At 43.5% G+C, this 144,179-nt stretch overlaps 1 protein-coding gene across 7 annotated transcripts; it reads left to right on the plus strand.

The window, feature by feature from the left end:
- The first annotated feature begins 19,403 nt into the window (after positions 1-19,403).
- Positions 19,404-111,852, plus strand: ptbp2a (polypyrimidine tract binding protein 2a). Of its 7 annotated transcripts, none has more exons than XM_061712930.1 (14): positions 19,404-19,514; positions 25,956-25,983; positions 53,838-53,898; positions 55,001-55,173; positions 64,684-64,824; positions 72,339-72,479; positions 72,565-72,675; positions 73,310-73,520; positions 75,202-75,344; positions 78,923-78,956; positions 80,736-80,828; positions 91,728-91,944; positions 111,526-111,603; positions 111,698-111,852. In XM_061712930.1, exons 1-14 carry the CDS (start codon positions 19,408-19,410, stop codon positions 111,825-111,827), a joined length of 1,668 nt encoding a protein of 555 aa, XP_061568914.1. In that variant the 5' UTR covers positions 19,404-19,407; the 3' UTR covers positions 111,828-111,852. The 7 variants fall into 7 exon arrangements, with proteins under 7 accessions (XP_061568914.1, XP_061568915.1, XP_061568916.1 ...); XM_061712931.1 differs by having other exon boundaries at positions 73,310-73,508; XM_061712932.1 differs by having other exon boundaries at positions 53,838-53,856.
- Positions 111,853-144,179: the final 32,327 nt, after the last annotated feature.

A 144,179-nucleotide genomic window follows, 5' to 3' on the forward strand; every position in this document is an offset into this window, starting at 1 on the left:
GCCAATCAGCACAGAGCCTCATTATCATATCATTATCATCAGAATGGAGCACAGAAAATAGCATAGCATAGAAAAAAAAAAGCTTTAGATTGTTTTTAAGACATTCAAGGCCTTTTTAAAATATACATTAAATGCCATAATATGTCCCCTTTAAAGAAATCTGGCAACAAAATACTCGTTAAAAGATTTTGACTGATTGTTTCCAGCTTGGCCCTTAAAGAGGTCTCTGAATATACAAGTCAAACATCTATGATGTGTACCAACAAGAAAATCAAACTTTGTCGTAGGACAACAGTGAATACATCTTTGGAAAGGTCTTGACCTCAGGAGCAACATATGTCAATATGAGGTTTGTGGGCAATTCCTGCTCCCCAGGTGTGCCTTTGAACCTTGTACCTGTGACACTTTTTAAGGCCTATAGTTCAACAACAAAATATGCTAGAGACATGGGGTCAACAGTTTTGGAAAGCTGTGCACCTCTGAATAGGGTCAAAACCTATAAAAAACATGATTTCACCCTCTTACTAATACAAAAGTCAAAATCAGATCAGACAGACGTGCTTCCCACCCTTAAAAACATATAATAAGCTTGCAAAGTTCGTGATCACAGTTTTATATGAGCGCTAATTCATTGGAACTACAAAAGCTAAGACGTAGCACAATGCTGTGTATTGTAACTTGGCACAAATTGTAGTTCTGTAACCTCCTTCCGGTTTAGGGTTAAGATGTTGACATTAGGGTTCAGAAATCATATATACGCTGATTTTTCAACGGACAAAGTGTGACCATAAATTGTATATTTATATTGTGAGTAGATGTATGTGATGGAAAAGATATGCATTTATTAGTGCTATTTTAACGTTTTGTCCTGCTGCCTATCTCGGCAACAGGAAGGGTTGTGTTCAATGCCGTAACGTATTAAGCAACGTTTCAAAACAGATCTTTCATACCTCATCCCTCGATCTATTTTGTTTCTATGAAGTGTTAATGTGGTTTATAATTTGTTTTAATATGGCGTTGTAAGAGCACAAGCTGTTAAAAATAAGGGCAGTAGAATACATCAGGTATGTAGTGTTGAAGAATAATATAATAATAATGTCATAATCCGTGTATATATCACGACCACGGAACCCATTGACTTTGCATAGTACTATATCCGTGGTGCTCCCATTAAAACCTCAATAAAACAGCGTTAAAAATGTGCTTTTACAAACTGACAGTAAAAAACAGTACCTTGCGCGACAAAAACACATAATTTAGGCACTATAACAAAGAATAATATATAAATAATAATAATGTCATAATCCATATCACGACCACGGATCCCATTGACTTTGCATAGTACTATATCCGTGGTGCTCCCATTAAAACCTCAATAAAACACTGCTAAAACAGCGTTAAAAACGTGCTTTTACAAACTGACAGTAAAAAACAGTACCTTGCGCGACAAAAACACATAATTTAGGCACTATAACAAAGAATAATATATAAATAATAATAATGTCATAATCCATATCACAACCACGGATCCCATTGACTTTGCATGGTACAATATCCATGGTGCTCACACGGAATTATACCATTTTCCGTGTTGGTACCACGGAAAATAGTGGTGAGAGGTCGTGGGCATTTCACAGATTTTTGTGAGATCAGGTTGAGATTTTCACTTGAAATAAGTAAAAAAAATCTGCCAGTGGAACAAGATGTTATTGCTTGTAATGAGAAGACAAATCTTGTCCCACTGGCAGATTCTTCTACTTATTTCAGGTGAAAATTTACTTGAAACGGGTGAAAAGGGTCAAATGTTATTTTTCTGGTGTTACTTTTCTGGTGATGACTCTAAATGTTGAAATAGCAGTAAAACGTGTTGTGATCGAATTGATCACCCCGGATTTGTTGATTGAGCTGGAAAAGTTAAATAAAGACACAAGACTGGGATATAATTAAAGATGGCCTCATGAGGGAGATCGGCAGAACAGAGCTCCTGCAGCCTGCTTGTTCAATCGTCCCGCCAGATCTGCTCCTCTCTGTCCTGAGAACAAGTTTTATTACTCTTAGAGAAAGGGGAGGGGGATGGCCCAACTTTTATGGCTGGGGGCCCCCTCCTTATCTGTATCTGGTACAGCATGGTACTTTCAGTGAAGGTCAGAGGAATGCACATTACTTTCACATACAGAAACATTTAGTTAATCAGCACATGGAGTTTACATATTCAGTTTGATTTTAAATTATTATTTATCCAACAAACCACATTCATTGATGAAATTACATAAGGGATGGAAAGGGGGGATGATTTGGACCATTTTTATTTCAGGGGGGGATGCCACCCCCCCCCCATCCCCCCTCATCTCGAGTACTGATAAGTAACAATATTTACCCACCTGGAGGAGTATCCACTTTGCTCATTGGGAAGAATGAGATACTTCTCATCTTCTAAGCATTTCTTCACTTCTTCAGGTCGTCCTCCCATCCCTCAACAGCAGGAGGCAGAGGTGAGATGATATTGTCCCGTTTGAGCAGTGACAGGTGGTGTTTCCACATGTTTTATATCCCCAACGCTCGGAGAAAGAGGGTTAACGCGTTCACTCAGCATGTAAACAAACACCGGTTCCGGCAGCACCGGAAGTAGCTCCCATAATTCGTGCAAAGCCTCATGGGGCGTAGGAATAAGGTGGATAGAGAACAAGGTAGTGCAGAAAAACAATATATATCCCCCCTCACAAAAATAAGAAAAATAGAGAAACATATTTTCTCATCAACAGCATATTTTACATAAACATATTTAAATTTTTCAAGTAACAAAATAACATATTTGAACCTTCAAGATTTTAGTTACTTTATTGTCTGAAAAATGGTTCAAATATGTTAAATTAAAATTTGTTTTGTTGATGAGAAAATATGTATCTCTATGTTTCTTATTTTTGTGAGGGATATATTGTTTTTCGGCACTACCTTGTTCTCTATAGCCAGTGCTTAATTTGTCCATGAAGAGGTCCCGGATCCTAGTGCTTTTTTCCTTTTCTGAATTATCGTGTCTGTGGCAACTTTCAAACAAATACTCCAAAAAACTCTGACATTACAGTTAAAGAAAAAAAAAAATATATATATATATATATATATATATATATATATATATATATATATATATATATAAAATATATAAAATATTCACATCCCATATACTGTACAATTAGTCCATGGGCCAGATCAGATATCAGCACCACTCAAGGTGACCAAACTTACTTATGATTTTTGAAAAGATCCATGTCTATAGATGATATTTTGGTAAGATACATTTTCAATTGGTCTTCGTGCGGAGCGGATCCAGCAGACTTTCTAACCACCACCCACTACCTGTTTTTTTGCCACTTTGGGCCAATCCCAATTCTCCTTCACTCGCCCTTCTTTTCTCCACTCGCACTTCTTTTCTTCCCTAAGCCCGTAAAAAGAAGGGGGAGATTTTAGGGCACTTGAGATCTAGGGCACTTGGCCCAGGTGCCTGTCCCAATTCTCCCCCTACCCCTCGTTTCCATCCCTAGCCTGATCAGGAAGCTGAGAGCCAAAAGCTGTTTTAATTTCAGCTGTAGCGCTGTTAATATGGCACTTATATTCCATATAAAAAAATGTGCACAGAAATATTTACAAAAAAAAAAAGTTTGCAGTGTATGTGCTGCTACTGCTGATGATGAGGTGTCCTTTCCACCATTTTCTCTAAAAGGTTCAGGAACCTGTCCATGTGTTCTTCATATAGTTTTGTACTTGTGTGGTTTTACTCACTTGGAAATACTTTTAAATTGTCTAATAAAACTTGTTACACAACAGTTTTCTCTTCTGGGGTTTCTCAAAGTAAGGTAATGTCTCAAATTATAAACTGTACAACGAGATCAATAGTAAAATAAGGATAGTGAGAGAATCTGCGGTAAAAAAGGCTTTATTTGCTATATTCAAATACAATTTTTAAAAAGAAAAAAGTAAACATTGCACGCAAAACAAAGAAAGGTGCTGTTCCATATAAAAAAATTTGCACAGAAATATGTACAAAAAAAAAAAATTGCAGTGTATGTGCTGCTACTGCTGATGAGGTGTCTGGTCCACCATTTTCTCTAAAAGGTTCAGGAACCTGTCCATGTGTTCTTCATTCTTTTGACATCTTCTGTCTTCTTTGGCGGCCTCAGCTTGAAGGAAGTCCTGCATAGAGAGTTTCTTTTTTTTGGGGGGATCGGGGGGAAAGTGGACCTGATGCCTGAAGCTTCCAGCTTCCTCTTCCAGCTGTTGAGGCAGAGCTTGAGGCCGATGTGCTGGCGTCTTCCAAAGTGTTCTGAGATAAAAAAAAAGATGGATACACATGTTGATTACACACATGACTGGACTATCATACACACCCACAACATCATACCAGGTTCATTATCACTGTATAAATAAAAATTACCTCTGTGCTTTCCTCTGAATTTGTCAGAGAGGACACCGGTGACGATGGAGGGTCGATTATGTTCTGAAAAGAAAATAACAGTTAGAGAACCACCGGTCGTAGCACAAGCTAGCTATAGGAAGAAGGACTGGGGAATAAGATTGTGCTTTTTTACTGCTAAACTTACCATGAGTATTTGCGAGGGATCTTCATAAGACGCCAACAAACATGGAGGCTGGATTGAAGGTCTGGACCCCAAAACCTCATGCATCTCTTTGTAGAAAGGCCATGAGGCTGCTGTGGCCTCCCCACTGTCTGTCCAGGAGCCGGTTTTAGGGGTTTTGAGGTCCTGCATAAGACACACACACACACACACACACACACAATTTACAGAAGATTATTAATAAATACTTTACATGTATTTTTTTTGTTAAGCATCATCTCTTCAGCAGATAATACATTTACAGATACATTTCATTACATTACTTACCATAACCATAACCATAACCATTGCTTACCTTATATATTTTTTTAAGATTTTCCAATTTTTTGCCAACTTTTGCTGTGGTCTCCTTCCCCTCCAGTTCCAGCTCTTTGATGAGTTTCCTGTAACAGAAAACAGTGATGAATAGTAGTTATACCATGGTTAAGGACCCCATCACAGATATTCTGCAAGCAGATAGCTAGATCACTCACTCCCACAGTGGTTTAGCAGCATATTTCTTCTTAGTAAAATTCTCCTCGTTGTTAGTCCTAAAGCTTATTAGGTGTCGGACCTGATCCGGAGTCCCTGGAATGAAATGTGATTACTGCAATGCACAAACGTCCTCGTTAAAAAAAACAAACAAACAAAAAAAACAAAAAGTTTGAACTATGATAACAAGGCAGCAAGCGACGTTATTACTTCGTAACCCCCCCCAAATAACGTTGCTGCCTTATAGTAATGTGAAATATACAACAAATTTGTAGAAAATATGAGAGTTAACGAGTAGTTAACAGGACACGGCCATGTTATCTACCCGACTCGTCATGAACAGCCACATATTGCATTATCTTACGTTAACTCAGAATCAGAATCAGCTTTATTGGCCAGGTTCTAACATTGTCCAACAAGTAATTTGACTCCGGTAATTTCACTCTTTGGTATTAAAAATAAACAATAAACAATGTGGTATTTCTATGTACTGTTCAAACTGTTAAAACATACAAAAGCACTGTGATTTTTTTAATTCCATGGGACATTATACTTACATTTGTGGGTTTCCTTTTCAATATCCTGCTCTTTGCGGGTCGCCATTTGACTCAAAAAAACTGAAAAAAATGCTTGCTTGCTCAAAATCGAGACGAGTCTGCAAAGGATGTTTTCCTCGGTCGGCGAGCTTTAAATAGACGCAGCCTACGGCGTAGCTTACGTAACCTACGGCGTAGCTTACGTAACCTACGGCGGAGCTTACGTAGCTTACGTAACCATATTCCGGCGCGATCTTAGCGAACAACGGACAAAAAAGGGATTATGTACATTCACTGAGTGAATATTATGAAAGTAAAATATTGGTTTGCGCCGAGAAATGTAATCAAAACGCATTTTTATGCAGAAACTAACTCAAAATATTGATTTTATTCCCAAAAAAACAAGAAATGTCCTCCATGTTTTTTTTTTGATTCAGTCCGCAAATGACGACGAAAAGCATTCTGGGAAATTTTCATACCCCCTCGCTCGCCAAGTCAGCATCTGAAAACACTCGATTTGAAGGGGCTATTGTCAGCCCCTAGCCCTCGTTATGCCCCCTCCCCCTTGGTGAAAAGAGGAATTGGGACACCACTACCTTCACGGGAACGCGCAAAAGTTAGGGTTAGTGAAGAAAACGAGGGCGAGGGGGAGTATTGGGACGCACCCTTTGTCTTCAGCGTGTTTATCATCTGCCCTGATTCGGTAAGTAAAACTTTTCATGTTTTGTCTCTGCATGTCGTTATCTGATACAATCAGAAATCTGAACTCTTTGCTGCATTTAAACATAGGCCTACTGGTCAGTACAAACTCACAGCCGAGATCATTCTTTCCTCCATATTGATCGTCTACTAGCTGCAAGTAGTTAGTATATGTATTTCGGTGTTTTCGGAGTGTGTATGTGTGTGTTAACATGAAACAAACATTGCTTAGCGAGAATGCATGTGTGCTTGTTAGCATCATGCTAACCAGGCAGCATGATGCTAGCCCGGCGTTTAGCATCATGCTAACCGCTTGGTTAGCATGATGCTAACCAGGCGGTTAGCATCGTGTACGTGTTTCTTCGTAGGCTCAAGTGTTTTGGTTGAGAGATTCTCTTCGGGGCTTTTAACAGCTACATGTAGGATGTATTGTGAAATAGTATAATTAATAATTGGTTTTATTTTATTAGTCATGCACCCAAGGGTTTCCACAGTCATTCTATTTCAAGTGGCTATTTCTTTAAATGTTTTTCTCTCAACTAAGGTTTTACGACTTGAACCCTTTGGTAATACTTTGTTAAAACACCAAAAACATCAATAGAAAGAGCAGATCTGTATATTCACTTTTTATTTCATCTATCATTGTGTATTTTAAGAATGGTTTTTGAACATTAATAAATCATCTTTTTGCTCATGTTGTTTACAGATAGGCTATTGCACTACAGAGAGTGCTATTGGCAGCGTTTCCCCCATCAGACACAATCCAATTGGATCAGGTGAGTTAAGATTTTTGAACGTTTTTGATTTGTTTTTTTATCTGTATATTCACTTTTTATTTTATCTATCATTATGTATTATTTTAAGAATGTTTTTGAACCTTAATAAATCATCATTTTTTTCATGTTGTCTACAGATACTGCACTACAGACTGCTATTGGCAGCGTTTCCCCAGACAGAATCCAATTGGATCGGGTGAGATAAGATTACAAACACGGTTTAACTTGTACATGTGCTATTTTTGAATAGCCAAGAGTGCAAAACAGGGATAAAGTGGTTTAGACATTAATTTAAATTATTTAAATTGCAGGGTGAAGTGGGTCTAATGGAGTGGAAGTGTAAGTTGTGTTGTAACTTCATGTGTGATGTGAGGAGAGAAGACCTGTTGGCGGTGCAGATTAAGTTCATCTGGGAAAAGCCCCTCACACTCTGCACTTGAGATGGGGACAGTGTTGACCACAGCAAAAAGGTCCTTCAGTCCATCTGGGATAAATTCCCCATCATTGGGGCAGACTGCTGGCAGAGTGTCTCCACTTCATCTTCCCCAAAGTGCCGCTGCATCCTGTGGCCAATATTGCGTGTACAGCACCTTTAAATCGTCTATGAACTTGTTGTATCCTCTTTGGTCTTTCCCCTGTGAAGCATATGTTTCTCCAGATTCCGTGCCAGGCTCCCGAGAAACTCTCTCTGGTCCAGGTCTCTATCACTGGCTCATCCGGTGTGTAGAGGGACACCCTGGAAGGAGCTCTCTTCAATTCCCCTCTTGACCACTTGGCTGTAACGTCCCGGCTGCTGTGCCATGGCCTCCAAGACCCTGATCTGCCGACAAATGACTTTATGTGCCATTATTATTGTGCAGTCTCGTTTTTGGAGCTCTCGAGAAAGTTCTGACGGTTCTTGTAGTGCATCATACATTAATCCTAAATTGTTAACAAACGCATAAGATGACAAGCGCTTGACCAGGCCGTTGTAGCTTTCACGGGTCGTGCTGTCACGCGAGGCATCCTCCACTGCGTGCGTAAAATGTTTGTGGAGCGCAGGATAATTTCTCCATACAGCCTCGATCGTTCTGAAACTGGATGCTACCCATCTGTTGTCCAGGACCCGTCCAATTTTACACAACTGAATGTCTAAACTGTCGGCAGCTTCTTTCAGTTCCATCCTGTTTTTACTTGATGTGCTGTATAGTGAATACAGTTTATCCATGAGGATTTTGAAATGATTAATAGCCCCAATTTCTTTCATCACATCACCAACTGAGAGCTCAAGACGATGTGCAGAGCAGTGCCATACCAATATGTTTGGGAAGAGAGTTTGTAATCTGGCTGCCACTCTGCTCAAGCATGACAGACGCACCGTCGCACGTGAGGCCGATGAGCGTTTTTGAGAGAAAGGCTTCATTTAACTTTGCCCCCTCTAAACAAGCCAAAAGTTTGCGGACAATACCTTCAGCACTTAAGTCGTCTAGCTCGACAAGATCAATAAATATGTATCTCTGGCAACTGAAGCCTCAAATATACAATTAATGTGCTCTTTTTATTTAAGCTTGTTGCCTCATCCAGCATGAGTCCACTTTTTGGAGCACACTCAACTATCCTGTCAAGCATTTTTCTTCTCAATGAGAAATAAGACATTTGTTTTTGTATTTGCCTCATTTAGTATGCACTTATTTATCTTTAGTTGTACTTGGATTTATCTTTAATCTATCTGTTTTTGGTTATTTGGTTTTTTCGTTTTTTTCATTTAGGAAAATTCATTTTCTTTTTTTCATTGTTTTCTGCTTATTATTATATTTAGTTTTTATTTGTTTTGTTTTTTTGTCTTGTTTTTCTTTTTAGTTGTTGTTCTTTGTACTTGTTATCTACTTTGTTTTATTCTGTTTAACTAACATTTTATATTGTACTGTAAAAGTTTGACAGAAATGTATATTTGTACTGTTGGACCCCAGGAAGAATAGTTACTGCTGAGGCGGCAACTAATGGGGATCTGAAATAAAGAAATAAATAAACATCGAGAGAATATGGATAAAATGGGATACAGTTTATTTAGGGTGTTTTCCCATCTGTCCCGTTTGGAGCAGTTGTTCTGAAACAGGGTTTGGTACATGTGAACGCAGCAATCGTGCTTGGATGCTGGACAAAACAAGCGAGGTGAGATCTCCTAGGAGAGGTGGTCTCGGCTCGCTTCCATTCCAGACCTGGGGCCTCATGTACTAAGAGTGCGTGGATTTCAACGTGAAACCGTGCATGGAATCCACATGAACGCAAAAATTCAGATGAACAAAACTGTGCGTTCGCCCAAATCCACGCATGTTTCTCTGTACATCCCAATCAGCGTGGATTTGAGCGCACAACACCCCCGCCCCGTGTCCTCCCTCAAATATGTTTGAATATGATAATGAAGATAATTATCCATTAAAAAACGCTCATCCTAACAAGAAATGTGCAAAAACAGGTAAAACAAATTAAAAAAAAAATCGGCTCTGAGCTGGAATAAATAATTCATTTTGGGGCATTTCTTCCGATTTCAGCTGGTGTCGGACTCCAGTCCTCGAGGGCCGGTGTCCCTGCAGGTTTTAGATGTTTCCCTGCTTCATTGCACCATGATACAAATGACTGTGTCATCAACAGAACTATCCAGACTTTGATGACAAGCTGGTGACGATGATTAATGAGAATCAGGTGTGTTAAAGCAGTGAAACATCTAAAACATGCAGGACACCGGCCCTTCTGGGATTCACTTTGACACCTACATTGTTCTTTGCTTTGCGTTGCGTTCCGTGAAGAGTTGTGGTTTTATTATGATCGTACGGGTTTGTGAATGTTTATGGGCAGCGTTAGGGCATCATTACACCCTGCTTTTCTTGTTTGTATTTTAAGAACCGACACCAGAATTTTTGGTGGATGAAAAACGGCTCCTCGTTCTGCTTTATTCTCATGCATATTATATACTAACGGATTAAGACCAATGCACACGTTTATTTAGTCTTACACATTGTGGATGTGTGCGATCACCTCTCTCATAAGTATAACAATGTGAACAACATGAATTTATATTTAAAACATGAAGCATTACGATCTGATTCCTCCGCTGCAGAAATAAAGACAACTTGTTCCAACGGGATTATCGAGGTGCAAACATGAGAAATAAAGAACAAAGTTGCTGTAACTCGGATTGTTGCATCCGCAGGAGGAGAAACCGGTCTAGATCCCTGTTGTGCCAAAAAGTGATTGCCTGCCAGAATCTGATTTCTCCCCTGGAAATGGGTCTTTTTACCTGCCAAATATTGATTGAAGGCCAAATACAGTTAATGAAAAGTTGTTTCTGCCTAAATATTACTTGATCTCATTCTTGAGTTTCATAATCTGAAAATCTGACGTTTAGCGCTCTCGCTCAACGGGCTGCTGTGCGCGCTCCCGCGGCCACAAATCACATTCTGGCAGGCAGTCATTTTTTGGCACAACACCGGTCCATCAGCGGAGACACACTTTCTGGATCCTGCAGAACCTGCAGCCCACCCCATATCAGACTCTGAAAGTTGCCTAAACATTCAATAAAAACTTATTTCATCATTGCTGATTCACATCAGTTCGCAACCAACCTTTCCGTGACACCTTTTTTTTTGTTTAAGACAACTTTACAGAACCGGTTTTTGCTGCAAAATTAATTTTAATGTATTTCTGTCCAGACACAGTTATGGGATGTTTAGGATCTGGCTTTTATCTCCAGTAGTCCTCCCATACGGTCGTCATGACGACAGACAGATGAGTATGAGATGACCTGTAGCAGCTCCAGCTGAAAGATCATGTTGGTCTGAACCAGAGCAGCTGGTCCAGTTCAGGACAGAGATCCAGAAGATCCTCTTGGTACCTAAACCAGTTGATGGTCCAGTCTTAGTCCTGGACCAGCAGATCGGTGTGGTGCCTGAGGACTCGCTCCCGATCCTGCCATCAGCAGGTTCCTCCGGGTGCAGGTTCCATCGTTGAGCTCCTGTCGTTAGTTGATAGTGATTGTGAGATTTTTGCAGCTCCACTCCAGAGCCGCCTTAACCTAATGTTAGGCCCTGGGGCTAAGAGGTTTTGTAGGCTCCCCATCCCCTCGACTTACATAGTCTTATTATAAAAAATCTGATTTTGATTAACGTATCACTGAGCCCACTTGAGTATAAACACAAAATACACTTTTTATGACACTTTTTATAACAACCACACACAGCAAACCAAGATGTGTGAAAGTTTACATATAATATAGTTAACACACAGTAAAGCTGTATTTTTGGGATCACTTCCACTTTTTATCAGAACTGTAAAATACAGACTGCTGCTGAACTGACAGCTGGACTGGACACAGAATAATGTTGAACTAAACCTGCACAGTAAGGTCTGTGATGCAAATAAAGTTCCATGTTCAGGTTTAACCATAGACTATAAAAAAAACATATAACACACATATATATATATATATATATATATATATATATATATATATATATATATATATATATATATATATATATATTAACATATAACAGTCCGCCCCCCCCCATGCACCTGCACACAAATGCACGTCCATTCAGCACCATGGATAGCAACATGGCTTATAGAAGATTTGCAGTACGGTATAATCTAGACAAACATCTAAGCAAATACGGTATGCATTTCTCTTCAGACACTGCACAACCACAACAATTTAAAACCTGCACAAGCTAGCAATTAATACAGCACTTTCTTACCTTTCTAGAAGTGCATTCGCCTGGTCTTCTTTGAAGAAAAGGCCTTGATAATGTCCTTAAAATCCAGATCACGCAGGATGTCATGCTATTGAGCATGACATCAGTGTGAGATGACTCGTTCTTGCTGCATGGTGGATCGCAGTCTATTTTTCACCAAGCCCAGTTTGGAGAAGGACTCTTCTCCACTTGCGTTAGTCACTGGCATTGCCAGGAATAGACCTATGTCTGTGTTTGGAAACACTGTATGGAGTTTTCCTCTTCTTAAACATTTCAGTAACTCCACTGCACACGTGCTGCTCATCTTCTCATCCCGTACAAATTCTCTGAACTGTACCACACAGCCATTCTCTGGGCACACACTCCCCGTTACTGAGTTTGCGTTTGAAATGCATTTTAGAGAAAAATCTTCTCTGCTGCTTATATTGGCGTTCCGATGCCGATATGCCAGCATCTTTGTTTTGACACGACTCCGGTCCCATTTTCACCCAGTAGGCGCGCACATTCACGTTAATGCTGTTTCCCCAGCGGCCCGGGTCGCTGTTATAAGGGTCATCTGACTCGGGCCGTGCCTGGTCTGCGGACTGGTCCTCTCTCTGGGGTTCGTGTGACCCGGGACCCCCCTCCTCCTCCCCTCCTCCTCCCCTCCACGGGCGGTAGACCGCTCCTCTCCTACATCCATCGGTGCGGGCGGCGCCTTCACCGTTTCCTCCGGTGGGTGGGTTGAGCTTCCCCCGCTTGGTCCATCACCAGCAGCAGGTTTAAAAGATCCTGTTAGCTTCGGGAATGCTTTTAAGCAACTCTTTTTCCCGAATCTCTTTTTCTACCGTCTTTTTTCTTTTCTGGGCTCCGCTTTCACACTTCTTCCCCGACATTTTGCAACTGTCAATCAATCATAGCGGGACACACCCCAACACACTCGGATGGGTCACCCATGGCCTAAGGCCCGCCCACAGGCCGTGGGGCCCACGTGGGTCACTCGTAATTTGGACCAATCAGCAGCCCGTAACGTGCATATAGAGTGATTGACAGGAAACCTGACAAGTTACAAAACAATATGACTTTTTCAGCTCATCATGACCCCAAAATGATAGGCCCCTGAAGTTGGCGGGCCCCTGGGCTTCAGCCCAGGTAAGCCCGTGCATTAAGGCGGCCTTGCTCCACTCTTGTGTAATTTATCTGGTGATGTCGGGACTGTCATGTCCTTATTGTTGACGTTACGTTTCCTCATATTCTGCACTTCACTGCATCACCAGTGAGTGTCGCCAACGGACAGAACCTCAGAAAAGTGCGTGAACCAGCCTTAATGTGTGAGTGACGGACCGCAGTTTTCTACGTTCACATCATTCTTTGTACATCCGACCGTGAGCGTTGAAAGTGGCGAACGCACGTTTTTTGTGCGCCGCACTCTTAGTACATAAGGCCCCTGGAGCGGTGCGTTTTATTTTATTTGGAGTGAGAACATTATCCACACAACAACCGACACAACTCCATTCATGTGTATGTGCTCCGCGGCGCAAGGAGAAGAGTCGTGCAGAGGCTCCGCCCCCTTCTCTCCTATTGGACACAAATTTCTCTCTTCTACTTTCTCTCTCTTCTCCCTTCTCTCCTATTGGACGTGCCAAGAAGTCGTCACAGCGCAGCATGGTGAAATTAAAAAATGTTCAATTCGGGTTGATTGACAGAGGATGTTCCGGATCCAATCAAATAGGTACCGGATCTTGTTCCAGCAGGATCCGGCACAAATTAAGCCCTGTCTATAGCTGATATAACATGAATTACTCCTATGTGGGATCAATAAAGTTCTTATTTTTGCCATCTGAGAAAATTAAAGGAGCTGTGTGTAAGAAGAATAATAAAACGAATCATAAAATGACCCAGATATGTCAACAGACATTTAAAAATCATGTTCTTTTCAAATACTTATGTCACTGACAACAGCACTCAAGCCAGGATATTCTAGTTTAAAAAGAGGAGTTGCAGCCCTCAACTGATGTTTATGTTGTCATTTTTTGTTTTGGTCTGAAGCTCCACCCTCCACCTATCTCCCAATCACCAAGTCAGTATTGTTTCTGAAGCTCCACCCTCCACCTATCTCCCAATCACCAAGTCAGTATTGTTTCTGAAGCTCCACCCTCCACCTATCTCCCAATCACCAAGTCAGTATTGTTTCTGAAGCTCCACCCTCCACCTATCTCCCAATCACCAAGTCAGTATTGTTTCTGAAGCTCCACCCTCCACCTATCTCCCAATCACCAAGTCAGTATTGTTTCTGAAGCTCCACCCTCCACCTATCTCCCAATCACCAAGTCAGTATTGTTTCTGAAGCTCCACCCTCCACCTATCTCCCAATCACCAAGTCAGTATTGTTTCTGAAGCTCCACCCTCCACCTATCTCCCAATCACCAAGTCAGTATTGTTTCGGCATCCGGGTTGCCAGCTCGGCTCTGATTATTGCAGCAGCTGCTACAAACGTGTTGGATGAAAACATGTCTAGCGTTCCAAAAACTAAAAGACCTCGTTATGAATCCGAGTTACGTCGTGACAAGGTCCGAAATAAAACCAGGATTTGTATAGGAGATGCTTTTGAAAGATGGAGACGGCTGAAAGCGGAGAGGAATTTGAAGACAGACGCCAACGTTGCTGATTTTCTCCTGGACAGGTAAGGTTCATAGCTAAATGTTTGGCTTTCATATATAAATACCATATTTTCGCGACCATACGGGCGCCGTTTGGAAAGCAGCACCCTCAGTTTTGTGTAATTTCTGTATTTAAAACACACACACGGCGCACCGAACCCAAAGGCCCCGTCTACACACACACACACACACACACACGTGCGCCGCGGAACACAAACACAATCACACGAGTGTGCGTATTTAAAAATAGAGCAGGAAAAAAACTTTGTTTGATTGTAGGCTACTTTATTTCAGTTTTTACATTAATCAAACTCATCAAAGTCCTCATCCTCTGTTTCTGCATTAAAGAGCTGCGTACCCTACGGCGTGTGCTCTGCGTCCATTTAACGCGGAACCATAAATCAGGGTTCACTTTGAACGGCCGGTGTTGCACCGGTGTTCTGCCAATATCTGCTCCCTGCCGTTAGCCATTGATGACGAATGCAGACGTAATTTTCCCCGCATTATCTTTGGTTAGACACTAGTCTGTGGTAAATGTGTTGGTTGTTGCATATTATGGTAAATGTGTGGAGTGTTCCATAATTATGACAAAAACGCTTGTCTCTTCAGCTATTATGGTCCAAGCACTTCAACCCCAAGTAAAAGACAGTGGAAGAAGCACCACCTGACTGCACCATCACTTTCCAGTATTGGACATGCATCGTCTGAAACGTTTTCAAATCGGTCAGTGATCAGTGCCACGTTGTTTTCATTTTCATTTCATATTTGGAAGCATTTTTTGTCTAAAACAACTAAACTATTTATAGAGAAGACCTGCCACCTACAGAGGAAGCATTGGAAGATGAGGAGTGCACCATGGATGCCTCAGAAGTTCTAGAGGAGAGGTATACCTGAACTTCAGGTCATTTAATGAGTGTGTACACATACTGTACCTAGAAAGTGATTTTCCAAAAAATAAAAAAATGTCTCTATGTCCCACCCCCACAGGTCCACTGCTGATCTGGAGTCCTTCCAAAATCCTATTTTAATGTATGCCAGCAAGCGCTCAGCATTTAGCCCTCCTGTCTTTGAGGCCAGGATGCTCCTCGCAGCGATCGATTATAACTACCACAAGGACCGCCCAGAGTTGTGCAAGTCTGATGGAAGCAAGCAGTAAGTGACATGCTCATTTCTACATGTTGGATGTTGGTAACCATTTTACCTGATTACACCATTGAAACTCTATATAAAACACTGTACTGTAAACAGTGTTTCCCCTAGAATTTTTTTCAGGCCCGGTGGTACCCACAGAAAAAACCCTAAACAGACGAGGCGCGTGGGACGGCATATTGGACATGTGACATGCAGCAATATAACCAAGTTTTACATTAAAAATCATTGTAGGCCTATATTGCAGAATGATATCACTTCAATTAAATCATTAGGCTTAATCTAACCTTTAACCAAAGTGTCATGGGCCTGAAAGGCTGCAGTGTGCTGGTCTGATCTTTTCTAGATATTTCAGAGGGATCTCTATGAAAACCCTCTGGGATGGTCCTCTTTTAACGGGCTGCTTGTGCTGACGGGATATGTGACAAAACATCCCTATTCACAATTGAGATTATATCAGTTATAAATAATTTAAACATTGTAGAAGATTTTTTTCCCGTTTTGTTACAACAGAGTTACATGCATTTGACAATGCCTGGGGAAAAAATGAACCTTTAGTGGTTCGAGTGGAAAGACAATCTATTGTCTGTGTTATTTTCATCATTATTGCTTACCAAAAAAAGAAGCTTAATCAGAACAAAAATGTAAGCTAAACAACAAAGCGCTGCACAGGCGCTCCTAAATGTAAATGATCATTGATTTATGAATGAATGGATATGCCACTTATTTTTGGCATATTACATTTTTTTTTTAGGCCTGGCAGGGGGGCTCGTTGGCCTGGCGGCCCCGCCAGGCGGCCCCGCCAGGCCTATGCAATGGTAGGGGAAACACTGACTGTAAAACATGGCCCTTGGAATGTGAACAATCTATTTTCTCTGCTTTTATTTTAGGTACAGGAGGCTGTACAAGAAAAATGCCCAAAGGTATATGCTGTACACCAAGAAGACATCGAAGACCTATGGCTACATCCCAGAACTGCAAACAAAGATTCTGCAAAAGAGGCTAGCTGGCAAGGGAATGCCCAGGCGGAGGAGTCTTCGACCCGATGACCCCAGAAAGTACGGCCCTCTTCCCCCTGTGCCGGCACCAACCAAGGAGGAACTCCTGCGCACCCAAGTCAGGAGAGGTCTTGGTAGGTAGAATACCCGTTTATTTCTTTTGCATCTGCGGCTACATACCACACACCAAGTTAGATGTAATGCATATTACATTTATTTTTAAAATAATCTTATTTCTGTTTTTATTTTGCTCTCCTCAGTGTCAGCATTCCAGAGTGAAGACCAGTGAAACCCGTTTCCAGAGCCTCTCAGCCCTTGTCATTTCCATTTTCTGCCACAAGCTGCTTTTAAACCATTTCATAAAGTTTCCACAGTACAGAGCAGCTAATTGTTCAATAGTTATTTATACTATTTATACTGTTTATCCCTCGTTTTATTTATTTATTTTTTACTGTTCCTCTATATTGTAAAAAGCAAAGCATTGTTATTATAAATAAACTTTTTTTATTGAACAAGGAAGAAGTCTCTTTACAAACTTGGAACAAAACAAACAATTTGTAAAACAAAGTATATACAACAAGTAACTTCAATTAAATTGGAGTGGGTAAAGTTTGTTCACATTGTGGGTATAAAGCCAGTGTACTGGCCTTGAGGGTCAGGGTATTTGTCCCTTATTCTCCAAATGCAGCAGCTGGGGATAACACGACGGTTACCCTGGCCCAGTGATCCATGCTGCCAAAAGGTGTACTGGCGATAAGCAGCATATCTAAACTGCCTATTATCATCGCCTGGTTCTGTAACTTCTGCTACCACCAACACATCATTCCTGTAGTCACTGTGTATACGCAAATAGCCATCTTCCAAGCAGTAAAGCTCGAAATGAGGCAATTTGCTTATGCAGTGCTCAGGCCCCTGGCCACAGCATTTCCTTTCTGCATCTGTGGCCATCTCCCTGCAGTTCCCACAGGTACACCATGGAAGGGCAGCTGCAGGTGGAAGAGTGGTGCTATCCAATGGAGGCAGGGCATCAAAAACCAATCCAGGGTTCCGGGAGAAGATCCGGGTTGCGAGTGTTCGTAGCCCCATTTCACTCATGTTTTGAATGAGTTCCTAAGTAAACAAACCACAAAATAGCATTTGGCATTTACATTTGATTAAAACTACATAAGATGCTGACATAGATACAGATGGTGATATTACAAGTCATAATTTTACTGCTGCCTATCAAATGTTTAGTATAGCCTACTCTGGAAACAAACCTCTGTCTGTACTCGACGGTCATTTGGGAGCACCTGAACTCTGCCCTCTTCCTCTGCATCTCTGCCTCCTCTCCTCCTTCCTCTGCCACCACCTCCAGCACTGGGACCTGAATTACCTCCACCTCCAGGACCTGCACTCTGTTGTCTTCCCCCTCTTTGGCCTCTTCCTCCTCTTCGTCCTCTTCCACCTCTCTGACCTCTTCCACCACTTTGGCCTCGGTCATCTGGTGCAGGGCCTGCCCTCTCTCCTCTTCCACCTGAAACATGATCTGCACTCTCTCTCTCAGTTCTCTGCTCTCTGCCACCTGGTCCATCTCCTCCCTCTAGATTCTCTCCTCTCTGCTCTGTGTCTCCTGGACCAAGACCTGCACCCTCTCTTGTCCCTCTCCCTCTTCTTTTCCTGGGTCTGCTCCGCCTCCTCTCACCTGCCCAGCTCTCATCAGCCTCAAGAGAGGGTACCTCAAAAGTGAGGTCTAAATCAGGCTGAAACAAGAGAGAGCAGTACAGGCAAAGATCATCAGGTACAAGTGCTAGGCTACCTTGACATAAACGTGTATTATAAGCATATTCTATCGTTTAGCCTGTGCAATAATTTAGTGTTAGTTTGGAAGTATCAGGCATAATTCCACGGCAACATCCTCAATACCAAAAGCGCATAATTTGGTCCACATACATGGAACTTTTGGACGTGTTTTTAATTCAAATTCTACACGTCATGTAATTTTTCATTACATGACATGTAGACATTACATGACTGATGTATTTTAGGAAAATTACCCTCGACTTTACATGTGGTATTGTCGACGTTACAAAAAGTTATCATCGATATGAGCCTATAGTGTTTCCAACCAAACACTAAATTACTGCATAGCCCAAAATTAGAATTTGCATGGATTTTTCAAATGCGTTCATAAAAAGCTTTACATCGCAACACTAGCCTAATAAAGACATTTTTAACAGGGTAACTAACTGAAAACGTATGCTCCGACTGAAATGTGGTAACATTTACGATTCTGTTTGGCTAATCGCCATTAGTAAATTTTGCAGTACATTATTACTTCACAAAAGATCTTTCATAAAGCATTAAATGCAGAAAATAAACTTACTGTGTAGGACTCGTCGCTTGCCATGGCAGCCTACGTTCCTGCTGCATTCTGCAGCCTACGTTCCTGCTGCATTCTGCAGCCTACCTGGCAACCTCTGGTCGGGGAGGGGAGGGGGGGAGGACACGCCGCTCAACAATATTTTGAAAATGAATGCAGTACCAGTTTTGGCCATTTCTTACACACGGCTCCTTTAAATATATCATATTTGGTGCCTAACTGTTTCCCAAGTATATCCGTACGTGTGGGAATGAATACATGAGACGTAAAACGTATATTTCTTTGTAGAAAGGCGCTTTATGAAAATAAGTCAATTTACTTGTATTAGTTTACAGCGCAGTCTTGCCTCATCCAATATGGCGGCGTCGTCGTTGACGTATCGCAGCAGCTCCATGGAAGGAGGAGGAGACATGTCTATGGTGTCTCCATCTTGCTCTCGTGTGTTTGTGTCGCCAGCGTGGGGAACCGGAGAGGGAACGGCAGCGACGCAGGGATACACTTCAAACGCGACACAAATGGACGGGTAATCGTTTATAAACCATACCAAGTGTGCATCTAATTCGATGTGTATTGATCGAGTTTAGCCCACCGAGTCGGAGTAAATGCAAAAGCTGGGAGCGCGTCACGACCACGCGGCTCTGTTGTGTTTTATTGGAGTAAGTGTTAGCATGCTACTGTATTTCAGCTAATGAACGGCACCTTTAACGGCTCCTAGCTCCCAAAGGTCCCGTTTCTGAACATGAGCTGGTGCCCGTGGGGGGTCTGGGACGCCCGTTTGTTCACTTGTTCAGGAAACATTGCAGCTGAAGCCTGAATTATGGTCCTGCGTTAAATCGACGCAGAGCCTACGGCGTAGGCTGCGTCGGTGTGACGCGGACACATAAATCAGCCTTAACTCGCAGCAGCTGAGCCAACAGGTTCAACGTGTGTGTGCGTGTGTGTGAGTGTGTGTGTGTGAGAGAGTGAGTGTGTGCGTGCTTGCATGGGGGTGTACACAAGAGAGTGTGTGGTGTCTGGATGTGTGTATATGTGTACTGTCTGTGTGCATATGAGTATGTTTGTGGTAGTGCATGTGTGGGTAAACACATTCATACATTGCTATACGTTGCTGTACAGTTAATCTATATAGTACTTATACTACAAAAACATGGATGCAAATTTGTATTGACATCCCACTACATGTATATTTATACTTTGATAGTCCAAACTGTTTATTTGTCTTTTGTTTTTGTGCTCTAACAATCATTAACTTTTTTTTCTGCGCCTCTATTATAAACACTGACTGCGTTTACATGCAGTCAAAAGCCCTTTTAAAACCCGAATATTAGCAATAACCCGAATTTTGACTGCATGTCAACGTAGTCATTGACTACGTTGACATGCAGTCAAAATTCGGGTTATTGCTAATATTCCGCTTACTCAAACATTGGGAATATTCCGTTTACATGGTAATTAATCATTTGGGATATCTGGATCAAACCAGCGACGCGCGGAGGACGTGATGACGCAATTAGCGTCATTTCCGCTTCTTCTTCCTGGATCCAAATTCAAAACAAATGCTGCTTCATGCAACTTTTCTCTCACCTTCTTGTAAATCTTCTATCCCGGGACTTTCTACCGTCTACAAATGCAGAAATGTTCATATCCTTCATTCCATTTATGAAGTGATTAGTCTCCTCCTGGTCTTGGTTTCTCCGTGTTTAGAAGAACTTCCTGGACTCTACAGACCAAGATTCCTTGTGAACAGAGCATGTGCAGAAAACAGATTCCTGTTCCGTTTGATGGGGATATTCCGTTTGGTGTTTACATGACCCAATATTCAGGTTTTAAAGGAGTAACCCAGGGCTCATATTCGGGTTTTTAAAAACACGAATATGAGCAAATTCTGGTTATTCAAAGGGGTTATTGGTGTTTACATGGCCGTGCAAATTGGGGTTATTGCCAATATTGGGGTTTTAAAAGGGTTATTGATGCATGTAAACGTAGTCACTGTCTAGTATTGATTGGAATATGGATAGGAGTTTTTTCAGCAGTGGGGGCATGCTTCCCGGGGGGGGGGGGCGGCAGCGTAAATGTACGGCGTACACAAATAACCACTTGACAGCAAATGTAACTTTCAAAACCTATTTATTGGCTTTTATCCCTGAACAATAAATAAATGTTACTTCAACTTCAACTCTAACAGTTGAAAATGTAAAAAATAAATAAAAACAATAAATAAATAACATGTAAACATCAGCTAGATGAGGCTGTGTAGACTCAATGACAAAGTTTGCACCCAGGCTCAGAGCACTTAATTTTCCTTGGCTTTTTAAAGAAGAGCTCTAAGGCTCTGTTGTAGGGAAATTCTCCCAGAGGTGGCCCATTGATGCTTAGCAGCATACATGCTGCAAGATGATCCCCCTGCAGCCTGTTTCTCAAGTCAGTCTTCACCTACAAATAGAAACAATAATGAGATGGTTTCTAGGGATGTCCCGATCAGGTTTTTTTGCCCCCGAGTCCGAGTCCGAGTCCTTTTGATTCTGAGGACTTGCCGATACCGAGTCCCGATCCGATACTTTTATAAAACAATAAAAAATGAAGAAGAGAAAAGAAAATGATGCAGGACGACCCTTTTATTATATTTTAACATGTGTACTGTAAACTGAGCACATAGGAGGTAGGCAGCTTGAACATTCTTAAGTCAGTATAAAACATTTATACTGCATCTGCAGCTGATGTGTTGCCTGCCATTACAGGTAATTTTTATTCTATTTTATTTTGTTTGGTAACATTTTATTTATATTGTTATTTGAAAAGGAGAACTTCTCCTTTTCCTTCTTTTTCTTCTTCTTCTCATAATTTAATTAACTCATCATGCACTTTTTTTTGTTGACTTTGGTACCTGAGTTCTGGCTGTCGTGCGCAATATATCTCAGTGATTGGTTATTTACATCAACAACAACAGACATAGTGCTGCTTCAGCTTCAAAACAAACAGGCGTGCTCTCCGCGCATGCGGTGTATGCTGCCGCTCCGAGCCCACTACTCCACGTGTGCGTTGGTTTATGGTCCTGCGTCACACCAACGCAGAGCCTTCAACGTAGGGTCTGGCGTAGGGTGCGCGTCGCCGCGAACCCTACGCTGTAGACTCTGCGTCGGTGCGACGCGGAACCATAAATCAACGCACACGTGGATGTCGGCGCCAGTGAGTATTTTCACCGGACATTTTGACCGGAGAGATTATAAAATACCGGACTTCTGCATATTTTACCGGACAAAGTCCAGCAATTACCGGACAACGGAAACCCTGATATATATATATATCCGATTCCTGATCGGCTCATAACGTCCGAGTCCGGATCGAGTCTGCAATCACGTGATCGGCCCCCGATTTCCGATCACGTGATCGGATCGGGACAACTCTAATTGTTTCTCTCAATTTCCTACACCCTAATCATTTAAAATTAAATTAAAGTAATAATCAAAATCCCAAAATATATGTACCGTTTTTGATTGGGTGGGCACTGCGCATCATTTTTAGACACAACAAAGAACGCATACAGCAAAAGTTGTGTCTCTGCGGAGGGACCCGGCAAAATGAGAAGAGAAAAAAGAGAAGTGTTCCGAACAGCAGACAGCGCACACACTAAAGGCTGATTTATGGTTCCGCGTTACAACAACGCAGAGCCTACGGCGTAGGGTACGCCGTAAGGCTGATTTATGGTTCTGCGTTACAACAACGCAGAGCCTACGGTATAGGGTACGCCGTAAGGCTGATTTATGGTTCCGCGTTACAACAACGCAGAGCCTACGGTATAGGGTACGCCGTAAGGCTGATTTATGGTTCCGCGTTACAACAACGCAGAGCCTACGGTATAGGGTACGCCGTAAGGCTGATTTATGGTTCCGCGTTACACCAACGCAGAGCCTACGGCGTAGGGTACGCCGTAAGGCTGATTTATGGTTCCGCGTTACAACAACGCAGAGCCTACGGCGTAGGGTACGCGGCGACCCGCACCGTACGTGGAAATGCAGTCTTTTTTTTGCTATTAAAACATGATTTGTAATGTGAATTTGCAACACTTAAACTACAAATAATAGTGGTGGGCCGCCACTGCTAAATGAATGTAGAGGAAAAACTGGTATGATAACAGGGTTAAAGGCATCACTTAAGCTCAGGCTTCAGCTAGGGCTGCAACGATTCGTCGACGTTGTCGACAAAAATCGATAATCAAAATTGTCGACAATGAATTCCATTGTCGACAATTGTCGCCAGACGTGTTTTTCCAACGGAGTGAGGCTTCTCACTTCAATACAATCTCTGCCGAGAGTCGCGCATGCGCGCTAGCGTCTCTGCTAGCGGTAGCGGGTAAACAATAATGACGGCGTCCCGTCCTGTAGCAGCTGCATGTAACAAAACTTCTAAAGTTTTGGAGCCTTTTAGCCTCGATAGGGTAAATAAAAAGATGACTTGCAAGGTTTGCAAAGCAGACCTTGCTTATCACGGGAGCACGTTGGTAATGCACAAGCATTTCAAGAGAAAGCACGTCGGGTCTGGGTGATGAGTTTCAACAAATGATACACCAGTTCAACCCAGAGAACGTCCTGCCATCCAGAACCCATTTCACCCACTTGATAGAGAAAAAATATGAGACGTTTTATTTTATTTTTTATATAACACATTTGCCTGTTCTTAAAAAATGAAAAATAATGGACAGAGGTTTATTTATTCATGGATTTATGTCTGACCGATCCCTGTGCCTGTTCTTGGTTTTAAATAGGACATTTATTTATTTTTTGTATGAACAGCGGCAAAGTTGAATAAAATATCTACAGGACTGTCTCAGAAAATTTGAATATTGTGACAAAGTTCTTTATTTTCTGTAATGCAATTAAAAAAACAAAAATGTCATACATTATGGATTCATTACAAATTAACTGAAATATTGCAAGCCTTTTATTACTTCAATATTGCTGAGTATGGCTTACAGCTTAAGATTCCCAGAATAATTAATTTTTTTTAGATAGGATATTTGAGTTTTCTTAAACTGTAAGCCATGATCAGCAATATTAAAATAATAAAAGGCTTGCAATATTTCAGTTGATTTGTAATGAATCCAGAATGTATGACATTTTTGCATTACAGAAAATGTCTGTAATGCAAAGACATTTTGCATTACAGACATTAATGTCATGTAATCTCAAAATCCTGATCGGTGCATCTCTATTAGAGATGCACCGATCAGGATTTTGAGGGCCGATCACCGATCTCGAAAACCAGTATCGGCCGATCCCGATTTTGCCAATCACCGATCACAGCGTGAAATCTATAAATTAGTCAATATTGTTGTCTCATGTACACGACACTGACATTGTAGTATTAGGTATAAAAATTAGGAGATGAGAAAGTATCATGAAGTGACTGTTTTATTTCATGCTGAGGCGATGAGCAATCATTCACCCTCTAGAGACTCTTAGAGACGACTAAGACGCAGCTTACAAAGAGTAAGTGTAGCTACTAGCTTAAGCTTCCTGTGGTAATAATTATGTACAACATGTGACCAACACAGACAACAGCAAACATGTCACTCTCTAAACGTTGATACAAGTTGTAAACTATAAACCCTAGTTTTCCTGTGGAAAGAGGAATTCAATCTTAAAATAAAAATTAATTATGAATTATGAAGCTTTGTGAAAGCTTTATCGGTAGCATCTGCCACGTGTGAGGAAACTGTTGTGAGTGAAGCAAAACTCTTCACACTAGAAATCCAAATGTCCCTCGTGAAGCGACTGACACGACTGTCGTCCTGCATGAGGGTTTGGACTGTATATAGTTTGGTAAAACTCCGACAGGATTTCATCAGTGAAATATGTAGGACGCGGCAGCGCGCACCGCATATTCAAGCTGCTAACGTGTTTAAACCCGATGTCTTCTACAACAGAAAGCGGCTGATGAGCAAAGCTTATGAATTCATTACCTTACGATGTAGTTCTTTATTTTTCTTGCTGTCGTTTATAAGTCTCTGTTACAGGTGAGTTAGTGCCGTTGCTGCAACTCCTTTTCTTTCTCTGCTTTAGCTGCAGCCAACTTTGAAAACCCATGAACTCCTTCGTGTGAAAAACTTTCAAATGTCTTATCAGCTTCGTTGTGTTGAAATTCTTTTGTAACATTTCTCCTTGTGGTATCTCCTTTGGACACACTTTGCAAACTGCAAATTTGTTGTCCTTTTCAGACATTGTAAAACTCCCGCACCGGCGAGGCCGACGCCCCCTCAGGACAGCTCGGTCTGAGATGCGGGAACGCCCGCGCGTTTGTTGTTGTAAACGTCATCAGATCGACCAGCTCTGAACTATTATTTTTCCGATCTCCGATCAAAACCGATAGGGCCATTATCGTCCCGATCCCGATCAGTGGCCGATCAATCGGTGCATCTTTAATTTCTATGCAGTTCAGAAGTTTTGGGGATGTCCTTTTTTTTGGCGCCTGTGCTGCTGAAATCGGGGCGTCCCTAATTTCTATTTGTGAAAGGTGGCGACCCTACATAAACCCCCCCACGGCGTGACCCCGCGCTGATATAGCGGGATGTGGTCGTAGTGGGAATGTTGACGTGAAACTTTGAGCCGCCACGACTGGATAGCTCCTTTGAATTCTGGGGGGCTTCCCGTTTCCACAGCGGTAATGATACAGTTACAGTCACAGTTACAGTATTTCACTGCCAGATCATATTTGCGTGGATAAGAAAACCAAGTACAAGTTCTTCAAGGACACAACAGTCACCTTGCAGGCTTGAGCTGAAGTCCTGTTTTCATAGATCCATGGATGTTTTTCAAGGTGTGAGTGTACACTCAGTAAAAGTGTCGCAACAAGCCACATTTGCTAATAAACCCATATTTATTGACCGATAAAGACTGATTAACTCAGTTATTTCCATTTTCAGTAATTTTTTTGTTTGATTTGTAACTAGCTTCATTTTGTTTTTCAGTATGTGCGACGTTGCAGTCGGCGTGAAGGTGAGTGCTCTGCTTTGTTGTTCACCACAAACATCTCACAAGCCGTTTTTTACGAGTGGTCATCATTTCTAATTGAGAATTTTCTAGGAAGGGCTCTTCTTTAATCAAATCTCATACATAATCTCATGCATAAGATGCCAGGAAACGTAGAGAAAAACCCAGGCTAGCTCAGTGTGAGGTTAGCGTCAACCTTTTTTTGGTGCGTTCTTAACTGCATGTTAGCGTGGAGATGTTAAACTTCTTGGGTTACAAATTAGAGTAAACCGTCACAGTTGAACTTTGAAACTAGACGCACTTTTGACAGGTTGAATAAACAAAGCAAGACATAGAAATGGAAATGATCTGATCTGAGCTTGTTACGGTTGTGATGGTGGGTTGTTGTTGGCCCTTCAGTTTTTATTCCCCATGAAAACTGGTCTTCCTTTGGCCAGGAGAAACCCTGTGATGGGTTCAGGGCAGCTCCCGACTGTGATGGTCATCCATGTTTCTTCAGCGCTTGCTTCTCTTCATGAGAGGAGGTTGTTGTCTGCTCGTTCCCAAGTGGAGCGAACCTTCAGACGGTCGGCATCAGACGTGGGCACAGCGCTGCCTCCTGCAGCTCTGCCTCCTGCAGCTCTGTTCCACCTCTGGAACGTCATAAACCTTCGTCTGCTGTGGGCTTCAGGGGTTTGGGGCGGTGCAGGCTTTATTGTGTGAGGAACATCTGACTCTGTGTGGAGGCAGCTACGCTGTTATTGTTTCTAACTGGTTTTTATGCTCTGTCCTCTGTCATATTGATGGCGTTGAGAGCAGGAAAACCTTAATTTACTCCACACGTGACTAGAAGTTATGAGAAGTTTAAATGTCGAGGTGAAGTATGCAGTGAGTTTATGTGACATACGAGTGTCCCTACAACAGTACGACCTTTGTTCTCGGTGCCGGGGAAAGCTGTTCCTCCGTGAGGTTTTCTTCCTGTCACGCTGGACTCTGCCGCACTGACAGGATTGTCTGATTGTCTCAAGCACTTTTATATTCTGAGGAAAAAAGGATTAGGGGCCAAAAAGTCAAATATTTAATTTGGTTTTGTTCTTTTGTGACCTAAACATTTAAATATTTGAATAATCATGTTTTTATAAAGAGTTGAAAAAAACAACATTTTCTGGATATGTTCTTGTTTGAACCCAATTCAATTTTATGTATACAGCGTTTATTACAACAGAAGTTGTCTCTAGGCGCTTTCCAGAGACCCAGAACATGAACCCCCAAGCAATTATTACATAAACAATGGCAGGTAAAAACTCCCCTAGTGGGAGAAAACCTTCAGCCAAACAGTGGCAAGAAAAACTCCCCTTTAGGAGGGAAGAAACCTGGACCAGGACCTGGATCATAAGGGGGGGCCCTCCTGCCGGAGGCCAGACTGGGCAGAGCAGGAAAAGAGAAAACAGACAGAGAGAATGACTGCGTTTCCATGCAGTCAATAACCCGTTTCTAACCGGAATATTAGCAATAACCCAGTTTTGCACGGCCATGTAAACACCAATAACCCCTTTTGAATAACCGGAATTTGCTCATATTCCGGTTTTTAAAAACCCAAATATGACCCCTGGGTTACTCCTTTTCTAACCCGAATATTTGGTCATGTAAAAGCCTAACGGGATATCCCCATCAAAAGGAACAGGAATTTGTTTTCTGCGCATGTTCTTTTCGCAAAGAATCTTGGTCTTTTGAGTCCACAAAGTTCTTTTAAGCATGTCGGAACGAGTCGGCGTCGGTGAACTCCATCATTACCCACCAGTCGTGACTGCAGCTTCATCCAAAGTGTCCGGGCTGCTCTGGTGGAAACGGGTAGCATGGATATGGACGCCAGACAGGGAATTCGGTTATTTCGCTCAATGGACAGTAAATAGACAAATCATCTTATTAACCTATATACATTTTTCTTTTAAGTGAAAGGCGCAGCAGTATGAGGTAGACATGGTTATTGAAAGGTGCATTGTTACAGCATATGATTGAGGTTGTTATTATGGGCATGCCAAGTAATGGCATGACCATATTACAATCGTCCAGAATGGCCCAAAGGGCAATGTTGCTAGCATTTTGCTAACAAGCTAAAGTCGCAAACGTCCCACATCACACCAGCGGGTGTACAGCCTGACCCTGCTCTGATGTGGGGAAAAAAAAATCCCCAAAAAATAAAACACGCTCCAAATAATGAGGAAAAACATGAAAATTAAGGCGATATAATGGTATACAGAAAAGGTTTCCCTTTTCTTATTATGGGCATGCCAAGTAGTGGCATGACCATATTGCAATCGTCCAGAATGGCCGAAAGGGCAATGTTGCTAGCATTTCGCTAACAAGCTAAAGTCGCAAAAGTCCCCCGTCACACCAGCGGGTGTACAGCATGACCCCGCTCTGATGTGGAAAAAAAAAATCCCCAAAAAATAAAACACGCCGGAAAAAATGAGGAAAAACATGAAAATGAAGGCGATATAATGGTATACAGAAAAGGTTTCCCTTTTCTTCCTTATTATTATTATTCCGCATTTTTTTTCGTCCGTTAATACGGCCCGAACCGCAACGTGCACCCATGCATGCCATACATCGTTGGATGCGTCTCCATCGTGCCTCGATGGGCATTACTTTTCTCAGTAATAGGGGTTACCGTGGCAACGCTAGTTGCCAAAAAGCAAAAAAAAAGGCGAAAATTCGAACGCTTATTGCTCGGCCGAACTTTATTGTAGAGACATCGTTCAAACTTTCAAACACTCGGCCCGATTGTCACTAAAGGACCGTACAACTTCATCATGCTAGTTATTACGGTTTTTGCGATATTTAACTTTCAATTTAAAAAAAAAATCCATTGTATTTTGGACGCTTGTTGCTAGGCAACGGTTTATCGTACAGAGATCTTTACAACATTGACAAACCCGGGACGCTTTGTACTGTAACATATTTTAGTCTCGTCATGCTTGCTATTACGGTATTTGAGATATTCCACTTTGCTCATTTTGATGCTAACGGAATTTCGGACGCTTGTTGCGTGGCAACGCAATATCGTAGAGACTTTAATTCAACGTTAAAATACTCGGGTTGCTGTGGACTACAACATACTGAGGTCTCATTACGCTGTCGTTTACAGCTTTTGAGATATTGAAGCCAAATTGTCCCATTCTATCCTTTGGAGCTTGTTACCATGGCAACAAAAACCTATGCATTTGTATGGGGGAGCATGTGAATAAACCATCTGTTAATGCTGGCCGGACCGGAACGTGCACCCATGCACGGCATACATCGTTGGATGCGTCTCCATCATGCCTTGATGGGCATTACTTTTCTCAGTAATAGGGGTTACCGTGGCAACGCTAGTTGCCAAAAAGCAAAAAAAAAGGCGAAAATTCGAACGCTTATTGCTCGGCCGAACTTTATCGTAGAGACATCGTTCAAACTTTCAAACACTCGGCCCGATGGGCACTAACGGACCGTACAACCTCATTTTGCCAATTATTACAGTTTTTGCGATATTCACCTTTCATTTTTTATTTTTTTTCCGTTTGACTTTGGGCGCTTGTTGCTAGGCAACAGGTTATTGTAGAGACATCGTACAAATGTTTCCCGACTCGGCACGCTGTGGACTTAAACATATTCAAATTTCATGAAGCTGTGATTTAAGGAAATTTTTTGTCAAAACCCATGCCAAATGGCCCCATTCATTCGGATAGGGTTTTTACTATGGTGACAAAAAAACCTATCCGTTAACGTAGCCTGAACCCGAATGTGCACCAATGCATGGCATACACCGTTAGATGCGTCTCCATCGTGCCTCGATGGGCATTACTTTTCTCAGTCAAAAGTGTTACCGTTGCAACGCTAGATGCCAAAAAGCAAAAAAAAAAGGCGAAAATTCGTACGCTTATTGCTCGGTCAAACTTTATCGTAGAGTCATCGTTCAAACTTTCAAACACTCGGCCCGATCGGCACTAACGGACCGTACAACCTCATTATGCCAATTATTACAGTTTTTGCGAAATTTAACTTTAATTTTTTTTTTTTTTCCATTTTAATTTGGACGCTTGTTACTAAGCAACAGGTTATCGTAAAGACATCGTACAAATGTTTCCCAACTCGGCACGCTGTGGACTTCAATATATTCAAATTTCATGAAGCTGCGATTTAAATAAATTTTATGTCAAAATCCATGCCAAATGGCCCCATTCATTCGGATGGGGTTTTTCACCACGGTGAAAAAACCCCCCATCCGTTAACATAGGAACGTGCACCCATGCATGGCATACATCATTAGATGCATCTCCATCGTGCCTCGATGGGCATTACTTTTCTCAGTCAAAAGCGTTACAATGGGGACGCTAGACACCAAAAAGCGTGCCCCGTTAATAACTATTGGGATCACAGGAATGAATGAAATGCAACCGTAAACACCTCAAACTGACATAGAACCACCCCAAACACAACCACTACAGCCACAAACCAAAGCAGCAAGAGGGGTCGAATGGGCAGTAGGGCATACCCATATAAAAATTTCCTGAAATTTTCTAGTTATGGGCATGCCAAGTAGTGGCATGACCATATTGCAATCGTCCAGAATGGCCCAAAGGGCAATGTTGCTAGCATTTAGCTAACAAGCTAAAGTCGCAAAAGTCCCACGTCACACCAGCGGGTGTGCAGCATGACCCCGCTCTGATGTGGGAAAAAAAAATCCCCAAAAAATAACACACGCCCGAAAAAATGAGGAAAAACATGAAAATGAAGGCGATATATTAGTATCTAGAAAAGGTTTCCCTTTTCTTTTTATTAGTGCCACGGCTGCGCCACGTGGCACGCCTCCTCCATTGAGCTGCGCAAGCTCAATGGAGGAGGAGTGCCTCGTGCGCAGCACGAGGCACTCATACTATTGCTCAGGCTTATTTATTATTAGTGCCACGGCTGCGCCACGTGGCACGCCTCCTCCATTGAGCTGCGCAAGCTCAATGGAGGAGGAGTGCCTCGTGCGCAGCACGAGGCACTCATACTATTGCTCAGGCTTATTTATTATTTATTATATATTCTTCCGTAAAAACTTTGTCCGGCTACTCCTCCTACAGCTTTGAGAAAACGCGAAAAGTAAAAACGTAGAAACGTGCGCCTTAATCGGGAATCGATGGGTATGACTTTTATTAGCGATTGGCGTGCACGTTTTTGCGCAACGTGCACAAACGTGCGCTTTTTGCCCCATCCGGAACGCATTGCGTGAACTTTGGGGCCTCACCACTCGCACACCGTTACTCGAAAAATTATGAACCGATTTAGAAAGTTGTAGGCCCTGAATTTAACTACAGTCCTGTGGATTTTCAGAACGATGGCACGAATAGTTTTTGCACGAAGTGCAAAAACATTTCCAAATTTCCAAACTAATGGGGAGCTCATTTTCCCTATGTATTCCTATGGCGCCATTCAAAGCGGATGGGAAAATGTCGAGAAAAAAGACAAAATTCACCTTTTTTCTGAGTCACGTATCTTTCTCATACTTGCACGTAGAAACGTCATTCAAACTTCAAAACGGAGGAAAACTTCTCTTCTCTCTCCAAACCCGAAACAGTTTTTTCCTAAAATGTACACTTTTCAAGATATGAGCCCTCAAGCGAGGACTGGAAATCACTTTTTTTCAAATCTAGAGCACGGGAGTCAGTTTGCTAGAGTGTAGTTACACTGAAAAAAAAACATGATTTCTTATTTGTAACTCGAGGTCACGGCCAAACCGTAAAAGGTAGACAGATAATTTTTGGTCAGAATATAGACATAGGTGTTGTGATTTATAAAATGTGACTTTGACAGGCGTGGTGTGCACAAAATTTTAACGGGGGAGCCAACAGACACGCCAGTTCCTGTCTCTCTCTTCATTGACTCCCATGTTAAATGAAGTTTTCTTAAAAAAAATCTCATTTTTGTTTTCGAATTGCCGTTACTAACACATTTTAAGGAATATCTGTATGAAAATAACATTTAGATAATCTGGTAGGTTCTCTGTTTCTCAAAATGTTTTCGTTTTTCTGCTAAGAGCTACGGTTTGAGCGCAAAGTGGAGTGATTTCAGGTTTGTCACAACCAAAAATCCAGCTGAGTCATTCCCGCTCCCTCTGTATCAGGTTCTTGTTGCCCCTAGCAACCAGAGCTCAGCTGTTGACTGATTAGACTGACCCAGAACTGGTCACATGACTCACTCAGTACAGACTTCATAGTATAACCTGGAAAATGGAGAAATCTGAACCCTGACCTTTTAACCTTAGATGAACACACACACACACACACACACACACACACACACACACACACACACACACACACACGATAGGTGTTATTATGGGATGTCAGGTGTTTTTATAGGATGTTAGTGTTATTATGGGATGTCAGGTGTTTTTATAGGATGTTAGTGTTATTATGGGATGACAGGTGTTTTTATAGGATGTTAGTGTTATTATGGGATGTCAGGTGTTTTTATAGGATGTTAGTGTTATTATGGGATGGCAGGTGTTTTTATAGGATGTTAGTGTTATTATGGGATGGCAGGTGTTTTTATAGGATGTTAGTGTTATTATGGGATGGTAGGTGTTTATTATGGGATGGTAGTGTTATTGGTGTTAGCGGTCCCGTTAGCGGTTCTGTTAGCGGTCCTGTTAGCGATCCCGTTAGCGGTCCCGTTAGCGGTCCAGTTAGCGATCCCGTTAGCGGTCCAGTTAGCGACCCCGTTAGCGGTCCCGTTAGCAATCCCGTTAGCGGTCCCGTTAGCGGTTGTTAGCGATCCCGTTAGCGATCCCGTTAGCGGCTTGGTTAGCGATCCCGTTAGCGGCTCGGTTAGCGGTACCGTTAGCGGTTCAGTTAGCGATTCCGTTAGCGATCCTGTTAGCGGTCCCGTTAGCGGTCCCGTTAGCGGTCCAGTTAGCGATCCCGTTAGCGGTCCAGTTAGCGACCCCGTTAGCGGTCCCGTTAGCGGTTCCGCTAGCGGTTGTTAGCGATCCCGTTAGCGGTCCCGTTAGCGGTTCAGTTAGCGATTCCGTTAGCGATCCCGTTAGCGGTCCCGTTAGCGGTCCAGTTAGCGACCCCGTTAGCGGTCCAGTTAGCGACCCCGTTAGCGGTCCCGTTAGCGGTTCCGCTAGCGGTTGTTAGCGATCCCGTTAGCGGTCCCGTTAGCGGTTCTGTTAGCGGTTCTGTTAGCGGTCCTGTTAGCGCTTCCGTTAGCGGTTGTTAGCGGTCCCGTTAGCGATCCCATTAGCGGCTCGGTTAGCAATCCCGTTAGCGGCTCGGTTAGCGGTCCCGTTAGCGGTTCAGTTAGCGATTCCGTTAGCGGTTCCGCTAGCGGTTGTTAGCGATCCCGTTAGCGGTTCTGTTAGCGGTTCTGTTAGCGGTTGTTAGCGGTCCCGTTAGCGATCCCATTAGCGGCTCGGTTAGCGGTCCCGTTAGCGATCCCGTTAGCGATCCCGTTAGCGATCCCGTTAGCGATCCCGTTAGCGGTCCCGTTAGCGGTCCCGTTAGCGGTCCCGTTAGCGGTCCCGTTAGCGGTCCCGTTAGCGGTCCCGTTAGCGGTTCCGTTAGCGGTTGTTAGCGGCTCGGTTAGCGATCCCGTTAGCGGCTCGGTTAGCGGTCCCGTTAGCGGTCCCGTTAGCGATCCCGTTAGCGATCCCGTTAGCGGTTCAGTTAGCGGTTCTATATTTTCTGTAATAACTTTTGAATGGTTTGACATAGAGAGTCATGGGTGGTGTCATTGGAATCTGTATCGAGTCCTTGACCTTCATGGGTGCAAATAAGCCCCGCGATCATCCGGCAGTAGTCCGTGGCACTTCAAAATTTCCCGGGAATTTTGTCTAGTTTATTATATATTCTTCCGTAAAAACTTTGTCCGGCTACTCCTCCTACAGCTTTGAGAAAACGCGAAAAGTAAAAACGTAGAAACGTGCGCCTTAATCGGGAATCGATGGGTATGACTTTTATTAGCGATTGGCGTGCACGTTTTTGCGCAACGTGCACAAACGTGCGCTTTTTGCCCCATCCGGAACGCATTGCGTGAACTTTGGGGCCTCACCACTCGCACACCGTTACTCGAAAAATTATGAACCGATTTAGAAAGTTGTAGGCCCTGAATTTAACTACAGTCCTGTGGATTTTCAGAACGATGGCACGAATAGTTTTTGCACGAAGTGCAAAAACATTTCCAAATTTCCAAACTAATGGGGAGCTCATTTTCCCTATGTATTCCTATGGCGCCATTCAAAGCGGATGGGAAAATGTCGAGAAAAAAGACAAAATTCACCTTTTTTCTGAGTCACGTATCTTTCTCATACTTGCACGTAGAAACGTCATTCAAACTTCAAAACGGAGGAAAACTTCTCTTCTCTCTCCAAACCCGAAACAGTTTTTTCCTAAAATGTACACTTTTCAAGATATGAGCCCTCAAGCGAGGACTGGAAATCACTTTTTTTCAAATCTAGAGCACGGGAGTCAGTTTGCTAGAGTGTAGTTACACTGAAAAAAAAACATGATTTCTTATTTGTAACTCGAGGTCACGGCCAAACCGTAAAAGGTAGACAGATAATTTTTGGTCAGAATATAGACATAGGTGTTGTGATTTATAAAATGTGACTTTGACAGGCGTGGTGTGCACAAAATTTTAACGGGGGAGCCAACAGACACGCCAGTTCCTGTCTCTCTCTTCATTGAGTCCCATGTTAAATGAAGTTTTCTTAAAAAAAATCTCATTTTTGTTTTCGAATTGCCGTTACTAACACATTTTAAGGAATATCTGTATGAAAATAACATTTAGATAATCTGGTAGGTTCTCTGTTTCTCAAAATGTTTTCGTTTTTCTGCTAAGAGCTACGGTTTGAGCGCAAAGTGGAGTGATTTCAGGTTTGTCACAACCAAAAATCCAGCTGAGTCATTCCCGCTCCCTCTGTATCAGGTTCTTGTTGCCCCTAGCAACCAGAGCTCAGCTGTTGACTGATTAGACTGACCCAGAACTGGTCACATGACTCACTCAGTACAGAATTCATAGTATAACCTGGAAAATGGAGAAATCTGAACCCTGACCTTTTAACCTTAGATGAACACACACACACACACACACACACACACACACACACACACACACACACACACACACACACACACACACACACACACACACGATAGGTGTTATTATGGGATGTCAGGTGTTTTTATAGGATGTTAGTGTTATTATGGGATGTCAGGTGTTTTTATAGGATGTTAGTGTTATTATGGGATGACAGGTGTTTTTATAGGATGTTAGTGTTATTATGGGATGTCAGGTGTTTTGATAGGATGTTAGTGTTATTATGGGATGTCAGGTGTTTTTATAGGATGTTAGTGTTATTATGGGATGGCAGGTGTTTTTATAGGATGTTAGTGTTATTATGGGATGGCAGGTGTTTTTATAGGATGTTAGTGTTATTATGGGATGGCAGGTGTTTTTATAGGATGTTAGTGTTATTATGGGATGTTAGTGTTATTATGGGATGGTAGGTGTTTATTATGGGATGGTAGTGTTATTGGTGTTAGCGGTCCCGTTAGCGGTTCTGTTAGCGGTCCTGTTAGCGATCCCGTTAGCGGTCCCGTTAGCGGTCCAGTTAGCGATCCCGTTAGCGGTCCAGTTAGCGACCCCGTTAGCGGTCCCGTTAGCAATCCCGTTAGCGGTCCGGTTAGCGGTTGTTAGCGATCCCGTTAGCGATCCCGTTAGCGGCTTGGTTAGCGATCCCGTTAGCGGCTCGGTTAGCGGTCCCGTTAGCGGTTCAGTTAGCGATTCCGTTAGCGATCCCGTTAGCGGTCCCGTTAGCGGTCCAGTTAGCGATCCCGTTAGCGGTCCAGTTAGCGACCCCGTTAGCGGTCCCGTTAGCGGTTCCGCTAGCGGTTGTTAGCGATCCCGTTAGCGGTCCCGTTAGCGGTTCAGTTAGCGATTCCGTTAGCGATCCCGTTAGCGGTCCCGTTAGCGGTCCAGTTAGCGATCCCGTTAGCGGTCCAGTTAGCGATCCCGTTAGCGGTCCCGTTAGCGGTTCTGTTAGCGGTTCTGTTAGCGGTTCCGTTAGCGGTTGTTAGCGGTCCCGTTAGCGATCCCATTAGCGGCTCGGTTAGCAATCCCGTTAGCGGCTCGGTTAGCGGTCCCGTTAGCGGTTCAGTTAGTGATTCCGTTAGCGATCCCGTTAGCGGTACCGTTAGCAGTCCAGTTAGCGATCCCGTTAGCGGTCCAGTTAGCGACCCCGTTAGCGGTCCCGTTAGCAATCCCATTAGCGGTCCCGTTAGCGGTTCCGCTAGCGGTTGTTAGCGATCCCGTTAGCGGTTCTGTTAGCGGTTCTGTTAGCGGTTCTGTTAGCGGTCCCGTTAGCGGTTCTGTTAGCGGTTGTTAGCGGTCCCGTTAGCGATCCCATTAGCGGCTCGGTTAGCGGTCCCGTTAGCGATCCCGTTAGCGATCCCGTTAGCGGTCCCGTTAGCGATCCCGTTAGCGGTCCCGTTAGCGGTCCCGTTAGCGGTTCCGTTAGCGGTCCCGTTAGCGGTCCCGTTAGCGGTTCCGTTAGCGGTTGTTAGCGGCTCGGTTAGCGATCCCGTTAGCGGCAACGTTAGCGGTCCCGTTAGCGGTCCCGTTAGCGATCCCGTTAGCGATCCCGTTAGCGGTTCAGTTAGCGGTTCAGTTAGCGGTTCTATATTTTCTGTAATAACTTTTGAATGGTTTGACATAGAGAGTCATGGGTGGTGTCATTGGAATCTGTATCGAGTCCTTGACCTTCATGGGTGCAAATAAGCCCCGCGATCATCCGGCAGTAGTCCGTGGCACTTCAAAATTTCCCGGGAATTTTGTCTAGTTATTATTCTTATTCCGCACTTTTTTTCGTCCGTTAATGCGGCCCGAACCGGAACGTGCACCCATGCATGGCATACATCGTTGGATGCGTCTCCATCATGCCTCGATGGGCATTACTTTTCTCCGTAATAGGGGTTACCGTGGCAACGCTAGTTGCCAAAAAGCAAAAAAAAAGGCAAAAATTCCCACGCTTATTGCTCGGCCGAACTTTATCGTAGAGACATCGTTCAAACTTTCAAACACTCGGTCCGATTGTCCCTAACCGACCGTACAACCTTATTATGCCAAGTATTACAGTTTTTGTGATATTGACCTTTATTTTTTATTTTTTTTTCCGTTTGACTTTGGACGCTTGTTGCTAGGCAACAGGTTATCGTAGAGACATCGTACAAATGTTTCCCGACTCGGCACGCTGTGGACTTTAACATACTCAAATTTCATGAAGCTGGGATTTAAGGAAATTTTATGTCAAAATCCAGGCCAAATGGCCCCATTCATTCGGATGGAGTTTCTTACCATGGTGAAAAAAAAACCTATCCGTTAACATAGCCTGAACCGGAACATGCACCCATACATGGCATACATCGTTGGATGCGTCTCCATCGTTCCTCGATGGGCATTACTTTTCTCAGTAAAAAGTGTTACCGTGGCAACGCTAGACGCCAAAAAGCAAAAAAAAAAGGCGAAAATTCGGACGCTTATTGCTCGGCCGAACTTTGTCGTAGAGACATCGTTCAAACTTTCAAACACTCGGCCCGATTGTCCCTAACGGTACCTACAAGCTCATTATGCCAAGTATTAGAGTTTTTGCGATATTTACCTTTCAGGTTTTTTTTAAATCTCCGTTTTACTTTGGACGCTTGTTGCTAGGCAACAGGTTATCGTAGAGACATCGTACAAATGTTTCCCGACTCGGCACGCTGTGGACTTCAACATACTCAAATTTCATGAAGCTGGCATTTAAGGACATTTTATATCAAAATCCAGGCCAAATGGCCCCATTCATTTGGATGGAGTTTCTTACCATGGTGAAAAAAAAACCTATCCGTTAACATAGCCTGAACCGGAACATGCACTCATACATGGCATACATCGTTGGATGCGTCTCCATCGTTCCTCGATGGGCATTACTTTTCTCAGTAAAAAGTGTTACCGTGGCAACGCTAGACGCCAAAAAGCAAAAAAAAAAGGCGAAAATTCGGACGCTTATTGCTCGGCCGAACTTTGTCGTAGAGACATCGTTCAAACTTTCAAACACTCGGCCCGATTGTCCCTAACGGTACCTACAAGCTCATTATGCCAAGTATTAAAGTTTTTGCGATATTTACCTTTCAGGTTTTTTTTAAATCTCCGTTTTACTTTGGACGCTTGTTGCTAGGCAACAGGTTATCGTAGAGACATCGTACAAATGTTCCCTAACTCGGCACGCTGTGGACTTCAACATATTCAAATTTCATGAAGCTGGCATTTAAGGACATTTTTTGTCAAAATCCATGCCAAGTGGCCCCATTCATTCGGATGGGGTTTTTTACCATGGTGAAAAAAAAACCCTATCCGTTAACATAGTCTGAACCAGAACGTGCACCCATGCACGGCATACATCGTTAGATGCTTCTCCATCGTGCCTCGATGGGCATTACTTTTCTCAGTCAAAAGCGTTGCCGTGGGGGCGCTGGACGCCAGAAAGCGCACCCCATTAATAACTATAGGGAGCACAGGAATGAATGCAATACAACCTTAAACACCTCAAACTGACATAGAACCACCCCGAACACAACCACTACAGCCCCAAACCAAAGCAGCGAGAGGGGACGAATGGGCAGTAGGGCATGCCCATATCAAAATTTCCAGAAATTTTCTAGTTATTATTATTATTAGTAGTAGTAGTATTGCACAGTGATTGATTACTCTGAGTGATGAGAGTTCATCAGAGCAACAGGTTGGGAAAGAAACTGTCTCTCTCTGGAGGTTTTGGCGTACAGAGCTCTGTAGCGCCGTCCAGAGGGGAGGAGTTCAAACAGACTGGGTGTGAGGGGTCGACAGAAATGTTACCTGCCCGTTTCCTGGTCCTGGACCGGTACAGGTCCTGGGAGGTTAGTCCCAGTTATCCTCTCTGCAGACCAGATTGTCCATTGCAGTCTGTGCCAGTCTAGTTTGGTGGCCGATCTGAACCAGACAGTGATGGAAGAGGAGAGAACAGAATGATGGCAGAGTAGAAGGTGATCGGCAGCTGCTGTGGCAGGTTAAACTTCCTGAGCTGACGCAGGAAGTGGATCAAAGACGTGACGCTTACTTTTTCTGTCCGATGTAACTTTTTACCTAATAATAAACATAAAAATGAATAAAAAATATAACATTTATGTCTAATACGTTCCTTCTACATGTGCCCACTCTTATTTTATTTAAACATGTTGGTTATTGGTCATTTTCTGCCATCTGAAGTGTGAATACATCATGTGGGGTGACCGTCCGGCCTTGACTTCTGTTTGGACAACTGGTTTTAAATCACATTAAAACAATTTAAAAATAATGCTTGCCCTATTGGGCATACTTTCAAACTTGTTTTAGATTTATTGACAAAGTTATGGAACATTTGTACACACATTTCAATCATAATACACAAACTAATCTTGTCCGAATATGTTCATTGTCTGAATTATCATCTGGGGTGACCATGAAAAAAATACAATTGAGGGACTTTTATATTGACAATCATCTCAAAGAGGATGTTGCATCAGCCAGTTACTCTATGAGGGTCCCAGAGAGACAACCTGCAGGTCAGTAGTCTCTCTCTCCTTTACAAATAAATCCTCTTTCTAACTGCTGCAGTGTATACGTCACATTTTGATATCATGTGGGGTGACCACCCTAAAACTGTAAATAATTTGTTTTATTTGCAAATCTATATTTTGAAGGTAAATTTGTTAGTGATATGTGGTGAGAAGTAGCTAGCTTAGATCATATAGCTAACTGTTAGCCTGTTATATTTGATTAAACTTGAAAGCATCATGTTGGGTGACCACCTGTCATGTGGGGTAACCAACAAATGGCAATTCTGTATCAAATTCAAAATGGAATGTCTATCAGTTTTGGTTCAAATATAAATTATTGGTATAGCATTCATAAGTGGATACACCTTGTACACATTTTAAATCAGTTTTATGAATTTAAGAGTAAGTAAGAGGGTGACACTGCCATTATGGATAGAATGTATTTAAAAATGGTTTTCAAAAAATGAAAGGAAAAATGTGTCTATCTTTCTTGAACAGTTAATTTAATTACTGATACTTATTAAAATATAAATTTTGTTATGAAAATCTATTAATTTTGAGATAAATGGTCGCCCCAAATGACGGTTTAAAGGTTTAAAAACACTAAAATACCTTTGTTTGAAGTTTTCACATACATGTATGTGTACACTACATTTCAAATGTTTGGAAAATGGCCAAAAATATCTTTATTTTAAGTATTTTAAAAATGGGCTACTCAAAGGCCTTCTACGTCTTTGACCCAAGTACAACCTCTGCTGAGCTTCCAGATAGAGTTAATGTGGGTGGTCCCGGGAGATTGTGGATCAGCTCCAGGTGGTTCTGAGTGCACCAGCTCCTGTCTGTACGCGGACTCGTCACCCTCACGGATCAGGCCGATGACGGTGGTGTCGTCCGCGTACTTCAGGAGCTTCACAGACGAGTCCCCTGAGGTGCAGTCGTTGGTGTAGAGGGAGAAGAGCAGTGGTGAGAGGACGCAGCCCTGGGGGGGCCAGTGCTGATGGTGCTGGATGTGATGCCCCCCCCTCACCCCTGGGGGGGCCAGTGCTGATGGTCCGGGTGCTGGATGTGATGCTCCCCCACCCCTGGGGGGGGGCCAGTGCTGATGGTCCGGGTGCTGGATGTGATGCTCCCCAGCCTCACTTGCTGCCTCCTGTCACTCAGGAAGCTGGTAATCCACTGACAGGTGGAGGCAGGTACTGTGAGCTGGGTGAGCTTCTGGTGGAGGATTGCAGGAGCGATGGTGTTGAACGCCGAGCTGAAGTCCACGAACAGGATCCTCGCACACGTCCCTGGGATGTCGAGATGACGCAGGATGTGGTGCAGTCCGATGTTGACTGTGTCATCCACCGACCTGTTTGCCCGGTAGGCAAACTGCAGGGGGTCGAGCAGGGAGCCTGTGATGTCCTTCAGGTGGGTCAACACCAGCCGCTCAAAGGTCTTCATGACCACAGACGTCAGGGCAACGGGTCTGTAGTCATTTAGTCCTGTGATGGTGGGTTTCTTGGGGACTGGGATGATGGTGGAGCGTTTGAAGCATGAGGGCACCTCACACAGCTCCAGGGACCGGTTGAAGATCTGTGTGAAGGTGGGAGCCAGCAGCTCGGCGCAGGCTCTCAGGCAGGAGGGGGACACGCCGTCTGGGCCTGGACCCTTCCTGGTCTTCTGCATCTGGAACAGCCGACACACCTCCTCTTCACAGATCTGAAGTGCAGGCAGGGTGTCAGGTGGGGGGGTAGTGTAGAGAGACCTCTCCACACAGAAGAGGGATTAGAGTTGGCAGAGAGGCGACTCTCCAGTCTTTCTCCGTAGCTCCTCTTTGCTTTCCTGATCCCCCTTGTCAGTGTTCCTGGCCTGCTTGAACAGGGCTCAATCACCGCTTCTGTAGGCCTCCTCCTTGGCTCACCGCAGCTTCCTGAGGTTCGGTGTGAACCAGGGCTTGTTGTAGTTGTATGTGCAAAAGGTCTTAGTCTGCACACACATGTCCTCACAAAACTGATGTAGTATGTCACAGTGTCCGTTACGGCTGAACGATTTTTGAAAATAATCTAATTGCGATTTTTCCTCTATTGCGATTTAATTAGGGCCCGAGCACTTGCAGTGCGAAGGCCCTATTGTATTTGCAGGACTTTTTATTATTAGGGCCCGAGCACCTTCAGTGCGAAGGCCCTATTGTATCTGTAGGAATTATTTGTATTTTTTTTTTTATTATTATTATGGGCATGCCAAGTAGTGGCATGACCATATTGCAATCGTCCAGAATGGCCCAAAAGGCAATGTTGCTAGCGTTTCGCTAACATGCTAAAGTCGCAGGGTCCCACTGCGCACCAGCGGGTGTAAAGCATGACCCCGCTCTGATGTGGAAAAGAAAAATCCCCCAAAAGTAAAACACGGCCCGAAAAACCTGAAAAATGAAGGCGATATATTAGTATACAGAAAGGTTTCCCTTTTTTTATTATTATTATTATTCCGCACTTTTTTTCGTCCGTTAATACGGCCCGAACCGCAACGTGCACCCATGCATGGCATACATCGTTGGATGCGTCTCCATCGTGATTCGATGGGTATTACTTTTCTCAGTAATAGGGGTTACCGTGGCAACGCTAGTTGCCAAAAAGCAAAAAAAAAGGCGAAAATTCCCGCGCTTATTGCTCGGCCGAACTTTGTCGTAGAGACATCGTTCAAACTTTGAAACACTCGGCCCGATAGTCTTTAAAGGACCATACAACTTCATCATTCTAGTTATTACGGTTTTTGCGATATTTAACTTTCAATTTTAAAAAAAAATCCCTTTTATTTTGGACGTTTGTTGCTAGGCAACGGTTTATCGTACAGACATCATTACAACATTGACAAACCCGGGACGCTTTCTACTGCAACATATTTTAGTCTCGTCAAGCTTGCTATTACGGTTTTTGAGGTATTCCACTTTGTTCATTTTGATGCTAACGGAATTTCGGACGCTTGTTGCGCGGCAACACAATATCGTAGAGACTTTAATTTAACGTTAAAAGACTCGGGTTGCTGTGGACTACGACATTCTAAGGTCTCATTACGCTGTCGTTTACAGCTTTTGAGATATTGAAGCCTAATTGTCCCATTCTATCCTATGGAGCTTGTTACCATGGCAACAAAAACCTATGCATTTGTATGGGGGAGCATGTGAATAAATCATCTGTTAATGCTGCCCAGACCGGAACGTGCACCCATGCATGGCATACATCGTTGGATGCGTCTCGATCGTGCCTCGATGGGCATTACTTTTCTCAGTTGAAAGTATTACCGTGGCAACGCTGGATGCCAAAAAGCAAAAAAAAAGGCAAAAATTCAAACGTTTATTGCTCGGCCATACTTTATCGTAGAGACATCGTTCAAACTTTCAAACACTCGGCCCGATTGGCACTAACGGACCGTACAAGCTCATTATGCCAATTATTACACTTTCTGCGATAATGACCTTTCATTTTTTTCTTTATTTCCGTTTGACTTTGGACGCTTGTTGCTAGGCAACAGATTATCATAGAGACATCCTACAAATGTTCCCCGACTCGGCACGCTGTGGACTTCAACATATTCAAATTTCATGAAGCTGTGATTTAAGGAAATTTTATGTCAAAATCCAGGCCAAATGGCCCCATTCATTCGGAGGGGTTTTGTACCATGGTGAAAAAAAAAACCTATCCGTTAACGTAGCCTGAACCGGAACGTGCACCCATGCACGGCATACATCGTTAGATGCGTCTCCATCTTGCCTCGATGGGCATTACTATTCTCAGTCAAAATCGTTACCGTGGCAACGCTAGATGCCAAAAAGCGCACCCCATTAATAACTATTGGGAGCACAGGAATGAATGAAATACAAGCGTAAAAACACCTCAAACTGACATAGAACCACCCTAAACACAACCACTACAGCCCCAAACCAAAGCAGCAAGAGGGGACGAATGGGCGGTAGGGCATGCCCATATCAAAATTTCCAGAAATTTTCTAGTTATTATTATGGGCATGCCAAGTAGTGGCATGACCATATTGCAATCGTCCAGAATGGCCCAAAGGGCAATGCTGCTAGCATGCTAAAGTCGCAAAAGTCCCACTGCACACCAGCGGGTGTACAGCATGACCCCGCACTGATGTGGAAAAAAAAAATCCCCAAAAAGTAAAACACGGCCGAAAAAATGAGGAAAAACATGAAAATGAAGGCGTAAATTAGTACCCAGAAAAGGTTTCCCTTTTCTTATTTTTATTATTATTATTATGGGCATGCCAAGTAATGGCATGACCATATTGCAATCGTCCAGAATGGCCCAAAAGGCAATGTTGCTAACAAGCTAAAGTCGCAAAAGTCCCACTGCGCACCAGCGGGTGTACAGCATGACCCCGCTCGGATGTGGAAAAAAAAAATCCCCAAAAACTAAAACACGGCCGGAAAAACGAGGAAAAACATGAAAATGAAGGCGATATATTAGTATCTAGAAAAGGTTTCCCTTTTCTTATTATTATTCTTATTCCGCACTTTTTTTCGTCCGTTAATACGGCCCGAACCGGAACGTGCACCCATGCATGGCATACATCGTTGGATGCGTCTCCATCATGCCTCGATGGGCATTACTTTTCTCCGTAATAGGGGTTACCGTGGCAACACTAGTTGCCAAAAAGCAAAAAAAAGGGCAAAAATTCCCACGCTTATTGCTCGGCCGAACTTTATCGTAGAGACATCGTTCAAACTTTCAAACACTCGGCCCGATTGTCCCTAATGGTACGTACAAGCTCATTATGCCAAGTATTACAGTTTCTGTGATATTGACCTTTCAATTTTTTTTTTTTTTCCGTTTGACTTTGGACGCTTGTTGCTAGGCAACAGGTTATCGTAGAGACATCGTACAAATGTTTCCCGACTCGGCACGCTGTGGACTTCAACATACTCAAATTTCATGAAGCTGGGATTTAAGGAAATTTTATGTCAAAATCCAGGCCACATGGCCCCATTCATTCGGATGGGGTTTTGTACCATGGTGAAAAAAAAACCTATCCTTTAACATAGCCTGAACCGGAACATGCACCCATACATGGCATACATCGTTGGATGCGTCTCCATCGTTCCTCGATGGGCATTACTTTTCTCAGTAAAAAGTGTTACCGTGGCAACGCTAGACGCCAAAAAGCAAAAAAAAAGGCAAAAATTCGGACGCTTATTGCTCGGCCACTTTATCGTAGAGACATCGTTGAAACTTTCAAACACTCGGCCCGATTAGCACTAACAGACCCTACAACCTCATTATGCTAATTATTACAGTTTTTGCGATATTGGCCTTTCATTTTCTTTTTTATTTCTGTTTGAATTTGGACGCTTGTTGCTAGGCAACAGGTTATCGTAGAGACATCGTACAAATGTCCCCTGACTCGGCACGCTGTGGACTTCAACATACTCAAATTTCATGAAGCTGGGATTTAAGGAAATTTTATGTCAAAATCCAGGCCAAATGGCCCCATTCATTTGGATGGGGTTTTGTACCACGGTGAAAAAAAAAAACCTATCCGTTAACATAGCCTGAACCGGAACATGCACCCATGCACGGCATACATCGTTAGATGCGTCTCCATCTTGCCTCGATGGGCATTACTATTCTCAGTCAAAAGCGTTACCGTGGCAACGCTAGATGCCAAAAAGCGCGCCCCATTAATAACTATTGGGAGCACAGGAATGAATGAAATACAAGCGTAAAAACACCTCAAACTGACATAGAACCACCCTAAACACAACCACTGCAGCCCCAAACCAAAGCAGCAAGAGGGGACGAATGGGCGGTAGGGCATGCCCATATCAAAATTTCCAGAAATTTTCTAGTTATTATTATTATTCTTATTCCGCACTTTTTTTCGTCCGTTAATACGGCCCGAACCGCAACGTGCACCGATGCATGGCATACATCGTTGGATGCGTCTCCATCGTGATTCGATGGGCATTACTTTTCTCCGTAATAGGGGTTACCGTGGCAACGCTAGTTGCCAAAAAGCAAAAAAAAAGGCGAAAATTCCCACGCTTATTGCTCGGCCGAACTTTATCGTAGAGACATCGTTCAAACTTTCAAACACTCGGCCCGATAGTCACTAAAGGACCATAAAACTTCATCATGCTACTTATTACGATTTTTGCGATATTTAACTTTCAATTTAAAAAAAAAATCTATTTTATTTTGGACGCTTGTTGCTAGGCAACGGTTTATCGTACAGACATCATTACAACATTGACAAACCCGGGACGCTTTGTACTGCAACATATTTTAGTCTCGTCATGCTTGCTATTACGGTTTTTGAGATATTCCACATTGTTCATTTTGATGCTAACGGAACTTCGGATGCTTGTTGCGCGGCAACGCGGTATCGCAGAGACTTTGTTCCAACGTTAAAAGACTCAGGTTGATGTGGACTACAACATACTGAGGTCTCATTACGCTGTCGTTTACAGCTTTTGAGATATTAAAGCCAAATTGTCCCATTCTATCCTATGGGGCTTGTTACCATGGCAACAAAAACCTATGCATTTGTATGGGAGAGCATGTGAATAAACAATCTGTTAATACTGCTCGGACCGCAATGTGCACCCATGCATGGCATATATCGTTGGATGCGTCTCCATCGTGCCTCGATGGGCATTACTTTTTTCAGTCAAAAGTGCTACCGTGGCAACGCTAGATGCCAAAAAGCCAAAAAAAAGGCGAAAATTCAGACGCTTATTGCTCGGCCGGACTTTATCGTAGAGACATAGTTCAAACTTTCAAACACTCGGCCCGATTGGCACTAACGGAGCCTAGAACCTCATTATGCCATTTTTTTAAGTTTTTGTGATATTGACCTTTCATTTTTTTTTTAATTTCCGTTTGACTTTGGACGCTTGTTGCTAGGCAACAGATTATCGTAGAGACATCATACAAATGTTCCCTGACTCGGCACGCTGTGACCTTCAACGTATTAAAATTTCATGAAGCTGTGATTTAAGGAAAGTTTAATGTAAAATCCATGCCAAATGGCCCCATTCATTCGGATGGGTTTTTTAAAACCATGGTGGAAAAAAAAACTATCCGTTAACGTAGCCTGAACCGGAACGTGCACCCATGCATGGCATACATCGTTGGATGCGTCTCCATCGTGCCTCGATGGCCATTGCTTTTCTCAGTCAAAAGCGTTACCGTGGGGACGCTAGACGGCAAAAAGCGCGCCCCATTAATAGCTATTGGGAGCACAGGAATGAATGAAATACAACCGTAAACACCTCAAACTGACATAAAACCGCCCCGAACACAAACACTGCAGCCCCAAACCAAAGCAGCGAGAGGGCTCGAATGGGCGGTAGGGCATGCCCATATCAAAATTTCCAGAAATTTTCTAGTTCTTATTATTTTTCTGACGAAAGGAGGGCCTTTTTGCCCCCCTAAACGTGCCCAAAAAGTCACCAAATTTTGCACCCAAGCCAGGCCTGGCGAAAAATTTGATATTTAATGGTTTGCATTAATGGGCGTGGCAAAATGGCTCAACAGCGCCCCCTTGAAAACTTTGTGCCTCAAGCCCCACGATACGGTTTGACGTACATGCACGAAAATCGGTACACGCCTGTATCATGACGTAACTTAAAGAAAAGTCTCTTGGCGTCATGCCCGAAACCGAACAGGATGTCGGCCATTTTGAATTAGTCGTGTTATTTTGGCGAAATTTATGCCATTCCTTCGGCAGTTAATACGGCCCGAACCGTAACGAGCACCCAGGTGTGTTATACATCAAAATGTGCGTCTCCATCCTCCGACACCACGCATTACTTTTCTCTCTCAAAAGCGTTACCCTGGCGACGCTAGACGCCAAAAAGCGCGCCCACCCTTCATCTGATTGGTTCAGACAGAAAAAACTTTGCGCCTCAAGCCCCATAATACGGTTTGACGTACATGAACGAAAGTCGGTACACACCTGTATCATGTTGCAACTTACATAAAAGTCTCTTGGCACCATGGTCGAAACCGAACAGGAAGTCGGCCATTTTGAACATTCTGAATGAATCACGTAATTTTGGAGCAATATATGCCATTCCTTCGAGAATTAATACGGCCCGAACCGTATCATGAACCCAGATGTGTTATACATCAAAATGTGCGTCCCTATCCTGCGACTACGCGCATTACTTTTCTCTTTCAAAAGTGTTACCGTGGCGACGCTAGACGCCAACAAGCGTGCCCCCCCTTCATCTGATTGGTCCATATTTGATAGTTCCCCAAAAGGCACCAAATTTGGCATGCAAGCAGGACCTGGCGATAAATTTGATATTTCATGGTTTGTATTAATGGGCGTGGCAAAATGGCTGAACAGCGCCCCCCGGAAAATTTTGTGCCTCAAGCCCCACGATACGGTTTGACGTACATGCACGAAAATCGCTACACACCTGTAGCATGGCACAACTTAAAGAAAAGTCTCTTGGAGCCATGGCCGAAACCGAACAGGAAGTCAGCCATTTTGAATTAATTGTGTAATTTTGGCTAAATTTATGCCATTCCTTCGGCAATTAATACGGCCCGAACCGTAACGTGCACCCAGGTGTGTTATACATCAAAATGTGCGTCTCCATCCTGCGACACCACGCATTACTTTTCTCTTTCAAAAGTATTACCATGGCGACGCTAGACGCCAAAAGGCGCGCCCCCCCTTCATCTGATTGGTCCATATTTGATAGTCACCAAATTTTGCATGCAAGCCAGGCCTGGCGATACATTTGATATTTCATTGTTTGCATTAATGGGCGTGGCCTAACGGCTCAACAGCGCCCCCTAGAATACTTTTCTCTGCCATAACTTTTGGATGGTTTGACATAGGAAGTCGTGGGTGGTGTCATGGGACTCTGTAATGAGTTCTTAAGCTTAGTTGGCCTTAATTAGCCCCGCCCCTTCTTCTGATTGGTTGTCCCGATTTTCTGCTATAACTTTGGAATGGTTTGACATAGAGAGTCCTGGGTGGTGTCATCAGATTCTTTATGGAGTCCTTGACCTTCATTGGCCAGAATTAGCCCCGCCCCTTCTTCTGATTGGTTGTCCTTTTTTCTGCTATAACCTTTTAATGGTTTGACATAGGAAGTCGTGGATGGTGTCATGGGACTCTGTAATGAGTTCTTAAGCTTCGTTGGCCTTAATTAGCCCCGCCCCTTCTTCTGATTGGTTGTCCCGATTTTCTGCTATAACTTTGGAATGGTTTGACGTAGAGAGTCGTGGCTGGTGTCATCAGATTCTTTATGGAGTCCTTGACCTTCATTGGCATGAATTAGCCCCGCCCCTTCTTCTGATTGGTTGTCCCTTTTTTCTGCTATAACTTTTGAATGGTTTGACATAGAGAGTCGTGGGTGGTGTCATTTCTGATATGCTTATGGGGGCGGTGGCCGTGAGTGCGAGGGCCCGTTCATTGCTGCTTGCAGCTTTAATTATTATTATTATTATTTTCCTGACAAAGTGAAGGCCTTTTTGCCCCCCTTAACATGCCCAAAAAGTCACCAAATTTTGCACCCTAGTCAGTCCTGGCGAAAAATTTGATATTTAATGGTTTGCATTAATGGGCGTGGCAAAATGGCTCAACAGCGCCCCCTTGAAAACTTTGTGCCTCAAGCCCCACGATACGGTTTGACGTACATGCACGAAAATCGGTACACACCTGTATCATGGCGCAACTGAAAGAAAAGTCTCTTGGCGTCATGCCCGAAACCGAACAGGAAGTCGGCCATTTTGAATTAGTCGTGTCATTTTGGCGAAATTTATGCCATTCCTTCGAAAGTTAATTCAGCCCGAACCGTAACGTGCCCCCAAGTGTGTTATACATCAAAATGTGCGTCTCCATCCTGCGACAACACGCATTACTTTTCTCTTTCAAAAGCGTTACCGTGGCGGCGCTAGACGCCAAAAGGCGCGCCCCTCCCTTCATGTGATTGGTCCATATTTGATAGTTCTCCAAAAGTCACCAAATTTTGCATGCAAGACAGACTTAGCGATAAATTTGATATTTCTTGGTTTGCATTAATGGGCGTGGCCTAACGGCTCAACAGCCCCCCCTAGAATACTTTTATCTGCCATAACTTTTGAATGGTTTGACATAGGAAGTCGTGGGTGGTGTCATGGGACTCTGTAATGAGTCCTTAAGCTTAGTTGGCCTTAATTAGCCCCGCCCCTTCTTCTGATTGGTTGTCCCGATTTTCTGCTATAACTTTGGAATGGTTTGACATAGAGAGTCCCGCTTCCTGATTCAAACGTCTGCTGGCCCCGCCCCCGACCAATCAGTGGCGAGTACGGTGATGACGGCCCGCCCCCCGACCAATCAGTGGCGAGTAGGGTGATGACGGCCCCGCCCCCCGACCAATCAGTGGCGAGTAGGGTGATGACGGCCCCGCTCCCCGACCAATCAGCTGCCTGTAATATGGTGACGTCAGAAATAGACCCGTGCTCAGCCCGGTTAGAACCTCGGTAGAATGGTTACAGAAAAATTAATAAAAATAGTAGTGTTTTACTAATATTCATACCTTACAAATATTTAAAAAATTAGGAAAAAAAAGTTCAATTCAATTCAATTTTATTTATATAGCGTCTAATACAACAGAGTTGTCTCTAGACGCTTTACAGAGACCCATACCCAGAACATGACCCCCGAGCAGATATTACATAAACAATGGCAGGTAAAAAACTCCCCTAGTGGGAGAAAAACCTTAAGCCAAACAGTGGCAAGGAAAAACTCCCCTTTAGGAGGGAAGAAACCTTGAGCAGGACCAGGCTCATAAGGGGGGACCCTCCTGCCGAGGGCCAGACTGGTGGGTCAGGGACGGCAACAGCACAGCAGGCAGGTGGAAGCAGCAACGGGATGACCGGGGGTGGGGACCGCAGGCCAGCATGCAGCTCCCGAAGCTCCGGCCCAATCAGCAAGTCCCAGGTTGGGGTGCAGGGTCAGGAAAAGACTTGTGCTCCGTAATGCAAGCTACAAGCCACCCACGGCCACCTGCAGGACAAAAGAGAGAAAAGGGAGGAGAAGGGGGGGGCAGCAACGGGATGACCAGGGGTGGGGACCGCAGGCCAGCACGCAGCTCCCGAAGCTCCGGCCCAATCAGCAAGTCCCAGGTTGGGGTGCAGGGTCGGGGAAAGACTTGTGCTCCGTAATGCAAGCTACAAGCCACCCACGACCACCTGCAGGTTCCGGTGTCCGGCAAGTTCCAGACATTTTATCGCTATGTTGGTCTCTCCTAAGCCAGTAAGTCAAAGCAACAGGTATATCTGAGACATAGCTCAGCCTCATTACTGCGGCCTTTGGTGCCAGAGTTCGAGAGTTCGAGCCTGGCAGCATGACGACATTTTTTGTCAGCAATTTTTGTTTTTTTTTTTACATCAAAATGTCCTCTGTCCTGCGACGACGCACATTACTTTTCTCTTTCAAAAGTGTTACCGTGGCGACGCTAGACGCGAAAAAGCGCGCGCCCCCTTCATCTGATTGGTCCATATTTGATAGTTCTCCAAAAGTCACCAAATTTTGCACACCAGCCAGGCCTGGTGATAAATTTGATATTTCATGGTTTGCATTAATGGGCGTGGCAAAATGGCTCAACAGCGCCCCCTAGAATACTTTTCTCTGCCATAACTTTTGAATGGTTTGACATAAAGAGTCGTGGGTGGTGTCATGGGACTCGGTATTGAGTCCTTGACCATAATTGGCCTGAATTAGCCCCGCCCCTTCTTCTGATTGGTTGTCCCGATTTTCTGCCATAACTTTTGAATGGTTTGACATAGAGAGTCGTGGGTGGTGTCATCAGACTCTGTAGGAGTCCTTGACCTTCATTGGCCTGAATTAGCCCCGCCCCTTCTTCTGATTGGTTGTTCCTTTTTTCTGCTATAACTTTTGAATGGTTTGACATAGAGAGTCGTGGGTGGTGTCATTTCTGATATGCTTATGGGGGGCGGTGAACGTGAGTGCGAGGGCCCGTTCATCGCTGCTTGCAGCTTTAATATGCAATTATTTTTTCAAGGTCCTGTTCTCATGTATTTTTCAACTACACAAGCAATAAATCATTCTGTTTTATAATAAACAATGTCGGATTTATTTAAAGCACAGATTACAACAATAAAGAAAACAAATCTGTGGCTTTACCTCTTTAACACGTCTACACACGTCTGTACACACGAGTGTTACGGGTCGTTCTCTCTGAACCCAATCACACCAAACCGGGTTAAACTTTAGCCAAAACGAGGTGTAGTTTAATAGAAAAACACAGAAAAACTCCCACAGGGAACTCAGAACTCTTCACAAATAACTCAAAAATCACAGGGAGAAAAAAACCACCAGTAAACTAACAAACAAACCAACAAAGCTCAGAGTTAACAAAACGAACCAGCAATGAACAACTGGCAGCCCCGCTCTTTAACCTCCTGATGAGCTGACGAGCTAAAGGTACAGGCTCACAGCGACTCAAGGGTGATTTATGGTTCCGCGTTACACCAACGCAGAGCCTACGGCGTAGGGTACGCGGCGATGCGCGCACTACGCCGTAGACTACGCCGTACCCTACGGCGTAAGTTCTGCGTCGATTTAACGCAGAACCATAATTCAGGCTTCACTGTCCACCGGCGCGCGCCCGGCTCGTGCTCCTCGCCACGCCGACTCCGCGCTCATATATTTAATACATTTATAAAGCCCATATATTTATAAATCCTTGCCTGGCCGAGCCCTAACACTGAGGCCATGGTAGAATTAGGTTACGCAGCGCTGTGACTTTTTTTCCCTGCCGGCTCTGCTCTTCCCGCTCTGCTCACTCGCACATTACATGACCAGATCACGTGACTGGTCAAATTGCAGCCTTTGTGGTTAGATAATCTTGTTTCATCACATCGCGATATTATCGCAAATGCAATTAATTGTTCAGCCCTAGTGTCCGTGAGTTCATGCAGGTCTGTAGTTGCAGCTTCAAAAACACTCCAGTCCGTGCAGTCAAAGCAGGCCTGAAGCTTCATATAGCAGACATCCACACAGACAGGTGGAAGCAGCAGTGGGATGATCAGAGGGGACTGCAGGTCAGCATGCAGCTCCCGAGCTCCGGCCTGCAAACATACACAAAAGAGAAAGGGGGAGGGGGCAGACCAGCACAACAAACTACAAGAACGATGGACAACAGTGATGGCTATGAGATACTTCTAATTCTGTCCTGTAACTGTGGGATAGAATAAGAAAAACCTCTGAAACTGGGAGGTGCCTCGGATGTGAGATTGTGTTTCTAAACCTTTGCAACTTACGTGAAATACATTTAAAGTATCATGCCATCAATATTGCATCATTATGTTGGAGCCCTCAATACTAGAACAAGTTGTATTCATTTTATATGTATTATTTTTTTCACGAGAATGAGATTAGCTTTAATTTAATGACCGAGGCTTCTTTTAGTCTGAGACGACCAAACAAATCTGATTCATGGTGAAAGCATGTGGTTGCCATGGTAACTGGAACTAAATGTGTTGCGTGCCCGCTGCAGTTTGGTCTGCACAAAAGTTAAAAGCCTGTCTTGAAGGTAAATGGAACCGGCACCAAATACTTATTCCTCTGTTTATTTCATCAATATTTCAGCGTCTGAGATAAAAAAGAGCGCTGCCAGCTGGCGGGAGCCAAATGATGTCTTTAGATTCTTGTATCTCCTTCAGACTGTTTGCACTCACATTGGGGGCAAAGTCAGACAACTTTATTACCCGTTCAATTTATTTGTGTCATGTTGCTGTAGCAGGGCCTGCAACGTCTAGTTTATCGTAACCATAAAGAATGTCAGTGACAGAAGAACAATTGGTTCAAATTCAGGCCAACAGAAACTAGGACAGGGCGCGCGGAGCTATTAGAAAGTTGTATGTGTAATGGGTCCCGAGCCACGTTCCTCGTCATCCCATCAGTCAGCTTTAAGAGCGCAGGGCGCCCGTCAGCTTCAGCAAGCCTTCTGGGACCGGTATAGCTCAGGTTGAAGTGACACATCTTGACGTCTTAAATTCAGCAAGATTAAAGTCATACCAGCGAAGGAGGAGTCGTATCACTCTGCAGGTGGTTTTATGGCTCTCTACACCCACATCTCTGCCCTTCTTTTGTTCCTTTAAACTGTCCTCAGAGAACTCAGTTTTATTGTTGTATTTGAACTTTCAAAATGGAAATGGAGAGCTTTATTTCATTAAAAGGAGTGTCTCATAACCATGTTTGGCTTTGTTCTTCCTCCCACAGAGAGGATCTGATGAGCTGAGTATGTACAACAATCCCATCTCTGGCATGAGCAGTGCGAGTGGTGAGTTGGTTCCGACCACTCCTGCACAGGAGGACTCACCTTGCATGAAGCTGTTTGATAGATGGTGGCAAGTAGGATTCCAAAAATAATGTAGGCTTTAATAGGTGTGCGTGTGAGAAGTGAAATGGGCCTCACAAGTGAAATTGATGAGACTGAATACCTGCCTGAACAGCATCCCGCTCTGCAGTGGGTGGAGTCCCACACACCTCAGTGGTGGCGTGAACAGATACTGCAACACCTCAGGGCCTCATCTTCATGTTCATGGTTGTTAAAGACAAAGATCAGAGCAGTCAGGGTTCAAACACGCAGACAGAACAATGGGATCTGTGCTTCACATTTACATCCTCATCCAAACTAAAGTCACCTCTGGGACCCAGCTATACGTGATGCCGCCGTTGATTTATGGATTTTTTTTAAATATTATTTTATTATTATTATTTTGCCTGTATTATATTTTTATTTATTTATTATTTTATAATATTGTTAATCTTTTTGTTCTTTAGATATAGACCATCCTGTTTGTGTCCTCAGCATGCTGGGATGGTGTGTGTGTGTGTGTGTGTGTGTGTGTGTGTGTGTGTGTGTGTGTGTGTGTGTGTGTGTGTGTGTGTGTGTGTGTGTGTGTGTGTGTGTGTGTGTGTGTGTGTGTGAGATCAACAAGGCTTGGAGATGTTAACTGTAGCTCCTCCCCCTGGTAAAACAGTTTGACTTTCAAATCTTTGGATTTATTTATTTTTTTAAAATCTCTTCAGTGAAACTGCTGAAAAACAGTCGTTGATGTTTTTTTGCTCTCTCTCTCTCTCTCTCTTCCCTAACTCTTTTTGACCGCTGTGATTGAAGTTTGGCTGTCTAGTCAGCTAATTAATGTTGCACGATGTCTGAGTTGTAACGCTATTAAAACCTAAGGTTAGGTGTATTCTTCTTATATTTGTTGACTGTCAAAAAAACGCTGAATAGCCATCATTGCATTGGATAGTTCATAAATCTGTGCTTATTAAGTTTTGGATTGACTCATCATCTATTGAGATCATAATTAATTCTGCAGCTGTATAATGTCTGGAGATGATTAGTATTATTGAACGGAGTTCTGCTTTTATTTTAGATGGGACATCCAATGGAAATGGTAGTAAGAAACTCAGGGTGGAGGAGGCTCCACCGTCGCGTGTGATCCACATTCGGAAGCTGCCAAACGAGGCCACTGACGCTGAAGTTATCGCTCTTGGCTTGCCTTTTGGCAAAGTCACCAACATTCTTATGCTAAAGGGGAAGAACCAGGTGAGTTGGTAAAACACGGTTCTACTGCAACACCACAAATAACTCCAGACCAAATTCTGTTTCCCGCATAAACGCTGCTCATATTTCTCTGGACTCGTAAGGAGTCGGTCTCAACTGACAGTGGAGACACTGGGAAAGAACCCGGCACGCTGGAGGGTCTATTGACGCTTTCACACTAGTACCTACTCAGTACCTACTAGTACCTACTCAGTACCTACAAGTACTAGTACCTACTCAGTACCTACTAGCACCTACTCAGTACCTACTAGCACCTACTCAGTACCTACAAGTACTAGTACCTACTCAGTACCTACTAGCACCTACTCAGTACCTACTAGTACTAGTACCTACTCAGTACCTACTAGTACTAGTACCTACTCAGTACCTACTAGCACCTACTCAGTACCTACTAGCACCTACTCAGTACCTACTAGTACTAGTACCTACTCAGTACCTACTAGTACTAGCACCTACTCAGTACCTACTAGCACCTACTCAGTACCTACTAGTACTAGTACCTACTCAGTACCTACTAGCACCTACTCAGTACCTACTAGTACTAGCACCTACTCAGTACCTACTAGCACCTACTCAGTACCTACTAGCACCTACTCAGTACCTACTAGTACTAGTACCTACTCAGTACCTACTAGTACTAGTACCTACTCAGTACCTACTAGTACTAGTACCTACTCAGTACCTACTAGTACTAGTACCTACTCAGTACCTACTAGTACTAGTACCTACTCAGTACCTACTAGTACTAGTACCTACTCAGTACCTACTAGTACTAGTACCTACTCAGTACCTACTAGTACTAGTACCTACTCAGTACCTACTAGTACCTACTCAGTACCTACTAGCACCTACTCAGTACCTACTAGTACTAGTACCTACTCAGTACCTACTAGTACTAGTACCTACTCAGTACCTACTAGCACCTACTCAGTACCTACTAGTACTAGCACCTACTCAGTACCTACTAGTACTAGTACCTACTCAGTACCTACTAGTACTAGTACTAGTACCTACTCAGTACCTACTAGCACCTACTCAGTACCTACTAGTACTAGCACCTACTCAGTACCTACTAGTACTAGCACCTACTCAGTACCTACTAGTACTAGTACCTACTCAGTACCTACTAGTACTAGTACCTACTCAGTACCTACTAGTACTAGTACCTACTCAGTACCTACTAGTACTAGTACCTACTCAGTACCTACTAGCACCTACTCAGTACCTACTAGTACTAGTACCTACTCAGTACCTACTAGTACTAGTACCTACTCAGTACCTACTAGTACTAGTACCTACTAGCACTAGTACCTACTCAGTACCTACTAGCACTAGCACCTACTAGTACCTACTAGTACTAGTACCTACTCAGTACCTACAAGTACTAGTACCTACTCAGTACCTACTAGTACTAGTACCTACTCAGTACCTACTAGCACCTACTCAGTACCTACTAGTACTAGTACCTACTCAGTACCTACTAGTACTAGTACCTACTCAGTACCTACTAGTACTAGCACCTACTCAGTACCTACTAGTACTAGTACCTACTCAGTACCTACTAGTACTAGTACCTACTCAGTACCTACTAGTACCTACTCAGTACCTACTAGTACTAGTACCTACTCAGTACCTACTAGTACTAGTACCTACTCAGTACCTACTAGTACTAGTACCTACTCAGTACCTACTAGTACTAGTACTAGTACCTACTCAGTACCTACAAGTACTAGCACCTACTCAGTACCTACTAGCACCTACTCAGTACCTACTAGTACTAGCACCTACTCAGTACCTACTAGTACTAGCACCTACTCAGTACCTACTAGTACTAGTACCTACTCAGTACCTACTAGTACTAGTACCTACTCAGTACCTACTAGTACTAGTACCTACTCAGTACCTACTAGTACTAGTACCTACTCAGTACCTACTAGTACTAGCACCTACTCAGTACCTACTAGTACTAGTACCTACTCAGTACCTACTAGTACTAGTACCTACTCAGTACCTACTAGTACCTACTCAGTACCTACTAGTACTAGTACCTACTCAGTACCTACTAGTACTAGTACCTACTCAGTACCTACTAGTACCTACTCAGTACCTACTAGTACTAGTACCTACTCAGTACCTACTAGTACTAGTACCTACTCAGTACCTACTAGTACCTACTAGTACCTACTCAGTACCTACTAGTACCTACTCAGTACCTACTAGTACTAGTACCTACTCAGTACCTACTAGTACTAGTACCTACTCAGTACCTACTAGCACCTACTCAGTACCTACTAGTACTAGTACCTACTCAGTACCTACTAGTACTAGCACCTACTCAGTACCTACTAGTACTAGTACCTACTCAGTACCTACTAGTACCTACTCAGTACCTACTCAGTACCTACTAGTACTAGTACCTACTCAGTACCTACTAGTACCTACTAGTACTAGTACCTACTCAGTACCTACTAGTACCTACTCAGTACCTACTAGTACTAGTACCTACTCAGTACCTACTAGTACTAGCACCTACTCAGTACCTACTAGTACTAGTACCTACTCAGTACCTACTAGTACTAGTACCTACTCAGTACCTACTAGTACCTACTCAGTACCTACTAGCACCTACTCAGTACCTACTAGTACTAGTACCTACTCAGTACCTACTAGTACTAGTACCTACTCAGTACCTACTAGCACCTACTCAGTACCTACTAGTACTAGTACCTACTCAGTACCTACTAGTACTAGTACCTACTCAGTACCTACTAGCACCTACTCAGTACCTACTAGCACCTACTCAGTACCTACTAGCACCTACTCAGTACCTACTAGTACTAGTACCTACTCAGTACCTACTAGTACTAGTACCTACTCAGTACCTACTAGTACTAGTACCTACTCAGTACCTACTAGTACTAGTACCTACTCAGTACCTACTAGTACTAGTACCTACTCAGTACCTACTAGCACCTACTCAGTACCTACTAGCACCTACTCAGTACCTACTAGTACTAGTACCTACTCAGTACCTACTAGTACTAGTACCTACTCAGTACCTACTAGTACCTACTCAGTACCTACTAGTACCTACTCAGTACCTACTAGCACCTACTCAGTACCTACTAGTACTAGTACCTACTCAGTACCTACTAGTACTAGTACCTACTCAGTACCTACTAGTACTAGTACCTACTCAGTACCTACTAGTACTAGTACCTACTCAGTACCTACTAGTACCTACTCAGTACCTACTAGTACCTACTCAGTACCTACTAGCACCTACTCAGTACCTACTAGCACCTACTCAGTACCTACTAGTACTAGTACCTACTCAGTACCTACTAGTACTAGTACCTACTCAGTACCTACTAGTACTAGTACCTACTCAGTACCTACTAGCACCTACTCAGTACCTACTAGTACTAGTACCTACTCAGTACCTACTAGTACTAGTACCTACTCAGTACCTACTAGTACTAGCACCTACTCAGTACCTACTAGTACTAGCACCTACTCAGTACCTACTAGTACTAGCACCTACTCAGTACCTACTAGTACTAGTACCTACTCAGTACCTACTAGCACCTACTCAGTACCTACTAGTACTAGTACCTACTCAGTACCTACTAGTACTAGTACCTACTCAGTACCTACTAGCACCTACTCAGTACCTACTAGCACCTACTCAGTACCTACTAGTACCTACTCAGTACCTACTAGCACCTACTCAGTACCTACTAGTACTAGTACCTACTCAGTACCTACTAGTACTAGTACCTACTCAGTACCTACTAGTACTAGTACCTACTCAGTACCTACTAGCACCTACTCAGTACCTACTAGCACCTACTCAGTACCTACTAGTACTAGTACCTACTCAGTACCTACTAGCACCTACTCAGTACCTACAAGTACTAGTACCTACTCAGTACCTACTAGCACCTACTCAGTACCTACTAGCACCTACTCAGTACCTACTAGTACTAGTACCTACTCAGTACCTACTAGCACCTACTCAGTACCTACTAGTACTAGTACCTACTCAGTACCTACTAGTACTAGTACCTACTCAGTACCTACTAGTACTAGTACCTACTCAGTACCTACTAGCACCTACTCAGTACCTACTAGTACTAGCACCTACTCAGTACCTACTAGTACTAGTACCTACTCAGTACCTACTAGTACCTACTCAGTACCTACTAGTACCTACTCAGTACCTACTAGTACTAGTACCTACTCAGTACCTACTAGTACTAGTACCTACTCAGTACCTACTAGTACTAGCACCTACTCAGTACCTACTAGTACTAGTACCTACTCAGTACCTACTAGTACTAGTACCTACTCAGTACCTACAAGTACTAGTACCTACTCAGTACCTACTAGCACCTACTCAGTACCTACTAGTACTAGCACCTACTCAGTACCTACTAGTACTAGTACCTACTCAGTACCTACTAGTACTAGTACCTACTCAGTACCTACTAGTACTAGTACCTACTCAGTACCTACTAGCACCTACTCAGTACCTACTAGTACTAGCACCTACTCAGTACCTACTAGTACTAGCACCTACTCAGTACCTACTAGTACTAGTACCTACTCAGTACCTACTAGTACTAGTACCTACTCAGTACCTACTAGTACTAGTACCTACTCAGTACCTACTAGTACTAGTACCTACTCAGTACCTACTAGTACTAGTACCTACTCAGTACCTACTAGTACTAGTACCTACTCAGTACCTACTAGCACCTACTCAGTACCTACTAGTACTAGCACCTACTCAGTACCTACTAGCACCTACTCAGTACCTACTAGTACTAGTACCTACTCAGTACCTACTAGTACTAGTACCTACTCAGTACCTACTAGTACTAGTACCTACTAGCACTAGTACCTACTCAGTACCTACTAGCACTAGCACCTACTAGTACCTACTAGTACTAGTACCTACTCAGTACCTACAAGTACTAGTACCTACTCAGTACCTACTAGTACTAGTACCTACTCAGTACCTACTAGCACCTACTCAGTACCTACTAGTACTAGTACCTACTCAGTACCTACTAGTACTAGTACCTACTCAGTACCTACTAGTACTAGCACCTACTCAGTACCTACTAGTACTAGTACCTACTCAGTACCTACTAGTACTAGTACCTACTCAGTACCTACTAGTACCTACTCAGTACCTACTAGTACTAGTACCTACTCAGTACCTACTAGTACTAGTACCTACTCAGTACCTACTAGTACTAGTACCTACTCAGTACCTACTAGTACTAGTACTAGTACCTACTCAGTACCTACAAGTACTAGCACCTACTCAGTACCTACTAGCACCTACTCAGTACCTACTAGTACTAGCACCTACTCAGTACCTACTAGTACTAGCACCTACTCAGTACCTACTAGTACTAGTACCTACTCAGTACCTACTAGTACTAGTACCTACTCAGTACCTACTAGTACTAGTACCTACTCAGTACCTACTAGTACTAGTACCTACTCAGTACCTACTAGTACTAGCACCTACTCAGTACCTACTAGTACTAGTACCTACTCAGTACCTACTAGTACTAGCACCTACTCAGTACCTACTAGTACTAGTACCTACTCAGTACCTACTAGTACTAGTACCTACTCAGTACCTACTAGTACCTACTCAGTACCTACTAGTACTAGTACCTACTCAGTACCTACTAGTACTAGTACCTACTCAGTACCTACTAGTACCTACTCAGTACCTACTAGTACTAGTACCTACTCAGTACCTACTAGTACTAGTACCTACTCAGTACCTACTAGTACCTACTAGTACCTACTCAGTACCTACTAGTACCTACTCAGTACCTACTAGTACTAGTACCTACTCAGTACCTACTAGTACTAGTACCTACTCAGTACCTACTAGCACCTACTCAGTACCTACTAGTACTAGTACCTACTCAGTACCTACTAGTACTAGCACCTACTCAGTACCTACTAGTACTAGTACCTACTCAGTACCTACTAGTACCTACTCAGTACCTACTAGTACCTACTCAGTACCTACTAGTACTAGTACCTACTCAGTACCTACTAGTACCTACTAGTACTAGTACCTACTCAGTACCTACTAGTACCTACTCAGTACCTACTAGTACTAGTACCTACTCAGTACCTACTAGTACTAGCACCTACTCAGTACCTACTAGTACTAGTACCTACTCAGTACCTACTAGTACTAGTACCTACTCAGTACCTACTAGTACCTACTCAGTACCTACTAGCACCTACTCAGTACCTACTAGTACTAGTACCTACTCAGTACCTACTAGTACTAGTACCTACTCAGTACCTACTAGCACCTACTCAGTACCTACTAGTACTAGTACCTACTCAGTACCTACTAGTACTAGTACCTACTCAGTACCTACTAGCACCTACTCAGTACCTACTAGCACCTACTCAGTACCTACTAGCACCTACTCAGTACCTACTAGTACTAGTACCTACTCAGTACCTACTAGTACTAGTACCTACTCAGTACCTACTAGTACTAGTACCTACTCAGTACCTACTAGTACTAGTACCTACTCAGTACCTACTAGTACTAGTACCTACTCAGTACCTACTAGCACCTACTCAGTACCTACTAGCACCTACTCAGTACCTACTAGTACTAGTACCTACTCAGTACCTACTAGTACCTACTCAGTACCTACTAGTACCTACTCAGTACCTACTAGTACCTACTCAGTACCTACTAGTACCTACTCAGTACCTACTAGCACCTACTCAGTACCTACTAGTACTAGTACCTACTCAGTACCTACTAGTACTAGTACCTACTCAGTACCTACTAGTACTAGTACCTACTCAGTACCTACTAGTACCTACTCAGTACCTACTAGTACCTACTCAGTACCTACTAGTACCTACTCAGTACCTACTAGCACCTACTCAGTACCTACTAGCACCTACTCAGTACCTACTAGTACTAGTACCTACTCAGTACCTACTAGTACTAGTACCTACTCAGTACCTACTAGTACTAGTACCTACTCAGTACCTACTAGCACCTACTCAGTACCTACTAGTACTAGTACCTACTCAGTACCTACTAGTACTAGTACCTACTCAGTACCTACTAGTACTAGCACCTACTCAGTACCTACTAGTACTAGCACCTACTCAGTACCTACTAGTACTAGCACCTACTCAGTACCTACTAGTACTAGTACCTACTCAGTACCTACTAGCACCTACTCAGTACCTACTAGTACTAGTACCTACTCAGTACCTACTAGTACTAGTACCTACTCAGTACCTACTAGCACCTACTCAGTACCTACTAGCACCTACTCAGTACCTACTAGTACCTACTCAGTACCTACTAGCACCTACTCAGTACCTACTAGTACTAGTACCTACTCAGTACCTACTAGTACTAGTACCTACTCAGTACCTACTAGTACTAGTACCTACTCAGTACCTACTAGCACCTACTCAGTACCTACTAGCACCTACTCAGTACCTACTAGTACTAGTACCTACTCAGTACCTACTAGCACCTACTCAGTACCTACAAGTACTAGTACCTACTCAGTACCTACTAGCACCTACTCAGTACCTACTAGCACCTACTCAGTACCTACTAGTACTAGTACCTACTCAGTACCTACTAGCACCTACTCAGTACCTACTAGTACTAGTACCTACTCAGTACCTACTAGTACTAGTACCTACTCAGTACCTACTAGTACTAGTACCTACTCAGTACCTACTAGCACCTACTCAGTACCTACTAGTACTAGCACCTACTCAGTACCTACTAGTACTAGTACCTACTCAGTACCTACTAGTACTAGTACCTACTCAGTACCTACTAGCACCTACTCAGTACCTACTAGTACTAGTACCTACTCAGTACCTACTAGTACTAGTACCTACTCAGTACCTACTAGTACTAGTACCTACTCAGTACCTACTAGCACCTACTCAGTACCTACTAGTACTAGTACCTACTCAGTACCTACTAGTACTAGTACCTACTCAGTACCTACAAGTACTAGTACCTACTCAGTACCTACTAGTACTAGTACCTACTCAGTACCTACTAGTACTAGTACCTACTCAGTACCTACTAGTACTAGTACCTACTCAGTACCTACTAGTACTAGTACCTACTCAGTACCTACTAGTACTAGTACCTACTCAGTACCTACTAGTACTAGTACCTACTCAGTACCTACTAGTACTAGTACCTACTAGTACTAGTACCTACTCAGTACCTACTAGTACTAGTACCTACTCAGTACCTACTAGTACTAGTACCTACTAGTACTAGTACCTACTCAGTACCTACTAGTACTAGCACCTACTCAGTACCTACTAGTACTAGCACCTACTCAGTACCTACTAGTACTAGTACCTACTCAGGCGACTCCACTCGCCTTGCCCTAAATGAAGAAGACAACAATCTAAATGAAGAAGACAACAACACTAAAGATGTAGAACCTGGAGGAGATGATAGATGTGCTGCTGGATCCGTGGCTTGTGTTCCATATCAAGTTAAAAAATGAGAGTGAGAGAAGCTTCAAGCGGTGATGCTTTTTTCAAATGTAGTTTGTCTCTGCGCTGCTGAAAAGTCAGCTGGAGCCGTGAGCAGCTATGAAGAGACAGAACTCCTGGTAGATCTGGTCGTTCCTTATCACCGTCTAGATCCCTTTTTAATTCTCTCCTCAGCACCAGGTTTATGAACATCTGCACCTCAGAGTTGCTCTTTCTCTGATTTCCTCCTCCTGACTCAGACGTCTGACTCCAACCCCCCGACCAATCGGTGGCCTGTAGTGTGATGATGTCAGATACAGCCGACTCAGCAGCTTAGAACCTCGGCAGAATAGATACAGAAAAGTATCTACTCAGCACGCCTCCACCCGCCTCCACCCCTAGTGGAAAAGTGCAAAGGCGAGTGGAGTCGGGCCGAGGTGCTAGTGGAAAAGCACCATATGTCTCTGTCGCTGGCCTGGTAACGCCTGGGGATCCTGCTGATGGGATGGACAGAGTAGCCGGGGGAGGGAAGTCTGGGCGTACCTACTTTAGGTTACTGACCACGTGACAGCACTTTGGAGAAGCAGTAGAAGGAAAGATGGAAAGATGACTCATTTAAAAAATACCTTTTTAAAATGAGTTTGATGTCCCAAAACGTGCAAGTTTATGTAAGGGGACAAACACTTTATTCACAGCACTGTATGTATTTCTCTGGAAATGTCTGTTTCGATGTTGTTGATGAGTTTCAGTTCATTCTGAGTGAATAGTGAGGACTTTAGAGTACATCTGTCACCCACGTTGTTATTAGACCTCTTTCTTTTATATGTACCATAGAAGGATAAGTTGGCATCCTGCACAATTTTGAATGGATGGGATGTTAGTTAGCGCGTTGTACCGTACTAGCGAGCAATAACATTGGTGAACTCATCAATTTTTCTCGACTTGCAGGCTTTCCTTGAGATGGGAACAGAGGAAGCAGCTGTCACGATGGTTAATTACTACAACACAGTTCCCCCACATATCCGTAATGTCACCATCTTTGTTCAGTTCTCCAACCACAGAGAGCTCAAAACTGATGCTGGCAACCAGGTTAGTAATGTTGAACTCATTGAAACAAGATGTCATTTTAACCTGACCTTTCAAATGTGCATGCACGTTCATTTACTGAAAACATTCTAAGACGTTTATGACAATTGGATGCTCCCTTTTAAGATGACGCTGATAAAAGCTGCAGAGTGGTCAGACAACTGCCCAGAGTAGAATATGCTGTCCCGTAATGTAATGGACAGTGGTGGCCAACCCTAAAAGACGCCTATGAATCAGAATCAGAAAGAAGTTTATTGCCAAGTAGTTTTTTTTTTACACACACAAGGAATTTGTTGTCGTGATTTAGTGCAATACAAAAAAAACAAATGATATTAAAAGAAAAAATGTACAATATGTTGGTTTTAAAGTGCCGGAGTAATGAGTCTGTACAGAGGTGACCCAGGATGTGCGTTGATGTGACGTAGGGGAATTAATCAAAAAAAGGACTGTCAAAGGCATGAACACCAGGGCCTGTTGAGATTCCCTACAGGCGCACTGTTACTGCGTTTCCATGCATCAATAACCCTTTTAAAACCCCAATATTGGCAATAACCCTAATTTGCACAGCCATGTAAACACTAATAACCCCTTTGAATAACCCGAATATGAGCCCTGGGTTACTCCTTTAAAACCTGAATATTGGGTCATGTAAACGCCAAATGGAATATCCCCATCAAACGGAACAGGAAGTTGTTTTCTACACATGCTCTGTTCACAAGGAATCCTGGTCTTTTGAGTCCAGGAAGTTCTTCTAAACACGGAGAAACAAGACCAGGAGGAGACTAATCACTTCATAAATGTAATGAAGGATATGAACATTTCTGCATTTGTAGACGCTAGAAAGTACCGGGATAGAAGATTTACAAGAAGGAGAGAGAAAAGTTGCGCGAAGCAGCATTTGTTTTGAATTTAGATACAGGAAGAAGAAGCGGAAATGACGGGAATTGTGTCATGATGTTCTCCGTGCGTCGCTGGTTTGATCCAGATATCCCAAATGATTAATTACCATGTAAACGGAATATTCCCAATGTTTGAGTAAGCGGAATATTAGCAATAACCCGAATTTTGAGGGGTATTGGAATAGTCTCCCTGCCACTATCAGAGACAGCTCTACTTTACCCTCTTTCAAAGCAAAACTTAAAATCTGGCTGAAGGAAAACAAGAGGTGTGAACATTAATTTGGATTATTAGAATACATTTCAAATTGAAACTGTAATTTGATAACTGTATTTCTAATGTAAGGGTTTTCTTGTTTTTTTTTTCCTTTTTTTTTTGTTTGTTTTGTTGGTTGTTTTTTTTATTGCTTAATGTTTTTTTATCTAGCCCAGTTGTGGTTTTTTAATGTTGTGTTTTGTTAATATATTGCCTTGATGTCTCGTATGTCTACTGGTGTCCAGTTCTGTGTTTGGCATTAATTTGCCGCGGGGACGAATGGTGGAAATTAGCCTTTGGCTACAACCATGCATATTTACACATGTGTCCATTTAATATGTACGGTCCCTGCTCAACAAATAAAATGACTAAAGTAGGGGTGGGGGGACAGTCTGTGGTGGACGGGGGAGAGGGGGGACCGGGGCCTTGTTGATGAGGAGTTGCAGTCGGAAAGAAACTGTTTTAGTGGCGTGAGGTTTTGGTCCTGATGGAGCGCAGCTCCTGCCAGAGGGAAGAGTCTGGAACAGATTGTGTCCGGGGTGGGAGGATCTTCTGCAATCTTTCCTGCACCTTCAGGGTCCTGGAGGCTGCAGGTCCTGGAGAGATGGGAGATTTCAGACAATCAACTGACTGGAAGGCACCAAAGTTGTTGTTTTGTGTTGAAAAACAGCTTTTTCAATGATCTTACTTGAAAATGGAGATTTGACATGGGCCTCTAGTTGTTCATGCGTGTCTTGTCAAGATTGTCCTTTTTTAGTGGGGGATTAATTGCAGCTGTTTTTAGTGGCTCTGGAAACACGCCTGGCATTAAGGACACGTTCATCAGCAGTAGCAGGTCTGACTCCAAAATCTTTGACACCTTTTTTAAAAACCTGTTGGCAGGATGTCTTAACAGGAAGAGGGTTCAGCTGACGTCAGATATCGTTCAGATCTATGATTTAAACGCAATGACACATTAACAGCAGTTTTGGGTGGAGACGGTACACATGCTGAACCTGCTGCTGATGTACCAACTGCTGGTCGGATATTTTGGATTTTGTCTGTGAAGAACTTATCAAAGTCATTGCAGGTCATCATGGTGGGATGAAGCTCAGCTGCCGCTGACACAGGGGGGGTTGTTACCCGTCAACCTGGTAGATAAGGGTTAACCCTAACAAAGCATCATGACTGTTGTTGGTGATGATGTCATTGACTGACATTCTTCAGTTGTAAAGGGCACCATCTTTTTCTACAGCCCCTTTTTTGGAATGGTTAGGTGTCTTAGCGTGCTTTCATACCTGTGGCCCGTTTGTTTTGTTCCGATTCAGGGGCTAAATCGATACAGTTGTTTCGTTTTTCGTTTGTGGCGTTTGTGTTCACAAGGCGACTGTCTGTAGCGTTTCAAAGCTGTTAACAAATGCCATGGTCAGAAATGAACGCGGAAGGAGTTTCCTCTTCTGTACCCTGGGAAAAACAACTGGTTATAGCCCCTTTCACATAGAGGGCGCAAAGTGGCTTTCCCATTCATTGTGTATGTGCTACCGCGGCGCAAGAGCGGACCGCTCTGCCGCCGAGCTCGGGCGCCTGCCTAATTCGGCCGCCTGCCGCGGCAAATTGAACATTTTTTAATTTCACTGTGCCGCGCTGACGACATCTACGTCCAATAGGAGAGAAGGTGGTGGAGACTCTGCGCCGACTCTTCTCCTTGTGCCGCGGTAGCAAATACACATGAATGGAGTTGGAGTTGGCCCTGCCAAGGATAAATTACAAGAGTTTGAGCGGACAACCTCCAACTAATCTTACTTCTCTCTTTTTTTGTCATGTCTGATGTTGGAGACTTTATTTGGAATACAAAATAAATGCGGTCGGATGACGTTGGACTACTAGGATGTGTGAAATGACAGGTTTCACCTCTAGTGAGGAGGATCTCCCCTCTGCCCACCAACGGGGACCCAGGGTGGCCAAGAATCACCCTAACTTGGGAGTTAACTGTATTTGTTTCTTTCAGTTAGCACACGTTGTCCAGGTGTTCAGTGCAGTTCTAAGTCGTCTGGAGGTTGATGAATGGTGCAATGTCGTTGATACAGCGCCTCCACAGCTGCGCAGTGCTGCAACTGCAGTTAAAATAACATCCATCCAGTCCAACGCCTGCCAGAAAATAACAATTTTCATGACGTCGGAGTTTTGAGAGCTGGGGGCGGCACGAAATTAGGCGGAGGCGGCCGCCTCCTAATTTCATATGCAGGAACAACCCAGACTACTTTTTGATTAATAAAAGTGAAAGCCACAGGGTCACAGAGTGTAAAATCGGGGTGGAGGATATATCAGATCACAGTGGGATCAGGGATTGACAATACACTTGAGTAAAAGAAAAGTAAAAACTGTATGGAGGCTAAATGTGGGCATCCTGAATAACAAGGCAAATGTGGAGCAGATAAGAGAAAAAATAAAAAGGTATATAGAAGAGAACGATAATGGAGAGGTAGACCCTGCAATACTGTGGGACGGTATGAAGGCAGTTATTCGTGGAAAACTAATCGCTTTGACAACATCACAAAAGAAGGCTCGTTAGCTATATATAAACATAAAGTAGAAAAACTACAAGAATTGGAGAAGAAACATAAAAATACAGAAAGTCAGACTGTACTACAACAAATAAAGAAGGCAAGGGAAGAGATAAATGAGATACTCAGGACAGATATAGAAAAGAGGGATAATGGTATAAGGCCTTTGGGAAGGAGCTAACACCCTTGCTTCTGTCCTGCTTTAACTTCACTCTTAAAGAGGGCAAGGCCCCCCCATTGTGCAAAGAAGCAATTATCACCGTTCTACCTGAAGAAGGCAAAGATAAAGAAGAATGCAAAAACTATAGGCCGATTTCACTTTTAAATGTAGACTACAAACTATTTACATCAATTATTTGCAAAAGATTTGAGACCCTCATACCGGACTTGATTGATGAAGACCAAACCGGGTTTATTAAAGGACGCTAAACGCATGATAATATTAGAAGAACCCTCCATATCTTAGACAACGCTCAAAAAAGTGGTGCAAGTACAGTTCTGGTTAGTTGGGATGCCGAAAAGGCATTCGATAGTGTAGTTGGTCATTCTTGTTAGGTTCTAACGAGATTTGGCTTCAATGAAAATGTAATCCGATATATTAAAACTATTTATCAAGAGCCCACAGCTAGGATCAGAGTAAACGGAAGCCTGTCAAATACAATTCAGTTGGAGACAAGACAAGGTTGCTGTCTGTCACCTACCCTCTTCGCTTTATATGTTGAGCCTTTAGCGCAGGCAATAAGGCAGAGTGAGGGACTGCAGGGTGTCAGTATACGGGGGACAGAACACATCATTGGCCTTTTTGCCGATGATGTCATTATTTTCCTTGAACAGCTGGACAAATGTTTCCCACACCTAATGTCTCTACTGGAAACGTATGAATACTACTCAGGATATAAACGGAATATATCAAAAACTCCATGCTCCATCCTGACAAATAAGAGATGCATATAATTTGAAATGGAATTCTAAAGCAATGAAGTATCTTGGTGTAACTAAAACACTTACCGACATGTTGGAAAACAACTATAGTGAAACTGAAAAAAACATACAAAGGGACATTGAAAGGTGGTCTACCCTTCCGTTGGACTTCAGTGCTAGAATACAAACAGTCAAAATGAATATACTACCTAAATTTTTATATTTATTTCAAGCACTGCCAATTAATATCCCCCAAAACAAATTTATAGCCTGGGACAAAATGATCTCTAGATTCATTTGGAATAGAAAAAAAACGAGAATAAAATTCACGACCCTCCAACTACCTAAAAGTGAGGGTGGAATGGACTTGCCTTACCTTAGAGAATATTTTGATGCTGCTCAACTCAGGCCTCTGGCCTGTTGGTGTAGGCCTGACTATGAGTCTAAATGGCAGGAAATTGAAAGAGAAACATCAGAGCCAGATATTACCTGATGGGTGCATTGAGACATACTATGAACCCAATTCACACTAGAAATATGGAGGGTTGTAATAAGAAAATACAAACTCAAGAGGAACATATGCACTCTGAGGTGGTTCACATACGATCCAAAATTCATACCAGGGACGCGCAATCTATTATTCAAAGAATGGACACAAAAAGGAATGACAGCAATGTGTGCGGTTTCGGAAGGTGGGGAATTTCTAAGCTTCCAAGAGCTTAAAGGAGCTGTATGTAAGAGCAATAATAAAACGAATCATAAAATGACCCCGATATGTCAACAGACATTTAAAAATCATGTTCATTTCAAATACTTATGTCACTGACAACAGCACTCAAGCCAGGATATTCCAGTGTAAAAAGAGGAGTTGCAGCCCTCAACTGATGTTTATGTTGTCATTTTTTGTTTTGGTCTGAAGCTCCACCCTCCACCTATCTCCCAATCACCAAGTCAGTATTGTTTCTGAAGCTCCACCCTCCACCTATCTCCCAATCACCAAGTCAGTATTGTTTCTGAAGCTCCACCCTCCACCTATCTCCCAATCACCAAGTCAGTATTGTTTCTGAAGCTCCACCCTCCACCTATCTCCCAATCACCAAGTCAGTATTGTTTCGGCATCCGGGTTGCCAGCTCGGCTCTAATTATCGCAGCCATGGCAGCCTACGTTCCTGCTGCATTCTGCAGCCTACCTGGCAACCTGTGGTCGGGGGGAGGAGGGGGAGGGTACATGCCACTCAACAATATTTTGAAAGTGACTGCAGTACCAGTTTTGGCCATTTCTTACAGACGGCTCCTTTAAGACAAAGTACGGCCTTGAAAACAAAGACTTACATGCAGTTAAGAGATTATTTCACAAAAGAGATAAGGCCAGTTGCAACTATAAACAAGGCGATTGGAGTCATTATGGATTCATACAAACAGAAGGGGTCTCGGCCACTAAAGATCCAAATACAAGAAGATGAATGGTACCACATGTGCGAGACACAATGTACATCTACAAACTCATTAATATGGAGGGAGTTCTGCTGGAAAAATCTAACTCGATATTTTATAACACCAAAAATAAAATCTAGGCAACTCGCCACACAACAAAACTGCTGGAGAGGGGAATGTGGAGGCAGACCATGCACACATCTTCTGGAACTGTACAAAAATTAAAACATACTGGCAAAATGTAAATTTAGTAGTAAAAAAATGTTCTGGCATATGAAATCCCAAATACTTGCCCAGTGATGTATCTTGGGAATATTGGAAAGGTTGTAACGAGAGAAGATCTGTACTTGACTGTGTGAAGTGCAACTCGCAGCAAGTAAAAAAGCAGTCACAAGAAAATGGCTCAATGTAAATGCCCCGAAACAGGAACAGTGTTTGGAAATTGTCCAGGAAATCTGTGTTATGGAAAAATTGACATATCTTTTAAGGATCAAAGAGAATGTATTTGAAAAGAACTGGGAAAAATGGAATACTTACATGAGACGTGACACCAACTGAACAAATGCCGACTGGAACAGTGGACTGAATAGAGGATCATCTCCAGACAGTTTGTTAATTAGGGACCGAGCACCAGGCTTGTGTGAAGCCCTATTGAAATCGGTACGATTATTCTTATTTTATCCGAAGACAATTGCGTTTTTGAGGCGCATAACTTACTCGAAAAGTTGTGAAACTTGCACGCACGTCCCATGTGGCGAAATATTACCTATTCTAATAGTGTCAAAAAGGGGCGTGGCCTAATGGCTCAACAGCGCCCCCTAGAAAACTTTGTGCCTCAAGCCCCACAATACGGTTTGACGTAGATGCACGAAAATCGGTACACACCTGTATCATGTCGCAACTTAAAGAAAAGTCTCCTGGCACCATGGCCAAAACTGAACAGGAAGTCGGCCATTTTGAATTAATCGTGTCATTTAGGCGCAATTTTATGCCATTTTCACGTGTCGTACTTTAACAAACTCATCCTAGCAGGATCGTCCTGGTCGACATAAAACTCGCTCAGGAGACACAAAAGACGTTAACGATGAAAAGTTATCAAAATCGTGAGTTTTCGTGAAATGGCGTGGCCGTGGCGCCGTGTCAAACTTCAACGTTAAACAGGAAGTGATACTAGTAGCTGATTGGCCGATATATGATTCTGCCATAACTTTTGAATGGTTTGACATAGAGAGTCGTGGGTGGTGTCATCGGACTCTGTATTGAGTCCTTGACCATAATTGGTGAAAATTGCACGCGTGAGGTCCCGTTCATCGCTGCTTGCAGCTTTAATGTTACTATTATTGTTATTCTAATCTGTAACTTGTTTGCAGTATTGTATTGTTTATTTACATGTGAAAACATAATACAAATTTTAAGTTATAAAAAAAAAAAGAAATGTCAACTGCTATGTTGTGTGTGTGGCTGTAGCGGACTCAGGCCGTGCTGCAGGCGGTGTCCACCGTCCCGTCTCCCGGCTCAGACGAGGTTCCCACCGCAGCGTCCAGCCCCGTGCTGCGGATCATCATCGACAACATGTTCTACCCCGTCACCCTGGACGTGCTGCAGCAGGTACAAAACATGCTGCTCTCACCGCTTCTACAATAGTTGACTCTCTCAGCTTATTGTTCATTTTGTATTGTCGTTCCGTTGGCAGATTTTTTCCAAGTTTGGCACAGTTATGAAGATAATCACATTCACCAAGAACAACCAGTTTCAGGCTCTGCTGCAGTTCAGTGACCCTGTGAATGCACAACACGCCAAACTGGTGAGAGGCCGTTTACATGTTTACACGCTGCTCCTCCCCGTTTCTGTGCCATCCAAGACCTGGTGTGGTGTTCAGTTTGTGTCTTCTGAGATGCAGTATATGGGCATTGTTTTATCTTCTGAGATAAATAATTATCCTTCTACGGCAGAGTATTAGGGCCAAACTAAGACAAAAGAAAAATGGAAATTACGAAAATAAAGTCATAATATTATGAGAATAAAGTTTTGTTGTTTCTCAGGAAACAATGAGGATGATCATAAAGATTGTCTTCTTCCACAAAAGACACAATTTCTTCCAAGTCTGTGTGGTTCCTTCTTTGAAATAGATGCTGCCGTTTGCACAATCGTTTTAACGTCCTTATACTATAATAATTCGATGCTGATGTGCCAAAAGTGTATTTCCTTATTTGTGAAACCGATACCAAAATATAACTTCCCAAGATGCTCAATATTCCCAATTTTAACACAGGGAGAAGACTGCTCTTCCTGTTAGAGTTCTCATAAATTATCACTTTATTCTCGTAATATTACGACTTTATTCTCGTAATTTCCAATTTTTTTTTCTTAGTTTGGCCCTAATACTTCGTCGTATCCTTCATTTCCTTTTGAAAAGTTTGTTCTTCTTCCCTCGCCAGGCACTGGATGGTCAGAACATCTACAATTCCTGTTGCACGCTGCGTATTGACTTCTCCAAGCTGGTAAACCTGAATGTTAAGTACAACAACGACAAGAGTCGTGACTACACGAGGCCTGAGCTGCCGGCCGGGGACAGGCAGCCCAGCCTGGACCCGGCTGTAGCCGCCGCCCTCAGCAAGGACTCCGGCTCCCTCCTCGGTAAGATACCAGGTACATCATGCATTCATCCTTCCTTCTCTCATTTTCCTATAAACTTGTGATCATAGTTGTGTCGTTAGATCAGTTAGATTGATTAAAAAATGGTGCTTGAAGACGAATGGTGTCATTCACATTGTTTTGGTCCTAAGCATCTTCTCTCGATGTTGTAAAGCGGTGCTTTGGTAGATGTGCTGCTTGTAAATCAGTGCGTTTACATGGGAAGTTTAATTCAGAATAAAAATTCCATTTAAAATGAGTAAAAATGACCATGTAAACACCTAATTCAGAATTAAAATGGCCATTCCGAATTAAACTTAATTCTGAAGTCAGTGTCTGGTTTATTCCGATTTTAAATTTGAATAGAATAATTCCACGATCATGTTTACACTCATTCCTCTTTAAATTAACTCCGGTCTTTCTTTCTGCTCGTTCCCTCGCCCGTCTGTCTCCATGACGCTTATATTCCACTGGGCTGGTTTTCCAAACAAAGTTTCAAGATGCAGCAGCAGTAAACGCTGGTCAAGAGCAGAGACCATTTATTTAATAAATATAAATCATTAAAAGAACAGATGGAAACAGGAAACATCAAAATGTGAGCTTTTCAAAGTTGTAATGTTGTCATGCAAAGTTAGTTTTTTTGTCCGGTAGTTTAACTTCCGGTCCCCCCCCTATCCAATCAGAACCTTCCCAACCCCCAGACCTGGAGAGGAATTGGAGAAAGCTGATCAAACGTGTATTCCATATTAATTAGGGCCCGAGCACTTACAGCGCGAAGGCCCTATTGTATCTGTAGGAATTCTTTTTTTTTTTTTTTTTATTCTTTCTTCCAACGAAATGAGGGACTTTTTTCCCCCTAAATGTGCCATAAAAGTCATCAAATTTTGCACGCAAGCCAGGCCTGGTGAAAAATGTGATATTTAATGGTTTGCATTAATGGGTGTGGCCTAATGGCTCAACAGCGCCACCTGGAAAACTTTGGGCCTCAAGCCCCACGATACGGTTTGACGTACATGCACGAAAACCGGTACACACCTGTATCATGTCACAACTTAAAGAAAAGTCTCTTGGCGCCATGGCCGAAACCGAACAGGAAGTCGGCCATTTTGAACATTCTGAATTAATCGTGTCATTTTGGCGAAATCGATGCCATTCCTTCGGCAGTTAATTCAGCCCGAACCGTATCGTGAACCCAGGTGTGTTATACATCAAAATGTGCGTCTCCATCCTGTGACTAAGCGCATTACTTTTCTCTTTCAAAAGTGTTACCGTGGCGACGCTAGACGCCAAAAAGCGCGCCCCCCCTGATTGGTTCATATTTGATAGTTCCCCAAAAGTCACCACATTTTGCATGCAAGCCAGACTTGGCGATAAATTTGATATTTCATGGTTTGTATTAATGGGCGTGGCCTAACGGCTCAACAGCGCCCCCTAGAATACTTTTCTGTGCCATAACTTTTGAATGGGTTGACATAGAGAGTCGTGGGTGGTGTCATTTCTGATATGCTTATGGGGGGCGGTGGCCATGAGTACGAGGGCCCGTTCATCACTGCTTGCAGCTTTAATTCGTAATTACTATGTCCATGTAAACTCGAAGGAAAATAGTTTAATTCTGAATGATTTAATTCTGAATAATTAATTCCAAATGAAAAAACCTCATGTAACTGTGGCCAATGTCTCATCCATTTCCTGTCAGGAGCCCTAAACCCTTTAGGTGCAGCTGCCGCCGCTGCTGCTGCTGCTGCTGCTGCTGCTGCTGCTGCTGCTGCTGGGAGGGCGGCGCTGGCCGGGCCGCTGGGATCCAGCGGGGTCTTGCTAGTAAGCAACCTCAACGAGGAGGTCAGTAACACACGGGCCCATCAGATGGAGGTTTTCTTTTTTTCTTTTTCTTTTTTTTTAAAGTTTGTGCTCCACTCTGGTCTTGGTGGTTCTGTTTTTTCATTTGCTTGTTTTTGGGTCACGTGTTGTTTTTAACTCTTGGTGAAGACCAGCTGAATCTTGCAGCTGGAACACAGATTTTTTCATTCCAATTCCTCCCTGGCTAATTCAGATCTTTTAAAAACTGACAGTTTCTTTTAGGGTATTTTTATATATATATACACATATATTAGGGCTGTCAAAGTTAACGTGTTAATAACGCGTTAACTTAACGTCCTCTTAACACCGACAATATTTTTAACGCACGATTAACGTGCAGGATTTTAAAAAAAGCGCATTATATAATTTCTGGCGCTCAACGGCACCTGTAGTTTGAGGAAAAGTCTGGTGGATTGAAAGATGGAGAATGAAAAGGGACTTTTGAACGGCTAGTTCACTTTCAAAAAGATGCCAGATGGTTCGCTGGACAAGACTAAAGTTGTCGATTTGAAATGAATTACCATGGAAGTACGTGGAGTCTCAAATACCAGAGAGCACGCGCTTAAAAAACAAGGAATCTTAAGTTAGTCTTTACAGGTTAGGTTAGTCTTTACAGGACTACAAACACAATGTAGTCCCAACTTTACACTTGTAAAAACTAACTTAAGATTCCTTGTTTTTTTAAACTGCTCAATGTAAAACAATGAACCATATGCATCACAAACATTGTACAAGAAGTGCATTGGTCAGTAACATTTTCCATGTAATTATGTCTAACCTCATATGGAGGAAAATAAAAGGCTCAGAAAAAATCCCCTTCTACTATGTGGGATCAAAACAGGGGGATACAAAAAATAAATCACAAACAAATAAAGTACAAATGTAACAGCAGTGAGTGTAACTCAACCTATAAAGTGCAGTTGGGCTATAATTAGCTAATACTTCAGATTCTTTGCTCATCTAAAGTATTAAGGTGAGGAACCTCCTTCCCTCACGTCTATCCAGCGGAGGGGGGGGTGTGCGCTCTCTGCATCGGTCGTGTGTTTGACATCAACGCTTCCACAAAGCTCCGTACTTCCACAAAGCTCCGTACTTCCACAAAGCTCCGTACTTCCACAAAGCTCCGTACTTCCACAAAGCTCCGTACTTCCACAAAGCTCCGTACTTCCACAAAGCTCCGTACTTCCACAAAGCTCCGTACTTCCACAAAGCTCCGTACTTCCACAAAGCTCCGTACTTCCACAAAGCTCCGTACTTCCACAAAGCTCCGTACTTCCACAAAGCTCCGTACTTCCACAAAGCTCCGTACTTCCACAAAGCTCCGTACTTCCACAAAGCTCCGTACTTCCACAAAGCTCCGTACTTCCACAAAGCTCCGTACTTCCACAAAGCTCCGTACTTCCACAAAGCTCCGTACTTCCACAAAGCTCCGTACTTCCACAAAGCTCCGTACTTCCACCCCCCCCACCAGAGATGCAGGTCCTGCTGTCAGCTATGAAGTCCGTCTACCGTCCACTGCAGCCGACGGTAGCGCCACCACCACTCAGTCCAGCTTCTCAAAGAAGACGTAGCAGTGTGTTAGACCCTTAAAACACGCCCCCCCCCCCCTGCTGGCCCCCCCCTGCTGGCCCCCCCCTGCTGGCCCCCCCCTGCTGGCCCCTGACCACGAGAGGGCCTGAAGAAACAAACTCGTACCGCTGCGGCGTCTCCTCACGGGGAATAAAGCCCAGTTTCAGAGGGACGACACGGCTCATCTTTCTCATTTACTGGGGATCAACTATATGCAGGTTACTTACTGAAACCTTTTCAAAATTCATAGAAAGTCGTCTTTAGTTAACTATTTTATATTAAAAGGAAAACAACAACAAGAAAAGTTATCAGAGAAAATCCATTGATTTAAGTCAGAAAGTGTGTGTGGTTTCCTTACTGTATTCTTTTTTTACAGTAAGGATGGTTGAAATCTATTGTTCAATGTTCTTATGTCCTTCACGTGTACAGGGCCTCACTCTTGTCTTTCTTTTTCATGTCAAGATGCTCTGTGTCCCTGTAAAAGGGTGGGGAGTTAACTTCTCTCCCAGCCCCATAACTGTCCTTTCTCTCCTCTGGTGTTCTGCCTTTACCTCTTCATGTTCATGTTTCCTCTGCTAACTGTCTGTCCTCTGTTTGTCTCTCTACGTGCCCCCCAGCCCTCCTCAGCACATAGAAAGCTCATGAAATCATTCCTAACGCATCTCACTGCTGGGAACAAACAACTGTCTCTCCGCAACGCTTGCTTCTTCTCCGTTCTCCCTTTTCTGCTGTATTTTCAGTTTTTTTGTCAAAGACTAAAACCTGAATTATGGTTCTGCGTTAAACCCCCCAGATCACTAGTTGATACTTTGTTTAGCTTCCGGTTTGTCTGGTCACAGTGAATCAAAGAGATAAGGACAACTATTGTGCAAAAAACCAAAACAACCCCAAAAAAAAATCACACACACACACGAAGAAAAGAGCGCTGAAAGTTCACGACTGCTTCACCAACCGGAACCAGAAATGCGTTTCTACCAAGCAAACCAATCACAGCCCTCTCGTCTGCGTTGGGTCGTAGCTCCATGTTTTGGGAGGTGCTAGCAGGCTACGGTGTAGCTACGGAGAGACTCCTGCATAGCCGCGTACCCTACGGTGTAGGTTTAACACAGAACCAGAATTTATGCTTCTCACTCCTGGGAACAAACAACTGTCTCTCCGCATCGCTTGCTTGTTCTCCTTTCTCCCTTTCCTGCTGTATTTTCTTTTTATGTCAAAGACTTAATAGGAATTGATTTGTCCCATAATCCTGCCTCGTCCTTCCTCCCTGCTGGATGAATGTTCTGCCGGCACCACCCGGTCTGGTATCTGTGGTATCAGCAGCAGCGTGAGCTGCACGCTCTCTCAACCCGTTTCCCTCCAGCCCCTCGTGATCCTGCAGCGCCACTCTCTACCGCTGGACCGGGGGGATCTCCAGACCGCCGAGCTGCTGCATGTTTTTAATCCCGTGGTTGTGACTCTGTATTGCTGAGTTTCCTATGATTTAGTATGTTTGCCCGTGCTGGTCCAGAGTCAGCCCTTCTGCAGAAAACATTGATCCATGACCTTTGACCAGACTACCTGCATTATTCCAGTGTACTGACCTGTATTTTGTTTTTGTCCCTCCCCCTACCTCCCTTGTATTTATTTATTGTTATTTATTTTAATTTTCCTCCCTGTCCATCTCCTCCCCCTCACACTCTCTCTCCCCACCCCTCCTCTTCTCCTCCATTTGTACTTCCTCCCCCTCCAATCCATGTGTTGTTTGGGGGGAGGGGGTGTCATATTTTTACTTTTTACTTGTAAATGAACCACGTCCCCCTCCCCACCCAAACCCCCTCCATGACTCCTGCTCCACCGCCTGCTCCCTTCTTCCATGACCCACCACTTCCATCAACAAAAACCACCATCCCTCCGTTCTGGATGGATCTGTCCATCTCTACCTCCGCTCCGCTCCGACTCTTCTACCTCTCTACCTGTCTCACGCTGCTTGTTGCTCTTCTCTCCCTCTAAAGATGGTTACGCCCCAAAGTCTGTTTACCCTCTTCGGTATGTTATCGTTAGCTCTCTCTCTGTCTCTCTCTCTTCTGAGATTCTTATTATCATCATTATTATTCCTATCATTTTTATTATAAGTAGTATATCATTTAAGTCAATAGTACGGGTTTTGTTACAAGCATAGTTGGTGTGTGTATGTGTGTGTGTGTGTGTGTGTGTGTGTGTTTATATTTATATTTATATATATATATATATATATATATATATATATATATATATATATATATATATATATATATATATATATATTAGTGCTGGTAGGCGATTAAAAAATTAATCTAATTAATTACAGGATTTATAATTAATTAATCTAATTAATCACATTTTAATCTCATATCTGCTAAAGGTCCCCAAATAAAGAATTAGAATTCTAGGACATTCCAAAATTGCAGTGCACGACTAAGCAATTGAATACACTAAGAATAGAAGATTTGAACTCCACGTTTTTATTGGTGAAGTGTGTTTCTTAAAGGAGCTTTAAGTTTTCTAGTAATAATGTCAGATGAAGCGTTCCAAACCAAAAAGAATGTTTCCTCTAGTGTATCTCTCCGTTGCCTTGAACAGGCTGTGTGCTGCAAAATGTGCTGCAATTCGGGCCCAAATTTCCCGCGCTGGGCTGCGGATGTGACGTCACATGACGCTGCATGTGCGTTCTCCCCGTTCTCCCGTGCCGGCTTCACTGTTGGCTGCAGTACCCCCAACGGCCGTCGTGGTGAAGGGTGGCGCTAGAGAGTCTGATTTCTTAAAAGGAGCCTCAAGCTCCTTTAATATGAAAATCAAAAGAAAAAGCTCAAGCACATCAGCAAACCAATTAGGCCAGATGTTTTATTCAAAAATGCAATGCAAATACAGTTAAATAAATACAATTCAGAAATAAAATAAGGCTGTCTCAAATAGGCACTTAAGCAGACTCTCAATTCAAAATTAAAACTAAAGCTGACTCAATACAGCAATTGAAGTACTAGTACTTGACATGTTTACAGGGGAACTTGTCCGGACATGTTTAGTGTTTAAATGATAATTCAGGCTGGAGCAGCTTTGGTGATAGGAACATTCTTTTTTACAAAATGTACAAATCACCGCGTTCTTGATAGTTCCGTCTTCTTTCTTTTTATACATAAACTTGCCGTTCAAAGGCCCAGCAAAGATTATCTGAGTGTCCCCTGAGTGGTCCAGGTCTGTCAGGTCTTTGTTAGTTTGACCAGCAGCAGGAGGAAGTGACCTGTTACTGCCAAGTGAACTACGGCTCCCTCAATGGGACACATTTAAAATACTCGTGCATTTTGCCACTCATAATTACTTGCGTTAATTTTCATAAAGCGTTAATTAGCAGTGTAATTAATGAATCTAATTAATGCGCTAAACTGACAGCCCTAACGTGTGTGTGTGTGTGTGTGTGTGTGTGTGTGTGTGTGTGTGTGTGTGTGTGTGTGTGTGTGTGTGTGTGTGTGTGTGTGTGTGTGTGTGTGTGTGTGTTTTGGTCTGGGTTCATGTTTATCACTCTGCCCTACGACTCCCAGCACAGTCATCATGTAATGCACGTTTCTGCATGTTGTTTTATTTATGGCCACCTGACTTGTCTGTTTAGGGGGGCGGGGCCTGTACTGTCTCCTCCTCTTCTTTGTTGTCTCCTCTCCCTCTCAAGTCTACTGTAAACTTTCTATATTCCGTTCTTTTTCTGTTTCTTGACCCTAAAAATGTTTTGGTCTGGCCCACTAACGTTGGATCTTCTGTCTGCTTCCTCCCACCTCACCTCTCCCTCTGATGCAGGGGTGTACGGTGATGTCCAGAGGGTGAAAATTCTCTACAATAAGAAAGACAGTGCGCTGATCCAGATGTCGGATTCCAACCAGGCCCAGCTCGGTAAGTTCAGTACCACGATGCTGGTGTTGTGGGGGTTTGAGGAGACGACCTGACATCCACAGTCATAGACATCATACGTCTATAGGGCTTGGTCGTCTTGACGTCATCACTTGGCGGAGCCGCCGTGTTGGAAGCTACCTGAGCTGCTCTTCGGACCACTGTGTACAGACGTGCTCCCTCTTCGTTGTGTCTCACTTATAATCAATGTATATGACAGTAAAGTATAACATCTGAATATTAGTTTATATAGCTTAAGTACATTTTTGTAACACCTAGTTAAAAGCACACGTGCTGCTACAAACAAAGCACTAACAGTTGCTAGAATGGAGCGCAGCTTACCTTTGCCCGGATAACCGTGTTCCTACTGTTTGCCGGCTTTATAATCTGAAGCTCCTGCACCCATCCATTAGTGAACTGCACATGAGACTCCAACGACTTATAACAACGGAACTGCTCTGAAGTTGTAGGCGCTCACACCGCAAACAAGCTAGCCGAAGACGTGGGTTGTGCAGAACTGCGGCAGTAAGTCCTCGTCGGAGCTCCATTCTTTAGTAGGGATTTCATATGGATCCAAACCGTTAATAATCATTATTTTCTCCATATCCCGGTCCCTGGCTTCCTTGTCAGAATCAGAAATAAGTTTATTGCCATGTTTGTTGAACACACACACGGAATTTTTTGTGGTGATTGGTGCAGTACAAAGAGCAGATATATAATGAAAAGAGAGAATGTACAACATGAGAGAAAATTTACAACATGAGATTTTAAAGTGATTTTAAAAGAGATTTTATGAGTCTGTGCAAAAGTGACCTAGGATGTGCGTTAATGTAACGCATAAGGTCAGGATTGGAGTCTTTACGTTAATGTAACGTAGAGTGGGATGGGGGGGCAGTCCGTGGTGGACGGGGGAGAGGGGGGACCGGGGGTCCAGGGGGTTCCGGGGGGGACCGGGGCTTTGTTGATGAGGACAGCTGCAGACGGGAAAAAACTGTTTTAGTGGCGTGAGGTTTTGGTCCTGATGGACCGCAGCCCCAGCCAGAGGGAAGAGTCTGGAACAGTTTCTGTCCGGGGTGGGAGGGGTCTGCTGCAATCTGACCTGCAGCTTCAGGGTCCTGGAGGCTTCAGGGTCCTGGAGTCTGCAGGTCCTGGAGGCTGCAGGGTCCTGGAGGCTTCAGGGTCCTGGAGGCTTCAGGGTCCTGGAGGCTGCAGGTCCTGGAGGCTGCAGGTCCTGGAGGCTGCAGGTCCTGGAGGCTGCAGGTCCTGGAGGCTGCAGGTCCTGGAGGCTTCAGGGTCCTGGAGTCTGCAGGGTCCTGGAGGCTTCAGGGTCCTGGAGGCTTCAGGGTCCTGGAGGCTTCAGGGTCCTGGAGGCTTCAGGGTCCTGGAGGCTGCAGGGTCCTGGAGGCTGCAGGTCCTGGAGGCTGCAGGTCCTGGAGGCTGCAGGTCCTGGAGGCTTCAGGGTCCTGGAGGCTGCAGGTCCTGGAGGCTGCAGGGTCCTGGAGTCTGCAGGGTCCTGGAGGCTGCAGGGTCCTGGAGGCTTCAGGGTCCTGGAGGCTGCAGGTCCTGGAGGCTTCAGGGTCCTGGAGGCTTCAGGGTCCTGGAGGCTGCAGGTCCTGGAGGCTTCAGGGTCCTGGAGGCTTCAGGGTCCTGGAGTCTGCAGGTCCTGGAGGCTGCAGGGTCCTGGAGGCTTCAGGGTCCTGGAGGCTTCAGGGTCCTGGAGGCTTCAGGGTCCTGGAGGCTTCAGGGTCCTGGAGGCTTCAGGGTCCTGGAGGCTTCAGGGTCCTGGAGTCTGCAGGTCCTGGAGGCTTCAGGGTCCTGGAGGCTTCAGGGTCCTGGAGTCTGCAGGTCCTGGAGGCTGCAGGGTCCTGGAGGCTTCAGGGTCCTGGAGGCTTCAGGGTCCTGGAGGCTGCAGGTCCTGGAGGCTGCAGGGTCCTGGAGGCTTCAGGGTCCTGGAGGCTGCAGGTCCTGGAGGCTGCAGGTCCTGGAGGCTGCAGGGTCCTGGAGGCTGCAGGTCCTGGAGGCTGCAGGTCCTGGAGGCTGCAGATCCTGGAGAAATGGAAGATTGCAGCCAATCACCTTCTCTGCAGAGATGATACGCTGCAGCTGCTCCTGTCCTTTACAGTGGCGGCAGCGTACCAGATTGTGATGGAGGAGGTGAGGATGGAGGAGGTGATGGAGGAGGTGAGGGAGGAGGTGAGGTTGGACTCAATGATGGCAGTGTAGAACTGCACCATCATTTTCTTTGGCAGGTTGAATTTCTTCAGCTGCCGCAAGAAGTAAATCCTCTGCTGTGCTTTTTTGGTAAGGGAGGTGATGTCCACCTCCCACCTGTAGACACCAGGTCACCAGCTGGTCCCCCTCCCTCACCTCCCACCTGTAGACACCAGGTCACCAGCTGGTCCACCTCCCACCTGTAGACACCAGGTCACCAGCTGGTCCCCCTCCCACCTGTAGACACCAGGTCACCAGCTGGTCCCCCTCCCACCTGTAGACACCAGGTCACCAGCTGGTCCCCCTCCCACCTGTAGACACCAGGTCACCAGCTGGTCCCCCTCCCACCTGTAGACACCAGGTCACCAGCTGGTCCACCTCCCACCTGTAGACACCAGGTCACCAGCTGGTCCACCTGTAGACACCAGGTCACCAGCTGGTCCACCTGTAGACACCAGGTCACCAGCTGGTCCCCCTCCCTCACCTCCCACCTGTAGGCGGACTCATCACCACCAGAGATGAGTCCAATGAGGGTGGTGTCGTCCGCAAACTTCAGGAGCTTGACAGACTGATGACTGGAGGTGCAGCTGTTGGTGTACAGGGAGAAGAGCAGAGGAGAGAGAACGCAGCCTTCAGGGGATCTGGTGCTGATGGTCCGAGGTCAGAGACATGTTTCCCCAGCTTCACCCACTGCTTCCTGTCAGACAGGAAGTCAGTGACCCACCAGGTCCAGGTCTCTCCCCCCCTTATGGTCCAGGTCCTGGTCCAGGTTTCTACCCCCTTAAGATCCAGGTCCTGGTCCAGGTTTCTACCCCCTTATGATCCAGGTCCTGGTCCAGGTCTCTCCCCCCCTTATGATCCAGGTCCTGGTCCAGGTTTCTACCCCCTTATGATCCAGGTCCTGGTCCAGGTTTCTCCCCCCCTTATGATCCAGGTCCTGGTCCAGGTTTCTACCCCCCCTTGTGATCCAGGTCCTGGTCCAGGTCTCTCCCCCCCTTATGATCCAGGTCCTGGTCCAGGTTTCTCCTTATGATCCAGGTCCTGGTCCAGGTCTCTCCCCCCCTTATGATCCAGGTCCTGGTCCAGGTCTCTCCCCCCCTTATGATCCAGGTCCTGGTCCAGGTTTCTACCCCCTTATGATCCAGGTCCTGGTCCAGGTTTCTACCCCCTTATGATCCAGGTCCTGGTCCAGGTTTCTACCCCCCCTTATGATCCAGGTCCTGGTCCAGGTTTCTACCCCCTTATGATCCAGGTCCTGGTCCAGGTTTCTACCCCCCCTTATGATCCAGGTCCTGGTCCTGGTTTCTCCTTATGATCCAGGTCCTGGTCCAGGTTTCTCCTTATGATCCAGGTCCTGGTCCAGGTTTCTCCTTATGATCCAGGTCCTGGTCCAAGTTTCTACCCCCTTATGATCCAGGTCCTGGTCCAGGTTTCTACCCCCTTATGGTCCAGGTCCTGGTCCAGGTTTCTACCCCCTTATGGTCCAGGTCCTGGTCCAGGTTTCTACCCCCCCCTTATGATCCAGGTCCTGGTCCAGGTTTCTACCCCCTTGTGATCCAGGTCCTGGTCCAGGTTTCTACCCCCTTGTGATCCAGGTCCTGGTCCAGGTTTCTTCCCTCCTAAAGGGGAGTTTTTCTTGCCACTGTTTGGCTTAAGGTTTTTCTCCCACTAGGGGAGTTTTTACCTGCCATTGTTTATGTAATAATTGCTCGGGGGTTTATGTTCATGTTCTGGGTCTCTGGAAAGCGTCTGGAGACAACTTCTGTTGTATTAGACGCTATATAAATGTAATTGAATTGAAGAGCTTGTCCTGGAACAGAGATGGGATGATGGCAGGGCTCCAGAGTGCGACCTATTAGGTCGCATATGCCAGTGATTCTTAACCATAGGGCCGCGGCCCACACTTGGGCCGCGAGCGCCATCTAGTGGGCCGCCAAAAAAAAATCAGTTTTGTACGTGTGGGCCGCGAGGGCCGCGGGACTGCATAGCAACTCCCAACCAAATGAGGAGAAGAAGACCCTCAGCTAGCTGTACGTGTAATAGTAAGAGAAATGGTGTGTCTTTACAGAGAAATGCTTCATTTTGCACAGAGTAGGTTTAGATCCGCCAGGATTAGGGATCGATTAATTGGGTCTGCGCCCAGAGCGAGCGAGCGCGGCGTGATCATTTATCCCGGCGCGTCCCCGCGGCCGGGGAGGTCGGCTGAGGCTGCCGCTCGGGCGGTGGGCTCCGTCGTTACTGCTGAAGGATGGTAGATGTAGATGCAGGGCTGTCGTGTCTGCTGGACTGGACTGTTCGGGCTTTCGAAAAAGCATCGGAAAGTAACTGCTGCAGCGCGACCAGAGAGCTGCGGTGCGGGCTGTGCCCGTCGCAGCTGATCAGGCTCGGATGAACCCGACACGCTGAGTCCTGACAACTTATTAATGTAAATAACTTAAAGTAAAATCAAACTAAGTTTTGTCCTCGCTGTATTTTTAAATATGCAACCCGGAATGGACAGATTCATCCTGGTTCAGTCTTCCCACTGGGACAAAACCAGTGTCTCATACGTTCAGAGACCGTGGCGTTCAAAGTGCGAAAGTGAAACGCCACTGAAACAAAACACAAAGTTTTTCATCAAACATATCCACTCAAGTCTGAACTGAAGTCACAGAAAAATAAACTGAGCATCTTAAAACATCCTGCCCATATTTGGGTCCAGATACAGCTGTGAGGCAGCTTTCTCCACAGTGAACAGAATTAAAACTAAATATCGTTTCAGGCTCATCAATGAGCACCTCCACATGCATATGAGAACCTGACACCATCCAGCCCAGATTTAAAGTCCTGACAGGAGAAATTAGAGCTCAGTTCTCTCACTGAACGACAGAAAGTGGGGGCATAAGATTATAAGAGGGGAAGAAAAAGAAACTGCAAAACTGTTCAATTGTTAAGATGTGTTTATATTAATTTAGTATAAAAATGTTGAGACAATTAACAAAGAAAAGGGGAAATTCAAACTGCTGGTAGAGAAATAAAATAAGATAGCATTTGAAAAATAAAATAAAATCTACTTTATTTTTAAGAGAAAAAAATATGTTTAATTCAAGTTAAACATGTTAATTGGCAAATATGTACTTTTTTTAATATAACAGTCAGATGCAGATGTTGATACAACTATGAGGCTACTTGAATATACACACACACACACACATATATATATATATATATATATATATATATATATATATATATATATATATATATATATATATTATGATGTTCTGGACCTTCGCTTGAGTACATTTTCTCTAAATGGACCTCTTAAAGTTTTAGTTGAATACCCCTGCTATAGAGTGTTTATATTTAATGGGCCCCGGGCCACTCTGTACTGAAAAAATTGGGCCCGAAGGTCAGAAAGGTTAAGAACCCCTGGCATATGCGACCTAATTTATTAAGGTCCGAGTTAAAATTTGATGAGGTCGCTCCGGTGCTACTTGCAAGAGGACTAGTGGAAAAAAAAACAAAAAAAACACCTGGCTGCGTTAGTGCGTTAACGCGCGCGTACACGCAGCGCGCTCAAAAAGGTAAACAAAGTAGATGCAGTATGAAGCGGTCTATAGTCAATTATTTTAAGAAGAAAAATGTGCCAGAGGCAACAAACGAGGCTGTTGGAGGAGGAGGAGAAGAAGGGTTAGCAGAGGGAGCAACAAGAATCATGGATTCTTCTTCTTCTGATGAAGAAAGTGACAGGTTGGCGAAAGAGGCGGGGGAGAGTGGGGAGAAGAAAAAAAAGTACAGCTTTCAACAACAATGGCTGGCACCATTCCCGTGGTTAAGATACGAGGGACAGGCCCAGGCCCGGTTCTACGAGGGTGCATAAGCACCCTCAGTTTATGTGTTTGCTCAGTTGAAAAGACGAAAAGAAAACTGACAAATGCGCGCGCGTTAAGCCTCATTTATGGTTCCGCGTTAAATCAACGGCGTAGCCTATGGCGTAGGTACGCGGCGACGCGCACCGTACGCACCGTCCCCGCGTATCCTACGCCGTAAGATCTGCGTTGATGCAACGCGGAACCATAAATCAGCCAGTGTCCATCACTGATCTGCTTCCTGCACCAGCAAGACGCTGCTCTCTGCTGCTCCGTTAACACAAAGTAACATGGATATTCAGAAGTGGTTCAAGCACAACCACGCCAGCAAGTTTACAGGACTGTCTCAGAAAATTAGAATATTGTGATAAAGTTCTTTATTTTCTGTAATGCAATTAAAACAAAAATGTCATACATTCTGGATTCATTACAAATCAACTGAACTATTGCAAGCCTTTTATTATTTTAATATTGCTGATTATGGTTTACAGTTTAAGATTTATATTCACAGAATATTCTAATTTTTTGAGATAGGATATTTGAGTTTTCCTAAGCTGTAAACCATGATCAGCAATATTACAATAATAAAAGGCTTGCAATATTTCAGTTGATTTGTAATGAATCCAGAATGTATGACATTTTTGCATTACAGAAAATAAAGGACTTTATCACAATATTCTAATTTTCTGCTTATTTTTGCTTAATCTGCAATTTGCTTATTGGCCATATTGAGGTTGAACACGCTCATGCAGAAGGTAAGGAGTGTGACTCATTTTTGTAGGTAAATGATCAGGTATCTTATAAAAACACACAGAGGTAACACTTTACCATAAAGTCACCTCAATTAGCCTAACATTAGTTAGTACATTAACATTACTAAGCATTTATATAAATTATATTATCCAACTTTTAATTTATTAACTAACTCTGAGTAGTAAACATTAATTAGCATAACTGTAGGCTATATGTGTTTCCTATACTGATTGTTAATCTGTAAACAGGTAATTAATGCTTAATAATTTAACTAATGTTAGCAATGAAAAATATGGTGCTACCTAATTTGTTTTGGTGCTACTAAATGAAAAGCTAGGTGGCACCAGTGCTACCAGTGAAAAAGTTAGTCTGGAGCCCTGGATGATGGTATTGAAAGCAGAGCTTGGTAGAGAAGCTCCAGCCCCTGCTGGGGAAGGGGAGTGCTGTTGGAGAGGGGGGCTCTGGGTTTGTAGTTTTTTAATCTGTCTCAGTCCCTTCCAAACTGAGCTGGCATTGTTTTCTGAGAACTGTTGTCTTAGTTTCTCAGAGTACAGTCGTTTAGCTGCTCTCACCTCCTTGCTAAACGTGTACTTTGCCTTTTTGAGCCTGTCCTTGTCGCCACTCCTGAACGCTTCCTCCTTTTGCAGCCGCAGCCTTCTGAGCTTTGATGTGAACCAGGGTTTGTCATTGTTGTTACTAACCCTGGTTCGTATTGGAACACAACGTTCCTCACAGAAGCTGATGTAAGATGTCACAGCCTCTGTGAGCTCGTCCAGGCTGCTGGTAGAAGTCCTGAACACATCCCAGTCCGTGCAGTCCAAACATGCCTGAAGATCCTCCATAGCTTTCCTGGTCCACTGCTTTGATGTCCTCACAACAGGTCCGCAGAGCTTTAATTTCTGCTTGTATGCAGGAATCAGGTGGATCATGAGGTGGTCTGAGTGTCCCAGTGCCGCTCGGGGGACGGCATGATAGGCTCTGCTCACTGTAGAGTAACAGTGATCCAGGATGTTTCCCTCTCTGGTCGGGCATTTCATTAACTGTCTGTATTTTGGGAGTTCATTGCTGAGGTTACCTTTGTTAACAGGACAACAGGAGTCCGGGTTTGTCCGCTCCACGTTCAGTATCTGGTCGACGAGCACGCTGGGCTTCCTGCACTTGGGCCTGCGGTGGGATGTAAAGACCGACCAGGATGAATGAGGAGAACTCACGGGGAGAGTAGAAGGGTTTGCAGTTTATAATAAAGAATTCCAGATCGGGAGAACAGTGTTGCTGCATCACTGTCACATCCTTGCACCAGCCGTTGTGGATGTAAAAGCAGATTCCTCCACCTTTCGTATTTCCAAAGAGGTGCGTGTCTCTGTCGGCTCTGAGGAGCTGGGAGCCTGCCAGCTGCAGCGCAGAGTCCGGGATGAGACCACACAGCCACGTCTCCGTGAATCAAAGATAGGAAAAGGTCTCTGTTTTTCCCCACCAGTAGCTGAAGTTCCTTCATTTTATTGCAAAGTGATCGCACGTTGGAGAGAAATATGCCAGGTAAAGGTGTGCGGAGTCCGCCCCAGCGGAGACGCACGAGCGCGCCGGCCCGTTTACCTCTCCTCCGGCGCTTCACTGCATGTACAAAGGTGAGGGCAACTTTGACAAGAATGTCCAATAATTCCACTGATGGTAGGAGAAAAGTGGGAAATAAATCCGTTGGAGTTGTTGCCCTGAGGTTCAAGAGCTCTTCTTTGGTGAAAGAGTTCCGGGTGCCATGGCAGAAAACTGAATTAAACAACAAAACGAGACAAAGTAACACGCATCAATTCACCGCGGCCGCCATCCTCTGCAGCGCCAGCAGTACCCGTTTAACCTTCGTCTGGTGTTAGGGTCGCTACCGACCCGTTCTTAGGTTTTAAATTCATAAAACTACCACAAAAATCTGTCTATTGCATCAAGGCTTTTTGACTTTGTCAGGAACCTCTATTTCAACAAAATAATATCAAAAAAAATTTTGTCACTAAATTATAAAATGCTCTGGTTGAAATTGTTACCTTTGTGGGGTTAGGGTCGGTTTCGACCCGGTTATAAAATTATGCTTATAAAGCAATAATTAGAGCCAAAACTGAAATCATAAGTGCACTGTCAGACAGCCAGCTCCTCTCCCAGTCATGTGAGCTTCAGTGGATTCTCATTTTGGATTTTTGTCTTCCAGTTTACCTGCACATAAACAAAAGCAAATAAAGTCGGGCATGTCCAGCCATGTAGGTCAATTCACTCATTTCACTTGCAGAGTGCACATCTCCAGTTTGCAGCATGCAAAGATGAGAAGAAAATTTACAGTAAGCCAAGTTCTGGACTATATTTTTGGTGAAAATGATAGAGACGACAATGAGCAGCGTAGTGATGCAGAGGAGCAGGATTCTGAAGAGGAAGACGATGTGGAGTATCATCCAGAAGATACTGACACATCTGGTGAGTCTGACGAGGAGGTCACTGGTGCTGAAGCTTCTCCTGCTGAAAAATTCAAGTCCAAAAATGGAAAGATACTTTGGAGCTCAGTACCTCATGTACATGGCAGGGCAGCTGCTGAAAATGTCATCAAAAAGACCCCTGGAATCACAAGGTTTGCTGTGACAAGAGTCAGTGATATCAAAACATGTTTTATTTATGCCATTGTCTATAAAAAGAGTCATAATTGCTATGACAAACCTTGAAGGGGAAAAAAGTCCATGGCGACACGTGGAAAGACATGGATGAGGAATGCCTGGATGCTTATATTGGAGTTCTTCTTCTTGCTGGAGTGTACAGATCCTGCAATGAATCCACTGATCTCTGGGATGCATCGACAGGCAGAAATATTTTCTGGGCAACAATGTCACTTACGACCTTTCGAATGATATCACGAGTCCTCAGATTTGACAACAGGAATACCAGAGCAAGATCTGACAAGCTTGCCCCCATCAGGGATGTCTGGGAGAAATGGGTGCAGCTCCTTCCACTGATGTTCAACCCAGGGCCAGAGGTGACAGTGGATGAACGTCCCGTTCTCCCTTTCCCAGAAAAATGCCCCTTCCGGCAATACATACCCAGTAAGCCAGGGAAGTACGGCATAAAAATCTGGGCAGCCTGCGATGCCAAAAACAGCTACAGATTTACACAGGCAAAGCTGCGAGTGGCATCCCTGAGAAGAACCAAGGAAAACGTGTCGTCCTGGATTTTACTACTGGCTTTCAGGGTCACAATATCACTTGTGACAATTTTTTAAAGTTCTATTGCTGAAAAAATACTTTTTTTCCATTTCGTTGAGGTAAATGTATATGGGTCGAAATTGACCCATAACACCATAGATGTTATTATAGTTAATAATATTAAAATGAAAAAATAAATGAAACAAATTTATTTAAGAGATGTGTTCTAATACCCCTCAGTAATAGCCAGGTAACACGACAACCTTTTATTTATTCATATGATTCTCTTGAGGCTCATTTGACCAGTTTTTTTAAATTGAAATCAAAGGCTATACTGACAAAAAAAGGCCCAGAGTTCCCACACCAAAAATATTAAAACCAATATTTTCATGGATAAGGAAGCCTAACAATGTAACCAAGAGATGAGAAACAAATTGGATGATGGATAATTGCTTTTAGTGTATTTTAGAGATGATTTAAAACACGGGTCAAAACCGACCCGTTAACATCGGAGATGGTAACAGAAAGCTAACACCAGACAAAGGTTAAGGTGTCCCGGTAAAGTCCAGTTCCTTTCTGGCATTTTAACATTTTTTTTTGCGTTTCGTCTGTTCACTTGGTGCTTCCACACTGCTACTACACTGCTGTTTGTTTACACTCACGAGGCTGCCAACATGGCCGCCGCATCCCAGAATGCAACTTGGCGACCAAGCCCTATAGGATAATGCTTCCTTCTGCTTAGGTGATGACTAGTGAAGGCAAGTGCTCGGGTCTGTCTGTTTTGCATATACTTTTATGGCCAGCATAGATTTTCTTGTCATCTAGTTGGCAGACTTTCAGTGCATGTAGACATCAAAGATTGAAGTTTTCAAAGCACAGAAAAATGCTGAACTTGGTCTCGTTCACTGTGGCCAAAGCAATGAGTCACCTGAACGGCCAGAAGATGCACGGGAAGATCATCAGGGTGACGCTGTCCAAGCACCAGGCCGTGGCGCTACCCCGGGACGGCCTGGACGACCAGGGCCTCACCAAGGATTACGCTAACTCCCCACTTCATCGCTTCAAGAAACCTGGTTCCAAGAACTTCCAGAACATCTTCCCGCCTTCCGCCACTCTTCACCTCTCCAACATCCCGTAAGTATGAGGCCAGCCAGCTAGGGCTCATACTCAGAATTTCACTCATCTCCACGTTCTCAGCAAATGAAAATCATTTAAATAAAAAAAAACATTTTCTCAAAGCGGGAAAGAGATTTGAATGTTTCCATTTGTAAAGTGTATAAAATCATGAAATACCCAGGGGGCCAAGCAGAAAAACAGACATGGAGCGTTGTAAAAGGTTTGACACCAGAAATGATATCTAGGACCTTCAAGGATCACAACCTGGGTGGACAACCCGGTCAACTAGCTGCTGGAAAGCTACAGGGGGCCAAAAACCCTCTTTTTAGGACATTTTCCAGGCGAAATTATGTATATGCATATATTTAGGTACTACAATGGCATTAATAGTCATAGAACTATAAAATTTGGCAGAGAGTATGTTGACACATAGGGGAAGACAGGAAAATAATATTCTGGGCCTTGCTGCAACTCTATTTTAAGATATCACTCTCAACATCCTAAAAAAGACAAAAAAAAGTACTGCTCGCCTAACAAATTCTCATGAAAATCAATATTTTTCAGTATTTTATGGAGAATATCTATGCCTACTATGTATATAGAAAACTTCCTTAATTCATAAGCTTTCATTTGAGTCCAAGATGGCCTTTCTATCTCGAAGGCTGCACTAGCTGTGGCCAAATGTCTGCTCTATATCCCAAATCGAGAATTGTACTGAAACTGAATTTCCAGTCAGTGTTCCACGAGATGAGGTCAAGTGCTATTTCTTCTTCTATCATTTGAATAACATCCTATATTGATACTTAGATATTGATGATAATAAGAAACAAAATTCCTGTCAGCAAAACATTTATTTTCATTTGGATTTTCATAAATTGAATACAAAATAGCCATTTTCGTGGCCAGGACTACATTGTGATTTTAAAAAAAGAAAAGAAAAAAAAGTAACCTGACATAATACATGTCCAAATTACAGCAGGTATAACAGGTTTTAGTATCAGTGTCTAGTTTTCTGATTCACTGGTGCTGCCACTGAACTCCAATGTGACTGTGTTTAATCTGTTGCATCTGGTTGTCAGTCCCTGGCAACGGCACCCTATGTAGCATGGAACTCCCTTCTTTGCACAGGAACAGTTCTTCTGGCAACCTTTGACACATCCACATGAGATTGTCTTGTTCATTGACACAGGCCAGGCTGGCTTTGTAGAAGAGAGGGGAACTGCTTTTCCATTATCCATAGACCATCCAAATTCTGTGCACAAGGGAATTTTTGGCTTGGATATGTGTGCACTCTTGTCAATGAGTGTTGCTAGAGCAGCCCTTTTCAGGTGCAGGAGAAATGCTTCTTCTGTTGGGGGTAGTAGCTTTAAGAGTGTTGATCTGTTGTTCAGGAACTTGTATGCTCTCAGTTTGCCCAGATCTGAATCCTCAAAATGATCGGCTGTGGCTGTATACACAGCTATGGTGAGGTCCCGTGCCTGATTAAGGACGTCATCTGTTATGGCATCGGTTGGGTTCTCACCAAATTCTTCCAGTGCCGGTATGTCCAGAATCATGCTTCTCTTAAACCACGCCTTCTTTCCACTGAAATATGGGTAACTAGTTGTATCTCTGCCACTCAGACTGTGGACAAAGGGCATTGCACAACACTGTGAAGGTCCCAGTGCCACAACCATTTTATGGATAGGCAAGTCTGCATTTTGGGCTGTTCTCACCCACAGCTCTGCTAGATCACTAAGATGCGTTGCACCATAGTACAGGCACATGACAATGATGTCAGTGTCATTTGCATGTATGACAACTCTGTCAACTCCTTCATTCTGGACACTGTAGAGGGTGTGGAGTATGATCCTGGTGTCAGCCTCCTGCTGTGTAGACTCCAGAGCAGGAACATGCATAACAGACCCTCCTGTCAGCACTACACTCTTGGTCTCTTCTTTGAAACCACCACCCAGGTAGAGATGAGTTGGGCCAAGAATAGGTTCCAGTTGCTCATTCTCAGACCATTTGTCACAGAGGAAGCTCAGAAGATTTGCTTTGTTAGCTGAGACTGCAAAAAACTCCTTTGGGTCTGGAGCTGTGAACTGCTCACTGACTTCATACGCTTTGGCTGGTTTTGATCGGGCATATCTCTTTTCCTGCTCAGCTGATTTAAGGCTGGGTCCACTGTACCTGTCACAACAGAAGTGTATGATCTGAGTGCCAGCAGGCACATCATTCAGCAGCAAGTTTTTGTATCGCTCAGCAATAGTTCCAAATAGTTCACCTTTTTGAAAAGACCAGTGTCTTATGGCACACATAGCATCAACTACTACTGCTGTCTTTTTGCCATCTTGAAGCAGATTAGGGATGCTGTTCACTTTGTTCTCCTCTTTCAGAGTCTTTACTAGGCTTGCCTTGGTACCAGTTCTCATACTGCCATCCTCCTGGAAGAGGGATGGGGGAAAGTCACTGCACCCGTGGTTGCCGATGAAGTCCACAATGTTAAGCTCTCCGCCACTGGCAATGATCTGTGTCATGCGCAGAAAGGCAGTAACTTCATTGCTCTTGCCAGATGAAAATGTTTTACCCCCAGACTTCTTGGATTTTGTGTTTTGTGTGTGGAAGGTGTTAAGCTTCACAATACTTGTCTTCTTCTGATCACTGGACAGTGACTCTGACAGAGCCCTCAAACCAAGTGCTTTCACATTTGTCAGGTTGTCCTTGACTGTGGAATCTGCACATTGTCCAGTTGATATGTTGATCAGGCATGGTGTGGCTGTTGTGAATGGGTTGGTCTCTACTGCTGCCATGACCTTGACTACCATCTCAGCATCCTTGGTGACACGACTCCAACCAGATTCATTCATTCATTCAACTGGTACCAAGGCAAGCCTAGTAAAGACTCTGAAAGAGGAGAACAAAGTGAACAGCATCCCTAATCTGCTTCAAGATGGCAAAAAGACAGCAGTAGTAGTTGATGCTATGTGTGCCAGTGGCAGCTGGTCTTTTCAAAAAGGTGAACTATTTGGAACTATTGCTGAGCGATACAAAAACTTGCTGCTGAATGATGTGCCTGCTGGCACTCAGATCATACACTTCTGTTGTGACAGGTACAGTGGACCCAGCCTTAAATCAGCTGAGCAGGAAAAGAGATATGCCCGATCAAAACCAGCCAAAGCGTATGAAGTCAGTGAGCAGTTCACAAGAGAATGAGCAACTGGAACCTGTTCTTGGCCCAACTCATCTCTACCTGGGTGGTGGTTTCAAAGAAGAGACCAAGAGTGTAGTGCTGACAGGAGGGTCTGTTATGCATGTTCCTGCTCTGGAGTCTACACAGCAGGAGGCTGACACCAGGATCATACTCCACACCCTCTACAGTGTCCAGAATGAAGGAGTTGACAGAGTTGTCATACATGCAAATGACACTGACATCATTGTCATGTGCCTGTACTATGGTGCAACGCATCTTAGTGATCTAGCACTGGGACCTTCACAGTGTTGTGCAATGCCCTTTGTCCACAGTCTGAGTGGCAGAGATACAACTAGTTACCCATATTTCAGTGGAAAGAAGGCGTGGTTTAAGAGAAGCATGATTCTGGACATACCGGCACTGGAAGAATTTGGTGAGAACCCAACCGATGCCATAACAGATGACGTCCTTAATCAGGCACGGGACCTCACCATAGCTGTGTATACAGCCACAGCCGATCATTTTGAGGATTCAGATCTGGGCAAACTGAGAGCATACAAGTTCCTGAACAACAGATCAACACTCTTAAAGCTACTACCCCCAACAGAAGAAGCTTTTTTCCTGCACCTGAAAAGGGCTGCTCTAGCAACACTCATTGACAAGAGTGCACACATATCCAAGCCAAAAATTCCCTTGTGCACAGAATTTGGATGGTCTATGGATAATGGAAAAGCAGTTTCCATCTCTTCTACAAAGCCAGCCTGGCCTGTGTCAATGAACAAGACAATCTCATGTGGATGTGTCAAAGGTTGCCAGAAGAACTGTTCCTGTGCAAAGAAGGGAGTTCCATGCTACATAGGGTGCCGTTGCCAGGGACTGACAACCAGATGCAACAGATTAAACACAGTCACATTGGAGTTCAGTGGCAGCACCAGTGAATCAGAAAACTAGACACTGATACTAAAACCTGTTATACCTGCTGTAATTTGGACATGTATTATGTCAGGTTACTTTTTTTTCTTTTCTTTTTTTAAAATCACAATGTAGTCCTGGCCACGAAAATGGCTATTTTGTATTCAATTTATGAAAATCCAAATGAAAATAAATGTTTTGCTGACAGGAATTTTGTTTCTTATTATCATCAATATCTAAGTATCAATATAGGATGTTATTCAAATGATAGAAGAAGAAATAGCACTTGACCTCATCTCGTGGAACACTGACTGGAAATTCAGTTTCAGTACAATTCTCGATTTGGGATATGGAGCAGACATTTGGCCACAGCTAGTGCAGCCTTCGAGATAGAAAGGCCATCTTGGACTCAAATGAAAGCTTATGAATTAAGGAAGTTTTCTATATACATGGTAGGCATAGATATTCTCCATAAAGTACTGAAAAATATTGATTTTCATGAGAATTTGTTAGGCGAGCAGTAGTTTTTTTTGTCTTTTTTGGGATGTTGAGAGTGATATCTTAAAATAGAGTTGCAGCAAGGCCCAGAATATTATTTTCCTGTCTTCCCCTATGTGTCAACATACTCTCTGCCAAATTTTATAGTTCTATGACTATAAATGCCATTGTAGTACCTAAATATTTGCAGATACATAATTTCGCCTGGAAAATGTCCCAAAAAGAGGGTTTTTGGCCCCCTGTAGCTTTCCAGCAGCTAGTTGACCGGGTTGTCCACCCAGGTTGTGATTCTTGAAGGTCCTAGATATCATTTCTGGTGTCAAACCTTTTACAACGCTCCATGTCTGTTTTCCCCAAAAATGGGGTTTTGCCCCCTGGGTAAAATGAATCCATATATTTGAGGAATAATAATAATAATAATACATTTTATTTGTATAGCGCTTTTCTAGGCACTCAAAGACGCTTTTCATTAGTAAAAATCCGAAAAGCAGTACACTCAAAGACACCAAAGACACTTTACAATAGTATACAAATCCTAAAAGTAGTACACATATGGCACTTTTCCACTAGTATCGGCTCAGCCCGACTCGGCGCGGCTTTACACGGCTCCACACGTGTGTTTTCGCACTGCCAGGGGAGAAGTGGGCAGGTTTGGGTGAAGCTGCTGTGACGTACTCGATTGCGCAACCGCTTTGTTCATGTCGGCGCTGATCAGAAATCAGCTGGAGCCGGGAGCGGCTGAGAGTAAAACAGCCCGTCTGCATCGCTTTTTTAATCTTTTCTCGACAGCCACCAGGTTTATGAACATCTGCACCTCAGAGTTGGATCACCAAACAGACGTTTTGCGCTTTATAATAAAATCGCAGCGAGTCGCCTCGCGCTGACTCCCGCTTCCTGATTCAAACGTCTGACGGCCCCGCCCCCCGACCAATCAGAGGCGTGGAGGGTGGTGACGGCCCCGCCCCCCGACCAATCGGTGGTGAGGAGGGTGGTGACGTCAGAAATAGTCCCTGCTCAGCCCGCTTTCAGAACCTCACTGAAATGGTTACAGAAAAAAGTATCGGCTTGGAGCGGCTTTACCCGTCTCTAGTGCGGAAGCGCAAAACGGGTAGAACCGAGCTGAAGTGATACTAGTGCAAAAGCGACAATAGGACAATGACATGACACAGGACAGTACATGAGGACACTACAAGACACAGGACAGTACATGAGGACACTACAAGACACAGGACAGTACATGAGGACACTACAAGACACAGGACAGTACATGAAGACACTACATGACATGGGACATTGATCACACATTAAAAGCAGTTCTGTAAAGGTGAGTTTTGTGATGGGAATTGAATATTGGGAGGTCTGTACAGTCACGGATGTTTGGGGAGGGAGTTCCAGTTATAGTACCAGTAGTACCAGTTATAGTACCAGTAGTACCAGTTATAATACCAGTTGTAGTACCAGTTATAGTTCCAGTTATAGTACCAGTAGTACCAGTTATAGTACCAGTAGTTCCAGTTATAATACCAGTTATAGTACCAGTTATAGTTCCAGTTATAGTACCAGTTATAGTACCAGTAGTACCAGTTATAGTACCAGTAGTACCAGTTATAATACCAGTTGTAGTACCAGTTATAGTACCAGGTCCTGGTTGGTTCTGACTGGAGGGGACAGGAGGTTGGTAGTACCAGTTATAGTACCAGTAGTTCCAGTTATAATACCAGTTGTAGTACCAGTTATAGTACCAGTTATAGTTCCAGTTATAGTACCAGTAGTACCAGTTATAGTACCAGTAGTACCAGTCTGTACAGTCACGGATGTTTGGGGAGGGAGGTCCAGAGGGAGCAGCGATGGAGAAGCTCTGTCCCCCCAGGTCCTGGTTCTGACTGGAGGGGACAGGAGGTTGGTAGTAACAGTTATAGTACCAGTGATAGTACCAGTTGTAGTACCAGTTGTAGTACCAGTTGTAGTACCAGTTATAGTACCAGTAGTAGTACCAGTCTGTACAGTCACGGATGTTTGGGGAGGGAGTTCCAGTTATAGTACCAGTAGTACCAGTTATAGTACCAGTAGTACCAGTTATAATACCAGTTGTAGTACCAGTTATAGTACCAGTAGTACCAGTTATAGTACCAGTAGTACCAGTTATAATACCAGTTGTAGTACCAGTTATAGTACCAGTAGTACCAGTCTGTACAGTCACGGATGTTTGGGGAGGGAGTTCCAGAGGGAGCAGCAATGGAGAAGCTCTGTCCCCCCAGGTCCTGGTTCTGACTGGAGGGGACAGGAGGTTGGTTGGGCCGGAGCTTCGGGAGCTGCGTGCTGGCCTGCGGTCCCCACCCCTGGTCATCCCGTTGCTGGCCCCCCCTTCTCCTCCCTTTTCTCTCTTTTGTCCTGCAGGTGGTCGTGGGTGGCTGTAGCTTGCATTACGGAGCACAAGTCTTTTCCTGACCCTGCACCCCAACCTGGGACTTGCTGATTGGGCCGGAGCTTCGGGAGCTGCGTGCTGGCCTGCGGTCCCCACCCCCGGTCATCCCGTTGCTGCTTCCACCTGCCTGCTGTGCTGTTGCCGTCCCTGACCCACCAGTCTGGCCCTCGGCAGGAGGGTCCCCCCTGATGAGCCTGGTCCTGCTCAAGGTTTCTTCCTCCTAAAGGGGAGTTTTTCCTTGCCACTGTTTGGCTTAAGGTTTTTCTCCCACTAGGGGAGTTTTTACCTGCCATTGTTTATGTAATAACTGCTCGGGGGTCATGTTCTGGGTATGGGTCTCTGTAAAGCGTCTAGAGACAACTCTGTTGTATTAGACGCTATATAAATAAAATTGAATTGAATTGAATTGGTAGTACCAGTTATAGTACCAGTAGTACCAGTTATAGTACCAGGTCCTGGTTGGTTCTGACTGGAGGGGACAGGATGTTGGTAGTACCAGTTATAGTACCAGTAGTACCTGTTATAGTACCAGTAGTACCAGTTGTAGTACCAGTTATAGTACCAGTTATAATACCAGTTGTAGTACCAGTTATAGTACCAGTAGTACCAGTCTGTACAGTCACGGATGTTTGGGGAGGGAGTTCCAGAGGGAGCAGCAATGGAGAAGCTCTGTCCCCCCAGGTCCTGGTTCTGACTGGAGGGGACAGGAGGTTGGTAGTACCAGTTATAGTACCAGTGATAGTACCAGTTGTAGTACCAGTTGTAGTACCAGTTGTAGTACCAGTTGTAGTACCAGTAGTAGTACCAGTCTGTACAGTCACGGATGTTTGGGGAGGGAGTTCCAGTTATAGTACCAGTAGTACCAGTTATAGTACCAGTAGTACCAGTTATAATACCAGTTGTAGTACCAGTTATAGTACCAGTAGTACCAGTCTGTACAGTCACGGATGTTTGGGGAGGGAGTTCCAGAGGGAGCAGCAATGGAGAAGCTCTGTCCCCCCAGGTCCTGGTTCTGACTGGAGGGGACAGGAGGTTGGTAGTACCAGTTATAGTACCAGTTATAGTACCAGGTCCTGGTTGGTTCTGACTGGAGGGGACAGGAGGTTGGTAGTACCAGTTATAGTACCAGTAGTACCAGTTATAGTACCAGGTCCTGGTTGGTTCTGACTGGAGGGGACAGGAGGTTGGTAGTACCTGTTATAGTACCAGTTATAGTAACAGTAGTACCAGTTATAGTACCAGGTCCAGGTGTGGCGGTGGAGCAGGTCAGTGACGTAGCAGGGGCCTGATTGTGGAGGGCTTTGTGGGTGAGGAGGAGGACTTTAAAGAGCATATTGCTGGTTAGGGTTTTTTCAAAATTTATACCTGACCTTATGTGAAAATGACTATTTGAGAAGTTAATGTAGGATTTAATATGTTTTACAAGACATAAGGGCACGTATTCAGAGGAAAAAGTGGCTGATTTTAGCAAAGCTTCTAAAACCGTTTTTTTTTTCGAACACAGCGTCATATGATGCAGCAGGAGGGAGACGTCTCCACAGCTCTGCCCCATCTTACTGCGCAGTCGTAGGTAGTAGTGAGTCTGAGCGGTCGTGTATAGTGAGTTGGTCTGTTTTCGGTAGTTATACATTGCATTTATTTATCATCATCGTCATGGTAAATTATTGTGCTGGTCGCACAAACTACAACCTGTCAGGACATCGGGTCCTCCTCGCACCACAACTCAATCACTCTCCTCTGACCATTATTTCTCCTGACCCTGGTCTGTTCCTGGTCTCTTGTTCGCCTAATAACACCGTGTCCTAACTGCATGCGACGCAAGCGAGCGTCAGCGTCAAAAACAATTCCATTGCTTTATTTTTTATTGCACTGTCCATACTGGTTGCGAGCGGCGCGACGCGGCGCCGTTTTGAGCTGAACATTTGTCGGGCACCCTGTTTCTATTTTCTTCCTGTCGCTTGCGTTGAAAGCCGGTTGAAAGTGCTGTAGGAAACAGTCATTTCAATACAAGAACCTCAATAAAGTGGCAGCTGCTGGAGGGAAATCGCCAGGGAGCTGGAAGGTTCGGATAAGATAATAAGATATAATTAAAGCTGCAAGCAGCGATGAACGGGCCCTCGCACTCACGGCCACCGCCCCCCATAAGCATATCAGAAAAGACACCACCCACGACTCTGTCAAACCATTAAAAAGTTATAGCAGAAAAAAGGGACAACCAATCAGAAGAAGAGGCGGGGCTAATTCAGGCCAATGAAGGTCAAGGATTCCATAAAGAATCTGACGACACCACCCAGGACTCTCTATGTCAAACCATTCCAATGTTATAGCAGAACATCGGGACAACCAATCAGAAGAAGGGCGGGGCTAATTAAGGCCAACGAAGCTTAAGGACTCATTACAGAGTCCCATGACACCACCCACAACTTCCTATGTCAAACCATTCAAAAGTTATGACAGAGAATAGTTTTCTAGGGGGCGCTGTTGAGTCGTTAGGCCACGCCCATTAATGCAAACCATGAAATATCAAATTTATCGCCAAGTCTGGCTTGCATGCTTGCATTTTGGCGAAATGTATGCCTTCCTTCGGCAGTTAATTCAGCCCGAAACGTAACGTTCCCCCAAGTGTGTTATACATCAAAATGTGCGTCTCCATCCTCCGACCCCACGCATTACTTTTCTCTTTCAAAAGCGTTACCGTGGCGACGCTAGACGCCAAAAAGCGTGCCCACCCTTCATCTGATTGGTTCAGACAGAAAAAACTTTGCGCCTCAAGCCCCATAATATGCTTTGACGTACATGAACGAAAATCGGTACACACCTGTATCATGTAGCAACTTAAAGAAAAGTCTGTTGGCGCCATGGCCGAAACCGAACAGGAAGTCGGCCATTTTGAACATTCTGCATTAATCGCATAATTTTGGAGCAATATATGCCATTCCTTTGAGAATTAATTCAGCCCGAACCGTATCGTGAACCCAGATATGTTATACATCAAAATGTGCGTCTCTATCCTGCGACTACACGCATTACTTTTCTCTTTCAAAAGTGTTACCGTGGCGACGCTAGATGCCAACAAGCGCACCCCCCCTTCATCTGATTGGTCCATATTTGATAGTTCCCCAAAAGGCACCAAATTTTGCACCCAAGCCAGGCCTGGTGATAAATTTGATATTTCATGGTTTGGATTAATGGGCGTGGCAAAATGGCTCAACAGCGCCCCCCTGAAAACTTTTTGCCTCAAGCCCCACAATACGGTTAGACGTACATGAACGAAAATCGTTACACACCTGTATCATGGCGCAACTTAAACAAAAGTCTCTTAGGGTCATGCCCGAAACCGAACAGGATGTCGGCCATTTTGAATTAATCGTGTCATTTTGGCGAAATTTATGCCAATCCTTCGGCAGTTAATTCAGCCCGAACCGTAACGTGTCCCCAAGTGTGTTATACATCAAAATGTGCATCTCCATCCTGCGACTACACGCATTACTTTTCTCTTTCAAAAGCGTTACCGTGGCGACGCTAGACGCCAAAAAGTGCACCCCCTCTTCATCTGATTGGTCCATATTTGATAGTTCTCCAAAAGTCACCAAATTTTGCATGCAAGCTAGACATGGTTTGACATAGGAAGTTGTGGGTGGTGTCATGGGACTCTGTAATGAGTCCTTAAGCTTCGTTGGCCTTAATTAGCCCCGCCCCTTTTTCTGATTGGTTGTCCCGATTTTCTACTATAACTTTGGAATGGTTTGACATAGAGAGTCGTGGGTGGTGTCATCAGATTCTGTATCGAGTCCTTGACCTTCATTGGCCTGAATTAGCCCCGCCCCTTCTTCTGATGGGTTGTCCCTTTTTTCTGCTATAACTTTTTAATGGTTTGACATAGGAAGTCATGGGTGGTGTCATTTCTAATATGCTTTTGGGGGGCGGTGGCCGTGAGTGCGAGGGCCCGTTCATCGCTGCTTGCAGCTTTAATTAGGGCCCGAGCACTTGCAGTGCGAAGGCCCTATTGTATTTGCAGGAATTTTTAGGGCCCGAGCACCTTCAGTGCGAAGGCCCTATTGTATCTGTAGGAATTCTTCGCGTTATTAGGGCCCGAGCACTTACAGTGCGAAGGCCCTATTGTATCTGTAGGAATTCTTCGCGTTATTATTATTTTTCTGACAAAAGGAAGGCCTTTTTGCCCCCCTAAACGTGCCCAAAAAGTCACCAAATTTTGCACGCAAGACAGGCCTGGCGAAAAATTTGATATTTAATGGTTTGCATTAATGGGCGTGGCAAAATGGCTCAACAGCGCCCCCCGGAAAAGTTTGTGCCTCAAGCCCCACGATACGGTTTGACGTACATGCACGAAAATCGGTACACACCTGTATCATGTCACAACTTAAAGAAAAGTCTCTTGGCGCCATGGCCCAAACCCAACAGGATGTCGGCATTTTTGAATTAATCGTGTCATTTTGGCGAAATTTATGCCATTCCTTTGGCAGTTAATACGGCCCGAACCGTAACGTGCACCCAAGTGTGTTATACATCAAAATGTGCGTCTCCATCCTCCGACACCACGCATTACTTTTCTCTTTCAAAAGTGTTACCGTGGCGACGCTAGACGCCAAAAAGCGCGCCCACCCTTCATCTGATTGGTTCAGACCGAAAAAAAGTTGCGCCTCAAGCCCCACAATACGGTTTGACGTACATGAACGAAAATCGGTACAAACCTGTATCATGTCGCAACTTAAAGAAAAGTCTCTTGGCGCCATGGCCGAAACCGAACAGGATGTCGGCCATTTTGAACATTCTGAATTAATCGCGTAATTTTGGAGCAATATATGCCATTCCTTCGAGAATTAATACGGCCCGAACCGTATCGTGAACCCAGATGTGTTATACATCAAAATGTGCGTCTCCATCCTGCGACTACACGCATTACTTTTCTCTTTCAAAAGGGTTACCGTGGCGACGGTAGACGCCAAAAAGCGTGCCCCCCCTTCATCCGATTGGTACATATTTGATAGTTCCCCAAAAGGCACCAAATTTGGCATGCAAGCCAGGCCTGGCGATAAATTTGATATTTCATGGTTTGCATTAATGGGCGTGGCAAAATGGCTCAACAGCGCCCCCTAGAAAACTTTGTGCCTCAAGCCCCGTGATACGGTTTGACGTACATGCACGAAAATCGGCACACACCTGTATCATGGCGCAACTTAAAGAAAAGTCTCTTGGCGTCATGCCCGAAACCGAACAGGAAGTCGGCCATTTTGAATTAATTGTATAATTTTGGCGCAATTTATGCCATTCCTTCGGCAGTTAATACGGCCCGAACCGTAACGTGCACCCAGGTGTGTTATACATCAAAATGTGCGTCTCCATCCTGCGACTATGCACATTACTTTTCTCTTTCAAAAGTGTTACCGTGGCGACGCTAGACGCCAAAAGGCGCGCCCCCCCCTTCATCTGATTGGTCCATATTTGATAGTTCTCCATATTTGATGCAAGCCAGGCCTGGCGATAAATTTGATATTTCATGGTTTGCATTAATGGGCGTGGCCTACTCGCTCAACAGCGCCCCCTAGAACACTTTTCTCTGCCATAACTTTTGAAAGGTTTGACATAAAGAGTCGTGGGTGGTGTCATGGGACTCGGTATTGAGTCCTTGACCATAATTGGTGAAAATTAGCCCCGTCCTTTCTTCTGATTGGTTGTACCTATTTCCTGCTATAACTTTTGAATGTTTTGACATAGAGAGTAGTGGGTGGTGTCATCTGACTCTGTATTGAGTCCTTGAGCTTCTTTGGCCTTAATTAGCCCCGCCCCTTCTTCTGATAGGTTGTCCCGATTTTCTGCTATAACTTTTGAATGGTTTGACATAGAGAGTCGTGGGTGGTGTCATCAGACTCTGTATGGAGTCCTTGACCTTCATTGGTCTGAATTAGCTCCGCCCCTTCTTCTGATTGGTTGTCCTTTTTTCTGCTATAACTTTTGAATGGTTTAACATAGGAAGTCGTGGGTGATGTCATTTCTGATATGCTTATGGAGGGCGGTAGCCGTGAGTGCGAGGGCCCGTTCATCGCTGCTTGCAGCTTTAATTATTATTATTATTATTATTATTTTTCTGACGAAAGGAGGGCCTTTTTGCCCCCCTAAACGTGCCCAAAAAGTCACCAAATTTTGCATGCAAGGCAGGCCTGGCGAAAAATTTGATATTTAATGGTTTGCATTAATGGGCGTGGCAAAATGGCTCAACAGCGCCCCCCGGAAAACTTTGTGCCTCAAGCCCCACGATACGGTTTGACGTACATGCACGAAAATCGCTACACACCTGTATCATGGCACAACTTCAAGAAAAGTCTCTTGGAGCCATGCCCGAAACCGAACAGGAAGTCGGCCATTTTGAATTAATTGTGTAATTTTGGCGCAATTTATGCCCTTCCTTCGGCAGTTAATACGGCCCGAACCGTAACGTGCCCCCAAGTGTGTTATACATCAAAATGTGCGTCTCCATCCTCCGACACCACGCATTACTTTTCTCTTTCAAAAGCGTTACCGTGGCGACGCTAGACGACAAAAAGCGCGCCCACCCTTCATCTGATTGGTTCAGACCGAAAAAACTTTGCGCCTCAAGCCCCATAATACGCTTTGATGTACATGAACGAAAATCGGTACACACCTGTATCATGTCGCAACTTAAAGAAAAGTCTCTTGGCGCCATGGCCGAAACCGAACAGGAAGTCGGCCATTTTGAACATTCTGAATTAATCGCGTAATTTTGGAGCAATATATGCCATTCCTTCGAGAATTAATACGGCCCGAACCGTATCGTGCACCCAGATGTGTTATACATCAAAATGTGCGTCTCCATCCTGCGACTACACGCATTACTTTTCTCTTTCAAAAGTGTTACCGTGGCGACGCTAGACGCCAACAAGCGCACCCCCCCTTCATCTGATTGGTCCATATTTGATAGTTCCCCAAAAGGCACCAAATTTGGCATGCAAGCCAGGCCTGGCGGTAAATTTGATATTTTATGGTTTACATTAATGGGCGTGGCAAAATGGCTCAACAGCGCCCCCCGGAAAACTTTGTGCCTCAAGCCCCACGATACGGTTTGACGTACATGCACGAAAATCGCTACACACCTGTATCATGGCACAACTTCAAGAAAAGTCTCTTGGAGCCATGGCCGAAACCGAACAGGAAGTCGGCCATTTTGAATTAATTGTGTAATTTTGGCGCAATTTATGCCATTCCTTCGGCAATTAATACGGCCCGAACCGTAATGTGCACCCAGGTGTGTTATACATCAAAATGTGCGTCTCCATCCTGGGACTACACGCATTACTTTTCTCTTTCAAAAGTGTTACCGTGGCGACGCTAGACGCCAAAAGGCGCGCCCCCCCTTCATCTGATTGGTCCATATTTGATAGTTCTCCAAAAGTAATCAAATTTTGCATGCAAGTCAGACTTGGCGATACATTTGATATTTCATGGTTTGCATTAATGGGCGTGGCCTAACGGCTCAACAGCGCCCCCTAGAATACTTTTATCTGCCATAACTTTTGAATGGTTTGACATAGGAAGTTGTGGGTGGTGTCATGGGACTCAGTAATGAGTCCTTAAGCTTCGTTGGCCTTAATTAGCCCCGCCCCTTCTTCTGATTGGTTGTCCCTTTTTTCTGCTATAACTTTTTAATGGTTTGACTCCCGCTTCCTGATTCAAACGTCTGCCGGCCCCGCCCCCCGACCAATCAGTGGCGAGTAGGGTGATGACGGCCCCGCCCCCCGACCAATCAGCTGTTGTAATGTGGTGACGTTAGAAATAGTCCCGTGCTCAGCCCGGTTAGAACCTCGGTTGAATGGTTACAGAAAAAGTAATAATAAAATAGTAGTGTTTTACTAATATTTATACCTTACAAATATTTAAAAAATTAGGAAAAAAAAGTTCCAGACATTATATCGCTATCTTGGTCTCTCCTAAGCCAGTAAGTCAAAGTGAGGTATCAGCTGAGATATAGCTCAACCAGATCATTGCGATCTTTGGTGCCGGTGGTTGGGAGTTCGAGCCTGGCAGGATGCTGACATTTTTGTAAGCAAATTTTGTGTTTTTTTTACATCAAGATGTGCGTCTCTTTCCTGCGACGACGCACATTACTTTTCTCTTTCAAAAGTGTTACTGTGGCGACGCTAGACGTGAAAAAGCGCTCGTCCCCTTCATCTGATTGGTCCATATTTGATAGTTCTCCAAAAGTCACCAAATTTTGCATGCAAGCCAGGCCTGGTGATACATTTGATATTTAATGGTTTGCATTAATGGGCGTGGCCTAACGGCTCAACAGCGCCCCCTAGAATACTTTTCTCTGCCATAACTTTTGAATGGTTTGACATAGGAAGTTGTGGGTGGTGTCATGGGACTCTGAAATGAGTCCTTGACCTTCATTGGCCTGAATTAGCCCCGCCCCTTCCTCTGATTGGTTGTTCCTTTTTTCTGCTATAACTTTTGAATGGGTTGACATAGAGAGTCGTGGGTGGTGTCATTTCTGATATGCTTATGGGGGGCGGTGGACGTGAGTGCGCTTCGTTGGCCTTAATTAGCCCCGCCCCTTCTTCTGATTGGTTGTCCCTTTTTTCTGCTATAACTTTTGAATGGTTTGACATAGAGAGTCGTGGGTGGTTTCATCAGATTCTGTATGGAGTCCTTGACCTTCATTGGCCTGAATTAGCCCCGCCCCTTCTTCTGATTGGTTGTCCCTTTTTTCTGCTATAACTTTTGAATGGTTTCACATAGGAAGTCGTGGGTGGTGTCATTTCTGATATGCTTATGGGGGGCGGTGGCCGTGAGTGCGAGGGCCCGTTCATCGCTGCTTGCAGCTTTAATTATTATTATTATTTTCCTGACAAAAGGAAGGCCTTTTTGCCCCCCTAAACGTGCCCAAAAAGTCACCAAATTTTGCACCCAAGTCAGGCCTGGCGAAAAATTTGATATTTAATGGTTTGCATTAATGGGCATGGTAAAATGGCTCAACAGCGCCCCCTTGAAAACTTTGTGCCTCAAGCCCCACGATACGGTTTGACGTACATGTACGAAAATCGGTACACACCTGTATCATGGGACAACTTAAAGAAAAGTCTCTTGCCGTCATGCCCGAAACCGAACAGGAAGTCGGCCATTTGGAATTAATCGTGTCACTTTGGCGCAATTTATGCCATTCCTTCGAGAGTTAATTCAGCCCGAACCGTATCGTGAACCCAGATGTGTTATACATCAAAATGTGCGTCTCCATCCTGCGACTACACTCATTACTTTTCTCTTTCAAAAGTGTTACCGTGGCGACGCTAGACGCCAACAAGCGCACCCCCCCTTCATCTGATTGGTCCATATTTGATAGTTCCCCAAAAGGCACCAAATTTGGCACGCAAGCCAGGCCTGGCGATAAATTTGATATTTTATGGTTTGCATTAATGGGCGTGGCAAAATGGCTCAACAGCGCCCCCCGGAAAACTTTGTGCCTCAAGCCCCACAATACGGTTTGACGTACATGCACGAAAATCGCTACACACCTGTATCATGGCACAACTTAAAGAAAAGTCTCTTGGAGCCATGGCCGAAACCGAACAGGATGTCGGCCATTTTGAATAAATTGTGTCATTTTGGCGAAATTTATGCCATTCCTTCGGCAGTTAATTCAGCCCAAACTGTAACGTGCACCCAGGTGTGATATACATCAAAATGTGCGTCTACATCCTGCGACACCACGCATTACTTTTCTCTTTCAAAACTGTTACCGTGGCGACCCTAGACGCCAAAAGGCGCGCCCCCCCTTCATGTGATTGGTCCATATTTGATAGTTCTCCAAAAGTCACCAAATTTTGCATGCAAGCCAGACTTGGCGATAAATTTGATATTTCATGGTTTGCATTAATGGGCGTGGCCTAACGGCTCAACAGCGCCCCCTAGAATACTTTTATCTGCCATAACTTTTGAATGGTTTGACATAGGGAGTCGTGGGTGGTGTCATCAGATTCTTTATGGAGTCCTTGACATTCATTGGCCTGAATTAGCCCCGCCCCTTCTTCTGATTGGTTGTCCCTTTTTTCTGCTATAATTTTTTAATGGTTTGACATAGGAAGTCGTGGGTGGTGTCATGGGACTCTGTAATGAGTCCTTAAGCTTAGTTGGCCTGAATTAGCCCCGCCCCTTCTTCTGATTCGTTGCCCCGATTTTCTGCTATAACTTTTGAATGGTTTGACATAGAGAGTCGTGGGTGGTGTCATCAGATTCTGTATGGAGTCCTTGACCTTCATTGGCCTGAATTAGCCCCGCCCATTCTTCTGATTGGTTGTCCCTTTTTTCTGCTATAACTTCTGAATGGTTTGACATAGGAAGTCGTGGGTGGTGTCGTTTCTGATATGCTTAAGGGGGGCGGTGGCCGTGAGTGCGAGGGCCCGTTCATCGCTGCTTGCAGCTTTAATTTCTAATTGAAGTTACTCATAGATCGCCTGTTTGTCTATTTCGGATGCATTTAATCAGAAAAAAGAGAAGAGGGCCCTTTTCTCTGCGCCCTCTGCCCGATCTCTTGCGCTGTGCGTCCCGTGACGTCTCCATCACCAAGCGGCTTTCCCAAATCCAACTCAGCCTGGATCATTTCTCGTGTCCTCTGCTTTTTCCCCACATCCCAGTAATGCAGTAATGATCTGACATGCTGACATGTTTGCTGCATTAACACAACACGCCGCTCACTCACGCTGTTCGCTGTTTGATTGTGCCATCACACGCCGTTATTAATTGTTCGTTTTTTTCCCCACTTATTCCACCGAATAATAAGCTTGTTTTCTGTTTAGAAAGTACAAACGTAGACAGATTACAAGTACTCACCCATCTTTTAGGAGTTATTTTCAGAGTTTCTTTCAGGAGCGCACGGGCGGGTGCTGTAGTGAATAAAGGCTGATTTATGGTTCCGCGTAAAATCGACGGCGTAGGCTACGGCGTAGGCTACGGCGTAGGCTACGGCGTAGGCTACGGCGTAGGTTACGCGGCGCACGCAGCGTTCGGTGCGTGCGCCGCGTACCCTACGCCGTAGGGCTGCGTTGGTGTAACGCGGACCCATAAATCAGCCTTTTAAAAAGCGAGTTTCAGCTGTCAATCAAAAGAACGTGGGGGTCCTAAGGGGTTCGTAATTATAAGGCTGTGGCCTGTCATATTGGTGTGTATACACATTCACAACCTCTTCAGTGTCACAACTAACATTAAGATCCATTATTTTTTCTATTGTTGAAATTCACCGCACTCCCTCCCGCTACGTCACTTCCGGTTCAGCTTTTTCAGATGCGGAAGTAAAATACTCTCACAAAAACAACTCCGGAGGTCACTGTAGTATATATTTATGCGTATTTCAATGAAAATTCAGTTCCTACATTATTTTCCTACACATTAATTCACAGGGGTCTCCAACCTGCAATCTGCTCTTTAAAATGGATCCGTTGAGGGATGGGGAGCCAGTGGAGCTTCTAGAGCAGGGGTGTCCAAAGTCGGTCCTCGAGGGCCGGTGTCCTGCATGTTTTAGATGTGTCCCTTTTTTTTATCAAACCGTGATACAAGGAACTGTGTCATCAACAGAACTATCCAGACTTTGATGACAAGCTGGTGACGACCGTTAATTAGAATCAGGTGTGTTGATGCAGGAAACAACTACAACATGCAGGACTGCGGCCCTCGAGGACCCACTTTGGACACCCCTGTTCTAGAGGACTGGGGTGATGTGGTCTCAGCAGGTGAGTGGCAGAGTTTTGAATGTATTGGAGTTTATTGAGGACCTTGGAAGATGAGCCATAAAGGATGCTATTGCAGTAGTCGAGTCTTGAGGTGATGAAGGTGTGGATCAAAGTTTAAGCGGCAAAGAAGGAGAGTGATGGACGGAGACTGGCAATATTTTTGAGGTGGAAGAAGTGGTTGTGATGTGGTTGACATGGTGTTGGAAGGAGATGTTATTGTCCAGAATAGCTCCCAGGTTGCGGATGTGAGTGGAGGGGGACAGAATGGAGTTGTCAACAGTGAGAGTGAAGTTGTGAGCGGTTTTGGTGAGGGATTTGGATGATGAGCATGTCTGATTTGTTGCAGTTGAGTTGGAGGAAGTTGGAATGCATCCATGATTTTATTTCAGTGAGGCAGTTGGTCAGGGTAGAGTGGGTTGCAGAGGTGAGGGATTTGGTGGAGATGTATAGTTGGACGTCGTCAGCAAAGCAGTGGAAGAGGAGATGGTGGCAGATGATCAGAACCTTCCCAACCCCCAGACCTTAAGCGGAATTGGATAAAGCCGATCAAACGTGTTTTCCATGTAAACCTCAATTCGGAATTACTATTTCCATGTAAACTCGAAGGAAAATAGTTTAATTCTGAATTATTTAATTCGGAATAATTAATTCAGAATTAAAAAACATCATGTAACCATGGCCATTAATGCTTTTAAGTATGTTGCCAGCCTAAAATCCAACAATGGATGATGAGGGGGAAAACTTGGAATATCCTGGGTTCGATGACTCAGCTCACGTCCAAGGCTCTCAAGCATTGATGGTGCCAGTGTCTTATTTCCTTTGTACTTCAACAGGCAAGATGTGACGGAAGACGACCTGCGGCTTCTCTTCTCCAACACGGGAGGAAGCGTGAAAGCCTTCAAGTTTTTCCAGTACGTTCAGCTGTAGGGTGCCTCGGATGGACGATTTTGTTCCGTTCTTTGTTTATTTTAAGGTGTGTATTGATCCACTTCTCATGTGTTTCAGGGATCGCAAAATGGCTCTGATACAGATGTCAACAGTGGAAGAAGCCATCCAGTCCTTGGTGGACCTTCATAATTCCAACATGGGAGGCAACCAGCACCTGAGGGTGTCTTTCTCCAAGTCCACCATTTAAGACCAGAGCCCAGAGACTGGTGGCTGGGGGGGGTTACTGGGGGGGTTACTGGGGGGGGGGGGCAGACAGACACACGCTGTCTCCATAGCTCCACCTGGGAAAGACCACGTGGATTGAATCTGTTTTTGGTTGTTTTCCCCTCACTTTTGTATTGTAGGGGTTTGTCATTCCTTGAGAGAAACTGAAACCTTTGACTTTTTCAAGAGCAACTCTTCATCTCTCCAGTTATTAGCTGTCTTTTACCTCCATATTTTTAGTTCAAGCTAAATATTAAAGATTGGTTATCTCCCTGTCTGACAATTGTATGTACATCACTGTTTGCATTTTTGTTGAATAAATAGTACTTATGTGCCTTACCTGACGATATCAACTGTTTGTGCAACCGATCACTTTTAACCCTTCTGATGAGGAATTGATGCTATTATTGAGTACCTGTGCATAATGTGGGTGGTTTATGAGGCTGTGGCGCCAGGCCAGTGGAACGCTTCCACATGTTTTAAGGCTCGGCATGGTGGCAGCAAAAGTACAGAACATTTGTGAGCCAACATGTTTGAGGTGTTGCACCGGCCTCACAGCCACTTTAACTCCCATATTCTACAGGGACTCTCGCCGTGAAATCGTTGTCCCCATTTTTGAGTTAGCGATCGTGGAGAGCATGAACTATTGGACCGTGGTCTAGTTTCTCTCCAGTTGTAGTTATGGGTGATTGTCTCTCTTAGGCATGCATAACGACGAGGTAATCGTCAGAAGTGTTGCATGCATCAAAGCATTTCCAGAATGAGTCCACTGTGATTTCATTGTCATGTGAGTTTACTTGAGAGGGCTACTCAGTTGGACCAAGATTTCTGTGCCTTCAGTGTTCCTCATTTAAACCTGGGTCAGTGAATAAGTACCGACTTAACTCATTTTTTAATACTCAAGACCTGACGGGAGGCATTTGGACAAAAATAAGAACTCTGTATTTTTTTATTCCACACCAGATTTTATACAGCTCAAAGTGTCCAGATTTGCTTATTCTAATAAGGCACAATAAAAGGATGCATTCTTTTCTAACGAATGGAAATGAAACAGCGTTTCCTAGTTTTTGAGTTTTCCCTCTCATGATGTCTGTTGTGTATTGTGTTTCCACCTGTAGCATGCCTAATAAAACTGATGTGTAGCTCTGAGTTTGCTCTGCTGTTGTTCCTCTCCGTGTCTGAAACCACGTCCACTCTGAAGGTGGATGAGCACCCGCTTCACACTCACCTTGGTGTTGCAAATTAGTTTTAGTTTAGTTTATTGTTTTGCAGTTTTAAAAATATACAGGAAATATCAAATATAAATACTATACGGTGCAGGAAGAGGCAAAAAACCCAATGGGCTTATTTGAAGCCTCAACCGAAGTTATTAAAATTTCATGTGTTATAAAGAACAATTCAATTAAATTTTATTTATATAGCGTCTAATACAACAGATGTTATCTCTAGACGCTTTCCAGAGACCCAGAACATAAACATAAACCCCCGAGCAATTATTATATAAACAATGGCAGGTAAAAACTCCCATAGTGGGAGAAAAGCCTTAAGCCAAACAGTGGCAAGAAAAACTCCCAACCCAGGGGGGGTGCAGGCAGGCGGAAGCAGCAACAGCAGACATCCACGTAGGCAGGTGGAAGCAGCAACGGGATGATGATGGGGGGGGGGGGACACAGGCCAGAACGCAGCTCCCGAGGCTCCAGCCTGCAAACATGCACAAAAGAGAAAAAAGGGGGGCCGGCACAAGAAACTACAGGAACGATGGACAAAAATAATAGCTATGAGATATTTATAAAGAACACAAGATTAACATACAAAAACAAAAAGTATAACTACACAAAAGTGATGGCAAACTAATAATGCAATATATAAATAATAAAGACAAAAACATAAGTGTGTGTGAGTGTGCATGGGATATTGTTTTTACAACTTATATTACTTATATTGGCCGGGTTTCCCAGATCCGACCTCTCTTAAGGATTTAAGAGAGGTTCAAAGAAGGTTTCAACTAAGAGAGAACCCTAAGATACGGGTGTTTCCCAGATGACTTCTTAACACCGTCCGTTAGTTTTGCTCTTTCAGAAGCTCTTTGGAGGAGCTGTCCGGTTCTGAAACCAAATAATCGATGCCAGGCAAATCGATCACCGATCACTATCAGCGCATTTTCACACGCAGCACTGCTACCTAACGCACTAATTCCCTGCTGCCTGTGCGTTATAATGAAAAAATAAGATGATAAATATAATTCAATGACCCTTTTTCACAATGAAAACAAGACTGCAACTAAAGAAGTAGTCTTGGTAAGAGAATAATGAGGAAATGTATTGTTTTTATTAAATGTGAAAGATGGACGAAAGGAGAAATTAACTTAACGATCATTCAGCATATAGGACCACATATCCTCCTGACTAGTAAAACAGAATCCTTCACCTCAAAAAAATATTCTGAAGTTTATTTAGCTGCTTGACCGTTTTCACTATTGCATTCATCAACGTTGTATTTGCCGATGTGTGGAGACACAGCGGGTGTGGAGACCAGTGTTGGGACTAATGTTATTCAGTAACAGGTTACAGTAACGCCGTTAGTTTTGCGGTAACTAATACTCTAACGCATTACTTTTTAAATTCAGTCACGCAATTACCGCTACCAAACGGTGCGTTACTCCGTTATTTCTGGATACAGTAAAGCTTTTTTTCCCCCACATGGAGACCGGAGGAAACGTAGTGTGTGCATTCAAAAACATGACCGTCATGGCGAGCCAAAAAAAGAACTGCGGTCAGTAAAGAAGGCGAGTTTCGCAACGGGGAATTACAGCAATCCCTGGTTTCTCGCAGGGGTTATGTTCCAAAAAGAACCCGTGATAAGTGAAATTCTTTTTACAATTATAGAGGGCTTCAAATTGCAGAGATCAGCCCCGCCTCGCACGTATTCCACTGCTCTTCTTATGCTGCTGGATCCCAACTCTGTAGCGCCTTTTTCTCCTAAACCCCGCGGTGCAGGTGTGTTTTTTCAAGAGAAGAAAATAGTTATGGGTCGTTGTCTTCGCTCTTTTTTCTTCTGGGCAAAAAGATTCTTATAAACCGACATGCTACCATTGATTATATTTGAGGACTGTAATGAACGATTCATCAAAGGCTCCTGTTCTTCAGCTGCTGCTGAAGCTCATTGGTCGTTCTCAGCTTGTTGCTAAGCAACCAACGTTATTGATACAAAAGTGAAGAAGCGGGGAGACTGTTTAGAATGTAGAACACGATGCACAATGCAAATCCATACAGTACCTGCTGAAATGAAGGCTAAAGGGGCATTAAATGGGAGCATTTAAAATAATGTTTTTATTTAAAGTCACTAAAAAGTTACTTTTCATAGTAACTCATTACTTTTTGGTCTAAGTAGCTGAGTTACTGAGTTACTTTTTAATGGAGTAACTAGTAACGGTAACTAGTTACTATTTTTCAGTAACTAGCACAACACTGGTGGAGACACGCAGGGCTGCTCCTCAATGCACTAACTCCCTGTCATCACACATATAGGTGCGCTCGGGCACGGAGCAGGAGGATCGGTGTCACGGCTGCCTGGACAGCCCGGTCCGACAGCACGTCCAGGGGACTGAAGTGCTGACGCACGAATGCGTTCATAAAAACAGTTCTGCTTCACGCACGGTGACGCGGTTGATTTGCAGCGAGAACATGCTGTATAGCAGCCAAATTATCAAATAAATGAAATTCATGATGATCGTTTTATTTGTGCGTAATGCATAAAGCATATACAGGAACACACTTGTTATTCCTTATTTTTCTTTTTTTCCCTTTGCTGTCACCAATGAATGCTAAAAAACATAAATCTAAAGTATAAAATAGATCAAAATTTGTGCAGGGTGCATTGTTTTAATATCTCATTACTTGGTGTGATATTGATTTGCCTGACGCGGCTGGATCTGTGAGTCTTTGTTCACTAAGATGGTTGTAAAGACTGGGTCAGCAGCGTCTTTCATTTCGTTCTTAATGAAAGAGATACTTAAGCTAAGAGCAACTCTGGGAAACGCCATTTTCTTTCACAGGCTCCTTAAGAAGGTTTGAAAGAAGTCTTTCGCTGTTAAAAGCTACTTAACTGATCTGGGAAACCGGGCCATTGACTCCTGAGCAAATAAGACGTTATGTCACTATGAGTGAAACACACAAAAATAAAAAGAACATGGATACATGTACAACATTGGGAAAACAGTTACAAAACAGCAGTCAAGTTCCTTCAAACGTCTTTTGTAACAGGAAAGAATTCACAAGAAGTTCCTGTCCTGACGCTCTCCTCCCCTTTAGTGGTAACTTGCTTTTCTACTTGTCTCTCTTTTTTTTTTTTTTTTCCCTTGTCTGCACACATATTAATGATTGATACCATGACGGTAGAAACCAAAAGTATATATATGTGCATTATTACTATATTTAATATATATACATATATATACGCATACATATGCGTACACATACATAAATATATACATACAAACCCAGTGATTTTTTATTTATTTTTTATTTTTTTTGGGGGGGGGAGGGGGTGGGGGGGGTGACGACATCCACTGCCAATCCAGGAAGCAGGAACACACGGAAACACACGTCAAACACTGGAAATCTGCAACAAAAAAACCACAAACAAAGCACGAAACCGGCACGGAGCCAACCAAAACAACAACAGCAATCGACCTAAATCTTGAGATCTGATCACAGTCTGAGCTAAGCTATGGCTACCACTACCTAAACCCAAAAACTAGAGAGCCAGCATGCAGGTGAACAAGCCAGTGTGTATGTCTATGTGTGTGTGTGTGTGTGTGTGTGTATGTATATGATCATGCGTGTGTGTGTGTGTGTGTGTGTGTGTGTGTGTGTATGTATATGATCATGCGTGTGTGTGTGTGTGTGTGTGTGTATATGCGTGTGACTAAGTGACTATGTGTGTGTGTGTGTGTGTGTCACAGCCCCCCGCCCGAGCCCCCCCAGCCACCCCCCCCATCGCCATGAGGCAACCCCCCCCACAGGCCCCCAAGGCCCCCACCGGCCAGGGACAGGGCCCCGCGGCCCCACCCACCGCCCCCCAGGGGCCACCAGAGGCCCGCGCCCCAGACCCCCCAAGCCGACCCCCAACCCCAAGGGCTACGAGATCACCACCCCCCCGCCCCCACTAGGTAACGAAGCCAATAATCGGGGACCACAGAGAGTGCAATTCAGCCGAATGTTGTTCAGTGGAGGCAGACATTATCTCACTACTAATATGATCTGATAAAAGATTCCTAAAATGGTTGATACATAAACTGGATTTTTGTTTCCAATTTACTAGAATGGTTTTCTTTGCGATACATAAGGCAGTGAGAACCCGGTGTGTCCAATTAGGTTCCATTTCAATGTCTCCCAGGTGACCTAATATACATACCGTGGGGCACACTGGGATTCTGTGGTTGATCCATGTAGATAAATCCTCACAAATCTCCTTCCAGAACCTCTGTACCGGTGTACAGAACCATAAAGCATGCATATAATTATCTGGGGTGTTCTCTGTGCACTGTGAACAGATATTAGAGGTGACAAAGCCCATCTGGAACATCCTTTGTCCAGTATAGTGTATTCTATGAAGAACTTTGTACTGTATAAGTTGTAGGTTTGGGTTTTTAGTCATAGTAAACGTATTTAAGCATATTTGTGACCAAGAAAACTGGTCGGTATTCAGAGAGAGATCCGCCTCCCACTTGGAAATCGGGAGAGAGACTGAATCGTCCAGTTTAGACACTAACCTGTAGAGTTTTGATAACAACTTTAAAGTGCGTAGATTCAATAAATCTATTATCTTAGCGGGAAGTTGTAAGTCTAATTGTCTAATTTTGTATGTTTTATTTATTATGGCCTTAAGTTGTTGATACTCTAAACATTTATTCCTGCTAACTCCGTATTGAACAATAAGTGTATTGAAAGGTACAAACTGTCCTCCTACAATTACGTGCTGTAAATACTGTATTCCTTGATCTCTCCATTGAACGAAATTAACCATCTTTTTATCATTTTTCACGATGTCTGGGTTGTTCCATATGGGTGTACGGTCACATGGAAAAAGTGAAATTTTAGCTACTTTAAGAAATTCCCACCAAGCTGATAAAGTTGTGCTAATATTAATGCTTTTGAAACATTGATGACGTTTGATACTTTGACTAATGAATGGTAACTCTGAGATTTCTAGTTCATTACAAAACACTTGCTCTGAGTCCAGCCATTGACTATCTAAAGGATGATCTTTTGACCATTTTACAATGTACTGTAATTTATGGGCTATGAAGTAATACTGAAAATTAGGTAACTCTAAACCTCAATATTCTTTGGATTTTTGCAATGTCTTTAAACTAATACGTGGAGTTTTATTTTTTCACAGAAATTTTGATACATATGAGTCCAACGATTTAAACCAGGAAAGAGGGGGTTTGCATGGTATCATTGAGAAAAAATAATTTACTTTTGGTAAAACCATCATTTTAATGGTGGCTATTCTACCCATGAGCGAAATGGGGAGAGAGCTCCATCTGGAAAGATCATCTTCTATTTTCTTTATAAGCTGAACATGATTTAATTTTATTAACTCTGACAGCCTAGGGGAGATGTTTATGCCTAAATATCTAATGTTCCCTGATTGTAATTGAGTATTGGTTATATTCCTAAAATTGCAGTTAACACACAAAACAGTGGATTTAGACCAATTAATAGAATAATCAGACAGAGATGAAAATCCCTCTATAAGTGCAATTGTCTGTGATAGTGAAGATCGTGAGTTCTGGAGGAAGAGGAGTACGTCATCCGCATAAAGACTTATTTTGTGCTCTAATATTTTGCATTGTATACCTTTAATATTTTGATTTTGTCTAATAGCTGCTGCTAAAGGTTCAATAAATATTGCAAATAATGAGGGAGAGAGAGGGCAACCCTGTCTAGTGCCTCTTTGCAAGGTAAAACTTGTAGAGATTTGATCATTTGTCCTTACACGTGCCTTGGGAGAGCTGTATAATATTTTTATCCAGTCAATGAAAGATTCGCCAAATCCAAATTTATGCAAAGTTGCCAATAGAAACTTCCATTTTACCTTATCAAATGCTTTTTCCGCGTCTTATAAGGATATAAAAGTAGTTTCCTGTTTATTGATACTGGAATGGTCTATAATATTTTATAATCTGCGAATATTAGTAGACGAATGTCTACCTTTAATGAAGCCTGTTTGATCCGGATGTATAATAGAAGGGGTGACTCTTTTCAGATGTTCAATAAGGGCCTTGCTAATTATTTTAAGGTCTACATTTATCAATGAAATTGGGCGGTAGCTCGATGGGAGCAAGGGATCTTTGTCCGGTTTTAATAAAAGACTAATATTAGCAGAGTTCATATTTAAGGGTAAGCTTTTATTCTCCCTAGCATTTAGAATCATTTTATAAAATGTTGGTGCTAATATGCTCCAGAATTCCTTATAAAATTCAGCTGGGAAACCATCTGGGCCCGGAGCTTTATTATTGGGCATATGTTGAAGAGCTTCATGGAGTTCTCCTATTGATAGCGGTGAGTCTAAATTCGTAACCTGTTCCTGATGTAACTTAGGCAGATTAATTTCTCCAAGAAACTCATTAATGGATTGATCAGATGGTTCAATTTGTGACGAGTATAATTTATAGTAAAAGTCTCTAAAGACTGAATTTATTAAACAGGGGTCATGTGTAACTCCCCCTGACTGGTCCTTAATGGATGTTATGGTTGTTTTTTCTTTGTTTATTTTTAATTGATTGGCTAAGTATTTTCCCGATCTGTTAGCATGTGCAAAGTTTTCCAGGCGAAGCCTTTGTACTAGAAACTGTGTTTTTGCGTCAATTATTTTATTTAATTCTATTTTAGTTTTCCTTATTTTGTTAAGGATACGTTCATCTGCAGAGGTCTGGAAGGCCTCCTCTAACGTTTTTATTTCACATTCTAATTCTTTTGATTTTAAGTTGTCTTTTTTTTTCTCATTTGAGGAAAAGGAAATTATTTTGCCTCGCATTACTGCTTTCCCTGCTTCCCATAGAACGCTCGCTGATATTTCCGGCTGGTCGTTATTTTGTAAAAATATATCCCATTCTTTCTTAAAAAAATTTGTAAAGTCGGGGTCTTTGAGCAATGATGTATTAAATCTCCAAATTTTGGATTTCTACTTGTCTCTCAATGAGTGCGTTTACATGGGAAGTTTAATTCCTCTTTAATTCAGAATTAAAATGAAATCTGATTTAAAATGAGTAAAAATGACCATGTAAACACCTAATTCTGAATGAAAATGGCCATTCCGAATTAAACTTAATTTCGAAGTAAGTGGCTGGTTTATTCCAATTTTAAATCCGAATAGAATACGTAATTCCAGATCATGTTTACACTCATTCCTCTTTAAATTAATTCTGGTCTTTCTTTCTGCTCGTTCCCTCGCCCGTCTGTCTCCATGACGCTTATATTCCACGCTGGGCTGGTTTTCCAAACAAAGTTTCAAGATGGCAGCACACAGTAAACGCTGGTCAAGAGCAGAGACCATTTATTTAATAAATATAAATCATTAAAAGAACAGATGGAAACAGGAAACATCAAAATTGTTAAGGAATGTTTTCCTTTCCATTAGTTTACTTTTCCATCTCAGTAATTCTGAGCTGATTTAATTTGATCGTAACAATTAGAAGGGGTTTCAGGTAATTATGATGGCTTTTTTGTAGTCCACTAGGATTTTTTTTTTAATTTCAGCTTTATTTAACCAGATAAAAGACCCATTGAGATCAAGACCTCTTTTAGCAGGGGTGACCTGGCCAAGGAAGCAGCAAATAACACACAAATAACAGCTATCACAAAATAAACATTAAAATGAGAGTGTAAACTGTTTTAGCAAATAAAGTGCAGTAGTGGTGATTTCAGTAACATGTAGAAAAAACAACTTCATTAATAATTTAAAAACACGGGCACATGTAGTTTAAAAACACAGGCACTGCCGAAAGGATTCTCGTTGTTGGTCTTTTAGAAAAGAGCGAAAGGCTTCAAGTGAAATAAGTTCAGGCATTTTCAGTTCAGATTGGAGAATAAGTTAGTCCGAACATGAGGAACAGCCAGGTGCAAAATGTCATTCGATCTTAAAGTATAATGGCTTTTTGTTATCTGAAGAAATAAACATAAATAACCAGGAACCAAGCCAAGAAGAGCCTTATAAATCAGAGTCATCCAGTGTGTAAATCGTCTTACATTCAGAGAAGACAAGCCAGCTTTAGCGTACAATTCACAGTGGTGAGTGGGATGCTCCAACCAGTTATGAACCGTAGAGCTCAGTGGTGGACCGGAGTCAGAGATGGTAGACAACATGTACACAACATCGCCGTAATCAAGAACAGGCAGAAAAGTAGCTAGGATCAGAAACCTTCGTGCTCTGAGGAAAAAACATGCCTTGTTTCTGTAATAGAAACCGAGTTTCACCCTTAATTTAGAGAGCTGGGACCTCATCTATAAAGCTTGCTTGCGCACAAAAAGGGCCTGAAAGATGCGCAAGCCACCTTCTACGCAAAGGTTGGGATTTAAAAAAAAAAACTAACCGAAAGATCTGCGTATCCCTACGCCAACCCTGACCCTCCCACGGAGCCCCTCATTTCTTCCCTAAAGGGACACAGATTTTTTTTCATATATATAATGAGTTTTACGCGCGCGTAAACTTAAATTATGGTTCCGCGTTAAAACGACGCAGAGCCTACGGCAGGGGTATTCAACTAGATTATTCAGGGGGCCACATCTGCAAAAGGACTGTATGGAGAGGGCCACACTGCGTGTGCGCACAAAGCGCGCAGGCGGAAAATTTGGGGGTTTTCAAAATGTATTTTGCACTCAAAAACGAAGATTTATGTATAATACATTTGTGCTCAGGAATGAGCAGGAGAATATATCTGTCTAGTTTACATATGAATTATGTATTAATTGTCTCCAGATTTAGTCATTGTGAATGTTAAATATAATATTCAGATAAAGAAATATTATTTTAAATGCAAATTCATTTTGAAACCATGCATCGTGCAAACTTAATGAAGTTGATATTGACCTACTTTTAATAAAACACGCCATAATGACAAAGCACCACTTTCCACCAAGATTTCCTTATTTGAATATTATATTAAGCATTGAGCACAAGCATTTCAGTCCATAGTAGCCAGTTTGATGTTATAAATAAGCAACCAAAATATTAACCATAAGCTCCATTATTTATGACACATCTGTGCATTATATCAGCAAAACAAAACAATAGCATGAAATTATAGGAGGCTTAGAAGTTCATCTGAAATGCAAAGTCCTCATTTAGAGATTCAAATGAAAAATATTTCAGGCCAATCCTAGAAGCCTAATGATGTAAACAAGTCCTCTATAAACGGAGCTTAATAACAAATAATGTGGCAAACATTATCACTGTGCAACACTGGCAAAAAATCTGAAGTAGTAAAAAACATCTCTAGCAGAGATGAACATGTACAAACACTGTCTAATGAATCATTAACCAACTGAAAAGGCTACCAAGCATCTTAAACTTTTATTAATTAACAAAATGTGATATGTAAACCATGTTAGTTTCGCTTACTTCGTCACTTCCGACCGGAAGTCGGAATGTTGATGAGGCATTGTAACAGCACCGTGGTCGACCTGAATATCAGCTTCCTACCCCCCCTGCAGAAGACGACACCTTGGAAGTTGCCTCAAACAGACTTGGAACACTAGAGCACCCCATGGGGTGATTTGGAACTTAGTGACAGTCATGCCAAATGCCCAATGGGGACATTTGGCCCACATCACATCCAACTGTAAATTACTTTTCATCTGTCACTTGGCTTGTGTATTCTCTGCCTTTTGCGCCTTGAATTTACGGTATAAAAGTCTTGTCGTCGAGCCACTCTGGGTCGGCATATCAACCATACACTCGTCTGTATAGATCCGCTCACCGCCGGCTAAATAAAAACTCACTACTCACAAGCGGACTTCTGAACTGGTTTTGATAAATTCCTCAACAATTTGGTGCTGTGACCCGAATGACATTAGACCTTTGATGGGAACTCCTTTTCCAGACAAATGGCACACCAGTGACTTTTATCAAAATTTTCAGAGGTAAGGGATCCATTTACAAAATCCCAAATTATAGTTGCTGGGTTGTTGTCAAAAGTCTGTGAATTGGAGTGCCATAAAAATGGTTGACGTCATTCAGAAATTTTAGGTAAGTCCGCTGTGTGGTTTTGAGCAGGGGTTATTGGGAAGGTTATTGTAGAGATGTTTAGGAATGCTGGCAATTTCATAACACTTGGATTTGATTGTGTTGTGAGAATGCTCTGCTTCTCCTGCCTTAAGAATTTGACTCGCTCTTCTAAAAAAAGGTTTGATATCTCGGGTAACATTAAGGAAATAATGGCCAGAATACCATGTTGGTCTGAGTACCAACAATAGTCCAGTGGGACTTATAGCATATGCAGGACTTGAGGTCCAAAAGAAGTGTTTGCAACACTGAGATATTTGTGGGAAACGGACATGTAGAACAACTGTTTTTTTATAAGTGGGGATGATTTGCTCTCCCAAATACTTGAGGTATATTTCATTTCAGTAAGAATCGACTCACTCTCCTTACATTAACAGGAATGATTTGTATGCTCTGAAGTAGACTGATGATTGGAAGAATTCGCAAGTGATTTGTGGGTAAAAGTAAGTGTAATTGAAAGTTTTTTGGAGGGATCTTACAGAAAGAAAAATGGAAAGTTTTTGGGAAGTTTTTCAGTAAGAGAGTCAGAGAAATATTTGACTGGTCCTTTTAAATACATGTATGGTAATTACGGTAACGATATTTTTATTTGTTAGTTTTATTTGTTACTTAATTAGTATTAAATAGGGTTAAAATAACGCAAATAAAGCACTTCAAAATCCCTCAGATCTTTGGAGGGATGAAAGTAGACGCCATAATGCAGAATCCCAAATAGCTTCGCTTACTGATCAAAATAAAAAAGCTGATGGCTCAACTAGAAGAAATTAAAAACACAACGCAGACAAAAATGAAATTAGAGAACCAGTTAAATGATCAAATAAAAAACTTTATCCGGTGAAATAGATTAAAGAATCAAGTGACGATGACACTTCTGATGGGAACTCAAAGTAATAGTAAGAGATTTTAAATAAATAAACAAAAATGGCTGGAGGAAACAGCTGTTAAACTAACTCTGCCACATGATTTGAAAAGCAAGGCTCAGACCTTTTCACAGTATTTATTGCCTTAACAGTTCAAAGGGAAGTAGTTGATAAACCCAGGGACCTTTATGCTAAAATAATAGTGACAGCAAAAGAAAATTGTGGTCTGTCACGAGATCAGATTGATGGATTTCCTCCAGGGTACATGCAAAATATATATTTGCTAATTGCCCTCAACAAAGGGTAGGGCTGGATAACACAGAAAAAAGAATCTGAAATGTATAAAAAATACTAATGTTTGTCAAAAGTGTTTCCTACAGCAGGTTGAGCGCAATGAGGAGGTGCAGAGGAACCAGCCAATTAATTCATTCACACTAATTCAACAAAAGGCCCCACGTCACACGTCTCAAACAAAGAAAATGAGAACTGCTGGTGAGCCAAATCTTATCCTGCCTATGGTAACTTCATCATGTAAGCGCATGGAAATCTGTCTGTGAGCCAACTATAGTGTCTATAAGCCTTTTCTGAAAGCATGTCCAACTAATCTTTAACTAGAGGTGTCAAGTAACAAAGTACAAATACTTCATTACCTTACTTAAGTAGAAATTTTGGTTATGTATACTTCACTGGAGTAATTATTTTTCAGACGGTTTTTTACTTTTACTCCTTACATTTTCACGCAATTATCTGTACTTTTTACTCCTTACATTTTAAAAACAGCCTTACTCTATTTCATTTTGGCCTTTTAAAAAAACTATGCTGTTAAATTGTGCCATCCGGATAGAGTGAATTTGGTTGTGGTTGGATGAGAAGTATACATAATACCATTCCGACACCCTATTGGTTTGTACGTGTCTGCTCTCTGAAACACATGATAATGCTCAATAGTGCACATATAAGGTTCTTTAATATATTTGCATTATACTAAGATGCATTCATTTTCAATGGCTTTTAGCCTTAATGGCTTTTTCCCCCTTACATTACTTTCACTTTTATACTTTAAGTAGTTTTGAAACCAGTACTTTATACTTTTACTTGAGAAAAAACTTGAGTTGATACTTCAACTTCTACAGGAGTATTTTTTAAACTCTAATATCTATACTTCTACCTGAGTAATGAATGTGAATACTTTTGACACCTCTGTCTTTAACCCTAATCGTCCTGACTTTTCATGTTTTTTTCACTGACGGCTCTGCTTATAAAAATGGAATACCATACGCAGGTTATACAATTTGTGATAATTCTTAATTGTTGAAAGCGCCGCCTTGCCCTCCTCCAGCTCCACCCAAGTAGCTGAAACTATACACTGATGAGAGCCTGTCAACTAGCAAAAGGTAAAACTGGTGGAAGTGGAAGATGGCGCCGGTGTGTCTGGCCCGCTTTCTGACGCTCCCGACTTTTGTGTTGTTTGTACTGTTTCTTGTGTTTGTAACGAGATCCACACACTCTCTGCTGACTTACAATCGTCATGACTTATTAAAAGTCAAAGCCACTGTGGACTTTCTGGCGGAATATGGCTTAGGCGAGCCAAAAAACTTTCTTCCGCCTTACCTGGCTGATGTCCCATCACACCTGTTCCGTGCTGGGCTTCCACTTCCCCGGAGGCGCAGACGCAGGGGGAAGCGCAGTGGGCGCCTAGTCAGACTCAAAGCCTGGCTGGCCCTCTCTCCCAGGCTGGCACAGTTTCCCCGTCTCTCCTTGCCGGAATATGAGGCATGTCTACGCCGCTATGTCTCCCGGCGAGCCCTCGTTCCGGTCGGCACCTGGTTGGTACCTGTTGCCTGCCCGTATGAGGAGCTCCATGCTCCGCGTCTTCGCCTGTCTCATCTCCGCCGTCCTGGAGGAGTCAATCACGGCAACCTCAAGCCATTGAACCGGGCAGCTCACGCGGTTGATGCCCCGGCTCTGACTAGATGTGCGCTGATAAACGCAAGATCCATAAAAAACAAGACTTTCATTCTCCAGGACTTCTTCTCCTCACAAACTCTGGATATTCTCTTTGTGACGGAAACCTGGATAAATGCGGGTGAGTCTGCTGCCTTCACAGAGCTTCTACCTCCCGATTGCACCTTTTTTAATTCACCGCGGCTCACTGGTCGTGGAGGAGGAATTGCGACAGTTTTTAAGAACAATTTATATTGCAAGCTTTTGTCGCCACTGTTTTTCTCTTCTTTTGAACTGAGCTTGTTTGAACTGGGTCGGTCGGATCCGATACTGTGTGCGGTGGTTTACCGGCCGCCAAAATATAACAGAGACTTTATAAAAGACTTCGCTGAATTCCTGGCTGGTATCATGACAAAGTATGACAGGATTTTAATTGTTGGTGATTTTAACGTGCATGTCTGTTGTCCTACGAAGCCACTGGCTAAAGACTTTGTAGACTTGATTGATGCTTTTAACTTTCTACAACATGTTACTGGACCCACACGCAGCGAACACACGTTAGATCTTGTATTATCATATGGTTTGCCAATTTTTAATATTCAGGTTTCTGATGCATTTTTTTCTGATCATATGCCTGTCTTATTTGATTTTATCTTGCCCTGTCATAGTTTTAAATCGTGCGCTTCTGCACGTCACCGCTGCATCTTAAAACCCTCCACCGCTGCTCAATTCTCCACTGTTTTTATTAAAATTGCTCAGTCTGACACTAGGTGTCCTACTTACCTGGACACAGAGCAACTAACCTCATCCTTTCTCTCAACCTGTGCTAACATCCTGGACACTGTTGCCCCTTCAAAAGCTGTGCGCCCCAGACCCAAACCTGAGCCATGGCTCAATGACACCACTCGTGCGGCCAGGCGAGAGTGCAGGAAAGCTGAGCGCAGGTGGAATAGAGATAAGCTCCATGTGTCATTTGAAATCCTTAAGGACAGTTGGCGAAAGTATCAGAGAATTTTAAAAGCTGAAAAAACACATTACTTCTCTGATATTATTTCCCAAAATTTTAATAACCCGCGTGTTCTTTTTAAAACCATTGATTCGATTTTAAATTGTCCACAATCCACCTGTCTGGAAGCTTCATCTGAAGTGTGTGAAAAGTTTCTCCGCTATTTTATTGACAAGGTTGCTACTATCAGAGCCCATATCTCACCCCCCTCTTTCGACCCTTCCATAGCCGTCACTTGCTCATCTGTTTTTAATCAGTTTGAGCCTGTGTCGTTGTCATTTTTAACTAAAATTGTCACCCAACTCAAACCCTCATCCTGCCCCACTGACATTGTCCCTCCTCGTCTTTTTAAAGAGATTTGGGAGACTATTGGACCAAATGTCCAAAAAATTATTAATAGTAGCCTTGTTTCAGGTGTTGTCCCGGCACAATTCAAAGAAGCTGCTGTGGAACCCCTGATTAAAAAGCCAAATTTAGACACTTCAGTTTTATCAAATTATAGACCCATTTCAAAGCTTCCTTTTATGTCGAAAATCTTAGAAAAAGCTGTACTTTTACAATTACAGTCCTTTTTAGACATGCATGGCATCCTTGAGATGTTTCAATCTGGGTTTAAAGCTTTCCACAGTACTGAGTCTGCACTGTTAAGAGTTTTTAATGACATCTTTTTAACTATTGACTCTGGTGATTCTTATGCTTTTAGACCTTACTGCTGCTTTTGATACAGTTGATCACACAACTCTCATTTCTCGGCTAGAGCATTGTGTTGGTATTAGAGACACTGCCTTGGATTGGTTCAGGTCATATTTGTCCGAAAGATGCTTCTCAGTCAGACTTGGTGACTCCCAATCGTCTTCTGTCCCTTTATCTTGTGGAGTCCCCCAAGGTTCAATTCTTGGACCTATCCTCTTTTCTTTATACCTTCTCCCTCTTGGACTGATTTTTAAAAAGCATGGCATCTCTTACCATTTTTATGCAGATGACTCTCAAATCTACCTGCCCCTTAAAAGAAATGACAACAGCTCCCTGATGCCTCTGCTAGAGTGCCTAAAGGACATTAAGGCCTGGATGGCATTAAACTTTTTAAATCTAAATGAAGGTCATGGTGTTTGGACCCAATCGAGCCTGTGATGGCCCTCCTATTGATCTGGGTTCCCTACAAATTTACCTGAAAACTTCAATCACCAACCTCGGCGTCAAAATGGACAGTGATCTTAAACTGGACAAGCAAATAAATTCGGTAGTAAAATCCAGTTTTTATCACCTGAGGCTTTTATCTAAAATTAAATCTGTTTTATCTTTTAATGATTTTGAACGAGTGATTCATGCTTTTATCTCAACCCGTTTGGACTACTGTAATGCCCTCTATACTGGCGTCAACCAGACCTCCCTTGCACGCTTACAGTTAGTCCAAAACGCGGCTGCTCGTCTTTTAACAGGAACCCGCAAGCATGACCACATCACCCCCGTTCTGGCCTCCCTTCACTGGCTCCCTGTCTCTTTTAGAATTAATTTTAAAATACTATTGTTTGTTTTTAAGTCACAAAATGGGTTGGCACCAAAATATATCTCAGACATCCTGCATGTGTACACTCCCTCTAGGTCTTTGAGGTCCTCTGCTCAGTCGCGTCTGGTGGTCCCCAAGACTAGGCAAAAAACCAGGGGTGACCGAGCCTTTTCAGTTATAGCCCCTAAGCTTTGGAACGAGCTGCCTCCCCACATTAAAACGGCCCCCACAGTAGAAATTTTTAAATCCCGTCTTAAAACGTATTTTTACTCTTTGGCTTTTAATCCAGCATGAGAGTTGTGTGGTCTCTGTCCTGTCTTTTATGTTTATGAATCACTGGTTGTTGTCTGTTTGGTGTGTTTTTATTTCGTGCTTTTATGTGCTCTTATCTATTTTACTCTGTTTTTAGTTTTTACTATTTTATCATGTTTTATTTTACTCATTGTGCAGCACTTTGTTAACCTTGTTGTTTTTAAAATGTGCTATACAAATAAAGTGGATTGGATTGGATTGGAAAACTGTTACAATCTATACAGATTCCAGATAGGCTTTTGGTTGTGTACACGATTTTATATATTGTGAGCGAACCAAGGATTTATCACATCCTCGGAGACACCCGTTAAACGTGGTAAATTGATTGGTGAACTGTTAGAAGCGTGTCAACTACCTTCATCTACTGCTTTGTTAAATGTGAAGCCCACACCAAGTCCAAGGACTCTGTGTCACTAGGCAATGCTTCGGCTGACCATGCAGCAAAAGAAACTGCCAAATTTGGCTTACCTGTCCCTGTAAAGCTTTGCCCTTCTATACCCGCTAACGATCTGGCTTCTCCTAATGATGTAGCCCTCTTACAAGAGACTGCTGATGTGAAGAAGCACAGATTGTAGCTTTCCAATGGTTGTAAAAATGTAAATAATTTGTGGGTCAGCAACGACGGCCGCGTTGTGGCACCCACATCCTTGTACCCGTGGCTAGCACGCATGCCACATAGTTGATCACATGTGAGCAAAGGGGGAATGTGTCAGATAGTGTTGAAAGACTGATAAGCTCCAAGATATACATCCTATGTAAAAAATATTGCAAACATTATCAACACTTCCCCCCACTGTGACCTTTTTTTGAAGCTCTGCAAATAGACTTTATTCATATACCAAAATGTGAGGGATATGAAAATGTTCTTGTATGAAAATGTTCTTGTATGTGTAGAGAATTTTTAAACTGGACTTAAATGGACAATGTTGACACCCGTCAACACCCATTAGGAAACACAAACTCACGCCTCATGAAAGGATTACGGGTAGACCTATGACTATACCAAGCAATTCAGTTCTATATATGAAGAACATGGACTTCCATGCCATGGATGAATCCATGATATCATTTTGCTCTGCTCTAACCTCTCCCGTTCAGTCAATCCACAGAAAAAAATAAAAGCTGTCCAGTCTCCTCCTAGTGGCAAACCATGCCACCTGGAGACTTTGTGTCAGAGAAAACCTCGCTGGTCCAAGGCTCAACACGTCCTGCTCACCACCGACACTGGAGTCAAGTGTGAAGGACGTCTAACCTGGTTCCATGCATCCCACTGCAAGAAAACAACACCTCCACCATGCACCGGAAACCAGCTGATTCCCTCTTCTTCCTGGGGGTCCTCGTCCTCACCACCGTCGGAGCCAGTGAAAGAAACAACACAGGCTCGGAAAGCCCAAAAGTAGCTGAACTTCAACACCCCAAGAAATCCACGACTGGCAGAGGAGCAGAGGAGCAGCGCAGGCCGCAAGAGGCCCAGAAGCAGAAGCATTGTATATGCCAAGACACTCACATCTGTCACAGGAACAAGACAGATAAACTTACAAATACCACAAACGAGACAATTATACTACTTGATATTTGAATTTGCTTTGTTGGCTTGTTGTTATTTGGCTTCTGATCACATGTTTAAGGTCAAAATATGTATGAATCAAACTACTACTAAAATTATGTACTCCACTGTAACTCTACCTGTACCATCAGTGGAGGAGGAAAATTCAGAATTCAAAATTGAGAATGACTGTAATTGAACATCACAAAAAAAAAAGAAAAAAAAATTGTGAATTGTCGAGACGCATTGTCATGCAAGTTCCAGTTTCCTGAAAACCCTGCAGGGGAACAACGCCTTGCAGGTTGCCCCAGCCTCATACCCCCGCTTGAGCCATTGTCACACAAGTTCCGGCGTCTTGCATCCCTGCTGAGACAGGCACCGTGGAAGTGGCTTTGACTTCCAGCCCCTGCAGAGACGAGGACTTGATCCACGGAGATGCCATATTATGGACTTCCTGACTCCTCAGGGGGTAGTTCCAAACAGAACGATCACACCTGACTGTAAATTACTTTTTGTCTCTCACTTGGGTTGTTTATTCCTACCTTTTGTTGATTGAATTTCTTGTATAAAAACCCTGTTGTAAATTCACTCTGGGTCGGCACACCAATTCAGACCTGATCTGTGCTAGTCATGCTCACCGCCGGCTGAATAAAAACTCACTATACCACCAGCGGACCTCTGAACTAGTTTTGATAAATTCCTCAACACTTACAAAGAAGGCTTGACCCAGGATGCACTTGGACATTATTGGCCATTTTCCACTAGTACCTACTCTGCGCGCTTCTACTCGCCACCCCCCCGTCTTGCACTTCTCCACTACGGGCCGAGGCGGGTGGAGACGTGCCGAGTAGCTGCTTTTTCTGTACCTACTGTATTCTGCCGAGGTTCTAAGCGGCTGAGTCGGCCCTGTATCTGACGTCATCACAATACACGCCACTGATTGGTCGGGGGGCCGGGCCGTCAGACGTTTGAATCAGGAAGTGGAATATCAGCGTGAGAGACTCGCGGATCTTCATTTTATCCGACAGAAAATGGCAGTGCAAACAATAATAATAATGACTTGGTTTCATATAGCGCCCTTCAAGGCACCCAGAGCACTTTACAGAGATCATTATTCATTCATACACATCCTCACTGGTGGTGGTAGCTACGTTTTGTAGCCACAGCTGCCCTGGGGCAGACTGACGGAAGCGTGGCTGCCATATCGCGCCAAACGGCCCCTCCGACCACCACCAAACATTCATACAGATTCAAACACATTCACACAGGGCAAGGTGGGTAAGGTGTCTTGCCCAAGGACACTACGACAGCAACTGGGAGGTGCAGATGTTCATAAACCTGGTGGCTGAGAAGAGAAGTAAAAAGGGATCTAGACGGGTGATAAGGAACAACCAGATCCACCAGGAGCTCTGTCATTTCATAGCCGCTCGTGGTTCCCAGCTGATTTCTCGTAGCCGCTTGAAGCTTCTCTCACTCTCATTTTTTAACTTGATATCGAACACAAGCCACAGACCCAGCAGCACATATATCATCTCCTCCAGGTTCTACATCTTTAGTGTTGTCTTCTCTATTTAGATCACACGATCAAATACGTCACAGCAGCTTTGCTCCAACCTCCCACTTCTCACCTGGGTATCGAAAATAAACGAAGACGAAGCAAGTGGAGGTGGTACGAGGCGTGACGGGCCGTGCCTAGGCGTGGAGCGCTGAGTAGGTACTAGTGGATAAGCGCCATAAGTGTCGTACTGCAAAAGAGCTCCATGTGTCTGGAAGATGTATGAGGACCTGATAAGTGGCGTCACAGTAGCATCAGAAAACACAAGGATATGGCCGCATGCAGCTCTGTACACAGGAAAAATGTGTGTGTGTGTGTGTGTGTATATACACGCACACACGTACATATATGTGTGTATAATAGTTCATTTTTGTGTAACAAAGCAGAATATGCTATGCTATTTCACTATTTGTCTATTTTCTATTTGTTTTTATTAACAATACTTGTTTCTAAAGTTGGTGTTTCCCAGTTCTAAGTTTGTGTATGTTCAGTATTCCTCATTAAAATATTCCATATTTGGTGTTATCAGTATATTTAATCGTGCACATCCGTAAAGGCTGAAAAAAGCCTATATTAAGAACAAAATATTGTTTTGTCAATGAACACTTTAATGCCATTATCTAAAATCTACATCAAATAATGAGTCCTGTCCGGTACTGCCTGTCTTACTTTGGCAGCTTTCTGATTCATGTTAGGCCCTGACTTTCTGTATTTTGACGTTATTCTCAATATTCACAGACATGTTGCTGTGCTAACATGGCTAATGTCATTTTAAAAATATATTAAAAACATTCAAATAACAAATTGTTTGTCCAACACATTAGCTTGTAAAACAATATCAGCTAAAATTACACACATTACTCTCAACTAAAACAGGTGAACTTAGAAAACTTAAATACTCACTTGTTGCTCACTCCACCGCTTCACCGTGGACATCAACAAAGTTGGGTGGCTGCGTAACGTCATCATGTCATAATAAAGCTGTCATATCTTCAAAACTAAGGAACAAGTCAGTTGTAATGGGGATTGCTTTCTTTTCACATTTCCATTGAGCACCATCATCAAATCAACAGAATAAATCCACTTGATGGAACATCAGCACACTTTCGTCATTACAGGCCAAATTACTAATAGGATTTGTCACAGATTAGTAAATATAATGTTTTTCACCATATACTAGCACAATTAAAGTGCCAATGCTCTTGTTTTATTTGATCTTGTGTTTTTATATTTATTTTTAGAGCAAATGTGTCTGTGTGTAATTTGAGACATGGTTAGTTCATCTCCAAGTGTCGCTGCTGGACATACAAATCAAAGAGACCCACTGATATTTTCATTCCTCTTCTTGCGAAGCCCCAACAATAGCCATTTTCTTTTTTGAAAGAATTTTTATTTTATTTGCATTTTTCGCCCCTGAGCTGAGAAATGGGATCCAGCAATAGCCATGAAACACCACAGCTGTCTCCTTTTATGTGTCTTGCTTCACTGATGTCCTGAGAAATGTACCATTTTGTTTTGTCACACTGCTTTTTATGACTTACATTGATCATCAAGATGTACAATCACAATTCCCCAACGTACATTATTGTCAGGACATTTTCCCTCAATGCAGGACATGACTAGAGAAACATTGAAATGACATCTCATTTGGTCTGTTTCTAGTCATTGAAAATTTACCCTAAAAAACATACAAAACAAAGATAATATGCACTGGATGCTACACCAGACTAGCCTACACAGGTATGTTGTCTTTGAGACTCGTCTTTGTGTTTACTGCCCAAGCTCGTCATTCACCTCCTCTGTAAATATGTGGTCTCTGCATTCACACGCCGCAAGAGTATAAAAAACTGCTGAAAAGTTAGTTTCAGCAAGGTCATGTGAGAGTTTTGTGATAGTTTTGTGTTCTTTGCTGCAAGTTATTTAGTGTTGTTTAGCTTTTCCTACCTAGAATCAGTGGTACTCAACCATGTAACATTCTGGCTCACTCTGTGAAAATAAAGTCAAGCTAAACTCCAGATTCAAAATTTGCAGTCTTGGTAGCTCTTGGTCCTAAACACTGTATTGAGCTGCTCTTACACGGCTTAATATTTAAAACTGATTTCCCAGTCATTAAGCTTGATGACTGGTCAGCACTCACCGGTCAACACTTGATACACGTGAACAACTCATTAAAGGGGACCTATTATGGCATCTAATACCTATTTTAAACAGGCCTTGGATGTCTTAAAAACAAGCTTTTGATTGTTTTTGCTAAATAAATGAGAAATTCAGCCTCTAAACCATGTCTTTATCTTCCCATTCTCTAACCTCATTATCTATGCAGGATTCTGAGTGGGCGGGGCTATGATAATGAGGCTCTGTGCTGATTGGCTGCCTGAATGACACGATACACTGCTACGAAAAAATGGCGGAAGCTCCGGCCGGTGGAGTTAGTTGTGGGCGTGGTTTCACGCATCGGAGGCCAACAGATGTAAATCGCGCCCATCGTTACGTAACGACGGGCGCAGAATCTGAACGGCTCATAGAAGCCACATCACACTGGACGCAGGTATGTTGATTATGTCTCTATATGCTTAACACAAGTAACTAATGAGATGTCTGCCCTTGCATCAAGAGACTGGTCTGTTGGTGCTCCGAATCAGACTTCGGGCCTCCTGAGATTTAACTCTTCAGTCCATCAGATGAACCTCTATCCTGTTTTTCTGGAATGACGTGAGAGTTGGCGCTGCCTACACTTTTTAAACTGAATTTAGTTAGGTTTGGATAGATTATTTTCCCTGATAACCACTTTGGTTTCATCTGAAGAGTTCTTTCTTTTAGTGGAGAGCTGAGGTTAAAGGGGACCTATTATGGCATCTAATCCCTATTTTAAACAGGCCTTGAATGTCTTAAAAACAAGCTTTTGATTGTTTTTGCTAAATAAATTAGAAATTCAGCCTCTAAACCATGTCTTTATCATCTCATTGTCTAACCTCCTTCTCTATGTGGGATTCTGAGTGGGCGGGGCTATGATAATGAGGCTCTGTGCTGATTGGCTGCCTGAATGGCGAGATACACCGCTACAAAAAAATGGCGGAAGCTCCGGCTGGTGGAGTTACACCGTGTCCTAACTGCATGCGAGGCGAAAATAGAAAATAGTACATTGCTTTATTTTCTATTGGACTGTCCTAACTGGCCGCAGCGAAGCAGCGCTGCGCAGCACGACGCGGTGTGACGTTTTGAGCCGAACATTTGTCGGATACAGGCTCCTATTTTCTTCCTGCCGCTCGCGTTGAAAGCTGGTTGAAAGCTGTAGGAAACAGTCATGGACGAGGAACGGCTGATCCAGTTAGTTGAAATGAGAAGTTATCTCTATGATTCCTCCTCATTTCACTACAAAAACCTCAATAAAGTGGCAGCTGCTGGAGGGAGATGGACAGAGAGTACGATGTCACGCAGTGCAACGCGATAGTCTGACGCTCGCATGCAGTTACACGGTTTCAACTTCAAGGACAAAGTGGAGAAGAAGCTAACATCTGGAAATGCAAGGGAAGCATGGCAGGGATTAAACACCATGATGGGCCGACCCACCAAACCTGCAGTGGTCAACTGCTCAGACCCAATCTCCTTTGCAGAACATCTCAACAGCTTCTTCACCCGGTTCAACAACAACAGAAGACCAAGCAACTGGACCTGTCCAACCCTGAGCTCTCCTTCAACCGTCGTCATAGACGAACAGCTGGTGACCTCCATCCTGCACAGAGTCAACCCACACAAAGCCCCAGGACCTGACAGGCTCGGAGGCAGGGTGCTCAAGGACTGCTCCACCCAGTTAGGTGGAGTTCTCACCAGGCTGTTCCAGCTCCTCCTGGATTCTGGCTGTACCCCCAACCAGTGGAAAGAGTCCACAGTAATCCCCATCCCCAAAAAAGCACACGCAAAGGACTTGAAGGACTACAGACCAGTGGTGCTGACCTCAGTGCTTTGCAAGTGCATGGAGAGAGTAGTGGGTGACCAGCTGTCCGACATGTTGGCCGACAAACTGGACCCCCTCCAGTTTGCGTACAGAGCAAGACGTGGTGTAGAGGATGCAAGTCTCACACTTTTAGACACCGTCACAAAGCACATGGACTCTACACACCCACACACCAGGATTTTATTCATGGACTTCTCCTCTGCTTTTAACACTGTAAACACCAGCACCCTGCTGCACCGCCTGTCAGATCTTCAGGTGCACCCAACACTGCTTTTATGGATTTTTAACTTTTTACAGGACAGACCACAAGAAGTGCTTGTGAATGGTTTTAAATCGAGCAAACTGGTTTTAAACACAGGGCTTCCTCAAGGTTGTGTTTTATCTCCCATCCTCTTCTCTGCATATACCAACACCATCTCTTGTAGCAGAGAAGGAATGTCACTTTTTAAATATGCAGACGACATGGCACTGGTTGCCCACATGACTGGTTCTGATGCCCTGACTCAGTACCAGCAGGCAGTCAGCGACCTGGTCCAAACATTCACTGAGAACTCACTCCAGCTGAACATTGCCAAAACAAAGGAGCTGTGCTGTGGAGGCAGAAGCAAGGCAGCAATAACGCCATCTCTTTTCCAGCCACTCAGCATCCAGGGGCAGCTGGTAGAGCAGGTCCAGTCCTTCAGATACCTGGGGACTGAGATCGACACCTGTCTGTCCTTCACACAACATACGGACGGTATTTACAAGAAGGCACAACAGCGTCTCCACCTGCTGAGGAATCTAAGGACATTCAACATCAGCAAAGACATTTTAATTCTGGTTTACCGTTCACTCATTGAATCCATTTTTTCATTCAACATCTCATCCTGGTACAACTTGCTCACCATCAAACACAAAACCAGACTCTCACGAATAATAAACCAGGCCAGCAAAATATGCAGATCACAACACACCCCGCTGTCTGATCTCTACAACCGCTCTGTGATCAGGAAGGCCACTCTGATCACAGAAGACCCCTCTCATCCCCTTCACCACTCATTTCAACTACTGCCGTCAGCCAGAAGGTATAAAATTCCACTGGCCCGGAAAAACATTTACAAAAAGTCATTCATCCCATCTGCCACAACCATTCTGAACAATATTAAATAGATTGTTGCACTTTTAACAGGCACTGTCATGTCTGTTTTAACTTATTTACTGTTTTTAACGTATTTATTCTTTTTATATTGTAACGTGTCCTTATGGGAATGTATGAATGTGGTTGTGAGCCCTGTCCAAGAAGAATTTCTGTCACCATTGGGACAGACAATAAAGTATTCTATTCTATTCTATTCTTCTATTTATAGTTGTGGGCGTGGTTTGCATTTTGGTTACGTAACGAAAATGCGCAGAATCTGAATGGCTCGTAGATCCACATCACACTGGACGGATCATCCAAGCGGCTGTACAGACACTGCAGAATTTGGTTGCTTTCCTCCTTCTCTGAGTTGGCAGGCTGAGGGGAGACCACTTTATATATGTTACAGAAAGAGAAAACCTGTTTTTCATAATAGGTCCCTTTAAGTTTTATTTATCATCTAGGATGCTAAATAGCATATAAGAACATTTTCTGATAGCTACAGGCAATGTTGCTTGTCTTTTTATTTGCGTTTAGAATGATGATCGCACATTGAGTCCATTGTTAAATAAACAACTGCAGCTTTGCATCTGATGAAATCTTAAGTGCCTCATGTGTTTTGTTGGCAAACATGGTTTGTTGCCAAGTTGGATGATTGGGTTGCTGGCAGATCATGTAGTGAGTGACCTCAAGTCTTCAGTCAGCCATGTAGTGTGAACGATAATGTTAAGATTAGAAGGCATCAATTCATGTTGTCTCTGCCGACACTGAAACCACTGCAATGTCAAAGCAGCCATACTTGTATCATAAATGCCTTTTGTGAGTATATTTATGAAAGAGCATGGTTTCAGTAGATGGTGCTGTTCATTAAAACTGGTCAGAAAGAGCTTATTCATTTGGAGTTTAAAACTTCTAAAGTTTGTGAGTAGACTTTGTGATATGACACAAAAGAGGCCCAATCCAAGATAGGCTACTCTTTCTGCAGTAAGTTAAAACAGACTATATGCAGGTAACTATTTTATAGAATTATATCTAAAAATACAAATACCAGCTAATTTTAGAAGGAACATATCCAGTCAACAAAAGCAGCGCAGATTAGGTACAGAGTTGCAAACAAGCAAATCCTATGTTTGCTAACCAGGAGCATGTAACGTAGCAACAATATCATATATATATATATATATATATATATACATATATATATATATACACACACACACATAAACACACTTTTTTCAAGGTGAAAAGCAATATAAATATGGGCTGTGGTGTTTTAGATCTGTGAGACAGAAGTATTATTGACTCATCAAGCCTTATGGGTTGTAGTTATCCAGCATATTTACTCCCCAATTCCGCGCTCACTCACCTTGTCAACAACTGCTGGTGAATGTGTGCGCACATGTATTTCTAAGTGCATGTGTTAGAGGTTGCTGGGCAGCAGTGAGAAAGAAAGGTCACATTGATAATGGGAAGCTGAAAGAGATTGGCAGGAGTGTGCATGTGTACATAATCTATTAATTAAAGGACAGGTAGCAGAATGAATGGAGAACTTTTTTCCCCGTGTGATATCTCCCCCTCAACCCTCTCCTCTGCTTCCCCTCTTCACTTACCCACACTCTCCAGGTAGGGCAAAGAAAACACAAGGCATTTATTGGGGGATTGAAGACAGATCTTCCTATATTGCCATATAAAAAAGGTAAGGTTTATCTATATGCAAATAACCTCCCCCTCCTAAACCATTTCATTAATCAATGTGAAGTTTCTGGGAAGGTGAATTGAGTGATATTTCCCTTTATGGAAAATAACCGAGTTATGCTATAAAGGAGACTATCACTACACTCCTCCCTTTCCCCTTATATTATTAGGGCCCGAGCACTTACCCTGGATTCACACTGAAAGCGTCACGGGCGTCATAGGCAGCCGGCTGCCATTCATTTTCTATGAAAACGCGCGTCTAGAGGCAGCAAGAGCAGCAGAGGCAGCAGAGGCGTCGCGAGCAGCGGGACCAGCGCGTCAATTTGAAGTTGAAAAATCTGAACTTTATGCAAATGAGCAGCAGCGACGCCGATGCAGCGTCCAATCACAGACCGGGATTCCCGAAGCGAGATGCCTCAATGCAGATTGTACTTTCATGTTCACACAAACGTACACTCATTCACATGCGTACAGGAGCAGAGCTGTGCACTAACAAACTTATTTTATCAAGAATTTATATATTTTATACAGCAAACTGACATTTTTGCTGATTTGACTGCCGTTTTTACCTGAACTGCTCATGTGAAACAGTAACTGATGTTGAGGAGCTGGATGGTCCCAACGATTTTATTTGATACATTGATCCAACGCAAAATAATTAAAAACCGTGCTTATTAATCACAAAACACAGTTTAAACATCATGACCAAATCCCAGTGTGTCGGTGCCGGTGTGTGATCACCGCAGACAGACTGCAGCTTCAAGCCTGAATTATGGTTCCGTGTTTAATCGACGGTGTAGGGTAGGCGGAGACGCGTACCGTACGGTGCGCGTCACCGCGTACCCTACGCCGTAGGCTCTGCGTTGGTGTGACACGGAACCACAAATCAGCCTTTACCGGGAGAAAGGGCTCGCTGAGGGTTGATGTTGATCAGCAGACCAAACTTGTTAAGGAGCATCAAACTCACTCTTATCTACGCAAATAACGGAAATAACACTAAAATATAAAGAAGGCGTCCCAAAGTGTGATCTATGGTGAAATAGGAAACTGAAGATATGTGTAGGCTATATACTAGGGGTGGGACGATACGGGTAAGTCCCAATTCGATACTTTGGCGATATGTGGCCCAGGATATCGATAATATCACGATATTTTCGATATTCGATATATCGATATATCAATATATCGGTAAGAGCGATATATCACGATATATGGGACTAAAAAAGAAAAAATACCTATAAAAAGGAAAACGTCTGTAGTTATGCATTTATTCAATGCCAAAACTTCATACAAGAAAGTGCATTTGTATATTTACTCACTGTCTCCTAGGCTTGTAAATGTAAACACTGTACAGCTGGACAAATTAAAGTGCATGAACATTAATAACATGTTTTATATAAACCAGGACAGTGCACTGCTTTGTAATAATTAAATACATTAAATAATAATTTCACAAATATAATTATTGTGAAATAACTAAGAAATAAATAACTCAAATAGGCTTAACAATATCCCTTCTTTTCCAATATCCTTTTAGCCTGTCTAATTTATTCCGTCACCACACACACATATTGCCATGAAGCATCAGGCATTTTTCACTCATGTCATGACAAACTGTATCCGATAACAGAAGAAACCAAATAAGCTATAATAAATATAAATAATATGAACTTCATTGAACTAATATAACATTTTGAAATTTAAGCTGAAATATCCAAAGCACTGAACACTGGTTTTGCACGGGTGGGCGTGTGTCTGAGTGTGTATGAGAGTGTCCATGTCCGTGTGTAACGTGACTGGTGATTCAATGATCTGCAAGTTTTCCCAGCACACGGTTGACTGGACACGGAGAGTGAAAAGCATAAACGTCATAACACAAAAAGACTGACGATCATTTACTTTAACGGCGTCTGTGGAATAATTTTGTATTACAGTACGAGCCGCTCTCCTCACGTGGAGCGCGAGCGGAGCGGGGTCCGTTTCTTAACGCAGCTGGTTGTCTGTGCGAGCGGACATTAACGCACATGGAAGTTTAAACACCGGCTCAAACAGCAAGTTTTCCAGCATTAACAGTGCTGCTCAGCCCGCTGTCTGTACGGAGTAAACTGTGGTTCTGTATTTTTTCTGAGCTGGTTTCTCAGGCGGCATGTTTGTTTTGCTCACGAGGGCAGCGGGGGCGGGCGGGGCAGAGCTTGTGCGGTGACAACCGCGTAAACCATTAAGTGTGTTGTAATAAAATATCGATATTAGCCGACAGTATATCGATTATTTATTGAAACAGAGAGCACAACAATATATTGAAATATCGATTTTTTTTCCCACCCCTACTATATACGCTGTTCCCTCCACTTCCCTTCTTCTTCTTCTTCTTCTTCTTCTTCTTCTTCTTCTTCTTCTTCTTCTTCTTCTTCTTCTTCTTCTTCTTCTTCTTCTTCTTCTTCTTCTTCTTCTTCTTCTTCTTCTTCTTCTTCTTCTTCTTCTTCTTCTTCTTCTTCTTCTTCTTCTTCTTCTTCTTCTTCTTCTTCTTGTGGGAGGAGGTTGAATGAGGAAGTGGAGAGAGTGGTGTTTGGTTTACTATCTTTTCTTGAATACTGTCCTGTTCACGGTGGTGGGTTGTTTATTATTTTTTTAGTTAAGTCTGTTAGGTTAATGGTTATTTGTTAAGTGTTTGTTTAAAGTGTGCTTTGTGGCCAGACTTGGTCTGGTCGGGAGGAGGAGGCCAGGTGAGGCCAGGTGAGGCCGTTATGGCAGCCCCAGGTTTCTCCACCCTTTCAAGGAAAAATGGAATTAAGTTGTTGGCCAGTTCCTCTTGCAGTGTGGAGGATGCGGCACTGGCCGTGGGCGAGCGGATCGGCCACGGATCAATTAAGTCCGCGGCTCGGGTGAACCGATCCGTGGTCATGTTTGTAGAGAAGGTGGAACAGGTGAAACAGCTGGTGGAGTCGGGGCTGACTGTGAACGGGCTGTTTGAGGAAGTGCAGCCGCTGGCGCAGCCTGCAGCCCGGATCACTCTGTCTAATGTGCCCCCCTTCATCAGCGATGATTTTCTGCTGTGGGAGTTGTCCCGGCATGGCAAAGTGGTGTCCCCCATCAGAAAGCTGTTGTCAGGATTTAAATCTCCGCTGCTTCGTCATGTGGTGTCACACCGGAGGCAGGTATATATGATTCTCAAAAACCGGGCAGAAGAGTTTAACTACAAGTTTATTGTGAGGATTGAAGATTTTGATTATACTCTGTTTGCAACGTCATCAAATGCAAAATGTTTTGGCTGCGGGGAGGAGGGCCATCTAATCAGGGCTTGCATGAACCGAGCTCCGCCAGACCCGGCCGCGGCCGCTGCCGCGGCCGCCCCTCCGCCGGAGGGTGCGGGGGTTACGGTCGGATCGGGAAGCAGCCCCGACCCGGCTCCGCAGCGGGCGGCTCTCGCAGATGCAGGTATTACGGCGGGATTGGAAGGAAAAGAGAGAGCAGGGTCCGATTTAGAGAGACAGGTACGAGAACAAGAGGTAACTGGGACAGATGGAGTTGCAGAGATGGAGGAAGGTGAACTGCGAGACACAGGTAAGGAGAAGGAAAATGTGGAGGCAGCAGAAGTAACGAGTCAGATCGTACTTGAGGAACCGTTGGCTGCAGGGAGTGTAGGTGAAACACTGGGTGATGAGTCTGAGAAGACTGCGGAAGGGTCTGCTGGTGTGTGTGAGCAGGCTGCTGGTGTGAGTGAAATGACATCAGCTGAGTGTGAGCAGGCTGATCGTGTGTGTGCGCAGGCTGCCGGTGTGAGTGAACTGACATTGGGTGTGTGTGGGCAGGCTGATGGGGAGGGTGAAAGAGCCTTAAGCTGGAAACCAGTGCTGACTAGGAGCAGTAAGCGAAAAAATGTGGAGGTGGAGGGAGGAGCAAAAGCGGGACGGTTGGGAGATGGAGCAGCTGCAGCAGATACCAGCGATAGTGAGGTCTCCATGTCGGACATCAGTGAGCTCTCTCTCTCACAGAGCCAAGAAGTAACTGCTAGTCAAGAGAAAAAACTATACACCTCTCAGATGGTTAAGAGCTTCTTGCAGAGGACAAAAGGTGTAAAAAGACTCAACATTGATCAGCATTTCTCTGACAAGTTGACCTTTTTCCTGTCAGCCAAAAATATAATAAAGCATAGAGAATCATCTCAGCTAACTGAACAAGAAATATACAGGTTAAAAAAGCACATGTTTAAAGTTCGAAAGCTCATAAACATGTAAAGATGATGATGCAGTCCATGGTTTTATTTATCTTATTTTTTTATTCTTTTTTAACCTCCCATATGGATAGGTTCAGGATGGGAACTCTGAATGTCAATGGAGCGAGGGAGGTAAAGAAGAGGGCACTTGTGTTGGACGCAGCAAGGACTAAATGTATTGATGTGCTGTTTTTACAAGAGGTTCATAGTGACCAGTGTAATGAGGGAGACTGGAAGAAAGCATGGGAGGGCCAAGTGGTTTTAAGCCATGGCACCACACTGAGTGGTGGGGTAGGTATACTCTTCTCCAGGAGGTTCACTCCGTCCTCTCTAGAAGTAGAGCAGGTGGTCGAGGGGAGGTGCCTACTTGTTAAAGCTACATTTGATGTTTTTACCCTGGTTTTTATGAATATTTATGCTCCAAATAACGGAGCAGAAAGAAAGGTTTTTTTAGAAAAAGTTAATTCTAATCTTAACGGCCACAGTTCGGAGGATTATTTATTTTTGGGTGGGGATTTTAATTGTACAGAGTCAGAGTTTTTAGATCGAAATCATGCAGAGCCACATCCAGCTTCCCAAAACACTCTGAAGCAGGTGATTTACTCGCATGGCCTCGTGGATGTATGGAGGAGGACGCATGCAGACTGTCGTCAATACACCTGGTCCCACGTAAATGATGGAGTGATCTCCTTAGCTAGACTGGATAGGTTTTATTGTTTTAAACATCATTTTAATGTGGTTAAGGAGTGCAGAATAGTGCCAGTAGGTTTTACAGATCATTCTTTGGTTTTTTGTGACGGGTTTTTTAAGAATAGTGTGCCAAGGAGTGCGTACTGGCATTTTAACTCTGTATCGATTTTGGATAAAGGTTTTAAGGAGGTTTTAGACTATTTTTGGTGTGGTTTTAGAAATAGGAAAAATGAATTTGATTGCCTTAAGCAGTGGTGGGACCATGGGAAAGTCCAGATAAAACTTTTGTGCCAGCAGTACACTCTCAATGTCACACAGCACATGTGTAGATCTATTAAAGACATGGAGAGTGAAATCGTGGAATTAGAAGCACTTAGCTATTCCACAGGAAATCGAGGACATATTGAAGTTCTCAACTCTAAAAAGATGGCTTTAGCCAACCTGCTGGACTCTAAAGTGCAAGGCGCGCTGGTCCGGTCTAGGTATCAGAACATCAGTGAGATGGACGCTCCCTCTGGCTTCTTCTTTGGTCTTGAAAGGAAACAAGGGCAGAGGAAGATAATCCATGCACTTCTGTCTGACAAAGGTCAAGAGCTGACAGAACCAAGCCAGATCCGAAAAAGGGCTGTGCAGTTTTTCTCCT

Source organism: Cololabis saira, chromosome 22, assembly GCF_033807715.1.
Source record: "Cololabis saira isolate AMF1-May2022 chromosome 22, fColSai1.1, whole genome shotgun sequence".
Classification (NCBI taxonomy): Eukaryota; Metazoa; Chordata; class Actinopteri; order Beloniformes; family Belonidae; genus Cololabis; species Cololabis saira.

Excerpts from the sequence above, each read along its gene's own strand:
- ptbp2a (XM_061712930.1), top strand. The coding sequence starts at position 19,408 with ATGGTGTCTCCATCTTGCTCTCGTGTGTTTGTGTCGCCAGCGTGGGGA. Across the intron at positions 72,676-73,309 it reads ATGCACAACACGCCAAACTG|GCACTGGATGGTCAGAACAT; the intron begins GTGAGAGGCCGT and ends TTCCCTCGCCAG. Across the intron at positions 73,521-75,201 it reads CCTCCTCGGTAAGATACCAG|GAGCCCTAAACCCTTTAGGT; the intron begins GTACATCATGCA and ends ATTTCCTGTCAG.